At 37.6% G+C, this 131,845-nt stretch overlaps 1 protein-coding gene across 1 annotated transcript; it reads left to right on the top strand.

The window, feature by feature from the left end:
* Nucleotides 1-10,407: 10,407 nt before the first annotated feature.
* On the top strand, nt 10,408-65,235 carry LOC145994987 (uncharacterized). The gene is made up of 5 exons (XM_083131521.1): nt 10,408-10,598; nt 46,043-46,234; nt 53,126-53,703; nt 58,444-58,631; nt 62,514-65,235. The coding sequence occupies exons 2-5, from the start codon at nt 46,174-46,176 to the stop codon at nt 65,233-65,235; spliced, it is 3,549 nt and encodes a 1,182-aa protein (XP_082987647.1). The 5' UTR covers nt 10,408-10,598; nt 46,043-46,173.
* Nucleotides 65,236-131,845: the final 66,610 nt, after the last annotated feature.

The raw sequence follows: 131,845 nt of genomic DNA, 5'->3' as shown, positions 1-131,845 counted from the left end.
GAGAGAGAGAGAGAGAGAGAGAGAGAGAGAGAGAGAGAGAGAGAGAGAGAGAGAGAGAGAGAGAGAGAGAGTGTGTGTGTGTGTGTGTGAGTGAGAGAGTGTGTGTGAGTGAGAGAGTGTGAGTGAGTTCTCACCATTTACAACGTATTTATGTTTTGCTATCATTACACTTTGGCAGCTCTTTCCAGCCACAAAGTTATTTTGTGTCGGGATTTTAATCTATCTACCTAGTCTGGCCATAAATACTGTTACAAACTTTCGGCTTGGACTGTACATCCAGTAGTCAGGCTCATGAACCATGCTTGTGCTGAAGTTCACTCATGACCATTGTGTGTTCAGCTGTGAAAGAGAAAGCGTGCATCTTCTTGTGCTTAGCATGAAGTGGGGCGAATATTAAAACAGAGTAGCCGTAATTGCTCTGCATATGGTTGGGAAGTCACTCGCTGAGATTTTCCAGCACCTAAAAATCCTGAAGATCAGCAAAAGGTTTGTGTATCAGACAATCCAGAGATTGACTGATACTGGTAGCATGAAAGATTGCCCAAGAGTTGGTCGACTTCACACCGTATGTGTGGCTGGGAAAGCAGTGATGGCTCGCATGTGTCGAAATCTCATCCGGAAGCAAGTGATAATGGCACAGGAGCTGAACATTTCACAACAATCAATGTTCAGGGTACTTAATGAAGACCTGGGAATTGGAGCTTACCGGTGGAGTACTGGAAATTTCTTGACAACACAAGTGAAGAAGGAGAGGGAACTGAAATCGAGACGGCTCCTGCAGCTGTATGTTGCCAATGGGCATTGCAGGATTCTCTTCACTGATAAGAAATTATTCACTACTGAATAAAGTTTTAACCACCAAAATTAAAGGGTGTATGCTTCAAACTCTACAGAAGTTTGTGAGAGAATTCCAAAAAATCAGAGATGCCACCAGCTCTCCTCAGTCATGAGGGGTGAGCTAAGAGAGTTCTGCCAGACCTCATTTTTGAGAAAAGGGCTTAAAAGCCACGCAGATATGTACGTGGATAGTGTCCTGGACTCTCTCGTGACACTGTTGAACCAAACAATGTTTCACAATGAATCCTGGATGTTCAAGAAATATTCTGCCCCAGCTCATAAGGCAAGGATGACGCGACAATGACTGGAGACCAGTGTACTCTATTTCATCTCCACTTTTGATTGGCCATCTGATAGCCATGATCTCAGTACCTTGGACTACAAACTCTGCCCAGAGCTAGAGCGGACTACTGTCTGCAAGAAGAAGCACCATATAATTGAAAGTTAAAAGTGCTCCTTGATAACAGCAGGGGCAGACTTTCCCATAAAGACCATGATTGCTGTAATAGATGCCTGGCCAGGGAGACTTTGAGCCTGTGTGAGGGCGAAAAGTGTACATTTTGAAAACTGATTGGTGCTATTTGTGTGAAATATATGTAAGTGTAACATACTAAAGTAACATTTAAAAATCTGAAACCATATTAAATTTATTCACAAAATAGTGTGTAACAGTATTTACGGCCAGACTAGGTATATAAAAATGGATGTGTATGTGTGTATATGTTTGTTCCGGCATAACTCTCGAACGCCTGAAGCGATTTCAACCAAACTTGACACGTATCACTTGCAATATAGAAAGAAATAGTGTGGGGGTAAGACACTCCTAGCACCCCTAGGGGTGGGGGTAGGAGGGGGTGACATTAAAAATATTCGAAAACGACCGATATTAGTGTGGAATAAATAGTTTTCGGGGTCACTAAGATGAATAGTGACACTCCCAATGCCGTTCAACTTCAAGTTCATCATCTATCGGGAAGGTGGGTGAGAGGGGGTGCAAAATAAAATGTCAAAAATGACTTAGATTAGTGTCGAATCCATAGTTTTCGAAGTCTCTAAGCTAATTGTTGACATACACAATGACGAAACTTGGTACACATATGACTTACAATTTGTAAAGAAATACTGTGCGGTAAGACACCCCTGGTACCCCTATGGGTGGGGGGGGGGGGAAGGGGGTGACAAAAATAATCGAAAACGACCAATATTAGTGTGGAATCCATAGTTTTCGGGGTCGCTAAGATGAATAGTGACACTCCCAATGTCATTCAACTCCAAGACACCTCTAGGGGTGGGGGGTGGGAAGGGGGTGACATGTAAAACAAACGATATTAGTTGCGGAATCCACAGTTTTCGAGGCCGCCGAGATGAATAGTGACACTCAAAATGCCGCTCAACTCCAAGTTCATTTTACACTATAGTTAGAATTCATTATATTCCTGTCTAATAGAAGATTGGGATATATAAATACACTGGGCAATCAGCTAGTATGCATATAAAGTGGAATAATTCTGTTAATGGCATACCAACCACTGGAGATGAAGACTGGAAAAAAAATAATAAAGTAAAGTGCTCCCCTGTGATATGCACCATGCCATGAAGGCATATAGGGGTGAGGGGTTAGGACCCCACACTTTCTTGATCACGGCCAAAGGTGGGGGTGGTGTGATCAGAACCATGCCCCTGGCTGTCTTTTATCCCTAGCTTCCTCCAGGTTCCCACTTTATAGGACACTGGGTGGGCGTTGGAGCCGCTTGAACAGGTGGAAAAAATCCATCGCCGGGGATCGAACCTGGGTCTCTTGCTTGGTAGCCAGATGCCCTAACAACTGAGCTACTGTGGGTACGAAGACTGGTTCATAGACAATTTTATTCATGGACTAGGTCTTCTTCAACACAACATGTACAACACGAGAAAAGATAAAAGTAATTTGCGTATCGTCTTCGTCCAACAGTGCTTGCAATTCGCAGTCTTGGAATTTTTTTGGCTGGCCCAGGCGATCTTTGTCTTTCAAGTCAAAATCACCACTTTTGAATCATCGAAACAAATGCATCTTGTGTTAGGACATTGTCACCGTACGTTTCCACAGGGATACGGTGGCTTTCACTCGCGTTTTTCTTTTGATTGAACAAGAAAAGCAGGATGTGCCGCACATGCTCCTTATTTAGTTTGAAGGTCAACATGTTTCCCACACAAACCCAATATCACGATCACTCGCACTCGGTTGCACATCCATGGCATTTTGACAGGTACTGTCCGGGCAACACACTGACATAACAGTTAAGACTTTGCACCAACCCTTGCTTCCAGCACCATCCAGCGACGTAATTAAGAATTATTAACCAGCACACCTGGTATATATATATATGTTACATGGAGTGACATACTGAAAACAGGTACGGTTTCATGTTGGCTGTTCAAATTATTCCATGCATAATACACACCACAGTTCTTGGAGGCCAAAATTTTGCAAAAAGTTGCACATTATACATGAATAAATACAGTAGTTTGTCTTTTCCTCTGTTACTTTCATAAGAAAATAATATCTTTGCCATTCAATCACTTTTAGTTTGTAAAATCTATATTAGGGACACTTAAATTTGGAATTATTTTCCCTTAAATTTATCTGGTCATAAACGTATTTGGAAATATCCTGCTGTATATGCAATGAAGACGTACTGATTGCAAAATATACTTAGGAAAAAATGTGTTCATACCAGAGTATAATTTAATAATCTATGCCACAGACCACAATTCATAATATAGAAAAATGAATTGTCTCATAATCCATGACATTCAAAATGTACATAGTACATCCCCAAACAATTTTCAGGCACAACATTCCAGAATGTGGAAATACATTGTAAACCCCATTCCATGACATGCCTGATCATTCTACAGGGTGGCTCAATAAGTCACTTAACATCCCCAGTACAAGGCCACTGTGGCATGGAACGTGAAAATGGTGATGACCAATCGTTGCCAGGCCAAGGGGGAACCACACTGATGCCACCCGCACGGTCGGTGGCCATCTTGAATTCAACTTTAGAATTTTAAATGGGAAGGGGGTGATATGATATATCAAATCAGGCTAGAATTTCATGAGAAAAGCAATGGTGAAGGTTTTTTCGACATATCTTTAACCAGTAAAAAGTCATTACTGAAATCTTGTACCAATTTGCTCCTTTTCGAGGTGTTAGAAAAATGCCTTAAAATTTGTTTAGCACATCGGTAATGCATCGAGATCAAAGTGATGTCTAGGGAGAGAAGTTCGCATGCCATTGCACACGATTTTAATCGGATACATCCATGAAGAGCTGATCATTATGAATGGTTGTCGCGAACTATGTACAGTGTGACGGTTCCACTGAAATAAAAGTCCTTCACAGTGACAAGGCTAATGTTTATGTTCATAACGAAGTTCATAAACAGAATATTCTATGCTTTTTATCTGATAACCCATTTTCGACAGATCAAAGCTGAATGGTTAGTGCTGGTAAGTTAATGGTGTGGCGTGCTGTGTGGAACACGATTGGTTAGTCAATTTTCCATCAACGGAACCTTAAGTGCTTAGGGCTAGTTGAATTTGTTAAATAAACAGGTTTTTTCATCCTTGCTTATGGAAGAAGATACTTTTTACAGAGTTTTTTTCAATAGGGAGGAACACCAGAACACTATGGGAAAGTTGTGAAGCTGTTTCTGTCCAAAGTTAGTTATAAGATGACAAGGGTCGCATATTCTGTTTATGAACTTCGTTATGAACATTAACATTAGCCTTGTCACTGTAAAGGACTTTCAATTCAATGGAAGCGTCACACTGTAAATTGTTCGCGAGAACCATTCATAATGATCAGCTCTTCGTGGATGTATCCGATTAAAATCGTGTGCAATGGCATGCAAACTTCTCTCCCTAGACATCACTTTGATCTCGATACATTACCGATGCGCTAAACAAATTTTAAGGCATTTTTTTAACACCTCAAAAAGGAACAAATTGGTACAAGAATTCAGTCATAACTTTTTACTGGTTAAAGATACATTGAAAAAACCTTCACCATTGCATTTCTCGTGAAATTCTAGCCTGATTTGTTATATCATATCACCCCCTTCTTATTTAAAATTCTAAAGTTGAATTCAAGATGGCCTCCCACCGCGCGGTTCCCCCTTGGCCTGATAATGATTGGTCATCACCATTTCCATGTTGCGCGCTGCAGTGGCCTTGTACCAGGGGTCTTAAGTGACTTATTGAGCCACCCTGTAATTACGATAGTATAACGAATCCTCCTGAAAATAAGTAGTTTTAATGCTATTATTTCCTTCATTTATTTTGTTTTTACTAACACTTACCTCACTATTTTGATCATCATTCTCTGTGATGTCTGAAGCTGGTTGACCGACTAGAGCTTCATCTTTTGATGCACAATTTGCTTCCTCATCTACTGACTTGGTAGTTTCACCAAGAGATACTGTACTAGGGGAATCATGTTTGACTGACTCATTTGATCCTTTCTCACAGTCACCAAGAGTTAGCACTTGTATTTCACTAGCTGAACTTTCCTTGAAACTTGGATTTTTTTCACCCATAGTAGATGATTTGTAGTTTAACATATTTAGGGCAGATGAAGATGTCAGAGATCCTATAGTTATATGTGGTTGTATCACCTTTCTGGATGTAGGACTGTTTCAAAAGTGGGATTGTTTCTACTCTAGAAGTGTCATTTGTTAGATCAATAACATCAACACTGCGACCATCCGCATTGATCTTAGAAGTATGAAGTGGATCTCTATCTCAATTTTCAGATGAATTATTTCCTGGAAAACACAACAGGGAAACAATTATAACCTAATATTTCATGTAGAGCAGTATATAACTAACTATTCTACAGAGTGGACACAAAGTAGGCATACATGCCTTAATTTTTTATACTCCGACGGTTGTGGTTGAATGCGTGATATGAACACATAACTGATAGTTTAAGAACCCAGAACATCGGTATGGAGTCCTTTATTTTAGTAGCGCAGTCGAATTCTGTGCCATGTTGTACCACACTTTGCATTGCAAAGTGTGGTACAACTTAGTAAATATTATTAGATAGTATCTTCATGGGCGTAACTTTGGAACTATCTCTGGGTTGAGAGATTCACAACGTTTTCCGTCCCATAAAAATAGTGTCCAGGATTATTTGCTAAATACACTTGAAAAATCACAATTGTTACCCTTTATTTGTTTGTTCCTCAAGTGCCAGGAGGTTTATAGGTTACGCCTATGCTTACCTTCACTCACAGTGAACAGAAATTTTGAATATTATACCTTAAAACATATTGTACTTCAGGCTTTCTGCTAAATACATAAGCATTTTAATAAGATTAACTTTTAATGTCATTTGATACAAATGATGCACTTGAAAGTGCTTATAAATGCTTATTTCTGCAGGAAACTGTTATGCTTGCTTATTTTATGATTTTGGTTTAAAATAGCATATTTTACCCAAATCTGTCATATTTCAATCCTATTTCAATCACACGACGGCATTGGGATGATGAGACCAATGCTTCTAAATAGCCGCATGGGAGAAACGGCATCCAAGAAAAGATACAGTACATCCAAAATCATTTTTCCAAATTGCCTCGTATTGTAACACAGTTGAAAGCTTGAAATACTCCATTGCAACATTCGCTTTCTCTCACTGATGAAATTTCAGTAACGTTGTCTTCAGAAACTCACGGTGTTGCTAAAATTGTGTCCGACAAGCTGAGTCAGGTATTACTGAAAAATCCCGGTTACAAAACACTTGCGGCAAATGTATAAAAATATTTCTGGTGAAGAAACAGACATTGAAGAGGAATTCACCGAAGAAGAACTGTGGTGTTTTTCACATGCGCCTGTGATGTCATTCTACTGGAAAGAACATTTTTTCACTGTGCAAATCATTCTTCACTGACAGACACAGGAGCTTCACACAAGAAAATCTCAGGATGACCTTCCTTACATACTGTAACAGCTTTGAATAAGGTAAGAGATCTAATAAACAAATGTTTTTCCCAGATTTTCCTGTATTTGTTTATGTTTATTTTTTTCATTTTTTGTGCTTATTACCTTGCTTATTTTACTGTATGATTGTGCTTATAAATCTGGGCCCTAGTAATAAGGAATAACGCACTAATCAAATTCATCTTCACTCACTAACCTATCTTTTATACAGGCCACTTCTCTAAAAACACAAGAATTACAAGAAGAAGGGGAAAACAAATTCTCTGGTACTAGTTTACTATTGTTCGGACATATTTCTTCATTTTTACAGAAGGAACTACTTACCGTAATAAGTTCCTGTAGTATTGTCTAACATCGGGAAGGCGTTTTGTGTGATGTGGGAATGTATGATAGGGGAAATTCATGTTCTTGTAAATTAATTCTCCGACAGACAATAGCCTTTGGCGCGTACACCTTCATACATCATCATACGTCGTGATTGTGTTTTGTTCATGTTCATTGGGTATCCAGTGTTTCGAACTGTCTGTGTTTGCAACGAAAGTTAGAAACATGACGTGTCGTGGATGCATGGTGAAATTTGTACCGGGTGTGGAAGATCCCGTGGATTTTTTAATTTAATTGAACACGGGATCGTGAAGGAAGGAAAGGAATGTCGAATATGTGGCAGTGAATGTAAGCTACTCCTTAGAAGGAATGGCGTGTGGGTATATGCCTAATATGACGTGTCGTGGATGCGTGGTGAAATTCAGGTACGTTTTCCGTATCCTGGAAACTGATTTCTTCAAATTTAAAAGTTTGGGGCTCATTTGGTGGTAGGTGACTCCGGCCAATTTCTAACATGCCTTTAACAGAGACTCTATAGAGAAAGCCGGGTAGCCGGAGTGGAGGCAGGGCCGCGGTAGGGGGCGGTATGTCAATTACCCCAGGGGCGGAGCCCGGAATCCGTAGGAAATTTGGACTCAAAAATTTCAAACTAAAATAATTTTTTTGTTTACATTTCCCACCAATTCCGGGACGGATAGCTCAAAAAACAATTCACGGATAGCGCCATGAAACATTTCAATTTTTTTCTTAAAACAATGCGAAAAAGTTTTTTTAAAAAAATTGGTTCACGGGTATATCTTGGGTTCCGAAGGTTGAAACACTGCATAACAGATGAAAATCGACAAAACACAAGCACGACTATGTAGGAAGGTGTACGCGCCATATTATGTCTCGGTACTACTTTACTATAGGTGAGACACCTATAAATAATTTATTTCACACTTTTTTACATTGCTAACGTACTATTATGCATTGTGGAACATTTCTTTAGGTGAAATAATGAATTTCTAATGAAAATAATGTATATTTCTTACATTAACGAGTACTTACTGTTTTTCTTTATTTCCACACACAATATGGCACAATTTTTGACATAAAGAGTAATTATTAAACCATTGACGTTAGCCCCAAAAACCATCCACGGATAGCCCCACAAACCATCCACGGGTAGCCCCAAAAACCATTGACGTTAGCCCAAAAATTCACGATAGCCTCACAAACCATCACGGGGAAGAGGTATGCCTACTAGGTTAGGTTCCATTAGCACTCCTTTAGTTCAATTTAGCATATACGGGACAATATAGGGTTTTCTCGATGAAAGAAAATACACGGAATTCTTTTAATTATAACTTTCCACGTCCTGCATTCCACTTCTTTCTTCAAGATTCCGTGTTGAATTACAAATTCCACGGCATCTTCCACACCCGGCAACAACTTCATGACGCATCCTTGACACGTCATCTTATAGTGAAAACACGGCGTCGGTTGAAACACTGACTATGGGGTTTAAGTTATCTAACACACGGAACATTGTGCTCTCGTGCAGAAAGCAAATGGCGGCAGCAGCATTAGCACGTCGGAAAGAGATTTTCGTAGAAATCCACATGCATCTGCATTAAAATGGATCAAAACTACATTCCCGAACTTCAAAAATGCTACAGAAAATGATTTGCGTAAGTACTTTCTCCTGTACATTTGAAGAAATCCGTCTCACCCATAGTAAAGTGTTACCTAAACGTCAATACACCTTAAGGAATGTTCCACGAAGCAGATAGGTAAGTACGAATGTCAAAAATTGATGAAATGAAGAAGTTATAGGTGTCCGAAGGATAGTAAATTTTTACCAAAAGCATGTGTACCATTATTAGTTTAGCTTAAACTATCGAAACTTCAGCCGATATGCAGTTATAATGGTAGAAGTAACAAAACATTATTACAACCTTGGTTACAAAGGCTGCATTTAAAATAACATAAGAATACATGCCCATAACATCCACGTTGGCTCAAATTTTCAATTTTATGACTGGCCATCATTGATTGCATGCTTAAAAGGCGAAAACTGTTAGAATGTATGAAAAGAGCAAAATGTTAATATATCTCAAAAGTTTTTTAAATTATTGCAATGAGTTGTGGGGTGAACATGATATACAGTGTAATAGTCTGTGATTTATTTGCACAATTTCAACCCTTATCCACTTCACCTAACCCCCCTTTTTTTTCCAAGGTCTGATTTTGTAAATTTTGGTCCTAAATTTATAATTACAGATTCTGGTCAAATTTCTGTCTCATTTTTTACACACACCCCATATTGCATCAACATCAACCACTGTTGAAACCTTACAAGCGACGAATTCCTCTATGACCTTATGTTGCAAAAAACACAAATGACAGCACGTACGTACGACATATAGTAATGCTAAAAAACTAACTGAAATATAAAACTGACATTGTTCATATCTTTTTGCATGTCAACTGAGATAAATACGTACCTGAAATTTACAATATATGTGTGAACACACGATTATAAAACCCTCTTCGCATATATCACTGTAGAAAGACGTAGTCTTTTCCCTTTTAATTCAACTTCCCACCATTCCAAGTTGATTGTGCGAAGGCCGAAGATTTTTGGCGTTTGTGGTGCCATCTGTCGTTTTGTTTTTAAACCAACTAGATACGATGTGATATTCTAGAGTTATTTGTTTTTTCGTAATGGTGTGTCATTAATAAATTTAGACATTATAAGGCATGCTTCAATTACTAAAAGTGAAAAGCAGAGAAACGGATTATGTTGTATCACAGACAAGATAAAGATTGTTTGTGAGATTAATATTCATGAAAATCACCTGAGCAGATAGTGGAAGATACGGAATGATTTTCTCTAATTCCGTATTATTATGTTTCATATAAAAAACAGGAGGGTTCCTATTTTATTTCGAATATTAAATACTCTCCGAAAACGTTTTGTATTGGCGTTCTGGTGTTAAAAAGACATGTGGATGTAAATTGTCCATTACCATGTTTCTTAATGTTGTTTTATTCTATGTAAGTTCGCGAATAGAAACAAAAACCCAAACAGTGCAGAATATGTCTTATTTGTCAGCATCAGCATCATTTCCCTTTATATCAACCCATAATATTAAAAATAAATGTAAATGAAAACAATGATGGACAAGTTGCGTACACATCTTTGTAAACTGATTTGTTTTGCCGTCACGTCAATAGATGGCAGCACAAAAGCACTAAGTATTTCGCGTTGGTGACTTTGCATGACGGGAAGTGGACTTCCCCAAAGAGGGTGGATGAATGAATAGTAAAACGTTATATTGAACAAGTACATTGTTTTAAAAAGGAAAAATTAATATACTTGATCTACTTGTGTATTTATCTTTTAAGTCAATCGATGGTTTCTACATTGGACAGGTAGTGACATTTGGAGACTGCTGTGTAGGTAAGAAAAGATAAATTGAAATGCATCCGTAGGTTATAAGGAACATTTTATTTTGTTTAGGGGCCTAGGGGCGGAGCGAACGGTATGTATGTGTTAGTACACAGTAATCGATAATTTATTTGTGCTACTATTCGTATGACAAGAATTTAAGAAATATCTCATTTGCTTAAATGCAATTTTTTTATGTATGCCATTGACAATTTCTTGTACAAATTTATTATATAACCTCAGTATAACGCTTCATCGGTTGCACCTGCAAAAGTAACACAATCGGTCGCGCTATATCTGTTATAGTTACAAGTACATATTCATGATTACTTTTTTCACCTTATTTTATTTCAGCCCTACATATGATGGTTCTTTAGCACCATAGACATTTCTTTGGCACCTTACAAACATTTATTAATGTATGTCACTCTGCCGTTCATTGCAATGGTCTTCTTCACATTCCAGTTCAGTCTCTCAATTACCTTCTCTTATCTTTGCATCATCACAAGTGCTGATATCATATTGATTGCATTCACCATCACTGCTGCAGAGCATGGAACAAATGAGTTCAGTGTTTTTCCAAATCCTAGCAGTCCATTCTACAAGCAGACAACAAACAACCGAACAAAATCGCTCGGTTTGCATCTCTCATATACAAACAGCCTATTGAGACCAAACACGAAAGGGTACTATGTGGAGACTGTGGTAAATACTTAGATATTTAGGACCGCATACCAAATCATGTCCGAGAAAATAGCTAATTTTAGCCCCTGCCTATCTCAGATATATAGCACAAGCGATGGAGGAGCATTCCACAAAATATGGTCCTACTCTATGTAAATAAGAAAAGGAATTAGTATGGAAATTATTATTTGTTTCCAATTGCATTAAGGTTTAGATGTTTGTGAATGCATATAATTTGCACATTTCACCAATAAAAGTTACTAGCATCTGAAGCCTATATGCTTCACAGACAAATGAAGTAACATTTTAAAAGTGTCGCACATGTAATGTACTTTTGTTAATCCTTTTCATACATTCAGCCTGTACCATCATACTCAAGTTTTGATCATTTGTTTGCAAACTCCATGAAGAACTTCATAAATCTATGAAATCACATCATTATGAATTTTGTAACCCAATTTCATGTTTTGTGTGTAAAATGTCATACATATTACACTGTAATGCTCCTGAAGGGTTAAGCAAGCATTACTTTGTACATTTTTAGCAGTTTATTTTGAATGAAAAAATGCTAGGTAGTTTTATTACATCAGTTGAATTTTACACTGAAATTCAAAGAATTAACTGAATGTTGAGTTATGAAGTAATAAGTAGAATACTCCATAATTACTAGAATGCAAACACTAAGCAGCATGTCTGCCATGTCAGTGATCTGATCTAGTATGTACACTCGCACTTAGTACTCTGGCAGTTTGTTTCTTTATGCAGCATATTTTCAGAAGATATTAAACCTACAAGTGTGTCAATGTATGCTGTATAAAACACACCTTATTACTAACTTTGTTGTCCATACATCAGGTATCAGAAAGTAGATTAGTATTGGAATAAAGATCTTATAAGTTCGTATTTATTAATATACATGTATCACTCCCTGGAATTCTAATCTGCTTTCACACCATAGTTGCACACTATACATTCTCTGGTAGCTTGGAATCACTAGAGGAAAAGGTCTAAATATGGGCCACCCTTTTTATGTTGTCATTTTCCGAGGTAAAAAATTAATATATCAAGCACCTGCCTTTAAAATTCACATCTATGAAATATATACTTAAATGTAATAGCATGCTAAAGTATAGAAGGTCTCCATTTGTTTTTTAAAAAAAAAGCAATTTCCAAAAAATGGTATAATGATGTATTTCAAGATTGTGGTCTAAATATGGGCTACTAGTGGCAATATGACAAAAAGCAATTAAAATTTTAAGAAAGAGTCATTTATTGCTAAAACATTATAAACTTCATATGTATGAATAATCTGTTGTTTTGAAAATCACGCGGAATGGGAAAAATCAAAATTAAGGAAAGCATCCAAATATTTGTTGAAAATGTGATCTCAAAATTAGACCTCATGTTATAGCCCATATTTAGACCATCATGCTATTTTTCTTCAATTTATTTTTGCTCTCTGTGGTAGGCCTACATATTTCACAAACAAATCATGGCATTATAAAAACCCACATTTGTTTATGTACCGCTAATATCATAGCCTATACAAAGCAGATGAGAATTCAGAAAATGCTGAGTTAAAACATACCTGCAAAAAGTTTTGAGAGGTCGCAATTCTATAACAGCGTCCAAGGCCGAAACTAACCACCACTTTCTCTTGCGAATTGGCACGGCAACCTTTGTCCTTGACAGATAACCAGTTCCCATAGCCTCTGCCAGGCTGCAGCACCTGCCAGTGCTGCTCATTATTTTTAGGAGATTTGAGAAAATATGGCAAAATTAGTCGGCTATGTCATAACTCCAAAACCCATATTTAAACCTTCTCCCTATACATTTTAGAACTTGGAAATTTGTAGAAGTATTCACAGTGAGAAGTAAAGGCTGTGTGACTCTCGTAGCAGTATCACAGAAGAATCATATGCTTTGGGACTCTTGTGTAAACAGTTCCAATTTTTTCAAATGATTTTTAAATTGAATATGGCTTCCAAGGGTGATGTAGTGTTTGACTTTTGTGTGAAAGCTGCTCAACACCAAGGATTTCACTTTTATGTAGGAATGCCAGATATGTTTCACCTTTTATATATAATCAGGAAACAATTAAATGCACTCAATATGATATCTAGCCATGTATTATCCAACTTTGGTGTGAAATCTGCTCAATAGCAGGGTTTTGCAGTGATCTTGTTTTAACATTTCATAGTTCTTTTGTGTTTAGCACTAAGATGCCATATATGAGTACAAGATCCATGTATTTTCAACAGTATACATGAAGCTGGAAATGATCCCACTTTAGTAGCATCTTACTTCTAACACCATTTGCCAGATTATTGTCAACATGTTACTTCGGTCACACATGGAATTTTCTCTTCCTAGTAATGCTATCGGTAATTCAATGCATGAATGAAAGGCTACAGGTTCCTCTGTAGAAACACTCCTCTCCAAAGTGTGTATTTAAATACTGGCTAAAAATTCATAACTGAGAGCCACTAGTTGAAAGTGGTTTGAAAACAAAACAGACTCTTTCTCTAGTGTAAAGAGACACTTGTTTCTAACTTTAAAATTGAGGTTTAAATATGGAATTCATAGCAAGACATAAGTAGTATATGCAAGAAAGCTAACACCTTTTTTGAATGGACAGTTTTTATGAGTGTTTTCTTCATGTTTCAGTAGGCTTATCAAATATATCTACATAATATATACACATTCACATAACACAAACAAAATATACATGGAACATATTATTACAGCACATTTAACAAGTGTGCATTAAATGATACTGTTTTTTAACTATATCTAACATTGAAAATCTAGTAGTCCAGAAAAGATAATGATTTCTGGGAAACTAATTGCAACTTAAATGAAACAAACTGCCTCCGTAGTAAAAGAAATGTGAGAAATCTGATTATAAAGAGTCTACTACTGTCTGACCTGTAAGTTTGCCGCCATCTTGAAAAAAAATGGCGCCAAAAGTTCACCTTGAGAATTTAAAAATATAATATAGGGTCAGTCATTCTATGTGAAATCACCCAAATGAAAGACAAAAGTTGCATCATAGTCATGCAAAGTTCTTGCCGTTTTTGACATCCCATTAATCATGCGCTCACAGAGAGGAAACTAAATGATGCACGTGCCTGCCAAGTGTTCGGGAATTAGTCTGACCATCGACTGTCAGTAATACAGGCACGTTGCGCACACACAGCAGTCATAGCTCGTCCAGTGTCGAAGAGAAATGGAGATATCAAAGCAGCTTGTTTGCGTGTGTTTGTTGTATGACTTCAAAGTGGGCCTGTCTGCTACCGCATCAAGTCACCGCATTTGTGGGACATTTGGAGAGAATGCCATGAACGAATGCATTGCCAGGCATTGGTTCCAAATTCCGTTTGGGATATGTGAGCCTTTCGGATGAACCTCGCAGTGGACGACCAGATGTGTTGGATGATGAGGCCCTGAAAGCAGCCATCGTGGAGGACAGTGGTCTAACGTGTGATGAACTTGCAGAAAGGTTCCATGTTTCCGCTGAAACAGTCAGACTGCACCTGCATAGGATAGGGAAGTCATACAAGTTAAGCAAGTGTGTACCCCACACATTGTCGGCAGCCAACAAGGAACAACGAGTGACAGCCTGTTTGTCCTTGCTCACTTGGCACCTGAACACACCCATATTTGATTGCTTGCTCACTGGTGACTAAAAGTGGGTCCTCTATGACACTCTCAAGCGTACCAGACATTGGTTGTCGCCACATGACCCTGTTCCTCACACCTCAAGACCACGTCTGCACCCATGAAAGGTTATGCTCTCTGTATGGTGGAATTGTCGGCAAGTGGTGCATTACGAGCTCCTTCCACCTGGTCAGACCATCACTGCTGACCTCTACTCTCAGCAGTTGCAAAGGGTGTACCGTGCATTGCGACAGAAGGAGCCGGCATTGGTGAATCGCAAGGGTATGCTGTTCCTGCACGACAATGACAAGCCACATGTGTCAAAGAGGACCTGGGTTACCCTTCAGCAACTTGGCTGGGAGACACTGTGCCATCCTCCATATTCACCGGACCTTGCACCAACAGATTACCACCAGTTTCATTCCCTCGACAACCACCTCCACGGGAGATCCTTCGCAAATGAGGGAGACCTGTGGAGCACACTCACAGACTTCTTTGCATCCAAGCCCCCTGAGTTTTATCACCAGTTATTGTGCAGCTGCAGGAACATTGGCAAAAGGTGTTGGATGCTGATGGAGATTACTTCGAAACCTAAGGGTACGTACCGTCCACTGTATTGCTCTTTGTTTATCACTGCTCTAGAATGGCAAGAACTTTTTTTTGGTTACCTTGTAGATACTGGGTCCAATATGACAAATATGTTATATTAGACTTGTCCTACAAATATTTTGAAAGTTACAATTTTTTTTAAAATTTGAAGATTTTCAGAAATCAGGTGGATCAATGAACGCACCATGTGGCGCAAAACATGTCTTATCTCAGAAACTATGTGGAGTATTTTGATGATTTAGGTATTGTTGGAGTGGAGAAGAACAGTCCTAACAGAATATGACTATATTACCACACTTTCCTACTCATATAGTAGATAAAAATTTAAATAAAGTAAAATGTTGTGGTGGAAAAAACACTCCACTTCGGGTAATTGTTTGATATTGAGTCCCAGGTTTTACCACAATGGAAATTGTTACACAGCATAATCAATACATGTTAAACATAATATTAAAAAATCTGAGGGGTAATTTTTCCTATAGTAAAAATATCACAGGTTTCAGTATACAGTGTATGAACCAATTTGCCACTGGCATACAGCTATATTTTTGACAAATGGCCTTAAAACACTCACAATTTACCACTAATATGAGTACAAATAATATTGTTAGAAATGTTGAATAAGTGTGAGAAGCATTACTATGATGTTCATGCACTTTTAGTTCACACAAATTGTACTAAGACCAAAATTTTTGTCCAGAATGCATATGGGTCCGTCCATATCAAATGTTTCAGCACTGGTTGCTTGACCACTTCTAAAATTTTCAATAATTTCATTGTTCTAACACATATGCAGGGGTAGTTCAAAGCAGGCATTATTTTTCTAAAACTTGACTTTGTTTAAAAATGCTGGCCATTTTTTTTTGTTTCATGACTTTGGGTATTTTTGGCCTTTGCAGACATTTGGGATAATTATGATAGCTCAGCTAAGAAAAATGGTAGAAAGCTATGGTAAAAACATTCGTTTCAGTACATTTAAAGCATTATTTTATGTTCTGTGGCTTTTTGCACTATCTCGAATGTAAATGGCTGGAATTTAAGGCCAAAATTGGTAGCCTATTCAATTTTAGACGAAAGTCAAAGTTTAGGTTTTTTTAGTAGGAAAGTAATATAATATAAGAGCTATATGGGTCATTCCATATCAAATCATCCAGAATTTTGTGAAAATGTCACCCACCATCACCGATTTTGATGAAATTTGGTATGCTTATAGAACCTTTGATGCTGACAACTTTTTTAAAATTGGTCAAGGGGTTCAGAAGTTTCAAGCTTTTTAAGAACTCCCTGTACGCCACATGCAGCTCCACTTTGAATGACACGCATTAGGTTATAAACGATCATATCTTCCCTCGGGTTTGCCGTAGAAACTTCAAGTTTGTTTTCTTTTGTTCAGAATAGTATAAGCTTTCATTTAAATAATGTTTCAGATGAATGCATCAATAAACATCTATTTTTATATATAGTTTTATGTATTTTTTTTAGAAAAATAAATGACTAACTTCAATATCGAATTTCATGCAATGCCCCCCCTTCAATTTCCCCACAATTTTATATGTAGGTAACTCAGAGTGTGTACTAATGCCTGATGGAAAAATTGGGATGGGCGGTTCAGAGACAGGGTGATAAAAAAATCATTTGCATAAAATGACATTAGAAGTAAATCTTATTAAAAATGCTTATGTATTTAGCACAAAGCCTGAAGTACATTATGTTTCAAGCTACAATATTCAAAATTTATGTTCACTATGTGTGAATGTAAGCATAGGCGTAACCTGGAGGGGGCAAAGGGAAGCACTTGCCCTATCCCAAATTTATATATTAATTTAAAATTTGCAAGTAATAATTACAGTGGAACCCCGATTTAAGTTCCTCGATTTTACATTTTCCTTCATTTTGCATTAAATCGGAAAAAAAATTCAGCCCCTGTATCTCTGATTGGGGAACTAAAGAAATTGATATTTGCAGCGTAAAGTGTCCTGTGACAAAAGTTTAATTTAAATTAAAAAAAGAGGTACAATTTATTACATTAAATTAGAATTAGAAACAATATCACGAAAATTCCCCCCCAATAGTTATTCTCACATCCCAAGATTATATTGGGATGTATTTCTAATTATAATTTAATGTAATATATATAATTCATCTTATGTAGGCTAATAAATTGTACCTCTCTTTTTAATTTAAATTAAAGTTTTGTCCGAGGACACTTTATGCTGCAAATATCAATTTTTTTTGGTTCCCCGATCAGAGATATAGGGGGTGAAATTTTAAAAAGAATAATATTGGGATGTGAGAATAAAATTATTGGGGGGAAATTTTCGTGATATTGTTTCTAATTATAATTTCATTTAATATAATTCATCTTATGTAATAAATTGTACCTTTCTTTGTAATTTGAATTAAAGTTTTATTCTGGCTTAAATCTTTTTAATTAAATTTCACATATGTATTTATTAAAGAGAGATCAAATATTCTGCTAACTTCTGGGGACTTAGTGGTTTGAGGGTTGAATTAGGGGTTCGCAGTGTATGGATTTGTTTAGTTTAATGTAATTTAGATTACAGGATTTTAATTTTTAATATCGTTGCCTGGCCAAATTCGTGTCAGCTGTCGAGGTTAGATCAGGGGGGGGGGGGGCATAAATGGAGAGTTGGTTGGCATAATTGTAGTAATAATTAATTTTTAGTTGTTTATATTTTATATTTTAATATTTAAAAAATTTCACCTAACAAATAAAATATAAACAACTAAAAATTAATTATTACTATAATTATGCCAACCAACTCTTCCGTTCTTTTATATTTATTAATTCTATGAAGGTGGTATTAGCTATGATCTTGAAACTCAAAGAATTTGACGGTGCTTTATTCTACTTAGAGGGACCTGTCCTCAAATTTTCAAAAATTCGTAACTCTCAAAATATTTGTTGGACAAGTCTAATATTACATATTTGTCATATTGGACCAAGTATCTATCTATCAGTAAAAACAAAAAACAAATATGAAGCAAATCCATGACTATGAAGCAACCCTTTCTTACCTGAATTTTTTCTATAGTTATGGGTTACTAAAATAATTATATTTACCCCAAGAAAATGGGGGTGATGGAGGGATGAGTTCTTTGAAAGAGGAATCGTGTTATATTATCGCCCTGAGCTTAAGAATTTCCAGCTAGGGTTCTGCAATGTCTCGTGAAACAATAGTTGAATCGGTCATACGGCGGGAGCATGTTATTTGGTTTGCCAAGGTTGAATTTTCTATCTTTATCTTAAGGTGTGTAACAATTTGTGTTAAATACTCAAATTGCAAGTTTTATAAACCCACTCAGAAACACTATTTATATCACATTTACATAATTTAATTTACTACATTTAACTTATCAATGCTTCAAGGGTGTTTTTTTTTCTTTCAAAAATTGAACAATTAAAAAATTAGGACAGTTTAACATTGTATTTCATTGAAATAGACCTCAATTATTACGTATTCATCCAAACTATTTTTGGGGGATTATGATGAATGATTTTAGGGGCGGTCTTGAGTGATGTTTGGGGGGCAGATCAAGTGAAGCGTTCAGTAAAGCTAAGAAAAATGCTGCTTTCGGTAGACATGATGTCGTAATAAAGCTAAGAAAAGTGCTGCTTTTGGTAGACATGATGTCATAATTTAATACTTTGTGGGAATTACGATATGGTTTGAAGGCGTGAATGAAACACATGTAGATACGACTGGGATGTTAGAAATATGATTAATATTATTAGGAAATACATTTTGGCTACGAGAATTAAAAATCATAACTTGAGATTTATTAAGGTTGAAAGATAAACCTACTTCATAAAACCATGCTTTAAGTTTATGTATTAAACGTGTCATGTCTATTAGTCCCTGTGTTGCTTGTGAAGTAATTCTGTTAAAACAGAAATCATCTGCATACTGAATAAGTTCAAAATCCTCCAATTGTTCATAGTGTAGAGACTGTGTGTATATATATTAAATAATATAGGACAGAGTGGAGCTCCTTGTGGAATTCCTGTAGTTGTGAATCTAGGTCCCTGGATAGAATTTTGAAACCAGACAAAAAAATTTCGATCAGCATATAAATTCCAAATTAACCTAGGAATCATAGGAGATATATCTATTCTTTCTAGTAATTGACAAAGTTGCATCAGTGGTACAGCATCATAGGCTTTTTCCACATATATAAATAAACTATAACAATAGGAATTCATAACAATGTTATTTTGAATTACAGCATTGAGAATTGCAATGGCATCTTGACTACTATGTTGTAATCTGAAACCAATTTGTGTAGGGGGAAAGAATCGTTGTTTTTCTAAAGTCCACATAAGACGTTTTTGTAGCGTGCGTTCGAATAATGTTTCCAATACTGAAATTAGGACTATTGGTCTGTAGGAACGGGCATTTGATGGTGGTTTATTCGACTTTAATATAGGAATTACTACATGTGTTTTCCATTCTGAAGGTATACTACCCCTGGTATATGTTTTATTCTATAAAGTGACTAAAATATAAAATCCCCTTTTAGGTAAGCTCTGTATGGAAGTCCATCCATTCCTGGTGCTGAATTTTTAACTCTATGTAGTATATTATGTAATTCTATGACAGTCACAGCTGGAAACTCTCTTGTAAAAGTTTGTAGTGGAACCAGAGGAGGTTGATATTCTATATCTACTGTAGGAGGCGCAATCATGGAGAGAAATTCATTTTGCCAGGTTACATCAATTGTCTGTTTCCTGCTTAGTTTCGGGTGTCTTAAGGAATTAATTTTTTTCCAGACGAGTTTTATAGGTTCAGCATTACCTAGAGAGTTACAATAACTTATCGAGGCTAATTTTTTTTTGTCTTTTTTGATAGCTTTTTTGGCAAGAGCCTGACTTCTCTTCCAGGCAATTTTGTGGGTAATTGTGGGTCTGCTAGCAAATGTTTTCTCATCACATTTACGATTCTCTTTAGCAGTTTCGCATTCTGGTGTCCACCAATATAATTGTGGGAATCTATGTGTATGTTGCCCTTTTGAACGTATAGCTACGCTATTCAGAGTTTTTGTAATTAGTTGTATAAATTTAGGATACGAGATGTCATTATTAGATCGTCAATTTTCTGATAATATCAAGGAGTAAATTATTGTGGAATTCAGTGACCAGTCAATAAGGTTAGTTTTCCAGCGTTGAAGGAGAGGTGCATTTCGCGGGATCTGTACATTATACATAAATCTTCCTTTAACAAGTTTGGTTAAGTGATCACTTCCATGCATATCCTCATCCACAAACCAGGTAAGTTGGGGGAAAATTTCATCAGACACTATGGATAGATCTATCACAGAATGATTATTTCTAGATCGTGGAATATGTGTTACGGAACCATCATAAGTATAAAATTATTATGTTCTATCCAGTCCACTAAAAATTGGTCAAAATGATCTAATCGTGAACTGCGCCACATTGGATTATGCCCGTTAAAATCTCCTACACAAATACTCTGTGATCAAAAGTATCCAGACACACCGCGAAACATCCTCTCTGTGTTTATGAGTTTATCATAGAGGGCGACACAGTACTGCCATCTACCGCGTGGAACACATAGTCAGCGAACTCAGTAGTCTGCAGACAGTGTGAGCCAGAAGTAGGGGATGGTCTGAGGAATTCACAGATGTTCAGCGTAGTCAGTTGGTTGGGTGCCACTTGTGTAGGAAGTCTGTGTGTGAGATTTCCATGTTTCTCCTAAACATCCCTCTGTCCACTGTTTCCAATGTTATAGTGAAGGGATGTGTACAACCAAAAAGCATGCAGGCCAACCTCCCATGTTGACCTCCAGAGACCATCGAGTGTTGAAGAGGGTCGTACAGCATTATCGTCAATCATCCATTGCCACCATCACACAGGAATTCCGAACTGCATCAGGATCTACTCCAAGCACCATTACTGTTTGGGTCAAGGTGTGGCAACTTGGTTCCCATGGCCAAGCAGCTGCCCATAAGTCAAACATCACACAGACAATTGCCAAATCCTGCCTCGTGTGGTGCAAGGAGCGTCGAATCTGGACCATAGAACAGTGGAAAACCGTTGTGTGGAGTGATGAATCACAGTACACAATGTGGCAATCCGATGGTAGGGTGTGGGTGTGGCTAATGCCTGGTGAACGACATCTACCAGCCTGTATAGTGCCGACAGTGAAATTCGGAAGTGGCAGGGTTACAGTGTGGTCATGTTTCTCCTGGAGGGGTCTTGTCCCCCTTGTTGCTTTACATGGCAATGTCACGGCACAAGCTTACGTTGACATTGTAACAGCTTTCATGCTGGCTACCATCTAATACCAGTTCAGGGATGACCATTGTATCTTTCAACACAACCGAGCACCCGTCCGTACTGCAGGGCTTGTGGGGGAGTGGTTTGACGACAACAACATCCCACTAATGGACTGGTCTTGCCAGAGTCCTGATTTGAATCCCATAGAACATCTCTGGGATGTTATGGAATGTTGACTTCGTTCTAGACCACACCGATCCACACCAATACCTGTTCTCATTTTGGCGCTCTGCGAGGAATGGGCTACCATTCCTCAGGAAACCTTTCGGAACCTGATTGAAAGTATGCCTGTGAGAGTGAACGCTGTCATCAAGGCTAAGGGTGGGCCAACACTGTATTGACTGCCAGTGTTCCCGATGGAGGGTTGCCCAAACTTGTACTTTATTTCCAGGTGGGTGTCCGGATACTTCTGATCACATAGAATATAAGGGCCTGGAATATTGTCCAGAGTACCTTGAAAATCTTGTAGTTGTATTTTTTGAGAACGAATTCGAAGGTATGTAAAAATTAATAATACAGAAATAAACATTTTGTATTTTTATGCACACTGCTATGATTTCTACATGATATTTGTTTGCTATATTAATTTGTGGGTATAAAAAAAGAGTTTGGTGGGCCACACACTCATGAATGTGTATGCTCACACCTCTTTCATTGTGTTGAAATGGCGGACCTATAGTATTATATTTATTTTAGATTGTAATTTTCATATTGCTTTCCTTTAGTCTCTTGTAAACAGAGAATTAAAGGATGGGATTCCACAATTAGTTTATTTAATTCTATTTTACGTGCAGAAAAACTATTTATATTCCACTGAATTAAAAATTCCATTCCCTACAATATAGTATTGATTTTTTTTTTTTTTTGATACCTGGATTTATGAAATTAAGTTTTGTAAAACAGTCAAGAGATTTCCTGTTAGCTCATGAATATGTTTAAGTAGTTGTTGTTGCCTTCTAAGTTCTGATATATTTATTAGTGCCGACCACAGCTCTGGCAAAGTTTGCATTAACGATTTATACAGTGCCTGAAGATTTTCCGCCGGAGGTTTTGAAATGATCTGTCTATTTGATGATTTATGTTCGTGTAGATGTTGCTCAATATGGTTAGATCCAGACTGGAGTTGCGCATTTCGTCCGATTGGGTCTGATGGCGTATTCTCCTCGTCTTCGGATAAACTGTCAATTGATTGATTGATTTAGTTTATTTTATTTCACGTTTTGTGCCTCTTGGCTAATTTGCGAAGATGGGGATGAGTGATGAAATGATGAAATTGATGAATGGACATATTCACAAACAACCAAGCCCGACCGGGATTCGAACCCGGGACCCTTGGTGTCGCAGCGCGATGTGCTAACCACTCGGCCACAGGGTCAGGCAGGATAAACTGTCAAGTGATGAAGATTCATAAAATAGCTCTTTAGATGGTTTTGGAGTTTCTCGTGTCCATGTATTAGTTCTACGTGAGTGCAGCCCATCTTTGCTCACACTCGTGTATTTTTTCTGTTTTCGCACTGAGGGTTGCGAGGATGTAACTATTTTAGAAGTTGTTGACTCTCTAGTTGTCACAGATATTGATGGATGTGCCATTGTACTACATAGGATGACCTCAGTGTGAGAGGGGAGCGGTAGAAATTGTTTAGGTGCCAAAATGTCTCTTCTGGTCAGAGGTGGTGTATATGTCCCCAATATTTTTGCTTTAGCTTCAAAGTAAGATAAGTTTTCCTCTGCCATCCGCATCTGTATTTGCTGTTCTGTGTGTTGTTGAGGGCAATCTGGGGATGCAGCTCTATGATTACCTCAACATATGACACAAAAAGGAACTTCTGTGCAGGAATCTCCATGTTTTTCTTTTCCACAGTTGAAGCAGATTGCTTTTGAACGGCAGTTCTTACTTTGATGCGCATAACGGAAACAAGTTTGACATTGTAAGACAGACCTCGTTCTAGGCCGAACCTCGAAAATTTCACTGTTTACTAGTATTCTTTCTGGTAAGACATTACCCTGAAAGGTTATGCAGATTAATTCTGTGTGTCTCAGATCGAAATAACCTGCATTATTCCATACTTTCTTCTGCATACGCCTCACACTGATGACTGGGATCGCTGATTGCACTCCATCCATAATATCTTGGACACTAATATCTATGCCAACCCCGAAAATGAGATCGTCTCACTGTACAAGAGCTTGAGGAATTCTAGCTCGAACCTGTAAATCCTTATGATACATTTCATTTTGTGTGAAAGCATTTGCAGCTTTTACATTTGGAAAAGTCACACGGACTCTATTTTTGCCACACTGTTTGATCAATTCTATGTGTAGTCCTGCTTTTCGAAATTTATTCCCTAAACTGCCACTGGACAGTTTTCCTACATTTTTTCCTGTTCCCTCTAACAGTACTATATATGGACCTGATTGTGCATTGTCATATGTGTACTGTCGTGATAGAGAACTTTCATTCTCGTTCGATCGGATAATTTTATCTGGTTGGGCAGATGATTCTGAATCCGCCGATCTCTTTTGTGCACGATGTTCTTGTTGTTCTTCCACCCCTTTCATGATAGCATCCTCATCATGAAGGAAGACGGGAGTTTCACCACCGCTTAATGCTAATAGGGTATCAGCAGCACATAGTGTTGCTTCTTCCCCCAGTACATTGATTAATGGCGTTCAGGTGAGTCAGTATATCGTTATCACTACTATACTGTTATTTACACAAATACACACTAAGTTAATAAATCCAAATGAATTTTCACTTCGAATACCTCACAGGAGGTACTTTATAGCCAAACACGTAACACCTACGAAATAAAAACCGGATAACACAATCAAGATCCGAAAAACCTCGTGGCCGAACACAAGCTCACGTTCACCCAAACACAGATTGGATCATTTCAACAGTGCTGAAACTATGGTACAGTTCTTCACAAAAGTAAAGAAAGTGAATGTGACATCATGTCCAGAGTATGCTTTTTATGCATCACATTCCGAAAATTTGGGCATAAATTACGCACACTAGTGCAAGTTCTGCCTTCCTGGAATAAAAGAGAGTACCCTAAATACTAGGCGGGGAGATTTTTTTGGTGGCTCCAGTAAAAATAAGACTAAATTGCAGGTGAAATAAGATATTCGAGCCAATATGAGTGAAATTTATAAATATTATGTGTGAAATGTATAAATAGTATATAAAGGGGTTATCCTGACTTAGGCTAAAAAATATAGATGACTAATGCCATTTGCTCATATTTCAGTTAAACTTTTCATGTGAAATAGTGGACAAATTACTTAATCTTACTACAGTCCAGCCAGGGAAGACAAAACTAGCTGCAAAGACCTATTCCAAATGCTCGAGGGGGAGCAGTTAGAAGCACCAGCCAAACTACGTTGTGATATTTCGTTTATGTAGATTTCTTGTTTTTATTTTCATTCTGAACCCTTCCATAATTTGATACATATCTCTACTTACTTCATTGATGTTTCCACAGCAAACAGTTTTCACGGAACCCTTACTTTCCCAAAATGTATCTGATGCCACAGACCTCCAGATATCAGAACGGAAACGTGAGGCTTTTTATATGGGTAAACTTTAAGCCAAAAATTTCTAGGAGGGGGGATACTATCATGGCAGTGAGCATGCCTTCATATTTCTACTTCTAACAATTATTTCAAAGAGTGTGAGTCATTGCACCACACAAGATTGCAATTTTTAAGTTTACTAAAATATATACAAGGTAACCAAAAAAGTTCTTCCCGTTTTTGATGTCCCATTAATCATGCTCTCACAGAGAGCAAACGAAATGACGCACGTGCCTGCCAAGCGATCGGGAGTTAGTCTGACCATCGACTGTCAGTAATACAGGCAAGTTGCGCATACACAGCAGTCATAGCTCGTCCAATGTCGAAGAGAAATGGAGGTATCGAAGCAGCTTGTTCGCGTGTGTTTGTTGTATGACTTTAAAGTGGGCCTGTCAGCTGCCACATCAGGTCGCCACATTTGTGGGGCATTTGGGGAGAATGCCGTGAACGAATGTACTGCCAGGCATTGGTTCCAGAAATTCCGTTTGGGATATGTGAGCCCTTCGGATGAACCTCGCAGTGGACGACCACATGAGTTGGATGATGAGGCCCTGAAAGCAGCCATCGTGGAGGACAGTGGTCTAACGTGTGATGAACTTGCAGAAAGGATCCATGTTTCCGCTGAAACAGTCAGACTGCACCTGCATAGGATAGGGAAGTCATACAAGTTAAGCAAGTGTGTACCCCACACATTGTCGGCAGCCAACAAGGAACAACCTTGTTTGACAGCCTGTTTGTCCTTGCTCACTCGGCACCTGAACACACCCATATTTGATTGCTTGCTCACTGGTGACTAAAAGTGGGTCCTCTATGACACTTCCAAGCATACCAGACATTGGTTGTCGCCACATGACCCTGTTCCTCACACCTCAAGACCACGTCTGCACCCATGAAAGGTTATGCTCTCTGTATGGTGGAATTGTCGGCAAGTGGTGCATTACGAGCTCCTTCCACCTGGTCAGACCATCACTGCTGACCTCTACTCTCAGCAGTTGCAAAGGGTGTACCGCGCATTGCGACAGAAGGAGCCGGCATTGGTGAATCGCAAGGGTATGCTGTTCCTGCACGACAATGACAAGCCACATGTGTCAAAGAGGACCTGGGATACCCTTCAGCAACTTGGCTGGGAGACACTGTGCCATCCACCATATTCACCGGACCTTGCACCAACAGATTACCACCAGTTTCATTCCCTCGACAACCACCTCCATGGAAGATCCTTCGCAAATGATGGAGACCTGCAGAACGCACTCACAGACGACTTTGCATCCAAGCCCGCCGAGTTTTATCACCAGGGTATTGTGCAGCTGCAGGAACATTGGCAAAAGGTGTTGGATGCTGATGGAGATTACTTCGAAACCTAAAGGAACAGGGAGTTGACTCTGTATTGCTCTTTGTTTAGCACTGCTCTAGAATGGCAAGAACTTTTTTGGTTACTTTGTAATAACGACCCATCCAAGTTCGGTTCATCTCTATCGGATGAAAAAAAAAACTAGATTGTAAGATACGAGGTGCATCCAGAAAGTAAGTTTCCCTATTTTTTTCCCGTGAAAGTAAACATAATGAGCCGTGTAAATTGCGCATGCGCAGCATAGCTAAGACTTATCAATCATATGCCAGGCGGACAAATCCCGCCTGGCGCCTGTAGCTATTCAGCAGTGGTCTGAAGTGGAAGCTCGTATTCCTTCTCCCGCCGCATGCGAGGTTCGGTCGGTGATAAAGTTCCTGAATGCACAAAGCATTGCGCGAATTGACATTCATCGTCAGCTCTGTGAGGTCTATAGGCCGAACATTATGAGTAAGCAGATGGTGCGTCGCTGGTGTCGGCAGTTTTCGGAAGGTTGTCAAAGTGTCCATGATGAAGAGCGCAGTGGGCGTCCGTCCCTCATCACTGATGATCTGGTTTAGCTGGTGCGGCAGCGCATCGTAGAGAACCGTCGCTTCACGATTACGGAGTTGAGTAGTCTTTTTCCGCAGATATCGCGATCCGTGTTGCATGAGATTGTCACGCAGCGCCTGCTGTTCAAAAAATTGTGTGCCAGGTGGGTGCCGAAAAACCTGACACCCGAACACAAAATGAAACGTTCAGGAGCAGCACTGACATTCCTGCAACGGTACCATGATGACGGCGATGATTTCCTCGACAGGATCGTCACGGGCGATGAGACGTGGATTTCGCACTTCACCCCGGAAACCAAGCAGCAGTCAATGCATTGGCGGCATAGTGGATCTCCGGTCAAGAAGAAATTCAAACAGATGCTGTCGGTACAGAAAGTGATGTGCAAGGTGTTTTGAGACAGATAGGGCATTTTGCTCATTGACTTCCTCCCCAGAGGTGACTGTGAACGCTGACCATTACTGTGAAACACTAAGGAAATTGCGACGTGCCATTCAAAACAAGAGGTGTGGCATGCTTACTGCAGGTGTTGTGCTCCTCCATGACATGCTCGTCCACATACGGCTCGGCGCACAGCAGCTGTTTTGACGGAATTTGGCTGGGAGTTGTTTGATAATCCACCTTACAGTCCTGATCTGGCTCCCAGCGATTTTCATGCTTTCTTGCACCTCAAGAAATTCCTGTCCTCTGGAGAGCATTTTGGCAATGACGAAGAGCTGAATACGTCTGTCACACGCTGGTTCCATTCACAGGCGGCAGAGTTCTACGACAGTGGGATCCAAAAGTTGATACCACGATATGACAAGTGTCTCAATTCTGGTGGTTGTTATGTTGAAAAATAGCTGAACCTTTGCTGTACCTGTTGCCAATAAATGGTTTCCTGAAATTGTGTTGGTTTTTTTTTTTTTAAAAAATAGGGAAACTTACTTTCTGGATGCGCCTCGTATATACCAGGTTGTTATAATTAAAGTGACTGTGTTCAGAGTGGTACAGCATGGGCTGTAGTGAGAGTAGCAGTCTGAAACTTCGTAGATATGCTAGTAAAGCAATGTGCTCGCGAATTATGGAAAAAAAAAAGTTTCAATTCTCGCCACTAGGGTAAAAAATGGCGCTGTAAACAGTCAAAACTCGGAATTTTCCGTAACTCTGACGTGAAAGTGTAACATTGCTTAATCATTGTGTGAGCTCCCTGGTTGGTGTTGGTGACGCTTGTTGCTTTTTTTCCTTTAGTGATGTGAATGTTCGCCGAATATTAAAAGTTTGAATTTTTCCGTGTAAATATCAATGGCTATTGCGAAGAAAGACCGTGCACTGCTAGTGTAGTTGTTTTACCAGAATGGGAGCAATAACAACGCTGCACTGCAGAAATATCGCCAACAGAAAGGGCTGAGAAGAGGGCCCATGTCAATTAATAGGCTGAAGAAGATGATGAAGAAATTCGAGGAAACAGGTGAATTGGGTGTTGCACCAGGGAGAGGAAGGCGGCCCATCCCCGTGGAAGTTGTGGACAAAGTTGCTGTAGCTGTAGCTGACCGTGCACCACATGACTCAACTTCTGCAACCAGTGCTAGAGCTGTGGCAGGTGAATTGTCACTCCCCTGGTCAACAGTTCGCAAGGTTTTGTGGTGTATTATACACTGGTATCCCTACAAGATTCAAACTGTGCACCAATTGAAACCCCAAGATATTCCACAATTTTGTGAGTTGCCCATCTGTTTTTGGCACGCATGGAAGTGGATGACATGTAGCCGGGGAATATTCTGTGGACTGACGAGGTGCATTTTACTCTGGAAGGTGCAGTGAATACTCAGAACTGTCGCATATGGGGTTCCACTCGTCCACATGTTGTGCAGGAACAACCATTGCACTCTGTTTACGTGATTGCTTGGTGTGGGTACACTAGCTCCTTCATTCTTGGTCCGTTTTTCTTTGAGGCGATGACACCTCGAGGGCCTGTTAGGTGTACAGTGACATCTGCACGTTATAGGGACCTCCTTGTGCAACACGTGATTCCAGCTTTGCAAGAACGGAACTGTGAACACACCACAATTTTCATGCAAGATGGGGCAACACCACATGTCGCTCGCCACGTGAAAGATTTGCTGCGAGAAACCTTCACTAATGACCGCATCATATCTAGGCAGTTTCCAGATGCATGGCCTTCCAGATCCCCCGACTTTAATCCATGTGACATCTGGCTGTGGGGATATTTAAAAGATCGTGTCTATCAGGGACATGTCCGGTCTCTGCCTGGTGTGAAGGCTAGCATAAAACAACGACATGTCGCTCAGATTTAAACATGCTGCGAGCAACCGTCGACCATGCCGTGTTACGAGTGCAGCATGTTGTTGAATTGGAAGGCCATATTGAACAGTTCTTGTAACCATAGTTCCTAATAAACATGCCAGAACCATTGTTATGTGTTTCCTCTTTCCTGCCTTTTTTCTGTAACTATACCACGTTTTGACTGCTTACAGTGCAATTTTTTACACTGGTGGTAAGAATTGGAACTTTTTTTTTTTTTTTTTTTTTTTTTTTCATAATTCGCGATCGCATTGCTTTATTAGCATATCTACGAAGTTTCAGACTGCTACTCTCATTACAGCCCGTGCTGTACCACTCTGTGCACCGTAACTTTAATTATAACCACCTGTTACTTCATACATAATTTAGAAAAGAATTGGAAGTTTGATGCAATAATTGATTAGTATGTATACATATTGCACAAAATTTTCGTAATAATTACCTATGTTGCAAAATAATAGTAGTCTTGTGTTCATTTTCCATTACAACAAAAATAATTCTCCAAAAATGTCCATTCCATTTTCACAATATTTATTTGGTATAAAGTTAACAAAATTTGTTGATTATTACTAGCCTGAGTGGATAGTCTGAAATTCATCATTCTGGCTAACTATGTACGATAGACATGCACACTAAACTCTATTAGGCTTATCTGTGAATGCTAAAATGTTGAGTTATAGTGAGTTGCAAATCAAATATTCTTCGTTTTGATTATGTTCGAGAGGCAGGAATAAATTAAGACATTCCACGTTATGCTGATTTTCTTGCCTGAACCACAGTTTTTCACTGGCACTCAAGTCGTGATAACGATATGTATTGCCAACAAGATTTATATCTTTGGCTTGATAAATATCGTGGAGACAATATCCTTACCACACAATACTTCACAACATATGAATAAATATCGGACATATGAAAGCTTCATTACTTTTTCACAATGATCATGATCCTTTTTAACTACAGCTCATTTTACTTATATAATGAACATGGTAGCATTTTATCACATGTATATTAAGGGAAGTGATACCAAAGAGTAAATACTATTAGACTTTCTCTGTGGTGATACATGAGCTAAGGTTTTTTTTGTTTTTTTTTCAATCAAGGGTTCAAGTTTCAAAAAGGAGTGAAGAGAGATGAGTTTTTTCCTCTTACTTAAAATTGTGCGGCATTGCTGGTAAGCTTCTGTGCACCAAGTTTACTTTAAAAATACAAAGTATGTGTCTTATCACCTTTTCTTCACAAAGAAAGCAGAATTAAGTGATATTGATTATATCAAGTTGAAGTTTCTGCATTTTGATTATCTTTCCAATCTACTCATCAGGTTCGATAACCAGTGGAGGCACATAGTGGTGCATGTCCCACTTTAAACTTTAGGTCGAGTCGTGATAAGTATATTTGTGCATAAAATGGACTTAAGAAACAAAAACTCACAACTCAAATATGATAGTTGTCAACCACTTTCAGCAGAACATTTCACAGCTCAACATAGTTGATACGATGGCACTGTATCGTGTTGCAACCTCTCAGTTGAGAAACAATGCACTAGACTACTTTACCATGTTGACTGATCTATTTTGGACTAAAGTGCCTCCATATTAGGGTGGTCCTTAAAATACAACTTCTAAATATTACCGGGGCACCACGCCATTCCTTTCTCTTACTTGAAAGATGAGACCCAGTAAAATTTTATTACATTTCATTACGTTTTAGAGGTCGTTACCGCGGATCAAAGTTTAGTCATAATTAGTAATTTTCACTTGGGGCGAACACATCTAACTGCTACTCTGACAGCACAGAGCCATGTATTGCTTGGCTCTGTTACATAACACTTTGCTCATTTGCTCTTCCTGGCTCTCCTATAATAAAGCTAACGTAATGGCAGTGCACGATCACATTATTACCCCTGCCCTAAAAACTACTGTTGCGCTCTCAAAACTTGTTTCCTTTTCCTCAGTTATAATGAATTTCTAAAATCTCAAGTAAAGATGTTTCACTGGAACATCGTGATTTCCCAGCGACAGAAAGAGCACCCTGGTAAAATTGGAGGCTTAGGTAAAGCACTTGCAAAGAAAGAAGCTGAGGCTGAAAAGAAAAAGGATCGTATGAAAAAAATGCTGGAGGGAGAGGAGCAGAGTATTAAATCAATCACTAAGCAAAATCCAGTCCTACTGTCATCTTCAAGTGAAAATGAAAGCGATTTATCGGATTCATCTTCAGTTCCAGGTCCCTCAACCTCTGAAGGGTCTCTGAAGAAACGAAGTAGAAAGAAACTTCTTGACACTAATTTGGCTGTTAGTCTTGATGTTGCAAAATTAAGCGACCGAAAAGCAGCTGTCATCCTGACAACTAATCTTGAATTTGTTGGATGTAGTCCTTTGAAATACAGTGTTAACAAGTCTTCTATTCGTTGAGAAAGAATAAAGTTTCGACAGAAGATTGCTGAGTCTTTAAAAAATGTGTTCAAGCCAAACGTGCCACTTACTATTCACTAGGATGGAAAAATGATAGATATTTGTGGACATGAAACTGTAGATCGTCTTCCAATTCTAGTGTCAGGTAAGAGTATCCATCAGCTACTTGCAGTGCCAAAACTTGCTTCTGGGACAGGAAACGCAACTGCTTCAGCAGTTTGAGACATTATTAGTGTGGGGACTTTGCGATCAAATAAAATGCGTGAGCTTTGACACTACTTCAGCCAATACTGGTCCAAGGAACAGAGCGTGTATTTTGTTGGAGCAGATGATGGAAAAAGACATGTTATGGTTGGCTTGTCGCCACCACATTATGGAAATTATGCTAGAAGCAATAGTTCTTCAGGCGCTTGGCACATCCACTGGTCCAGAAATATTAATTTTCAAAAGATTTAAGAAAACTTGGAGCACAATAGTGAAAACTGACTTTAAAACTGTTTCCACTAATACTTTTGCCATAAAACAGATTAGAAATATTACCACAGATATGATCTCCTTTGCCCAGAATCAGCTTGAACAGTTCCAGCCGGGAGATGACTACAAGGAACTATTAAGCCTTATGATTATATTAATTGGAGGGATCCCTAAAGAAGGAATATCTTTTAGAGCACCTGCGAGATGGATGGCTAATGTTATCTATTCCTTGAAGAGTTATTTATATAGAGACCTGTTCAAGCTTACAAGAAAAGAAGAGCAGGGAGTTCGTGATATTTGTGTATTTACGAGGGTCACTATTTATATTTTGAGCCTTGGCAACACTGATTGAAGTTAGGTGCAATTTGACGTTTGCACGGAATCGTCTGGCATTATTGACCATAACCTACTTCAAATGTTTTGTCAATAGCTTCATTTGTGTTGTTTATGTTGCCTTGGAGATTGCACGACAACAATAAAATGGAATTAACTCGTGAACATTTTCGTGCGATGATTTTTTACGATTTTCGACGTGGATTATCAAGACAAGAGTGCATCGATCAACTTACTTCCACATTTGGCGATGAAGCCCCATCCTTTGCCACTGTGAAACGCTGGTATAACGAATTTAATCGTGGCCGCCATTCGCTCACCGACGAGATTCGCGAAGGTCGTCCAAAATCAGATGTTGTTCAAGAAAACATTGATGCTGTGCAAAACCTAGTACTGCAAGATCGTCATGTGACATACTGTGAGATTGAGGCAACCATAGGCATTAGTTCCACAAGCATATATAAAATATGACATGTTCATTTAGCTGTGAGAAAGGCATGTTCTCGTTGGATCCCACACAATTTGACAAAAACTCAAAAAGACGCTCGCGTCAATTGGTGCAAACAAATGCTCAATAAATACAATCGTGGTGCTTCAAAAGACGTATATAAGATTGTAACAGGTGACGAATCATGGATATATGCATATGAGCCGGAACGTAAACAGCAGTCGACTGTGTGGGTGTTTCAAGATGAACCCAATCCAACAAAAGTTGTTCGTGCACGAAGCACATCGAAACAAATGGTCGCCTGTTTTTTCGGGAAAACTGGTCATGTGGCAACTGTGCCTTTCGAGGAACGTAGAAGGGTCAACTCTGAATGGTACAGAACAATTTGTTTGCCAGAGGTCTTTGGTCAAATACGGAAAACAAACAAACTCCGTCGGATCATTCTTCATCAAGACAATGCCAGCTGTCACACATCTCGTCTAACAACCGACTTTATGAACAGTCAAAAAATCGAATTGATGGGTCATCCGCCATACAGTCCTGATTTTGCACCCAATGACTTCTTCTTGTTCCCGAATGTCAAGAATAAATTGCGAGGAGAACGATTTTCGTCGGCGGAAGATGCCGTTGATGTGTTCAAAAACCATATTATGGAGGTGTCTCAAGAAGATTGGAAAAACTGCTTTGACAAATGGTTTGAACGAATGCAAAAGTGTATTGACCATAAAGGAGAATACTTCTAAAAACAATAAAGCAGTTTTCAATGCCAAATTCCTGTTTTTTCATTGTTAGGCTCAAAATATAAATAGTGACCCTCATACAGTAAAAATTTACCTGAGATACTGGTTTCAAGTTGCTTCTAGTAGTTGCGCACCTAGAAATGACCTGCAGCTTAAGGACCTGCTGTAAAGAAGTTTACAGGCCATCTGTGGTACTTGTCAAAAGAGTTGGTTGAGCTTGCTTTTTTCGATGATGAAGTTACTCTCGCAACGAAAGAGAAGATGGTGGATGCCTTGCATGGCGAAGGTCTCGATCATCATCCAAAGCGTATAACTCTAGATGTCGATCTCATATATATTGTAGAGCGGGGAGTGGCTTTGATGGAAGAATACAATAAATTCCATACAACAGATGAAGAACAAAAACCATACTTGTTGTTGCTGGTGAAACAAGTCCCAAAAATACCCTGATGCACGTAAATCCACCTAGCTATTGTAATGTATGTACATCTACATATAATGATTATTATATACATATATTTTAAGTTTAGAGTTTTGTAGGTAATAGTTCCAGTAAGTTTAAGTTTAAATTCTGATGTTTTTACTAATTTAGCTTACAAATAATCTTTAATATTGTTGTTAAGTTGCTTATAATAAAGTTACGAACAGCCATATTACGTCTTTTGTAATACAAAACTTGGTAAATATGAGATATCGCCCGAACGGATTTCTTTAAATTTATTGGAGAAACTACTTACTGAAATCAGTTTTTGTAGCATTGTCGAAGTTCTTCGAGGTATTTTCTTTCGCGGAAACTGAAAACTTCACCATAGAATACTGCAGAACAAGAAATAATCACTTTTTGTATAAGGAACGTGCATTTTCTGTAAAGCGACAACATTATGCCGTTGTTTCCATTATGTACCTGCAGATGGCACGAGCATTGAAAGTCACGCGGTCTCGCCTGTGTTTCCAAACGTGCCTTTTTCTTACGAGAATTTTTCTTCCTTTTTTTTTAACTATGCTTACCTAACCTAACCTAACCTTGCTGGAAATGGTCCGTGGGGCTATTGTGGATGGTCCGTGGGGCAATCGTGAATGGTCTTTGGGGCTATCATGAATGGGTTTTTGGGCTACTCGTCAATGGTTCATGGGGCTATCGTGAATGGTTTTTGGGGACTATCGTGAATGGTTTTTGGTGGCTATTGTGAATGGTTTTTGGGGCTGTGGTGAATGGTTTTTGGGGCTATCCATCAATGGTTCGTGAGGCTATCATGAATAATTTTTGGTGCTATCCGTCAATGGTTTGTGGGGCTATCGTGAATGTTTTTTTGGGGCTATCGTGAATGGTTTTTTGGGGCTATCCGTCAATGGTTTGTGATGATATAATGAACACGAAAGTAGGTATTCTTCAGTTAAGAAGGTTGAAACACTGCATACCCACTCCAAATCGACAAAACAATCACGACGCGCGATGATCCATGACGAGTGTACGCCATATTGTCTGTTACCCAAGTGGAACAAGGAAGACAAATAATGACTCGTAATATAAAAAGTTGACACTATTTCATGGAAAAGGCATAACTTCACCTTAAAGAATCTTCCGCAATGCAGAATAGGTAAGTATCAATGCTAAAATTAACGAAATAAACGAGTGAGAGCGATCAATACCGCATAATTACCGAAAACGTCATGATGTGCTAGCGACCCCTAAAACTTTTATAAAAATTATGAAAAAAATACTGTACTACTTTCTCTTGACAAAGAACCTAACCACAGGGTGCCCCACTGAAAAACTAAAAAAAAAAAAAAAATTGGTCCCGATAAGGACCACCCTACTCCATATGCTGTTTTTTTTTTCCAAATATAAGCAGTCGCATCGTAATTAGTGAAAACACGGCCTCTTTACACGATGTTGAAGGGAAATTACAGCTGATAACTGCATCAAAAACTTGACGAAGGGAAAAGAACGTTGTGTTTAAATCTTAAAACATTGTTCATATCGATACTTTATTATATCAACAAATTTGAGCTTCAAACACATTGTAACGCCTCCGTTTGGGCTCTTGTCTAAGAGTCTAAATATTGCTCGTTGAAGTGAAGCATTCACTGTGCATACGCGAACAACAAACTGAGGCAACACGATGCACGATATTGATAAAACTGAACAGTCCAAGAGACACATAAGTGACATGCAACACGTGCATCTTGCCATGTCTCTTCAGTTCGAAAGGTTGCATTGATGACTGAGGGTTCGCTTCCAAGCGACACATGTCCTCATGTCGTGTGTTGCATGTTGCATGTCTGTCTGGTGTGAATTCTCCCTAAGTGTTGGAAAATTGATTTTGGGATGGAACTTCGTGTAATGGCAGGGTGCCCTGTAGGTATTGATATGCCAAGGTACTAGCCAGCCATTTATGAGAAAAAGAGTTTTTGCTGTTAATGAGACTATGGCAGAGTTGTATAATAAAAAAAATGTGGTTTATTGCAAAAAGGTTATTGCATTGAATGTGTTTTTTGTGAAGTTGACCTAGTTTGCATTTCCTTAAACATACCGTAAATGAAAGGATGTAGTTTCAAAAATTGGAAACAAATACACTCTTGGCATATCAACTTGCACATTACCATCATCTTATGGTGCTACTCCATGTAAATAACAAAATTAATCACTCTGGAAGTTATTATTGTTTTTAATTACATTAAGGTTTGAATGTATATGAATGCATATAATTTGCATATTTTAGCAACAAAAATGATTAGCATCTGTAGCATATACGGTGAGTCACATAATTATTCGGACGGATAAGATTTCTGAATATTTACTGACGTAGTCGTGATATAATACGATGTTAAATGTTTAATATTTATTTAACAAAGAAAACACAATATGAGCACACTGTTAATTATCTTCAATTATGTTTAATATAATATATTAGTAGAATATTTTCATTAAACAAAACAAACATTTTTTGTGGGTTAAACAAAATTATTCGGACACATGGAAGGAGAAACAGGAAAACACGCTTCAAAATCAACGAACAGAAATGTCAGTATCTGGTAGGCATCCCTTTCATTTTTAACACCTCGGATAAACGATTTGGCATACTTTCTACCAATTTTCTGGTGTACACTGGCGATATGTTGGCCCATTCATGTCGAAGTCTTTCCTTGAGGTCTGCCTTCGAGGTTATAGGTGTCTTCCTCACTTCTTTCTCCAACTCACACCAGAGGTGCTCAATGACGTTCAAGTCTGGAGACTGCGGTGGAGGATGGAGCACTTTTGGGCAGTTGTACAATAACCATTCTTGTACTACGCGGGAAGTGTGCTTCGGGTCATTATCTTGATAAAACATAAAGTTACAAAGAATGCCCATCATTTCAGCACTAGTCTTTAGATTTGACTTCAGAATGTCAAGGTAACGGTACCTGTCCATTGTCTGTTCGATGAAAGCCAATTTACCAACGCCTTGGGCCGACATGCAGCTCCAAACCATTACGTGACCACCCTCATGCTTCACATTTTTGTGAAAGCTTTGCATGCATTCAGGCGATGCCACCATACTCCACAAAGTAATTACATAATTCTATGAAATCAGTTAATTATGAATATTTTAATCCAATCACATGTCTAGAACCATACAGTTTATTTGTGAATCTTACACATGTAATGCTGGAATGCCCCTGGTGTCAGTTCCCTTGTCACATGCTACTGCTTTTAAAAATACAAGGGAGAGTCAAATAAAAACCTCAAAAGTCCGACAAAAATTACATAACAGACTGTAAACAGCTGAAATTTACATGAAGTATTGACTGTTATTTACAAAACCACATGAAGGTTGGAACACTGATCAAGTGAGCTTCACAACACCATTTCTGTCATTTTAAAGATGACACGTCCTGCAACAGCTTTTGTGTTAATCTTTGTAAAGTATTTAGGTAAAAATACTATTGTAATAAATATTAATGGAAGTTGACCATTGATGCATTTTTTATGCTTATCTACTTGTATAATTGATGAAAATTTCAAAATTTGGTAGTAAAAACCTTCATATTGGCAGTGCAAACATTGAACTTTGATTATAGGCTCTTATCCAAAAGTTCCTTGAGGCAGTGCTGTAAGTGAGATGAATTTTATTTAGTAGTGTAGCCAGTGTGGCATGTGAAATTACCATTGTGAAGATATTTCAACATCTTCTGATTGATTGGAATAATATATACATATAAATTACAAATATATAGCACCTCTCCAATGGCCAAAAATTAAAATAGTTTTCCATCACATGTTCATATTTTGATATGGTTGAAACTTTCTATTTTTTATTAATTAACTTCCTTACCTGCTTACATTATACCCTGAGCATGCAATCAATAATGTAAACATAGTAAGGGTTCCTTAAGAGGGGGAAGAGGGAACAGTTTCTCACGAGAATACTTAGCAATACTTAATGTTGGTATAGATTTAAAGGATTTTGAAAAAAGCTCCAAAGGATTATCTATATATGTATATTTGGGTAACAGTTCATTATATCGGTGACACATTTCTTCATTTTTACAGAAGAAACTACTTACGGAAATGAGTTTCTCCAAGTTTTCCAATGTTCGTTCAGGTATTTTCTTTCATCGTGGAATCTATTTGATCAGCAAATCATATATTTTTCAAGAGAAATATCCGACCGACGCACAATTGCCATGCTTCCCGTACGTGAACTGCATGCTCCGCACGTTCGATGACGTAACCCACCGTCCGTCTTTCAAACTCCTTTTTTTTTTTTTACTATGCTTGCCTAACCCAAACCAAACCTAACCTAACCTTATGGAAATGGTTCGTACAGCTATCCGTGAATGTTCCGTGGGGCTATCCGTGAATCGTTCGTGGGACTATCCGTCAGCTACCGTGCATAATGGTCGTGGAGCTATCCGTGAATGATTCGTGGGGTTATCTGTGAATGGTTCGTGGGGCTATCCGTCAATGGTGCGTGGGGCTATCCATCAGCTACCCGTGCATAATGTATAATTTCCACCGGTTATGAACATGATAGTAGGTATTTTTCGGTGAAGGTGCATACCCATAATGTGAGTCAAGATGTGCCCGCCATATTGTGTGTTCCGGAAGCGAAGAGAGGAATAAAAAAAAAATCACTCTGTGAAAAATTGTGTTTGTTTTCGTGTAAACAAACACAATGCACCTTGAACTATGTTCCGCAATACACAATTGGTAAGTATGAACCATGCGAAACACAAAATATCCGATTTAAATGTGTCTCCGATATAACGAACTGTTACAATATATTTGTAAATTACTGCTATTATTATTTATTATAGTATTATTCCACTTTTACAACATATTTTACCATATTTTTGATTTTTCATATATAAACAGTATTTCATCTAAGGGAATTGTTTAATGAAGGCCAAATTTGTACTAAAGTTCTTTTAGTTCAAGTAGTTGTTTTGTTTCAACACGGCGGCCAAAGGAAATGTTCAGAGAAAGGTGCTGTGTTATATTACTAGTGAAACTGTTTGAATTCATGTTATAATTGTTTGTATGTGTGCTTAAGTGCATCATTTATAAATAATGTATTTATAGTATATAAAGTCAAAATGCATCATCTTGTGCAAGATGATGTTCTGTGTGATACACATATAGGTAAGTAAGATTAGCAATTTTATTAATTTTATTAGCTTCATTCATATTCTTTTGAACTAAAAATCACCATAACAATGAAGAGAAACTAATAAAAAAATATCATATAATTGATTTTATTAGTATATGTGATGTTATATATTATATTATGTTAGACAGCATTTTGTGTTTTATGGATGCTACAAATCTCAGTGTGAAATAATTGTTTACTTAACTTGCTTGGTGTAATTTTGACTTGCATTCAATGTAAACATATTTACCCCTCCCCCCACCCTACATTCATAATGAACATTGATTGCTAAATTTGCAAGGGTGTAATAGCATTGTCATTATTAATGCTATGCTAAACTTTGTATTAAGTAGTTCTTTGAGTTTCTTGACCCAGTCTCAGATTGTTGGATTCTTCCATAGTAGGTTAGGCAAGTTTGTTTGATGTTCATAGCATTTCTAGGCTAGAGTAGTTAGGTAGCATTGCCTTAGTTTTTCCGCATTTATTTCCTTTCCTGTAAATGTAGACATTTTTTTTTTTTTACTAAAAGTGCAAAAACGTCTGGAAGGTACTTCCCAGTACCAAATTTCTCCAATAATAATAGTTTACATCTCAACAGAATTTTGCAAAGTTCCAAGTGTAATTCAGCATTCCGTTTCTATCTATCAACATTTTCTTCCAAATCTGTACAACCAGTAAAAATTGTCCACTGGAAAAAAGTCAGACCAGTTGCTTCACCAAACTTTGGAGATTCATGGTGCATAACTAATGCCATGGAAAGTTCAGTTACCTGAGATGCAATAATTATACATAATTTATAATTTATGCAGTCATTGAATATTCACATAAATTATTTATATACAACATGGATATTACATTCACAACATGCAAGTACCAAGTTTTTTTCTTCTTTTCCGTGAAATTTGTAATGTGAAATAATTTTGTGTAGGAACGTTCTTCCTAAGTTATTCAGTGTTACACAAGCTAAAGTATATGTTAACGAGAAATACTAGGCTATCATAATATGCTAAACAAAGCTAGAAAACATACATTTGAAATAGGTGCAAGGCATAATATTCTCTGCATATGAATCCAATGTAAGCACTGCTCGATTAGTTTTAAATACTTTATATTAAGTACAAGGTTGAAAATTTATACACACAATTTGCATAAATGCATGTTTGATTTTCACTCTGCCCTCTCAATGTCTTTCAGCATAAATATGGTATGAACATGTGTAATCGTAACTTCAAATAAAAGCATGCAATGTAAATAAATGCATGTAGGTTCCATATGTTAAAGCTATGCATGACTTTATTGTATGCAGTATATGTGTGTTTAGTACTTCTCATTCCCACTTAACACATTGATGAAGCCAAAAAAATCTAAGTGCAAGATATCTGTGAAACCTTATTAATGTATATGCATTGATATTCACATTTGACTATTTCACTCGTGTACAGTTATCAGATTCATGACTTCCTCTTTGGCATCAATGTAATGTGATGCATTGCATGCTATTTTTAAACCATTGGATACATGTGAAAGTATTCACACTACAGGTGAAAAATGTTATGCAACTCTAGTGTGAATATCTCCATTTGGTTATGTAAGATTGAAAGTAAGTACCATGCAACATATTACCACCTAGCACATTAAAAGTTCTGGTATGTATTTATGTAAAAGTGCTAAAGGGAAAGTAATATAATGTTTTTTTCTTCGTGTGCTGTTTACTGTTCTTGTGTACAAAAGTGATTCAGTTGAGATGATTTCTTTGAAGTCGTAAGTTTGCTTGGAAAGTTTATATTCCTGCTGTTGAACTGTCGAATGTCTGATTTTTTTCTTGTTTATTTTAGAGATATAAAAAAAGGTAAAGAAGGTAAAGTGCTCCCCTGTGCTTAGCACCATGCCATGAAGGTGTATAGGGGGTGTGGGGGTAACGCCCCACACTTTCATGATCCGGTCGTGAGTGGGGGTGATCTGATCAGCATCACGCCCCTGACCACCTTTACCCCCCAGGGTTTTCCCCAGGTACCCATGTTATTCGATGCTGGGTGGGCGCCGGGGCCGCTTCCAACGTTAGAAAAGTTCCCGGATTTGAACCGGCCGGGGATCGAACCCGGGATCTTGAGCATGTTAGTCAGATGCGTTACTGACTGAGCCACCGCGGCCACTGTTTTTTAGAGATGTATATAACGGCTTGTAACCACACGTTCACACACATTATTAGCATTTTACCAACTAGGACGACGTTTACAAACAAGGAAGTCAGTGGTGGCTTGTAATCACACATGTGTTTTTTAGAGATGTATATAACGTACATTTATAAAAAAAATGTTAATAGCATGTTTTGAAAACCAAATCAGAATGTGCAGTTCATTTTGCTCTTTCTTCTACAATGCTGTGAATACAATACAATACTGTGAACTGTTTATACATGGCCTTTAGACTGTGGTATGTTTTTTCACATGCTGTGTTTGAATTCCATTATAGGCTTTAAAAGTTTTTAAATGTGTGTGAATTTATGTTTGAATTTGTGTAATGTGATTACTTTGTTGTTAAGCCGCGAGCAGCGTTAGTTGTCTTGATATTTTGTTCTCAAAAATCGGTTGTTCATATATCTTGGCTGACAGAAATTTGATTTTTTTTTGTGTGTTTTTATGTCCACCTTATGCACAGGAGGCTAATTTGGATGAGACCTACAGTTCAAACTCTGTACCAAACCAATATGTGCCTTCACCAGGTATCGGAGGCACATAATGGTTGGAACCTCTTGATTACAAGGCAACAATGTACCACTACGAGGTGATGAAAATGCATTTTCAGGTTGAAAAATGTTATGTACATGTAAAAAAGAAGTAAGTGTTGAAACAGCAAAACAATCAAATTGAAGATATTTCTTCAGATTAAGAAAAATCATAGAGGTTAAGGAGAAATTGGCGAAATACTAGGGCGACATAATCAAATCTCCCTAACCTAGTTGTGCAAGTGTTTTGGTGGGGATGGATAGATCACATCAAAAACATAATTGGGCAAAATACAGGGTGTCTCAAAAGTAATAGCGCAAACTGACACAGGTGAAAGTACACGATAATAGAAGCAAAAAGGTCTCAGTAAACATGGGTCTGCAAACGAGCCATTTTCGAGATAATCGCGAATGTGTGATTACAAGCCACCATTGACTTCATTGTTTGTAAACATCATCCTAGTTGGTAAAATTCTAATAATGTGTGCGAATGTGTGGGTACGAACCATACCACCTCGGAAATGTTATGTTTGATTACAACGCCACCTGTCGGAAATGTTCTGTTTTGTAAGCAAAGATCAAACCTCGGACCGTGCAAGGAGTAAAGCACTCGGTGTTTACAAAATGTAATCAATGATGGCTTGTAACCATACGTTCACACACTTTATTAGCATTTTACCAACTAGGACGACGTTTACAAACAATGAAGTCAGTGGTGGCTTGTAATCACACATACTCAATTATCTCGAAAATGGCTCGTATGCAGACCCATGTTTACTGGGACTTTTTTGCTTCTATTATTGTGTACTTTCACCTGTGTCAGTTTGCGCTATTACTTATGAGACACCCTGTATATAAATAAAGCAATCAGATTTTAATTTTACATGCCTGTAAATATAAACTACTTCGATAGACGGAACTGTGCAGAATTACACCTACTGCTAAATGTTTCAAGGATGCCAGCACTAATGTGTTTTGTAGGCAATAGCTATGAATGAGCCCTCTATGTAAAACTCTCCATGCAGGATAGAAAAATTGTGCTGCAAGAATGCTGCAGATAATGTTCATTATTTGTCTGTATTATGTGCATATATATATGTGTGTGTATGGAAGTGCATATTACACTAACATGCAAGGAAATAGACCCACCTCACACTTTTTACATAAAATGTTTACTTGTTCTTACTTTTTCTTCCAACTGATTGGAGGCACATAAAATGTGTAGCCAAATGGAAGCGTCTAATCCTACTTACACGTAGATAAAGTTCAGCAATAAATACGTATGATGTTAATAAATTAATAACATTTTATGTCAAAAGTGTGAGGTGGGACTATTTCTTTGCACGCAAGAAATATGTATGTCAGCAATCGGAAGTTTAACCTAAATGCTATTTTGTAGTGGTTAGACACAGAGAGAGAGAGCAGATACAATTTTTTGGCAAGTTCGTGCATATGAGTTTTCCATTAGTACAGTCAAAGGCAAAGATAATGGTAGGCAAATTGTCCACCGCTATTTTCATTAGCCTTTTATTCTGCATCCTGTGTTGTTTTAAGGAATGATATTATGTTGGTTCGAAGCAGGCATTGTTCTCTGCTTCTTATTTCAATTCATTGTCTTCACATTGTGTAATTCAGACCAAATGAAAATGGTGGTGGACAATTCGTCTACTGTTTCTTTCGCCGTTGGGTGTACAAATATGCATATTGAGGGTATAAAAGTGTGACATGAGAACTTTTCATGTTAATACTACTTTTTCCTCGTGCTACAGTGCATTATATATCCATATTATTGTCAAAGTTTAAGTCCACTTTATGCTCAGATAAACTAATGGGAAATGAAGCGTAAAGTGTGATCCAAATCAATGTGCCGTGTACCTCCACTGGGATTCAAACCTTGGACCCTTTGATCACAAGGTGATGTTACCACGACACCACTGGTGAGGTCCTTATGCGGGCACATCCACATTGTTCTTGTGAGTTCCAGAGATAGTTTTTCAGTAATATAATAAAATTTACTACGTACTTTGGTAGTATAGAACTTGAATAAATCACATGTTTTCATTGGAATATTGATTTTTTTTTCAAAGTTTTGTAACATTCAAGTAGAAATTTTATGATTGAAAAACATTCTCTGATGATAATAAGACCAACATGGACTTGTTAATAACAGACTTCTAGATTTATGACAGTGCCAGAAAAAAAAATGACTGGGGAGGCAGACTGGAAAGGTGATTTTCCTCATATTTAATATACCACTAAATACCTTACAAAAATGTATACATGAGTAAAAAATAATTTATTTGCATAGTTTTACTTCTATGCCTTTGGGGATGGTGGAGGACCCCCTCCCCCCGACCTTCTTTTGGCACCATGACTGCTGAGGTAGTCTTAAAATTTACTACGTGTAATTATAAAAATTGTGCCAAAGTGTCCATCGTATGTACCAAAAGAAATCGAGACTGACCATATGTTTTAAGTGAACATGTGCCCCCAATTGAATCAAACCTGTAGCCCTCTTCATTCCAAACAGTTACCAGAAATTAGTAAAATTTAAATATTTTCAATTTATATTGTTATTACCTTACATTTTCTTTTTGTGAAATGTATATTTGGACTTTCTGAGTGCAGCATGTATTGAATGTGTGTGTGTGACAGTTTTTAGCAATCAGATGTAATCTTTAAGAAAAATATAATGGTAAATTTCTGTGTTCCAAATTTTTTTGTATTTTTTTGCAGAATATCTGCATAACCACAGATATTTTATATTATACCCTAATGTGAAAAATGTACCATATTTATGCATGTATAATGTGTGTGTGTGTGTTTCATGTGCACCCTGTTTTTTGATTGGAAAAAGAGACAAACAATTATATCTTGTATTTAATGCACAGTACAATTCAGGTTCAAGAAATGGCTTTCTTAGTTGAAGGTCGTAAAGCTGTTGCTATGGCGATCAAGAGTGAATGACATCATACTTATTCAGTGTTGCTATGTAGACCAAGAGGAGAATATCATCTTGTGTACACAATGTGTCACCAACTCATGCCACCTGCCCTTTCTCTCCACTGTGTTTAGCATCCCTAGCTTTCACTTCTGTAACCACCTTGTTTATTCTGTAGTAGAAGAAAGCGAGAAGAAAATTATGTTATGGCTTTGCAGCACTCAGGAAGTTATTTTCTAGTATTTCTCTCTCGACAAATACCACTGACACGGGAGGTGCATGCCCAAATTCTGACAGAACGGCGGCCCCTTTCTTGGTGTCTCAAAAGTTTCCTTTACTAAGTGAAAAATCATGGGAAATGCCATGTCACTTTTATGGATTTTTAAAAATTATTATTACTAAAGAAATCCAACCTTGTAATTTGTATTTGTGCCTGATGATATATATGTGTCATACACAGTAACATAGTTAAAATATGCATGGTTTCATATTGGCTGTCCAAATAATTCTGTGCATAATACGTACCACAGTTTTTGAGGGTTAACATTTTGGAAAATTGTGCACATTATACATGAGTAAACATGATACTTTATTATGGTATTTTATGCCCTGAAGTTCATTGAGTTCAGTACATTTAATATTGTTTACACTGTATTTTTTTTATGTATATATTTTTAATATAAAGCATTTTTGTTTCAGGTTAACATCACAACAACTACAAAATGAGATATATCAGTGCATGTGCAATTAAACTCAAAAAAGGGTACAAGGACAAGGTGCCCAAGTGAAAGAGTCTTTGAGCAATTCAAAATAAGATCATACAAAGAAGAATGACTGGTGGAGGTGTGGGAGAGATGCAGAGTCCAACTGCCAGGGATTCAACAGTGATAGGTATAGTAATTAGAACATAGCATTAGAACAATTTGTAGAAATATGTAACTTAAATGCTGATGGAAATACAATATATAATCAATCTCTAGTTCAAAAAATAAATTGTGGAGTTCCCCAAGGCAGCATACTTGGACCTTTTCTATTCCTGCTCTACGTAAACGAAATGCCAAAACTTTTGAATGAGGCACAGACTATACTGTATGCAGATGACACAAACCTTATATTAACAGATCACTGTGAGTATGCCTTAAAAAATAAAGTAAACAACACATTGCTAACATCCAACAAAAATTAAGTAAAATGTCTGGTATACATCAAACAAAATATTAGTACTTTTGAAACCAATGAAGATATCCATAGCCTGAACACGAGAAATAAAGATAAAATTCGAATGAAGACATGCCATGCAGTCTTACTCTCTACAAGAAGGGACCTAAAACCTCAGCAGTTGACCTGTATAACAAGTTGCCCAGAGAGTTAAGACACGAACCAAAAGTGGAATTTTTTAAAAATAAAATCTAAACCATGATAATTAAACATTCATTTGACAGCATACAAGAATATACAGAGGCAACACTCATCTTTTGAATGCATACAGACATATCTAATGGTCAGAGTGTGAAAGACTCAAGGTCTTGTGTATGTGTAATCAGAATACAGAGGTTGATCCATTTATATTGAGCAGAATTCGAATGTGCCACGTACCTAGGAAATGCTGTGTTTCCACCGCTGGTTGTGTTTGATCTGCAGGCTACCACTACTGACTATTGCCCGGCATCGGAGTTTCCATTGCAGGAGACTGCGTTGCAGCTGGACCATGGGTATTGCATCCCACTCCTCGTTACAGGCTTTCCACAGGCAGGAGACGGTGTGGACTCGTCGATGGGACAGGCACCGCTTGAGGAGCCCAAAAGCACAATAGTCCATTGGGCTGGCATCTGGACTCTTGACAGGGATGTCAGAGAAGGGAATTGCCATACTGCGATATAATTCCAGCGATGTTTTCGCCGTATGGCTGGATGCCTTGTCTTGGTGGAGTTCAACCTGGTTCACATCTTGTCTGTACAATGCTGGGATTTCATGCTGGTACATTTCAGTCATGACATGAGTCTGGTAGTACGCAGCATTGATTTCGACGTTTCGCTCCAGCTTTCAGAGACTCAGTTTGCTCCTATATGAGAAACCCTGCCACAATCATTAACCCTTTTGGGAAGCTCTCTGTGCACTGGCAGAAGAACGTGCTTCGGCCCTTGGCGTCAACAGGTCTGTATGTAAGGGCACGAACTTTACCACAGTTTGTGAGGTAAATCCACGCCTCATCAAGGGTCACAACAATCTTCCACCGATCACCCGCTAGATGACGTTCATACAGCCTCATACAGCCTCCTGCAGTTAGAGATCGTCCGTCAACTAGTATGGATAATACTGGTGCTTCATGAATGGTAGGAAAGAGAAAAAGAGTTTCTGGTCCAAAACATCCAGGTGCCATCCCTTGCATCATCAGTCTACATGCCATAGCTCCCAACTTCAACATGAGGGCTAAGCAAAATTTCTGTTTCTAAACCTGCAAATATGAACCTGTAATGAAAACGAGCACATCAAAATGGCCATCACTTTTACCCAATACGAGGGTTTCTGGAAAAGTTTCTGCAAACTACTTCCTACAGTGGCGTTATACTGAACGCAACTCCAACTGGCGGCTGACCTTGACTGATATTTCTGTCCCTTTCTGTCCGCCAATCATCTTCGGGGGTGTGTGACTCAATGGGTGTCAACAAACTCAGTTGCAAAGTAAACGCTGACGATATCACATCGCTCTCCCGAAGCATCGTTTCCAAGCGTACTTCTGTTTTTACCAGTTGTCTATTTGCGTGTGAAACTCCCTCATGTAGGACCGTGTGTGGAGTTGTACCATTAACCCCCGCTGATTTCTGGTGCTGACAATTCTGTTGCCCGAGAAGACTCTCTCACACTTTGCAGTACATTTGGCAACATGTGGAGACCCAACGCTCATTTGTTTCATTGCACGAAGCACCTTTGGTACCTTGTGATTCGAAAATGTTCTATTTCAGTAGAAGAAAATTCAACTGATCGCTGATTCGCTGTAACCCAGCTGCAAGTTGGAGTTGCATTCAGTATAGTGTTCCACTATTATAAAAATGGGAAGAATAGACCTTTTTTATGTTTAAATTATCTTTGATTGTTTGTTGAAGCCTATTCTTTTGTATTTTACAGCAGTTTGAAGAGGTAGTTTCATGTGAGAAATGGAAATTTCTCGTGAACACTTTCGGGCAATAATTTTTTGTGATTTCAAATGTACTTTAACACCGAAACAATGCATCGAGCGACTTCATTTGGCTTTTGGAGGTGAAGAACGATCCAGTAGGACTGTGTACAATTAGTTTTCCGAATTCCAGTATGGTCACACATTTCTCAGTGATGAATTTCGTGAAGGTCGTCCATCCACATCTGTTGTTGCCAGTAATGTTGATGCTGTGTATGAAATGATTGAGAGAGATCGGCATGTGACATACCGTGAGATTCAGGCATCCTTGAACATTGACATGAAAGCAATACATACGATTTTTCATGGTCATCTGAACGTACAGAAACTTTCAAGCCGTTGAATCCCACACAACTTGACCCAAGCTCAAAAACAGGCTCATGTAAATTGGTGTAAAGAAATGCTCAAAAAATTCAACCGAGGCAAGTCAAATTTGTTGTACTACATCGTTACAGGGGACGAAACTTGGATCTATTCATACGAACCCGAAACTAAACAGCAATCCTTTGTTTGGGTGTTTCAAAGTGAGCTGAAACCAACAAAAGTTGTTTGTTCGAGGAGTGCTGCCAAGCAAATGATTGCTTGTTTCTTTGGTTTTACTAGTCATGTGGCAACAATAGCTTTAGAAGATTGAAGGACTGTAAATGCTGATTTATATATAACAATTTGTTTGCAAGAGGTCATCAATGAATTACGTAAAACAACACCAAATCATCGCATTTCTTCACCACGACAATGCCAGTTCCCACTCAGCACACCAAACTGTTGATTTTTGTCCAGTAAAAATGTCGAATTAATGACTCATTGTCCGTATTCACCTGATTTATCACCTAATGACTTCTTTTTGTTCCCACACATGAAAAATAAAATGCGTTGTGAGCAATTTGTGTTGCCTGAAGCAGCTGTTGACGCATTCCGAACAGCGGTTTCTGAGGTATCAGCTTCAGAATGGAAAATATGCATTCAAAATTGGTTTGAGCATATGCAAAAGTGTATCAATCTTAAGGGTGAATACTTTGAAAAACAGTAAATCCATTCCCAGAATTTCACATGTCTTTTTTCATATTGATTGCAGAATCTTTTCCAGCAGTCCTCGTATTACACTTTTATTTTATCTTGTACAGGGTGCATCATGGGAAATGGACCATTTTCAAAGCGAGAGTTTGAAACAGGGAGAGGGGGGTGGAGATGGAAGTAGGGTGGCATTGAACTCTCTCGGCCATGCCATTGTCGGATCTGCTCGGCATAATAGCAGTACATGCAATGTCAGTTACAGTCATGGCACCATAGACATTAGAGCATCGTGTGTTTGCATGTGACAGTTTAGTGAAAAGTGGCAAGTCACTTATTGAAGCACAGTGGCTCTTTTGATGCCAGGCATCATAGGTCCATTCGCCAGTTCATGAAACTGTCGTATCCAAGCACACAATGCTCTGTCTACAGTGCCATGTCTGCAACTGACATTGCATGTACTGCTGTTATGCCCAGCCAAGCCAAGCCGATCCGAACAGAGCCGAAAATGGCATGGCCAATAGAGTTCAATGCCACCCTACTTCCATCTCTACCTCCTCTTCCTGCTTTGAATTCTCCATTTGAAAATCGTCTGTTTCCCATGATACACCCTGTATATTTTAATTTATACTAAATTAATTCGAAAAATAATCTACCAATGTTTTAGTAACTGTTAATTTGATGAAAATCCAAATTCCATTGTGTTCTACTTTGCTATGCTATGGAAGTTGCCAGGGGGTCACGAAGGGATACTTGCGCACCCCTTAATTTTCTTCCGTGCCCCCTACAGCACCCCCTGTTCAAAACATATTCACAACCTAATAAAATGTTATATTACTTTATTCTATTAAGACAATGTCGTTACTTTGAGCGTAGAATGTTAGATATATTGAATTGATACCGCTATTATTGTATTCAACAGGCAACCCATTGGTCCTGAAAGAGAAATCACATTTACTTTCCTGTAGTGGCGGCGATCTATACAAATATCAGCCACTGTTGTCTTTCTTTCATCACCATTGTTGTAAATAATTGTACTTTCGTTTATTCCGGTGGCATTTTCCATAATTGCCTACAGCTCACTATATACTTCTTTCATGTTTTTAAATAATTTAGCATTGTTAATGAAAAGCAGTTTTATTTTCAACCCACTTGTTTGTTCATCCTCTATTCTCAAAATCGCACTACAACAAAAATTTTAGTTGCCTTCAGTAGATCATCGGGTTGTGTCCGGGAATTTAAGGCGAGTTGTATAGAGCCAGATGTTTTTTTTTTGTGTGTGTCTGGTGTTGTTGTTCATGCACACTTCTATCATGTAAGGGAAGCAGTATGATAATGACAAGAAACTGACTACATGATTTTTTTTGTGTATGTTGTCTTATTTGCAAATACCGTATTTACACGTGTATAATGCACATGCATGTATAATGCTCACCCTGGTTTTTGATGGAGAAAAGTTACTAAAATTTTATCTCTTGTATAATGTGCAGTATAATCCAGGTTCAAGAAATGGCTTTCTTAGTTGTAGGTGGTAAAGCTGTTGCTATGCCAATCAAGAGCTAGTGACATCATACCTATTCAGTGAGTCACCTGTTGTTGCTATGTGGACCAAGAGGAGAATATCCTCTTCTGTAAACAGTAAGTCACCAACCCAAGCCACCTTCTCCCTCTCCCTCCACTGTGTTTAGCATCCCAAAGCTTTCACTCTTTAACCATTATATTTATTCTGTAATAGTAGAAAGGGAGATCAAAATTACATTTTGGATTTACAGTGCTCAGGAAGTTATTTTCTGTTATTTCTCACCCAGCAAATACCGCTGGTACACATCCCATGTGATGGGAGGTGCATGCTCGAATTCTGACAGAACAGCACTGCTTTTCTTGTGTTGCAGAACATTACATTACAAAGTGAAAAATCGTGGAAAATGGCCTCTAAACTTTTATGCATGGTTTTGCTCATTTTCTCTTTAATTTTTCTAAAAGAAAAAGAACACTTCAAAATATATACTTTTTCCATGACTAATGTAACATAAGAGGCCCATTCAGGACCCTCAAACTAGCAGTTAGCAGAACAAGATTTCTTTCATAAAGGCATTTACACACTCCATATAAGTTATATTATTTGGCCAGTAATACATTTTAATTATTATTTTCTTTCTCCTTATCTTTTCTTTCATCCAAAGGACCACGAAAATCATAACGTTCCTTCATTTTGTGATGAGCTTATTTCAACTGCATTGCACATTAGTGTCACAATCTTGAATGGAATACTGTTCCATATTCAGAAACTATAGAATTTAAAGTTTACAACGATATGTAACATGATAAGCTACCTTAAACATAAAAAAATATTCCGTGCATAATACACACTATAGTTTTTGAGTGCAAAAATTTTGGAAAAATGTGCACATTGTACATGAGTAAATACGGTAGTAGAACTTCAGGTTGCATGGCAATTTTCTATTACCCAACGCACACAAATTCAATACTCATCAGTGGTCTCTGATATCTGTGCATCGTGAAAAGAGTATAAAAACACAAAGAACTGTTTAAGAACAAAATATTATATGTTTATGGAAAGAATATAAGGTGAATCCAGTTTCTGTTCAAATAGTGGAGTCAAGCCTGAACTTAACACCAACGCCAAAGTACTTTCAATTCAATTTGAATTTTATAATTTGTATAACAGCAACAATAATAATGGTAAAATAGGAGTTCCTAGAAAGATATGAAATATTACTCTGCCCCTCCCTCGAGAAAAATCGTTTTGGTGCCTTTACATGCATGTTTGATACTTTCTATACTTTCAACATCGCGCCCCCTAATTCATTCCGCACCCCCTCAGCACCCCTAGATGATTAATCCTGGCACCGCCGTTGGCATGTACTTTTTAGTATTAGAGAAAAAAATGGACTGAATAATACACCTGTGTATCATGGTGCAAATCTAGTTCGCTGCACTTTTTGACTCGATTTGACTCTCTTTGCACCGAAGCATCTAGTTGGTTACACAGTGTAACACTGAGTCATCTAGTTCATTGATTTGGAGTCAAGTAGTGTATTTGGTGTCTGCACTGTCTTGCAGACCGGTGTATGTATGGTGTATGGTCACGTGGTGCATGCTAACTAATCAAATGACCATTTAAAGCAGCAGACAGGCATTTGTTGAATCTTCTGAACTTGAACACCACTTTCCGTCTAGTTGGTTGAACGTAATTTCCTTGCACCACTCTGACACTGGATACACCTGTACTGCACAGAGTGTCAAAAAGTGCAGCCAACTAGACGGGGCTAATATGTAAATAGAATGTAATAAAATATATTTTAGTCTTAATCTTCCCCTAATAATGCACTTGTATTAACAACTCATTGCAAATTAAGTGTCATAAAGTAACTGTGAAAGGAACTGTTTATAAAGTTACTTACACTGCAATATTACAGTTAGAGCTACTTACTTTTAAAATAGTTAGTTACAGTTAAGAGTTCATAAAATAGTATCTCTTACCTCTAACTGCAGAACAATTAACTAGTTACTTCCAAACATGAATCATAATTTATTTCATCATGTAATATGCCTGTATTCCTTACTTTTTTCAGATACTTTTCAGGTAGTGATGAACAGGTCTCTGCAAAGTGGTATTGTTCAAGAGTTGAAACACCGAGGAGCTTTATCTCATCCCAGTAATAACCTTGTAAGTGAGAAGGTATATGTCTCACATAAATCTACAAGTGATGCCACTAGTTCCAATATAGATTTTGTAGACTTAACGGAAGATGACAATGCTAGTCCTAGAAGAAATGTTAATTCACATTCAGAAGCTTCTGATGTTGAAGTGATTAAAACAGTTATTAGAACTGCCGATCATGTGTCACCTTCATCTGATATCATACAGGAGCTGAAGGAAGCCATTTATAATATGAATGATGTGGAACAGTGCAAAAGAGTGAATGAATCCAGGAAGGTGACTGAATACATTATACAAAAGGATTCCAATGCTTTACAGAAGACCCAAGCAGTGAGTTCCAATGAGCAGCAGGTTATTGCAAGTGAACAGGAATGTCCCATTCTCAATGTTGTTACACCAGATGGAGAAGATAATTCTGTAGTTCAAGGTGAAAATTCATCTGATGATCACGTTGTAAACACCACAAGTAGTAAGGACCAGGATACTACAGTAAGTAATTAAAAATCATAATTAGCAAAATGAGGAACATAGTTAATTTTAGTATGATCTTTGTTTATGAAGACATGCCCACAAAAGTGAGGCTCCGTGGTCACATTCTACAACCTCGATTTCGCGCACATTTCTAATATTTTCGTCAAAAGAAAGGGTGTTTCAAAATAGCATGGAAGGTAATTTTTTAGATCTATGTGCTACGAAAATTACATTTTTTTAATATTGAAATTCCTTACGTATGTAACGTCAATACGGTTTTTGAGGGCGTCCATCATTGATTCAGGTCACAGGCGCACATCTGCACATTTTTTTTCTTCTTCTTATGATTGACTTGTGCAATGGGATAATTTGTGATTGTGATATGTTAATTGTGTGATGTATTGGCAGGGTGTGTAAATATGTTATCTTGTTGAACATAGTGCACATTTCTTTTTGGCAACTGCAGGCCGTAAAGGGGAGGGTTGTATTTTCTGAATGACTTGTGGGATGGGATAATTTGCAACTTCTTATTTTTATGATCGAACGCAAGGAGAGGGTAGTATTCTGTGGCAAAGGACAAAAGACTTTTGACATACGACTTACTTCTCTTTTGGACTTCCAAATTCAACTTCGACCTGCAATTCAGTGCCTGGCCTTGGAAAAGAAAGGTAAGTTACCTTCTGAGGTTAAATTTTAGCCTTAATTTTTTGGAACCTTCATGTGTCAGTGCAGAAAATAGTGTTAGGGCCAGGTGGCTCGGCCAGTTTCTAACATGCCTTCCAAAGGGACTATATAGAGAAAGTCGGTAGGTTAATTACCCCAGGGGCAGAGTCCGGAATCTGTGGGAAATTTAGACAGCAATTTTCATGACATTTCTTGGGGTATAGCCCCGAAAAACCGACATTTACATACATCCATCGGTATGTGCGCAACGAAACTAACATGGCCGCAAGTAGAGTACAGGTGCTAGAAACTAACATGGCCACAAGGAGACTTCCACCTCACAACTTCAAATGGCTAGATCTCAACTTTAAACGGCTGTACAGTCGTAAATACTTGTTTCTGCGCTCCAGAATTTTGTTCTTCACAATTGTAAACACACAATCTTCATACAAAAAAAAAAATCCTTGTGAACTCGAGGGTGTAGAATGCGACCAAGGAACCCCAAAAGTATTTTGCGTTGTTGTTGTTGTTATATGTTATTTTTAATATTGGAATTTTATCAGTTATTTGCTATTTGAAACCTTGATATTATGTGTATTCACAGGGCCAAGGTGAAAAAAACATTAAGATGCAGTAAAATGTAAAATCCCTTAAAAATAGATGTGTTATGAAGGGAGCATATGTACTCCCAAACTATTAGAACAGAAATTGTGTTTATATGCTTGTAACAACCATAAAATACAAGAGAAATAAATAACACTATACTGTATTTCATCCATTACAATTGAATGTATAGTGTGCACATTTTTTAATTCCGGGAATGTAAAATCAGGTTTCCACCATATTGAAGTCTGTGTAGATATTTATGTGACACTGTTGATGTCACTAGTAATTCAGAGAAGGGATATAATATTACAGTATCACTGATAAGACAGATTCCACATGTGCAAGACAGCTAAGTAAAAAGTCAAGTGAACCCAGATATTGGCGAATTTATTGCAAAGGGTGCAGGTAGAGATAATGGCGATAATATCATTATATCCCATTGTACAAAAGAAAAGCATAAAATAGAATGCTGCAATAATATCCTTCTCCACACTGCCATAAAATACAAAAAAAATATTAATTCAGCACAAATATGATTGAATCAGGTTGTCTACCAGTCATGAAAGTTGAGAAAAAGTAAAATCAACAAGTAGGTCAAGAAGTCGAGAAATCATACGTATGGTCAAGAATTTTTGCTGTCATGATGATTAATTTACATTATTTTACTTCGCTTTTCTGCCCTATTTGGCTAATCATGAAGATGAGATGAATAAAGAGGCAATCACAAACATATAGGAACGACAATACAAACCCCACATAAGATTATACTGGCCATGAGTCCAGATATCCAAGCCAAATACAGTCCAGGGTATACTACATGTAAGGGAACATTAATTCATTCATGCATTAAAGTACAGCTTCAATTTCCATCTTAATTGCTCTTTTGGTAGTGGTTTTTCATTACATAAAAAAAATATGAATTTTCTTAATTGCTAATTTACAACTTTACCTAAGTAGGGGCCGAATAAATAAAGGTTAAGAAAAAGTCGTGAAAAAGTGAAGAATTTTGGATTTGTCATTTTGGTAGAGAGCCTGTTGATTGATTTTAAAATTATAGGCACATCAGCACATAGCCTCTGTGTGCCTGTCATAATATGGGAATATGGATCTTAACTAAAAAATTAAGACTATACCCTAACGAAAAATGTGTGTGTTAAAAACTTCAACCAATTTCTAAAACTAATACTAAGATAGACAAAACTTAAGCCATACTGTCTGTGAGGAAAAAACCTCCATTCCCTAGTTAAAAACTGAGGCTGTAAATGACACTCAGCACACAGGACTCCACCTTCCCAGAAAGTATTATAGTAGCCATAAGTCCAGGTGACAGAGCCTGATTAGCCTACAAGAAGCCGTTACCGAGTTGTATTACGGGGAAATGAGGTGACTTTTGGTGCTTTCTCAGAAAGTCACCCCCCTTCAGCACAAATTGTTTAATTGATACTGGATCTATTTGTCATTGAAATGTGACGCCAATGTAAATGAAATCTGGGATATCCTAGTTACACAGTTCAGTTACACAGCTCAGCAAAATTCATGATTTCATTCACACACAAGGCTCTTCTGAGGTCCTGACATTCCTTATAACATCCACACTCATTCCACAAAACCACCGCGTCCCTTCTTTTTACCTACTCTCAAAATTCACAAACCTGGCAACCTTGGCAGACCCACCGTGTCCAGCTACAAATCCCACACAGAAAGAATTTCTGCCTTAATAGACTTCCACCTCAAGCCTCTGAAAACTGTGCCCTACTTAATACCTTTGTGACACCAACCACTTAACTTCAGAAAATTAGTGCCCGTCCATCATTGATTCCAGACACCATCCTTGATACCACTGATGTCACTTCCTTCTACACCTACATTACTCACTCCTAGTTTGCTCAATTAAATTCTATCGTAACAGCAGACCTAAACCCCACTCCATTCTCACATGTGAGGATAAACAGTGCCTCCAGATCCTGTGCAAACCTCTTCATGGGCAAACTCGAACAAGAGTACCTGGATAGGCAACCCTGGAAAGCACTCCACTAACTTCATTTTATCAACATTTTCATGCTGTGAACACATGGAGAATCATGCTGTGGACACATGGAGAATCATGCTGTGGACACACGGAGAATCATCCCTATTCATTTCCCTCAACCAACTTTAAAGGTAAAAAAAAAGTAAAGTGTTCCCCTGTGCATATCACCACACCATGAAGGCGTATAGGGGGTGTGGGGGTAACGCCCCACACTTTCTTGATCCGGTCGTGAGTGGGGGTGATGTGATCAGCATCACGCCCCTGACCGCCTTTACCCCCCAGGGTTTCCCCCAGGTACCCATGTTATTCGACGCTGGGTGGGAGCCGGGGCCGCTTCCACCGTTAGAAAAGTTCCCGGATTTGAACCGGCCGGGGATCGAACCCGGGATCTTTAGCATGGTAGTCAGACGCGTTACCGACTGAGCCACCGCGGCCACCTCAACCAACTTTACCACTTCAATTCCATCAAATTCACCTGGACCCAGTCTGCCAATCCAATAATTTTCGTAGATGTGGACATGCACATCAAGGAAGATCATTTGACAGCATCCATCCACATCAAACCCACCAAAAACATGCAGTACTTGCTATTCTCTAGTTCTCATGCATTCCACACCAAGAAAGCAGTTCCATTCTCCCTGGCCCTCAGAGGACAGTGCCTCAACATCTGATCCACCTCCCAACAGAAATACAATTTCCTCCTACACCAAGGCTTGGTCAAACATTGTTATCCTTCCAAAAGAATATTGTAAGTGCTTTCAGCATAAAAATTGGGTAACTGTAATTCCACTTACATCCAGGTATATACCATATTTACTCGTGTATAATGTGAACTTTTTTCCAAAATTTTTGCCCCCAAGAAACTGTGGTGTGTATTATGCACGGAATAATTTGGACAGCCAACATGAAACCATACAGTGTCATTCCTAAATATAACCAAGAAATGACCTTATAAACTATATTTGGAAATATTGCTCCAAAGTGCCAATAAAAGCTGTGACTAATGTAAACACATCAATGGTGTAGCTAACATATAGACCCTACAACATGGTTATGTTAAGACACATTTGCTGGCCTTTTGATCGGCATAGCAGCATCTTTAAGGCCTACAACTAAGAAAGCCATTTCTTGAAATTTAATTGTACTATGTATTATATATGAGATAATTGTTAGTCCCCATCAAGAAACAGGGTGCACATTGTACACAGATGTGCATTATACATGCGTGGACATTCAGTCAGTTTTATGTTTTTGCATGGACTGTGGAAAATTTACAGTGAGAGAATATGTATAATCAGGGGAAGATAAAATGTACAGAAAGTCAGCAGACTTAATATTATTTTGCAATCTTTCACTTTGTGTAATTTAAAATGTGTAGTAATGTATTTCCAATTTTCACAAGTTTCATCTCTTTATTTTCAATGTTGTTCTAATTTTACTAATTTATTATTATTATTTAGAATGGAACACAAGAAGAGAAACAACCAGATATTCCAGCACAAGATCCAACAGAAGACTCTGAACAGAATTCAGTGAATGAGTATACTGAGGAATCTGAACATGCTCAGGTGTTTATGGGTCAGTTGCCACCATATGAACCAATATTACAAGCTCCAGAATACTATACTTGTGAGGAATGTGGAGACAAGTAAGAGACAATTTATTATTATTATTATTTTTACATTGTTAGTTTTTGCCATCCTTATAGTTATCATGTTGTCAATGTCATCACCCCCTCCCCCAGTGACAAACCAGCTCTTCTGGCCATCTTGTACACCACACCCATCTTGGAGGGATAAGCCACAAAGAACAATTGTCAACAAATGAACTTATGCACAAACAACTAGTATCTGGCACACATGACTGCACACTTTGCAAGGCAAATCTTGAATGACTGCCACCCCCTTCCTTTCCTGTGCAGAAAACATGCTGCTTTGGTTACTGGGTTTGTTGTCCATAACAGTCCTTGTTGGCTCACTGTGAAGTCGTATCAAGTTTGGATCCAGTTTCCTTAAATGTGGCTATCAACTTGCCAACGCATCTGTGCATGTGATTTATGAATGATCTGGATGCAGTTTGTTGATTCTTCTGCCACTTTCCGGTGACAGCAAGTCCCTTCGAGTTTCCCTTCCCTTTTAATTCATTCCTCCATAGTAAGTGACATGGTTTACATGTAATTTGGGATCTCGATTTTAAGTTGGTGTTATTTTTCCAAATTATTATTATTATTTTAACTTTTTCGTGTTATTTTCCCAAAAATTCACATTTTTATTTTAGCACACTATTCTGCCAAATATACCTAAAGCTATACATCCATTCTGCTCTTCAAGTAGTACTTTAATTTGTGTCACATGGTCTACTGTCTGTTCATGGCAGTGTCATATATTGTAAACAATTTTTGAGCAAGTTATTTTTCCACTTATTTTGCACACAACAAATACCAATGTTACAGCTCCTGTGCGATGGTAGGTGACCACTCGACCTCCATCAAAACCATGCTGCTTAAATCTGTAATGCAAAATGGTTCCTGCATGACAAATACCAATGTTATGGCTCCAGTGTAACGGTAGGTGTGCACTCGATCACAGCTAGAACCCCGTCATTTTGTTCGGTGATGTGAAATGTTTCTTTAGAAGGTGAAAAACCTTGGGAGACACGTGATTTCATGTACAAGGGTCGTTCAAGGTTGACCGGGACTTTTATTTCTGCAGAGGAAATAGGTAGCAGAAGAAACACCAAACTATGTCAGTTTTTCAAAGTATTCTCCGTGCACGCCGTGGCACCGTTGCCATCGTTCTGGCAGCTCCCGAATTCCTTGGGCGTAGAAAGAACTTGGTTGTTGTCGTAGCCACTGGAGGACATCGCTCCGCAGTGCTTCGTCTGTCGTGAATTTCTTCCCTCCCAGATGGTCTTTAAGGGGTGCAAACAAATGATAATCACTGGGGGCTAAATCCGGCCTGTAGGGGGGATGGGGCAGAATTTCCCAGCGCATGTCGGCCAGAGTTGTTGTTGTCACATTGGCCGTGTGAGGGCGGGCATTGTCATGGAGAAGAATGACATTTGCAGACAACATCCCAGGTCTTTTCTTGCGAATGGACTTTCGTACAGCACCACTCAACAATGTGGAGTAATACTGGGCATTAATCGTGCTCCCTTTGTCCAGAAAATCCACATGGATAACGCCCTTCATGTCCCAGAAGACACTTGCCATGATCTTTCCAGCGGACGGCTGCGTTTTGCTTTTCTTGGGGGGCGGGGAACCTTTATGCTGCCACTCCATGCTGCGTCTTTTGGTCTCTGGGGTTGAATTGTGCAACCATGTTTCATCACGCGTGATGATGGATTGCAACAATTCATCACCTTCTGCTCGAAACCGATTCAGAAGCTGTTCACAGACCGTCCTGCGTGTCCACTTCTGATCGAATGTCAGCTGGCGGGGAACCCACCTTGCACAGTTTTTGCGGAAGCGTAAGTGGTCGTGAATGATTGTCTCAACACTCCCGACACTGATATTCACCTCGGCAGCAATATCCCGCACTGTTACTCGCCGGTTCTCAAGAATCATTTGCTCAACACGTGCGATATTCACTGGTGTGACTGCAGTCGGGCGAATGTGTCCATGCGCTTCATTTGTCACCAGTTCCCGTCCTTCGCAAAACTGCTCACACCATTCGTACACTCTTGTCCGCGACATCGTTTGTTCACCATACTGTGCTTGCAATCGTCTGAAAATCTCGGCTGGTTTCACTTTCTCCTTCACGAGAAATTTGATTACACACCGCTGCTCCACAGCCACAGACACACTGCTTGCTGCCATGTTCGCTGCAACTGCTGCGCATGCACGAAATACGTCATGCCGGGCGCTAGTTACTCGTGAAGGAATACATTACGTCACCCGCATGTTTCATCATGATCCGGCTATTCATCGATTTTTTACGTACGAAAATCCCGGTCAACCTTGAACGACCCTTGTAGCTGTCATCCATGTTTAACATGCACCATAGTTTCTGTTTGGGATAAAATTTTGGAAAATATGCATGTTATACATGGGTAAATAACTAACTAACTCTTTATCCTTTTTAGATCTGAAAGTTTATGACTGCAACAACACAAGTCTTCCATCTCTCCCTCTCCTTTACTTTACTACATCTTTACTGCTTTTCCATCTTTACCAATTTTTGTTAGGTCCATCTTCATCTTGGCCTTTCTACATGCGTAAATGGGTCCAGTTTTATTTTTTAAGCTTAAAACACAAGAATGTTGGATTTTTCGTGTCTTGTTAATTTTCAAGTGTTGAAATTTGTGAAAAATTACAATTTGCATTATTTTGTGACTTCGAATGCATAAAAGATCTGTTCAGAATATGTCACTGCAAAAACATACATATTTTTGAAACAATTACATTTTTCGGTGTTATTGAGTTTTCGATATACCAAGATCCCTACCGACAGTGTGTCCGAAAAGTCATGCAACCGAGATTTTGAACGTATTTAAATTTTGTTCCAAAAGCAATAGAGACATGACACTTACACTGGGTATTAACATTTTATATGTGGATGCTTTTGAAACATTAAGCAAGAAAATCATGTTTTACATGAATATGTAAGAAGTTCCTTAGGTGGAAGAAAGTTTTTGTACAAAGTAAACACAAATGTCTATACAACACAGCTGTAAAGTCGCTTGCAAAATTTTTCGAAGTGTATTGATTTTCTCTGTGGGTATTTATCGAATTGATAAAAAGAACGATAAATTGTTATGCATTTTGTGCATTACAGATTATTATTGTGTTTATTATTAAAAAGAACAATGCATTACATTCAATAAACTAACCTAACTATCTTTTTGTTTGATAAATTTCAAATCTTTTCATTCATGTGCTCATTAATTAAATAACATATCCAGTTATCAGGCACACCTGGTACTGACATCTGACATGACCAATGTTGCCAGTACACCTTGTAATTTTGAAAAAGCAAACTTTTTTTATGAACATGCCACAATTAACCCTATGAAATCATGTAATGCTTAAAAAATTATCGTTGTTTTATCAATCATATATAAATTATCAATACATTATTGGTCAACTTTTCCTAGATTTTAGTGCCACACACACAGCGTATTTTCATTAATGGTTTTCATGCATTCAGGCTATACCATCAGATTAAAGTTTTTTTTAAAAAATATTTATTTATTTATTAGGAGATTCCACAAAGTACTTCATGTGAAATCAGTTCATTTGAATATTTTAATCCGTCTAGGCCCTTAATGTCACACACTTAATGCACCCTTTATATATTTGATCTTCATCCCAATAAAGAAAACTCTCATTAAAAGGTCCCCAGATTATAAATAATAATATATTTTCTATTTATAATTTCTGTAACCATGCTTCCTTGAAAATACATATAATCATGGTTCCATTGTTTGTGTGTGTGTGTGTGTGTGTGTGTGTGTGTATTAATTACAATAGATATAATGGCACAAGGCACTAGTTTTGCACTATTTACATAATAGTGAATTTACTTTTCAGGTTTGCTCTGTCATGCAGCTTATCAAGGCATACAGATAGACGCAGTGTGCTTATCACCTACTCCTGCGAGGACTGTTCTAATATAATTGTATTCTACAACCGATGTAACTTCCTTGCACACCTTCGCCAGCATCCAATAACTGAAGGAGCCAAGCTATCTGTGAGACCCCTTCCTGTAGAATATTTGGATCTCAACCCTCCTGAAATTGTTTCGGTCACTGGTTCTAGTCTCTTTCAAGCTATTGTAGCTAGTTATCCACCTGTAGACACTGGGGAGAAAACAAGATGTTACGAGTGTAAAGAGCTTTTTCCCACTTTAGAATCTTACAAGTCTCACTTTATTGGAGACAAAAATATTGATGATAATTGTTCAAAATGTGATTCCTGCCAACTAATCCTTCCAAATAATTGCAATCTGTTGGCGCATAAAAGATATCATGAACATAAGAAGCCATACATTTGTCCAGACTGCAGTGAAAAATTTATAGTGTGGACTTCATTTTCTTTACATTTGACTAATAAGTGTTTTCACACCCAGAAGCAAATGAGATACAAGTGTGTATGCTGCAAACTTGTGTTTCAAGCAAGTGTTAATTTAAATGTTCATATACTGAACACACATATAAGGCATGTGTATAAGTGTGGTCTTTGCCCTATAGCATGTTACAATCTTCGATTTTTACAATATCATAATATGAAAGTGCATAAAAACCAAAATGTAGAAGAAATACCTTATAATCAGTGTCAGCTTTGTCCTGATAGGCTGATCGCAAAGAATAGAGTTATGGAACATGTCAGCATTCATTCTCGCTCAAACAAATACCAAGCCCATGTGTACGTGTGTGATTATTGTAAGTGTGTGTTATATGATAAAGAAAATTTCTGTGCGCACAGGGCAAACTGTATAAGGAATGATAATAAGGATATTTCAGCAAATGTACAATTTGCATTTAAAGCACTCAAGCTTACGTATGAAGGGCTAGAACATTTGCAAAGTACCACATTGAAGAAAAGTAGTGGTGCATTAAAGAAAGATCTTATTCTGCTTCAACAAGTTCCTCTGGCAGTGTCGCCAGTGGTACCTTTGCAGAAGACAACCTCCAAAAGCAACGGAGTTTTGACTCCAACCAGCTCTCTCCAGTCATTGCCATTAATATTTTGTATGAATGGCTCCCCTGATGTGCCTGTACCTTCTTCAAGGAAATCGACTGGAAGTAAAAACAAGAAGCCAGTTTCAAAACCCAATGAATCTAGTAAGAATAATTCAGTTGAAAATGGCACGATACATAATACTAAAACATCTGTTAAAAGGAAACTTGAAGATGAACCACTTTGTAATGATAAACGAATGAAAATGAATGATGAAAATCAAAATACAATTGAATCTAAAACTGCTGAACCCGAGAATCCTGTTGAGAAAAATAATATCTCTTGTGAAGCCGAAAGCTCAAATGTGTGTGTAATTTCTGGAAAGAAATGTGCAGATGAAAATGAAGCAACAAAAGATTTGGCAAATGATAAACAAAGTGAAGTAGCAAATGAGAAGGAAATACAAGAACAACAAACAAATAACTTGTTAAATAACAAGGCCAAAGAAGTAGAAGGCTGTGCACCCATGAAGAGTGATGACAGAACCAAAGTAGCAGAAGCATCGATGTCTTCAGGAAGTGATACAGAAAAAAATGTTGGAAATAATTCAGCCTTGGCTCACAACAAGAAAAATGCAACAATAGAAGATAATTTGGCATCAACATTCATAGATATAAAAACAGAGGTAGTTGATTTATGTTATAGTTGTGGAGAGCCGATAACTGATAATGATTCCCTTCAGAATCATGGATGTTTTTCATCAACGTCAGCTGATGGTTCAAATGAATATGAAGCATTTACGACTTCAGTACATTTTGATGACCCTTCAAATATAAAAAATAAAAAACTGCCTTCAGACAAAGAAAATGTTCATGGCACCCTTAACAACGATAGTGGCTACATTAGAATGACCCTGGATTTGCCAAGTAAAAAGTACAGCTCAGAAACTGAAGATATTAAGTTAACATGGTACAGATGTCACCTCTGTAACGACAGATTATTATTGGAAAGGAGCATTATTCAGAAACATTTTGCGGAGGAACATATAAGACTTAGGTTTCTGGGTCTCTCGCCTAGGGTAGAAAAACTGAAATTACCAACAGTACCTTCTTCACCCAAAAAGATTGCCAGTGTGCCATCACAGAAAGACATTGAAGCACGCCAGTTGTCTTTGAAGGGGAAACGTGCTCCCAGAAAGCAGAGAAAAAAACACATTTCTCCTTTCAAAAGTGGTATGTCTGTCACCAGCTCATCTTCTGCAAGCAATTTTGAATGCAGCAAGTGTAACTTCACGTCAAACAACAAAACAAAGTTTCAAGCACACATTAAGGTGCATTGTGCAGACAAGAGTTCATTTCAGTGTAGCGAGTGTGGCCACTGTTTTGTTGTGGAGCCATCATTAGTAAAGCATTTGTTTGTCAGTCACAGGATTAAAGATCCTACCCCCTATTTAGAAAAAACAAGCACCAGTGGTGATGCTAAAGCACACAGCAATAGTGCACATAGTGAACAGAAGAAACTTCGCTGCAAAGTTTGCTATGAAACATTTGAAGATCAATTACAGCTGGATAAGCATTTCCGTGTTCACGGAATGGCGTTTCTTCTTATGAAACGCCATGAAAGGAAAACTTAGGTTGTTAGCCAATGATTATCAGAAGGCTAACATGTCTAACACTAAATAATGAGGCAAATTATATTTCATCTTAAGAAGTGAGCAGTTGTCAAAAAGTAATGTTTAAATCCTGAAATGATTGTCAATACATTTACATTGTATTATGTAATTGTTGTGTTCAAAAGGTCAGAAAATTGTGTAGAGTATGTTGCCTTAGAACTTTTTTTTTTCGTTTGTTTTGTTTTTGTACATTAGTAGTGATCATCTGCTGATGATGTAGATCAATGAAATTAAGGAGACTGAACATTTGTAAATGCATATGCAGAAAAATGTAAGTAAAATAGAATTTTTTAAGATAGAAAATGTATGTAATATAAATGTATTGTTACAAAGAGAAAGCACAAAATATTTTCTTCATGACATTTTGAAGGTTTTGATGCAAAGTTTTATTTGTCTCTCCTATATAATGAATGAATGTTTTGATTGGATATCAAGTTTCAAGTCAATCTGATAAAGAGCTTTTTCACTCTTTTGTAACTGACTGAAAATTCTCTGAAGCAGCTTCAAATGTTTGATTTCAGTTTCTAGCATTGAGGTCAATCTATCCTCATGGGCTTTGTGCAATCTGTCCATTTCATCCACATACTTCTTCTCAAGTTGCACAGCATCCTTATAACTCTGTGCCAACAGAACTTGCAGGGCTTCGACAATATCACCAACACATCTTTGCTGGAAATCTCTCCTTATCTCTTGTTCAACAGCTTGTATTTCATCAACACATTTCTCATAAAATTCTTGTCGCTCTTTTACAGAAACATCCAAATGTGCATATTTGTTTTCAAAAGCTTCGTGTTCTTTGTGACAGAATGAATCACACAGTTCTGCACATGCTTCTTCTGCAGGCAACATTTGCAATTCATCCAGATGCTTATGGAGAGCTGCCATTTCTTTGGTGAGGGAATGAACCCACTTCTGTCCTCATCAATAGCAGAATCTAAGTGTTGCTTTAAATATGCATGTGATGTGCATCAAGGAGTGCAATTGTGTGTGTGTTGGGGGGGGGGGGCAATTGTGTACATAACTAAGGCCAGTAAGCACCTAATGGTTTGTGTACCTGATAATTTTGTATTGTGTACTATGTAAAGAAATAGATGTTCGAAATAAAGTAGCATCAATTTTCAAAGTAAATGATGGAAGTTTTTTAAGTATTTTTTTCTGGCAATGACAGTGGATATGTCTAGTATTGTAGCATATATTATGAATTGTACATTGTATGCTGCATTTTTGCTTTTTGTTTACTATAAGATGGATTTAAATGAAAACATGTACTCAGTCTACCTTTAAAAGTGATATAATTACAAATGTTATAAAGTAGTTATGTTTGTCCTGCACTGTGTTTAGTCTTAAGCATGTTATAATTGAAATATATGAAGGAAAGTTAAGCATAACATGCCCACAAAACTTTGTTCTTGTAACTCTTTATGTAACATTTATGTTGTACTGTCACAGTTAACTTATGTGACTGAAGTGTTCTGTATTGCAGAACTGCAGTCATTAAACATTAATTACTTACAGTTAATAATAATGGATTGTAGAATTTTTGTATGTGATACTGAAAACTTCCACACATCAATATATAAATTCATTTCCATAAGATTTGTCTAGCTTTGAATGAAAATGCATTTTCAGAACTCAAATACAAAAATTTGTAATGCACATCTTTTTTGAGGTGCAAAATATATTTATATAAATATGAAAATTAGCTTCAATTTGAACAATTTTTATTTTATTTTTGTTCATTATTTCTGCATGCAATATTTTTCATTAAAAAAATGATGGTTATATTGCATGAGATAGTATCAGTCAAAGACTTTTGTTATTTATAATATGCATTTGATGTGTACTTATTTATTTTTTTGTTTCATGTTTTGAGGATTTGATTGTATTACATTCCTAAATTAACTGCATTGATGAGTTACTGAATTATGTATTATGTAAGAGTTCAATATCTTTCAAATGCTGATTACAAATGCAATGTGAAGAAAAAGGCAGCATTAAAGTTATTGTTTCATAGAATCTGTTGAAAGTAGAAAGACATACTAAACTAATGTATTACTAAATGTCAGTTCTGTTTGTAAACTGTTTAACCTCTTGGGCAGGGGTTCTCAAGCATATGCTTTATTTTGGGTTTGCACAGAAAGCTACATTTTGACTACTCACCTCACAAATAGCATAGCTCGAAGAGAATTTTTTTTTCATGGAATTTAATTTTATGCAAAAGAAATATTCTCTTCCATGTGGTCCTGTGATCCCCACAATAAGCCAATGTGAATGGAAAAAGTCTAAAATGCAGTACTGTTATGAACCTTCATTATACAGCTGTGTTGAACATTGTTTGGTAAATCACACAAAGTAGTAATTGTATTATGCAATTCTAAAAGAAATCAGGCTTTCCTACAGACCGAAACCATTTTCATTGATATGTTGCAGGTAGGATGAGAATAAGGGCAGGCCAAAGTTTAATTTCTTTGCAACATTTTAGATATTTTTTTAAATTTCAACAAAAATATTTTCTTATTGTTGTCTGTTGTGGTCCTTATGTTTAAGGAATTGATTGCAGTACTGCTTTTTTGGTATTGCTCAATAAAATTTAATTATTTTTTCTATTGTGGTAAACTATCAAAAAAAAGTTTCACCTAGACTTGTCTTGTTCATTTCACAAGAAAAGGATTGTACACAGTAATGCTACACTTTATAATTATTCTGTTCACTTGAGTTTATTGTGAAGAAAGGAGGGGACACAGAGCATGTTGGAGAGGAATTTTTGTATGAAATTCCTGTTTTTCTTCTATCTGAAGATGTTAGGATGTCAAAGTTTTACTTCCTGTGATAGCCCAGGACATCCAAAACTTAAACAACTTTCAACTGTACAAGAAACAGTTCTCATTCTACAATTTTTGTTGTGCATATCTCCATATATGAAGAGTCTGCACTTTACAATTCCAATAGAATTTTAAGAAAATGCTTTTTGAGGAATCTATTGCTTGTAGTTCAATATATTATACCTTCCTATGTGTGTATATGTAAGCGAAATAAGAAGACAGGTAAAAATATCAGTTATGTTGGATAAATGTTGTGAATATGCAGATATGTGGCACCAGGACAACACCTGTCTTGGCTGTTCACAAGAGCTTTATAACCACTGAGACACCAGCTGTCCAGCCTGTCTGCTAAAGGTGGTCAAATAACACATTTGTTTTTTCAAACCAGAAGTTGTATTGCTAAGATACTAGATTATTCTTACTGTCATATGTCCCATTCCTTATTGATTGCAGAGGATGATGTTTTATAAATATGTTAATATAAGTGGATATTGAATATCTCAAAACTTCATGATCTCCAAAAGGCATGAAAGAGTTTCCAGCCTGAGTTTTGTCACTTAATTTACCTTCTATCTTTACGAATAAATTGAAATTTAAAATATATAGAATGTTTTTCTTTCACATACCTAGGTACATAGTATTATTATGGTATATCCAGTTACAGTTGTCTGGACCAAATATATATTATTATAAAAAGTTATTTTTTATGTGTGTGTTCTACGTCAATGCTCGTCACACTCCAGAAAAATGAAATTTTAATTGTAAAACATGACTTAACATGTAAATGAAAACATGAAAAATTCATATGCTTTGATGAACGGAAGTGTCAGTGTTTGAAACAAAAGAAAGCATGTTGTAAAGTGTAAGCATGTAAATAAAAAGGTGTAAATTACATAGGCTTTCATGAATGGAGTGTCAAATGTTTAAAACAAAAGAAAGTTTGTTGTAAAGTGTAAGCATGTAAATGAGTGCAAAAGTGCAAAAAACATATCTTTTGATGAATGGAAGTATGGAAATGTTTGAAACAAAGAAAGCATGTTGTAAAGTCTGCATCCACATGGCAGGAAATGGCCTCTACTTTGCTTACTATAGAAAATTTACTTACCTGTTTTTTTCCCCCTCACGCTTCAATTGTCAAAGATGATACAAAGAATCAATAAAATCAAAATAACCGCTTAAATGGATAATTTGCAAATGCCAAATGTCTTCCGTAGTAGGTAATTTTAAAAGATGTTGAGTATAGAAGTGCTTAATCATGGGGGGGGGGGGAGCAAGACTTCTAAAAGCATGAGTAAGGGATCCTGGGTTTGAATTTCGACTTAGACATGGGTGTTCCTTGTGAGTGTTGATTCATCAGTTTCCTTATATTTTCACTCATCCTCATTGTGATTAGCCAAAAGTGGCATAATAACTCATTTCATGTCGATGCGAAAATGCAAACTAACACAAGATCCATTGCTCGTCTTACACAGGAGATGTGAACCAGGGAATGTCGAGGATGGATATATCCATTGAACCCACTGTATGTAACCATCCGTCATACCCACATAGTGGTTTAATCACAGCTGCTGAAGTTCTGGCCTGCTATGAACTTTATAAAACTCCAAAATGGTGTATATCTGTGTGTAAAAAAGGAGAGAGAGAGAGAGAGATAGATTTAGGATCTGTGATGTGGAAGAGAAAGGTAATGGGGTGAAACAGCAAAAAAAATGATTAAATTAGACCATTTTTTTTCGGCAGTGTTACATACATTTTTCAGAATTTGGTAGTAGCATATAGAAATTGGCATGGGTAATGTCATGTTTGCTCCATGTATCACAACAATTTATCTTACTCATTCTTTTGTTGTTGTCACTTCTCAATATCCTCTCTTACTTAAACTTTCCTGTTTGCTGGAAAATGAAATGTACTAGTTAATCCAAGTGACTAATATGTCATACTTCACAAAAAAATATTTTATGCCATGTGCAGGGTTGCTGTTAAGAGTGTGATGCATGCCACTGCATAGAACTTTGAACCTTCAAAATATGTATATTGTATACAGCGTGCTTCAAAATGGTTTGAACGATAAGAAATCGTTAAAGGAATGATAAAACTTGATCAACAATTAAAGTTCTATGTACATACTTTCAACCATATCCTCGAGTTTTGTTTGCAACGGTCTTAGTAGTTCCAAACTTCTCCACTAGGTGGCAGGGTGATAAGTTCCAAAATTGCAGAGAAAGCTTTTTGCGTCCTACAGTTTCACGTTTGTCGGTATGTTGTTAGTGTTCAGCGTGAGTTACGTACGAAATTTCGTAAAGAACCGCCATCCAAGAACTCCATACGTAAGTGGTATGATAAATTCAAGACAACGGATGCATTTGCAAAGGAAAATCGTCCGGTAGACTGTTCACGTCTGAGGCAGATGTGAACGATTCAATTCCTTATTTTTTTTTTATTTTTCGTCCAAATTGCTTTAAATTTTACATGTAATTCTTGAAACAAATTACTGCTGCAGTGCAAACTGTTGATGCAGACATGTTGAAATGGGTCTGGACGGAATTGGATTATCGAATTGATGTATGCAGGATAACAAAAGGGCTCACATAGAACATTTGTGAGATACCTTAATAACAGACTGCCAGACCGCTGGATTGGGTGATCTACTCAACTGATCCTACAATAAGTTCACGAGCTGTTTGATTACAAATGTAACTGTATCGCTAATGTGGTTTCTTTTCTATCTTATATTCTAACATCCAGTTGATAGACGAAGTTTGCACTGTCACGTTCAAGCTGCGGCATAAGCCATGTAGATGACACTAACATAATATGTAGGGCAAAAACTAAGGAATAATTAGAAATCCAAATTCACTTCACAATTAATTAAATAACCCAGTACTTAAACACTGATAGCCTAAATGTAAATGCTATGTTTTACAGTATATTGAATTTATATTGTTATATACCTGTACTGGGATTTGATAAAATCGAATGTTTGGAAATCTAAAATTGTATTGAGTTGTGGTTAAGATTTGTTCACTTTGTTTCTTAAGAATTACATTCTTGTATGCGCGAAGTTTTGTAAATATATTAAATAAAGTAATGTGACCATTCCCGATCCAGGATAAAGTCTGAGGCATTAATGTTTACATGCATTAATAATTAAGACAAATCTAAATCTCTTGTTAAAATACAGTCCTTCCCACACAGTACAAATCTCCAAGAGACGTCCATAGGATATCCAGAGAATCTCCCATTTTGGATGTCCAGGGGATCTCCAGTCATGGATATTTATGGGATATGTGGTATTATGTCCACATGTTATTAAAAATTTTACAAAAAAGGTTTTGATATTCATGTACAGATTCATTCATAGTATCTAGTCTCGAGTTAATTATGTTAGGACTGAAATTCTGTGATGCAGTACTAAATCGTAACCTAAAAATATCTTCCAATTGAAGCGCATCGTCCTTACGCCCACTGTCATTTCAATGAGTCATGCATGCACGCCAGGCCAGGCAAAACTTTCTTTGCCATGAGGCATTCTTTGTGCCTCGATCGCAATGTCAGTTTGCATTGAGAAAGTTTACTCGCTTAGCCGTGGCAATAAGGAAAAAACTGCATACTCTCCTTATCATTGATACGCATGTGAATACAAAGCATTTTTCAGATGTGTACATGTGTGCGAGTGAATTTGTGTGTGTGAGTTAGAGAGAGGAGTACTTGTTATATGTATGTGTTTACCTGAGGTCTTCGATATGTGTAAATCTAGTCCAGGAATGTTCTTTTTGTATCCAAAGTATGTGCCAAAAATATCAGCATGATGTACAGATTAGGTACAAATTTTTCGTCCAGAATATATCCTTACCCACAATTAAATAAAAGCATCCAGATAATGTTCCATTCACATGAACCTATGTCTGAAACATGTCCAAAGATCATCGATATAATGTCCAAATTGATCCATTAGGGGGCTATTCACCGGATGTTTACATTTCTGTGCTTCCTTGGGGCGTGCGGGAACTTTACTTCCGGTTTTCAATAGAATAGCATGGAGTTCAATGGTGTGGTTACAACACAAGGTTGGGAACAAATATTTTTTTCTCTGGTATCTATACATATAGCATTTTGTAGGTTTGGTGTGTATTACTCACCAAAAAGTCCCCAAAACAGGTCTCTCAGAACACATTTTGGAAAGTGGACATACCTAGTCTTACCATAAATACTGTCCCAACGTTTGAGGGTGGCTGTACTTGCACCCGTACAAGCGAGAGACTGCGGTAGCGTGAAGCGTGAGTCATTGCTTGTTGAGCTGGTCAAGTGGAAAGGTGTCTGTTGTAAGTGTTGAAGATGGAATGGGGCGAGTACGAAAATCGTGTGGCCGTGGTAGCATTGCACAAGGTAGGCAAATCACCAGGGGAGATTTTCAAAATCCTCCAGAAGCTGAAAATCTCGAAGAAATTTGTGTACCGCACTATCCAGCACTTTGTTGAGACTGGTACTGTTAAAGATCGCCCACGGCAAGGAAGACCATGCACAGTACGAACACCAGAACTTGTGAAAGCAGTGGCGGCATGAGTGCGACGAAATCCTGGACGAAAACAGTAAGTGATGGCTCGTGAGCTAAAGATTTAAAAAATGTCGATGTCTCGTATGTTACGCAGTGACCTGGGACTCCATGCCTACAAACGACGCAAAGGACATCTCTTGACAAGTGAACTGAACCTCCAGAGGCTCCGGAAATCAAAGCGGTTACTTCAGCGTTACGTGGCAAATGGGCACCGTCGAATCCTTTTCACTGATGAAAAAATGTTCAGTGTTGAGGAGACTTTCAATGCCCAAAATGACAGGGTGTATGCCACATCCTCTCGGGAAGCTGCTGACAAGGCCCCCAGGATCCAGAGTGGTCACCATCTTGCATCAGTCATGGTGTGGTGGGGTGTGAGCTACGAGGGCACCACGGATCTCCATTTTTGTGAAAAGGGGGTCAAAACTTCAGCCAAAGTGTACCAGCAGACAGTGCTTGAGAAACTATGCAAGAATCTTACCGACACCATCTTCCATGGAGAGAACTGGAGCTTCCAGCAGGACTCAGCCCCAGCACACAAAGCACGCACCACCCAGCAGTGGTTGGAGGCAAATGTTCCTGACTTAATTTCCACGTCAGTCCAGACTTAAACCCTTTGGACTATAATAATAATAATAATAATTCCCTTTATTACATTATTACATTACATACTGAATTTGCATTATCATATAATTTAGACAATTATCAACTATAAGCAACAATCATACACAAATATACAGCTATTCAATACATGTAATAAGGGGGGAACCCCCGAAGTAAGCCCGCCTCCTCCCGCCTACATTCGAGGGTATGGTCTTATTGTCCTGGTTCCTAAAAATATACACCAGGACGTCAGTTGCTCCGAATTTGACGGTTCCTCCGACTTTATTTCCTCTATTTATTACTATTTGCATTTTAAAATAGATATAATAATAATAAATTGTAATGCTATACAAGGAATATATACATGATATAATTGATGTATACAATACTTTATGTGATATTATTTTTGTTCTGGAATCCAGAACAGATGACATGACATTACATTACATAACAATATTAATAATATTATTTTAACAACATCATGAAGAACATCTTCAATAACATTCTCGATAACGTTTCCCTGGCAGTGAGACAAGCATGCATAATCTTGGAGTCGCAGCGGATTCCGTTCCGGCATTCCAGAGCGGTTTGATATACAAGATTATTTTCCTCATCAAACTCACAGAACCCAACTCACAAGTCCAGAACCCCCGTCTGGCATACCAGAGCAGGGAGCCCAAAGAAAGGCTGCATCCTGCGCCCACACTGATTGCTATTCATTAATTAGAAAGAAGAGATAAAATTAAAATTTTGGAGTGTGATATTTGTATTTGTATTTGAATTCTTTAGGGTCGTTACCGCCGCGTGCACAACTGCTGATCTGGCACACGTCCATGCAAGAGTGCAACATCTGCATTCCAGGGAGGGGACAAGGGATCACAACGGACAAGGAGCAATGTCCGTGTGAAGAACGATGCTTTATTGTCGTTGCTTCTCTACATTATTTTAAGGGCCGTGCATTATGTTTCCTACATCGAGTTCGTTGGAAATGCCAAAAATAGGATAACGTTTCGCCTAATTAAAATAAAATGGCATCCTATCACGCCCGGCTCACTACCAGGGGTCATAACTTTTTGTTTTATTACATTATTATTTAATTATTTAATCAATGTAACGGGAGTGATTAATGTTTATGAAACTAAAAATATCCCTTTATTACCTTCACCTGTTAAAATTATATATGTTTAAAGTACAAGAAATATAAACATATTAATATTACATAAGAAAAATAGAATATGTTTAATCATGCTAAGCGTACAACTTGTGTAAGTTAATTGAACGCAATGAACATACATATATTAGATGTTGTTAAATTATAATCTTAAATTGTAATTCTAATCTCAGTCCCGAGCTCAACTCCCAGGGAGTCCACTGGCTTCCAGCGGTGATTCATTTATTTGATCTAATTTGATCAGATAAGCTTTCTTAAGTAAATTAAAAATCTCCAGAAGGGAAGCTCGTGGGATGTCAGTTTCTTGTTTTGGGATTTTTTTTTTTTTTTAATTTGTTTCTTTAGAATTTTTTGGTCCTCCCTGGGGATCGAGCTGAGATCGTTTACTCAATACTGCTTGTTCCTCCTAACGCCGTTCCATCCGTCTCATGTACTTCCTGTGTCGCTCCCCAGGCATGCGGGATGGGTGGATTCTTCTTCTCTCGGCCGCCTCCTTCGTCCAGCGGCGACATCGCAGCAGCGATGCCCCGACGCACCCTCCGGCGACTCCTCTTCGGGAGGGGCTCGGGAGGGGGCGCAGGGATTCCTCTCCTCGGATTCCTTCTTGGTGTTTCGGCGGGGGCTGGGTGGGGCAGGGGGGCATAATGTTGCCGGCGATTGTCTCGCATGAATATCTTCAGCTCCGCATCGGACACCGCGTCTGCCAGAGCATTTAGTTTATCAAAATGTGGACTCCTTAGCAGATTGTAGACGTCCGTGTGGGGAAGTTCCCGCCTCGCTGCGATGATAATTTCGTCCGAAGCTTGGCAGAAAAATACCTTGTGCTCTGGGGTGTCGATTTCCGTCGTGCAGGACCTGCAGAGATCGTTGTCTCATCTCTCCGTTTTTAAAAGATGGGTGCTGTATGGGCCATGGCCAGTGAGAAAATGGATCAAGCCCTTTGAGAACCCCTTGTTTTTATGCACCAAAGGCTCGTTCGTGTTCGGCATGAACTGGTAGAGTCTCCTACCCTTCTCGGAAGAGCTCCATTCCCTCTGCCAATCCTCTCTTACTCTTTGCTTTATGTCACGGAATGTTGGGTAGAAGTTTCCTAGCATCTCAGTTATCTTTCTTTCGTTGCCCTTCCTGAAAAAGTAGGAAAGGGCCCGGAGCTTTATAATGTAATCCAACGGCAAGGTGCCCGTTACTGTGAGCAAGGCTTTGGTAGATGCTATTCTGAATGCCCCGGTTAGCCTGAGCAGAACCTTTCTCTGCGCCAATCTGAGTCTATGCACGTATGTCAATTTCCCCAGGGATGTCGATGCCCACGCAGATGCACCATACGATACTATCGAGTCATAAATGGAGACCAAGTACGTTTTCCAGGTTGAGGGTGGCAGATGGAATTTGTTGGAGGTTATCGTGGCCACCTTGTTCATTATTAGTTCTGCTTTAGAGGTAATGGTTTCGATGTGCCTCTTGAAAAGCAGCCCCTCGTAAAGAGTGACTCCGAGATATTTTACTTCCTTCACTCTTTTGATGGAATTATTATTTATTTTAATTGTAGGGTTTCTGTTAAAACTTAATTTTCCTTTTAGTAAAACATAGTTGGTTTTATTCGCAGAGAGATCCAATTTGGCTTTGTTACACCATTGCGTCAATCTATTAAGAGCAGTAGAAGTGCGTGATTCAATCTCCCGTCTGGAATTTCCAGTTATCACCAGCAATAAGTCATCTGCATACGCAATACACTTGTGTACTACCTGTAGGCCCTTCATGAGTTGGAGACATGGTTCGAAATTAGAATTCCACAAGTGTGGACCGAGGACCGATCCCTGTGGGCACCCTTTAGATATAAGTTTGTTGATTTTTCCTTCTGGAAGAGATAAAAGCACTCTCCTGTCGGTGAGGTAGTCAAGTAAGATAGTGTACAGTGTCCCAGGATAGTCCAAGTTCCGCAAAGTTTGGAAGAGGTGGGGCTACCAGAGGTTGTCGAAGGCCCCTGATATATCTGCCAGCACCGCCACTGCATATTTCTCATCAACCAAGCCAATCGTGTTTAATAGATTGTTTATAGCATCTTCGGTAGATCTGCCTTTCGTAAAGCCGAATTGAATGTCTGAGCTGTTTGTTAAAGGTGTGAATTCCAGAAGTCTTTTAGTCAGTAATTTTTCGAATATTTTTCCCAATATGTTGATAAGACAGATCGGTCTGTACGACTTGGGGTGCGTTTCCTCTTTTTTCCCGTCTTTTTTAATAATAATAAGTTCAGATTCCTTCCAAATTTTCGGAAATTCCTTAACAATGAGACATTGATTGTACAGAGACGTTAGGAAAGGAGTGATTGCAGGGGTTGCCATTTTAATGATTTCGGCAGGAATTTTGTCTGGACCAGGCGATTTTTTGCTTCTTGTGGCCGTGATTACAGTTATGACCTCCTCCACGCTGAAGGGAAGGAGGGGTCTGTTGTTGTTTTTTTCTTTATAATTACTTCTGATGTATTTATGGGTGTCGTTATCTTCATTTACGTTATCATCGGAAAGTAGAGTGTTAAGTAGCAATTCCGCTGTGTCTTGCAGGTCCTTGGTGTAGGTGCCCTCCTCTTTCTGCAGAGTTGTAAAACCAGTTCCAATCTTTATCTTGTCCATTGCAACCCTATAGGGGAGTCCCCATTTGTCATTTTTTAATTTTGATTCGACAAAGCGTTTCCAGCTATTGGTTTTAAAGTTCTTCAGCTCGGCTTCGTATCTGCTCTTGGCCCTCCTGTAGAGATCTGAGTTTATTACCCTCAGAGCGTGTATTCGCGTCCTCTGGTACAGCTTACGCGCTTTCTTCATGACTTGCTTTAGGTTTTTAAGTTTTTTGAGCCAGAGCTTACCAGATTGTCTCCCGCTGGACGATATTTTCGGGGTTGATTGATCTATTGCATTTTTTAGTTCTTCTGTCACGTATTTTGCCCATTCATGCACGGTCTTTGTAAAGTCCACCTGCGGTGGGAGATTTATTGCTTGCATAAGAAGCCTATGATTAGTTTTTCTCCAGTCGTACGTATTTTCGGCATTGCTTGTGGGTTCGTTGATGTCGGTTAATAAACGGAAGGTGATTATGTTATGGTCACTCGTGGTTTCCATGTCGAAGACCTTCCACTCTCGCACTTTTCCTGAGAGTTTGTTGTTTGATAAAGTGATGTCTATGTTGCTGGACGCCCCCGCTCTTCCCCTGTACGTTGGCGGATTTCCAGGAGCATTTTTGACAAAAAGGTTGTGGCTCGCAATAAAATCTTCCATCAACTCTCCGTTAGGATCCGTTGTGTCGCCGTGCCACCAAGGGGAGGAAGAGTTCGCATCCGCAGTTATCAGTAATTTGTGGATGTTGTAGGCATCGCATGCTTCCCCAATCTTGTCAAGAAAAATTTCGAGGTTAGTGCTGAATTGACAATAACTATTTATAAGGATGAACGTAAAGTTTTCTAGGGAGAGTTGTACACAATTAATGTGCGAGTTCGAAAATTGAGCGATTTTGGTTGGAATGATGTTCTTGTTCATTAAAATTATAGCAGCTTGTGGTTTCTCGCTGTCATGTAATACTTTTATTCCTGACGGTACGTATGGTATTTTACTATTAATAGTATACAGTTCTTGTATGGACAGAATATCAATTTTATTTATATTTGCGAATTCAAATATTTCCTGGGTAGCTAGTTTTGCACCATTGAGGTTGGCCTGTAAGACTCTTATTTGGCCGTTCATGGATGCCTGATGATCTGGTAACATTGCTGCCATTCTTTATGGTAGATAAACGCGACTCTTCCGTACGCCCTTGCGAAGTCAGCATAAATGTCTTCCAGCTCGAAGGGCACTTCCCTTCATGAGAAAACCTTGTCAAGGAGAGTTCATTTTCCGTAATTGGTATGTTATTCGATGCTAGAGTTATTTGTCTATAGCCTCCGGATATAGAAAAGTAATGTTTCTGCCGTTGTTATGTTTATATCTGATTATTAGTCTCAGTGCGGTTGCCAGGTTATCTTTCTGTTCCAGCCGACTGAGGCGTAAAGACGTTTCGAAATCTTTATATATTGTATCTGGGTTTATGTTATTGAAAGTGACTTCCGGTTTAGGTGGGTTTAGGAGTGTCGGTTTGCAAAACTTAGGGTATTTACTGGAAGGTTGGAACTCAGGAGCGTTGGGGTTGAGGTTCTTTTCTGCAGCAGAGGTTGTGTTTACAAGGTTTGTTCGCGGAAGTTCTGAGGGGGTGGGCTCCAGGTGCAGTTGCGCAAGGATGTTTGTTGGCGAGGGAGGGGAGGGAGTAGTCCTTTTGAGTTTAGGAGAATAGTAGATAGTGTGAGGTCTCTCGGGTGATTCCGATGTCGAATCGGGTGGGGTCATAGGCAGAGTTAAAAGATTGTTTGTATTAGGTTCATGGACTGGTGAGGCACAAACTGGTGATGGCAGGGTGGATGAGGAAAGTGTGGCATTTCCGAGTAGGATGACTCCAGGGAGCCATATGGGGGGTTAAGTGTGGGGAAAATGCAAGGCAATGTGGTGAAAATGCTCATGGGTAGTCCGGGAATGTTTCGACTAATTATTTGGTAAGGTAGTCTCGCTGGAGGGGTGGATTGATTGTTGGTTAGGTAAAAATTTGATAATGGATTGTTATTGCAGTGAGTATTGCAATGCTCTGAGTTAAGTATTGTCGATTTTAGCAGATTAATAATTAGATCGTCAATCGGTTTCTCTTCTTTAGTAGCTAAGATTAGTTTCCATTCTCTTATCTTTCTTTCTCTGTATGCTGCTGCCCTTGCTGCATCGCGGCGAACGTGACAGGGTGTTTTCCTGTTCTTGGCCCTGGATGACTGTTTGGAGTTTGTCTTATAGTCCATAATCGGTTCTTTCAATTAGTCTTTGTAAATGAATGTTATATGTGGGGCAGTCTTTGCCGTCACATTCTTTTTTCCTTCTGAGGCAGGGTATACACTTCTTTGGTTCTTCGATCCTGGGGCACTTATTTCTGGTATGCCTCTCGCAAGCACAGTGAGTGCAGATTTCGTTGTCCTTGCAGTTTTTGCTTACGTGTCCTAAATTTCCACATTTATGGCAGTTTGACACGGCAATGTAGTCTTTTATAGACAATGACTGGAAGGATATGAAAACCTGGCTTGTTTTTAGTAGGATCTTTCTTACGTCAGGGGTAGCTTTGAATATGCAATGACAATTTGCCCTGTTGCGTGGTCCTGTTTTAAATCTGAGATTAAACTTTTTGATGTAGTCCTCCCATGATATATGATTCTCTAAATTCAACAAGAAAATCTCCTCATAAAGCTCCGTTTCGGATTTATTTGAAGGGACATCGTAGACAATGAGAAGCAGATTTCTCTTTTTAGGAAATTCGGCCCTGATTTTGAATTTGGCAAGTTCGCGATGATTTATTATCTTCTCTGCCTCTTCTCTGGTCTCCGTTTCCACTATAAGCATTTTGTTAGTCGTCCGCATTTGCTTTATTTTAATACCATCCCTGGGGGGGGGGGGGGTTAATTGCCTTTGTAAATACCTCCTGCACCTTTTTTGAATCTTTTGTTCGATTCTCATCTGATATGAAGACAGTGTGCTTGGGTTTCTGCACTGTCTTCTGTATTTGTGCAGTTTTCCCTGATTGTGTTACCGCCGGTTGGGCCAGCGTTTGAGCGTAGGAGGGTTTGGAGTCTGCTTTGGCAGTGCTTTGCAGAATGTTGCATGCTGTTTTTAGAGACTTGTTCTCCGCCACTGTGTCTTGGTGTACCTGAGCCATTTTAGCAACTATTTCCAGAATAGACGTCTGATAGACCCTTTGGACTACAAATTGTGGTTCAAGCTTCAGGAGATGGCTTGCAAGAAGAGACATCCAATATTGACAGTTTAAAGCGGTCTCTTCAGAAGGCAGCTGCGGAGTTTCCACTTGATGTGTTGCGTAATTCCATTGATGAGTGGCCACGAAGACTTCAGAAGTGTGTCAGTGCTAAAAGTGGCTATTTCGAATAATTATTTGTGATTTTGGTTCATAATGCATCCATGCACCTCATGTTATTCTGATATTTAAATATCTCTCACCATTTTGTGTCTATTTACTTACAACTTTGGGACAGTATTTATGGTAAGACTAGGTAGAATCGCAAAAAAGGAGATAATTAGAAAAGAAAAGAGGAAGTTAGGAAGAAATATGTATGAAACAGCGAATATTTGTAGAGGGGGAAGAATAATCTTAATAGGGATGAAGGAAATTAGAAGAAGGGTGGATCAATTTCCTCAAAAAATGGGACAAAGTCTGGAAGATTGCACCCAATATCGGTTTCCACGTCACTCCGGAAGTTATCCACGCCACTCGGGAAGAACGAGATTTTATGTTGGATTTGTGGCGTGATATGGGGAAATGAGAAAATAAAGGGGAGAGGAAAACATTCCTGGAGGAGTGACCTTCATGTAGATTAGGAAGCACAGTTGAGCAGGAATGGCCGAACCTGCAAGTTGTATAAAGTGATACACACAGTTTTTTTTAGTTATTTAACATTTTTAACATGATAATAGGTTTATTGTGCAAGTTTTTAGTGAACGATGAACTTTTTATATACCTCTAGGGCGAGGATATAATATTTTAAATGTATCCACACCAACCCTTGTCCACAATCCTTATATTACTTTTCAACGTGGTACTATGCTAAGTACCTAGTTTTTTCATATGAACCTGAAGAAGGAGATAGTTAATCTCCGAAACGTAGTTCTACAGAAAAATAGGAACAACATACTTGCATACATAAGTACAGTTTTTAATGTTAAAATTTTTTTAACGTCTTTTTATATTATCTATACATAGTTTTCAGACTGATCCGATACGGAAAAATCAGTTAATTCAGGCAGTAAAGTGAAAAGATTTGACAAAAACATGAGGGAATAGGCTCTATAGTCGAAACTACATCACCAGAGTAATTGAAATTAAAATGTTTTACGTGTTTCGAAAATCACAATTGTCTAACGCACATGTGTTGAATATATTTAAAAATTGAAACTGTTTATAATCATTCAGAATTCCAAAAATTATAATTTTGTAATTTAATGTAATCAATGTAAACTTTATAAGTAAAATAAAGTCTTTTCTTGAATGACACTTACAAAAGTTAAAAATAAAATACAATAACTGTGCATTTAGGTATTGTAACTGTTGTGCTGGATATGCACTCGGATAGCATTAATAAATAAATAATAATAATATATTTTGAATATAATTTGTTTATTTCATTAGTTTAGTAATTATTTATTGCATAACATTTATAACAGTTGTAATTATCATTATTATTTCTACTATTCTACTTTTATTACTGGTCTTTACCCCCTACAAAAATTTCTGATGACTCTCTCTCTAAGCCATATGATAAAATTAATCTAAAATTAAAGGGGCTGTGTTTGATTACACAATGTCGAAAATTATACATGTTAGTGTTGTAAAATTGAAGTATTTCAATGTTTATAATATATATAAGCTTTATTTCAACCTGCAGAAGTCTTAACACGAAACTGTTGGTAGAAGAGCAACACTGTCTTGGAAAATACTACTATTTTTCCGTAAATCTTCATCCAAAGGATCAGGGAAATTGCCAATCTTTTCTAGGTACCCTTGTTTCTCTATATCACCCAAAAATTTCAAGTGGTCAGGGTTCGCAAAATTTGTGTTTTTTTTAAAAATGAAACAAAACAAACAGTTTTTTTTGTTTTGAACATGTTTCAAATGTTTTAAACAGTGTTTTAAACAATAACTGAAAAAACATGTTTTAAACGAGTAAATTGTTTAAAACATAATGCGAAAAAGACTTATTTTGTAAGAATAATGATTAAGATGGAATCTGTTAATTATTCAAGGATGGACTGTGTTCCTGTTATAAAGTAAACGCTTGACTAACTTCTTAAAATACATATTTATATTATTAGTCTTAAATATCACATGTTGGCTGTTCGAGAAGCTTCAACTAATCCACAGTTGCCAGGTCCAACTAAGTCCACGTGGTATCTACTGTTTTTATTTTTTTATTTTAAAAATGACATTTTAAGATTTTATCGTGAATGCAACTTAATATTGACATGAACAACAATGTGCAGATTTTGCTGTATGTTAAGTGAGGAACAAAACGGCTTCATCCATTCAGTATTAAACATTAAAAATATTTTGAACACCTGTAAAAAAAACAACCACGTGAGTAGTGGGATTGGTGGTACTACCAGTGCGAGAAAGGAAGAGCTCCCCTAAAGCAGGTTTGGCTATACTTAAAACTAGCTCAACATGCCCATATGAGCTTTTTGCTCTAGTGTGGAACCCTGCCTAATCCAAGATTTTTGTAAAAATGCCCTCGGGAATTTTCCGTGAAAGGAAGAGCCCCCTCAGATTGATTTCCCCACACTTACAAAAGTTGCATCAGCCAGATTTTTGTCCATGGGCTTGTTAATTTTTATATTGTTTTGGACATACTTAAAATTAAGCCAAAAACCCATACCTACCAACACATATTTACTTCTGGTTTAAGTTTAATTGGAAACCAGGTTCAATTGTTTATCTAATATTAAAACAATGCAATATGCAGAGCCCCTCTAGAATTGCTCCGTGACACTCTCATTTCAATGTGGCAATGTGTGCAATTCCCGAGACGGTAGTATTGATTTTTGGTTTGCTTGTTTCTCCTCAGCGCCAGTACTTACAGAAATTCCCGAGTATTGCATCAGCCAGTATTGTGAGAGTGGGTGAGGAGAACAGATGTGTTGATACAGTGCTTCTCATACTTACAGGCCTGTTTGGTTTAATTAAATATATATTGAACAATATTTTGCCTGACATCTAGCTTGTTTGTTGTAATCCACTCATATTTAGAGTCAGGCCTTTATCTGTCCCAGCTTGTTATACAAAAATCAATACATAACACTCAGTGCTGGGTCATTGCCATTTTAGACATGCATGTTCGTGCAGGTATTTGAGCTAGGTCAGTGTGAATGAATATTTATTCTCTTTTTCCACTTGTGGGCTATTGGCTTTACAACCTGTCATAAGATAAGCATAGAGATTAGATTTAAAACCCAGGAAATTTTATATAAATACCAATGCCAAAAATATTAACACACATACACACACACAAATACACACACACACACAGTACAGTGCTGAACCCAACTGATATTTTTTATTCAGTATAAAGTTTTGAATTGAAACCCAGGAAATTGTATATAATAAACAACAACAAAAATGCCAAATCAAAAATATTGCAATCAGTGCAATAAAAATATATTTAGCTCTAATTGGGCCAGACACCAAAAGATTTGTAACCCAGACAAATACAGAACCCCCACAAAAATATGCCCCAAATGCAATAGAAAATATAGCATGGAATATTTCACATATAAACATAGAGATACTTGCTCTGCACAGTCATCAATATTGCCCCCACAACCATCCACATCTGGTCTGAAAAGAAAGCATGAAGCACCTCTTAATGCCAGAGCAGCAAAGCAGCCACGCTATGAACCTATCCATAGCAGTTTTAATGCCCAACTTAGGGATTATCGGTTTGTATCAGACCCAAGATGTGGTATTCAGAATTTTTTGAACAGTATAAATTCTGATCTGCAGGCAATTCTTAATGCACAAAATGGCTCTTATAAGCTATCCCTCAAATTGTTTGCACAATATAAGAAGCCAAATGGCACAAAATTTACACAGCCCCACATAACAGAAACTGTACCGGTATATTCAAATGCAAATTCAGACACAATAATAAGCAGTTTGATAGATCAATTGAATATTAAACACTCTGAATTTGCAGCAAAAGAGTCGGGATGGAGCCTATGCGGATCTCCACACAAGTTATATGTTAATATTTCTGAATTCAGCCCATTACAAGGTTCTACATATCTGCCATTACCTGCCAATATTAAAAACAAACAAGCCGTGGTTAATATAAAAAATAATGATGAGAAATGCTTTTTGTGGTGTATATTAGCTGCTTTGTATCCAGTTTCAAGGAATCCTGAGAGAATAACTTATTACAAACAACATGAACATGATTTTGATGAAGCAATGGAGGGTTTAGAATATCCAATATCTGTTCAGAATATTGATAAATTTGAGAAAAAGGCCAGGAATATCAATGGCAAACAATTATCTATTAATGTATTTATTTGTTCCACTGGTCGTGGCAATTGCTCGATAGAACCTCTCAGAATCAGTACATTTGATGATGATTCTGCTGTTCCGATTGATCTGCTCTTAATTGAAGGGGATGGCACATATCATTACACTCTGATACATAATCTTGAAGCTTTAGTCAGAAAACAACTAGACAAATCTAAGACAATATTCAAGTTGTGTAGAAGATGTTTAACTGTATTTGATGGCAGAAAAATGGTAAATGGTGTTCGTGAAGAGAGTGCAGAAATTGCAAAAAACAAGTTAATTGAGCATCTGAAATACTGTGGGAACCATAAACCTGTTCATATGGTGATGCCAATGCCAAGTGAAAATGCAAGATTCAATAAGTTTGAAGCCTTGTTGGAACACCCAGCATATATTGTCTGTGATTTTGAATCGAACCTCAAACCTCTTGCATTCTGCAATCCAGATCCTGAAGAATCTTCAATTACACCATACCAGCTACATGAACCTTCCAGCTTTTGTTATATAGTTATACGGGATGGTGTAGCTAGTGAACCACACTTATACATGGGACCAGATGCCATCAAAATATTTGCACATAGAATAGAAAATGAGTGCCGTGACATAGCATCTAATGTCTTATTAAAATCAAAGCCCATGTTGCCTTTAACAGAGGATCAGATTGAAGATTTCAACAATGCAGAAAAATGCCCGGTATGTGATTCTGAATTTTCAGATACAAATATCAAGGTACATCACCATTCTCATACAGATGGTAAATTCTTAAAGGCCCTGTGTAATAGCTGTAATATTAAGATCAAGAGACCAAAATTTGTCCCCATATTTTGCCATGGAGCATCCAATTATGATTTCCATCATCTGATCAGGTACGAGGGGTTTGACAAGCAGAATTTAAATATTTTAGCTGAAAATGATGAGAAATATATATCTATTAGCAAAATAATTTAAGTTAATGGTGTTCCTATTCACTTAAGATTTCTTGATTATTACAGAATTTTATCGGCTAGCCTGGCTACACTGGCCACTCAATTATCTGATGATCAATTCAAAATCACATGTGCATTGTTTCCAAATCAGGACCTGAAATTAATTAGGCGGAAGGGTGTATATCCATATGACTATGTTACAGATTTTTCTAAATTTGATGAGTGTTCTCTGCCACCACAAGAAGAGTTTTACAGCAAAATCAGAGGATCTGGAATCACTGATGATGATTATCACCATGCCCAGTTGATGTGGAACAATTTAAAATGCCAGACATTTGGTGATTATCACATGGCTTATTTGAAACTTGATGTGACCCTCTTAGCTGATATAATGCAGGCATTCAGAAAATCTTCCATGCAAAATTATGGACTGGACCCTGTGTATTTTTTCAGTGCCCCGGGCCTAGCATGGTCTGCAATGTTTTTCAACACTAAAAAGCAATTGGATCTGATCCAAGATCAAGATATGTATCTGTTTATGGAGCAAGATATAAGAGGAGGGACGGTGCAATGTTCTCAGAGATATGCCAGAGCAAATAACAAGTATATGCCTGATTATAATCCAGCACGGCCATCAAATTATATACTGTATGTGGATGCAAACAGCCTCTATGGTTCTGCCATGATGCAAAAACTGCCATATTCAGGGCTTGAATGGGTTGAAGATTTTAATATTGAAGATCTTCAGGACTTTGATGACAGTGACTATGGCCTCTTCTTAGAGGTTGATCTGACAATTCCTGATGATATGCACAACAAATTTTCTGATCTGCCCCCAATTCCTGAGGTTCAGTGCTCACCTGGCTCTAAGCAGAAGAAGCTCATGATGACACTGGAGCCAAAACAAGGCTATGTCATATATTACAAAAACCTCCAGTTCCTGATGAAACATGGTGTTCAAGTAACCAAACTTGGCAAAGTCTTAAGGTTCAGGCACTCAAGATGGTTGAAACCATATATTGATACAAACACGGATCTTCGAACATCTGCAAAGAGCCAATTTGATAAGGCCTTGTTTAAATTGATGGTCAATTCTGTATATGGCAAAACAATTGAAAATGTCAGAAAACATACCGATGTTAAAATAATTACTGACCCCAGCCTGAGCAAAAAATTGGTTGCAAAGCCTAATTTCAATTACAGAAGGATTTATGATGAGCACATGGCACTTTTCAACATGAAAAAAACAAAGATTAAGTTTGATAAACCTATTTATGTAGGGGCTGCAATATTGGAATTGGCGAAATCACATATGTTAAAATTGTATTATGATGTGTTGAAACCTTTTTATAAGGATCGTGTAAAATTGATGTACATGGACACGGATAGTTTTGTTCTTGATATTAAAACAGAAGATGTTTATCAAGATATTTCCCAGCCTGAATTGTTTAAATATTTTGACACCAGTGAACATACAAAAATTCAACCCCACAACAAAAAGGTGCCTGGCAAGTTAAAAGATGAGACACTTGGTGATGTTATTGTGACATTTGCTGGGTTAAGGGCCAAGATGTACAGTTTTGAGACATGTAGCGGTGTTGTTGCCAAAAAGGCCAAGGGCATTGGCAGAGTAATTGTAGACCAAGAGCTTGAATTTGAAGATTATAAAAATTGCCTCAAATCATGTAGCACAACCAAAACATCAGAATCCAGAATTCAGAGTGTGGATCACTTTCTGACTAGCAATATTGTAAGAAAAGTGGCTCTGGACCCACATGATGATAAGAGATGCATTTTATCATGTGGCATACATACTTTACCATGGGGTCATTGTGATTTGAAAAATGGGAATCAATGCCCAATTACAGAGCATGATTTGAAATAAATAAACATGCCTATGAACTTATTTGGGTTCAAAAAACAGGCTATTATGGAGCTGCCAACACCACAAGCCTCTCCTGATATGCTGTCTAAACTGAGTGGCTTGTTAATTATTCATCTGAACAGCATATTTACAGATATTGATGATGAAACAGGCAAAACATTGTACATATTTAACAATAATTTAAATCATTACCAATTACCTGTAGGTGGGCAATTGCAATTTATTACAACTCCTGAGGGTGATGTTAAAATTTCAGTAGGGAGAAATATTTATAGAATTAAGCACTCAAACATGGTTTCTGGCACTGTTTATACTGTTTCTGCTGGTGACTGCTTATATATTGAGGTCTCTGGATCATATGACAAGCTTATACCTTTTTTTATAGAATTAAGAATCAGATACTCTATAATAAATAACCAATAAATCAAAATGCCTAATGATATTTTTGGCCATACAAGACATGAAGATCACAGTGATGAGATTCTGATGCTTGATGTCAGAGTCAAGAAATTAAGAAGTGATTTACAAGCTTTACAAACTACACTCAATGCCAGTCTTCAATTAGAAATTACAAATTTGCAATCACAATGCATGGACCCTCTTCTTAAAATTGATTCTGAACTCAAATTGCTGCTTCAGAAATATACTGACCTTGCCACATTGGATAATTTTCAAAGTTTAGAAGAGGCTGTAGCAGCTCTTCAAGCCAAATTTAAGACCCAGGCTAACAACTCTGAGCAATTGAAACAACAATTGGAAGAGCAGATAAATAATGTCCAGACACAACTCCAAACAATTGTCAAAAGCATAAAATCACAAGAAGATTTTGATCTAGTGATTTCCACTCTAAAAGAACAGATTCAGTCACTCCAAATACCTAATCTGGACCCTCTGAACAATGCCATAGCCGAGGTTAAAGAAAAAATTGAGACACTTGAAAATTTTATGAACAATTTGCCATCTTCTGATGCTTTGAATGCAATAACTCGGAGTGTTGCAAATATTAAGCTGCAACTTGAAACATATGAAGATTTTGGAAAAATTCAAAGTTCCATAACCCATCTTGAAGGTACAATAGCAGCAGTGCAAAATGATTTGGCAAATGTACTAGAATCCCGCCTCCCCGGTATTGTAGATACCCTTGTTAGTGTCCAGCAACAAATCACAAAGCTTGAAAACCTCAACACTGAATCTGAACTATCTCATTTTCATCACTTGATAGATGATATCCAAACAAAGCTTGAAATTTTACAACAATCAACACCCTCTCAGGCAGATATAGCCCTGCTCCAAAATGCTATGCAAAATGTGGCTGATGCTTCTGAATTAAACAATGTGAAATTGGCACTTGAATTTTTGCAAAATACTGTGTCAAATCTGCCTACATCACAGGAACTTAAAAATATAAAGAGGGCAGTGAATCGCATATTGAAATCAGAAGATATCAAGAATATCCAGACAGAGATCAAACAACTCACTCAGACAGTGGCCACTCTACCAACCAATCAACATATTAATGAATTGCATGCCCTGTTTGAGGATATCACAAGACAGGTCCATGATCTTACTGCTCAAAATTCAAAATTGGCAATTGTTGAAAATTTGCAACAAATTGTAGCTAATATCAAGCAACAGATAGGGACCATGGAATCTAATCAAACAAATGCACTGTCTGTTTTTGCAACCCAGCTACAAGAAATTGTGCAACAATACAAGAGACTTGTTGTGGACATAAAGATTAAGCCAAGCCATGATGATGTTGTTAGGACCATCAATGAGCACCTTGAATCTGTAACAAGCAGATTGCTCACAGCAGAAAAGGAAATAACAGGCATAATCGAGAATCCAAAACATACAGTAATTCTTGAATTGTACAACATCCCCAACAGAGAATATGATTCTCCATTTACACCAGGTGGCAAAATATATATGCTGTCCCCTGCACAATTTTATTACCAGTTTTTTGTTGGGGGCACATTGAGACCAATCAAGATCAAATATTGGCATCAGCCACAGGCACACTACTACCCTACATTATCAATAACAAATGCTGAGAACAAAGTGAAAATCACCAGTGTAGAATTGGAGGATTTTACAGACCCCAATACATTAGAAACAGCCTATACTGAAGATGATGGCTCTCTGGAATTTAAAATACATATTGGAGACAAATTATATTTAGAAAATCCTGCAGTCTCAGCTGCTGAACACCCCATAGTTGCAATATTCTTGTTTACATATTATGTCTAGACAAATTATTGTTGATGAATTACACAGACAGGCCAGACATAATTTTAAGAGGCTCCCAGTAGTCACAAAGGGCATAGATGATTTATGGCAGAGCGACTTGATTGAAATGGCAAGTGGACAGTTGAAAAACTTAGACAAAATCAACAAGGGCTACAAGTATCTTCTCACTGTTGTAGACACATTTTCAAAATTTGCCTGGGCTGTGCCACTCAAATCCAAAACTGGAAAATGTGTTACAGAAGCCCTCAGGACAATCATCAATCAGAGTGGAAGATCACCGCGCTATTTGCAAACAGATAATGGCAAAGAATTTTATAATTCAGTGTTTCAACAATTTATTAAAAGCCAGTCAATACAACATTATTCGAGTTACAGTGATCTCAAAGCCTCTATTGTAGAGAGATTCAACAGAACCTTAAAAAATCTTATGTATAAACAATTTACCCTCCAAGGTAATTATAAATGGATTAATATTCTTCCAGAACTTCTACATAAATATAACAACTCGGTCCATTCCACAATCAACATGAAACCCTCTGAAGTAACTTCATCTGATGAGCAAAAATTGATCAGCACTGTTTATTATCCTAAATACCAGCCAACAACAAGAAAAGCCAAATACAAGGTGGGTGATCAAGTAAGAATCAGCAAATATAAGCACTTATTCAAGAGAGGCTTTACAAGAAACTGGAGCACTGAATTATTTACAGTGGTTCAGGTTAAACCCGGGACCCTTAACACATATATAATAAAAGACCACCGAGGAGAAATTCTCAAAGGCAGGTTCTATGAACAAGAGCTCAGCAAAACTAAACAGCCTGACACATATCTCATAGAAAAAATTATCCGCAGAAAAGGCAACAAGTTACTTGTCAAGTGGCTGGGTCATCCGGAAAACAGCTGGATCGATGCAAACAAAATAATAATATGAGCACCTGGGATGTTATAAAAAGGCTGCCAGAACCTGAACAACAGAATAAGAGAAATGGGAACTTGCTGCCTGATAATATTAGGTGTCTTATTGTTGGGCCATCTGCTTGTGGTAAAACTACACTAATGGTTGATAATTTTTTATTGGCACCCAACTGGTTAGACTGGAAAAACAGGCACTTGTATGTCTTCTCTAAGAGCTTGGAACAATTAAAATATCAGCAGTTAATGAAGCTATATGATGGATTGGATATAGCCACTTTTGAAACAGATGTTAAGCCACTTCATGACTGTCTCGATAATTCTGTTGTTGTGTTTGATGATATTATACTGGATAATCAAAACAAGGTTAGAAATTTCTTTACACAGGGCCGGCACAAAAACATTGACTGCTTCTACCTGGCACAGACTTTTTCAAAAATACCGAAGCAGCTGATCCGAGACAACAGCAATTTTATATGTGTGTTTCATCAAGACCATACCAACCTCAAACACATACATGATGAATATGTAGGTGGGGACCTGAGCTACAATGATTTTTCTAAGTTTTGCAGTAGGTGCTGGAACCAGGACAGTTATGGGTTTGTCACAATTGATATGACAAGAACACCCAATAGTGGCAAATACAGAAATAAAATTAACAATTTTCTAGACATTGAAACATAAATAAATAACCATGAAAAGGCCAATTATTGATGATCTTAAATTAAGAGATTATCTTGTAAAAAGATTTAAGGGATGGAAATCAGAGAACCGTGGAATTTATGAAAAACACAAACAAACAGAACAGCCTGTAATTGATGCTATTAATAATTTAGGTAAAAATATCAAAACTGTTACAGAGCAAAATCAAAACTTGATCACAGAGCTTGTACCTGTAGCTGCTAGGAACATATTAGATTATCCATTCACCCCACTTTCCAGTATTCATACACCTAGTCCTGTTGCTCCTCGAAGAATTGAAGCTACTCAGGATCCTATTGAATTGGGTCTTCTTGCTCAAAAATATTTAACCACACCTAAAGACAATAAAGATGAGGTCTTTGGCTTATATGCTGACACAGAGCTTGATGGGAGCATCATACATAGAATTGGCAATTTCAAAGTAACATTTATGGGAGATGATCTGATTGTTTATTCAGAATCTCGTCTCGGAGAAAAAGGTGCTTTTGTTAAGTACCCCGGCACACCTGGATTGTGGGAACTGATGACTCGGAAAAGGCCTGGCAGCTATACAGATCAAGATTATGAATATTACAAAGAAATATTAATAAAATCAGATGCTCTATACCAGAACAATGATCCCACACAAAAAAGAGTCAAGTCGAGCAGTGGAGCAAAATACAACAATTTAATCAAGCCCATATGGTCACAAATTAAGACTGGCAGTGGAATCAAACAATACAACACCCTGCCCAAAGAATTTGTGTGGGTTGATGATGTCAGGAAACTTGTAGATAGGCTATTGGTGATAGCTGGGGAGGAAAATGCTGGCAACCACAATTTTTACAATGAAAAAGTTGGAATTATGGACATGATAAGCACAAAATTGTCTAATTTTATAGTAAATGACACTAAGGGGATTGGATATCTCATAAAAATTATTAATACTCTACCACCTAAATTTTGGAATATTTCTGAGGGTCGGGGCCTTGTTAATGACATCATAAACAAGCTGCCATTTGAACTACATATTCCGGGCTATCAGTATTGTGGTCCAGGCACAAAATTGGATCATAGATTAAACAGAGGTGATCCTGGTGTTAATCCTTTAGATGCTGCTTGTAGAGACCATGACATAGCATACAACACACATTCTGATCTTGACAAGAGACATGTTGCAGACAAGAAATTAGAAGAGGCTGCATTTGGTAGATTTGTAAGCAAAGATGCATCTTTGAGTGAAAAAATAGCAGCATTGGGAACCACCATAGCTATGAGCACCAAACAAAAACTGGGGTGGGGGTTGTGAATATGTATATAATAAACCTACAATGAAGGCCAAGGGTGTTATGTATCAAATACCTTATGCAGGTCTCAAATCTCTTAAAACTATTGACAGTCTTTTGACCAAAAAGCAGCGCAAGAAAAAAAATTCTTGTATTGCAAAGGGGCATGGTATGAAATTGTTGCTTAGTACCCCCCAATTAAAAAAATTACAGCAATCAAGAAAAAAATCACACGTGGGGGGATTCATATTTACCATCCCTGCCATCTTAGCTGCTCTCGGGGCTGTTGGGAGCTTGGCTGGGGGTTCAGCTGTCATAGCAAAAACAGTAATAGATGCCAAGAAAAATAGGGCAGAATTAGATGAATTGAAGCGCCATAACCTGGCTATTGAGAAACAAGGCAAAGGTATTAAGAGAGCCATGAATAAGTTTAAAAAAAACAAGAGCCGCTTACAAACCAAGATATTGAAGCTTTAATCAAGCCACTGGGCATCAAACATTTTAGAGGTGTGTACATGTCTGATTCTTTACCGAAACAACCACTCAACAAAGAGTGTGGCATTGTTAATTTGGATAAGTACAAAAATCAGGGCACTCACTGGATCTGTTATCTTAAATATTTAAAAAATGAGGCATTTGTGTTTGATTCATTTGGAGGTGTTCCGCCTGAAAATTTAATAAAATATCTAAATTCAGCTAATCTTTATTACAATAATGCCCGTGTTCAAAACTTCAAAGATGTTAATTGCGGACATTTGTGTTTATCTGTTCTTAGATATATGTCTCAAATAAATAAACCATCAATTGAAGATTTTCAAAAAGCCTTGTGGTATCTGAAGCATCATGGGGGTATTCCATCTCACCAGCCAAAATTCAATATTGAAACTCAAATTGCATGATGACATAGTATATCCCAAAACAATAGCTCTCAGAGCATTTTACGGCATGTACCTGATCCCCAATATTACACACCACAACAACACAATTGCAGTTGGGGATGAAAAAATTGTCATCACTCCAGGGCAGTATAATCTGTCCACTCTAAATGCTCAATTACCCAGAGGTGTAGTGTTAAGTCAAAATTCTGTCACTCACAGAGTAGAGATTGTATCTGCCACAGAGACAGTAAATCTGGGTACTATAGGAGAGCTGTTAGGCTTTGAGAACAACACAAAACTTGAAGCAGGCATCAAACACACTGCTATGAATATACCTAAATTCTTGGCCATAGAGACTCTAAATATTCACTGTAATGTGGCTGAGGGTATGATCACCAAATCAAATGGCATAGGCACTCACAAACAAACCGGCATCATTGCAACATTCAAACCTAATTCAGAATTTATGGAGCCAATCATCTTCAATCCAGCCCCAACATTATATTTTCCTGTGTGTCATAACAGAATAGATTACATCGAATTGATGGTCACTAATGAAAAAGAAGAATTAGTTGATTTTGCTGGAGCCACAACAACTGCTATCTTAGAGATTAATATTTAAATAAAAATACATACAAGAAGAAAATGGAAAATATTGAGAGTTATGAGCTACAATCATTCCCCCCAAACAGGAGGACATTTGCAAATTTAAATCAACCCAACACAGAGATTGAGGTTGATCTTGATGTAGGGGATGGATTTATACACCCCCACAGAGCAGATTTATACATCAAATTTGATGTTGTAAAGCTCGATGGTACAGATTATCCGGCAAATTCAAATATAAGACTTGTAGACAATTTTGTGCCGCATCTATTCTCTGAAATTGAGATCAGAAAGCATGGTGTTGTTATAAACAGAGTGGATTATCCCGGCATTACCTCCACAGCTTTGGCCACATTAAAATTATCCAAAACCGAGGCTTCTTACTACAAAATAGGTGGATTTGAGGCTGGTGATAAGATATTATCTAAGAACCACACAGTGCTGTTCCCGATGCGCCTGTTGCCAGGATTCTTCTCAGATTACAAAGAAATTATGTGGAAGGGTGGGTTAAGAATCACATTTAGAAGAGCTGCAAATGATAACAATGCTTTGATGAGGTACAGTGCATTAAACCCTACAGGGGAAGCTCTGCCTAATACCCTACCAGATGCAGGCAAATGCATTATTCAGACTATGGAGCTAAGAATCCCTGTTGTTGAGTATGAAGCCAGTTATGCTCTTAAATACAAAGCTGATATAATAAAAAATCCACAGGTTCCTCTGCAATTTTATACGTATCAATGTGTACAGAAGCCCGCATCTGGTACATATTATGAGTTTGATGCTACAAATTCATTCTCCAGTATTCAATATGACATGCCTGATTTTGTGGTGGTACTGTTTCAGACTGGAAGACACAACAATCAGGAAAAAAATTCAAGCAAATTTGATAACTGCAACATCAAGAACATATATCTTAAAAATGGCAGAAATGAGGTATTTCCTAGAGAAAATTACAATTTAGACATGTCCAAGGATGATTTTCTCAAATTATATGAGGCATTTTCTTCCTTCAAACGTGTCACTACAGGCAATACTGATATGTATTACACTCCAGATGAATTCAAAGCACAGAGACCCATGTTTGTAATTAACACTTCAAAAAGAAAACAGGTTGTGGTGAATGACAGAACAAATATTAAAATTATCTGTGAATTCCATGAGGCATTACCTGATGACACCATATGTAGTGTTATTCTCATAGGAGAAAAATCATATGTTTATGATGTAAGGAATGAGAGGGTCACGGAGCAATTCTAGAGGGTCTCTGCGACAAACCGGAAGTAAACCGGAAGTAAACCGGAAGTGGACCGGAAGTGGACCGGAAGTGGACCGGAAGTAAATATGTGTGGGTGTGGGTGGGTGTGGGTGGGTGTAGGTGTGTGTGGGTGTAGGTGTATCATGGCCTAGTTTTAAGTGTGGCCAAAAAAATATCAATTTTTAACAAGTTTATGGACAACAATCTCACAGAAGTGCCTTTTATAAGTGTGGGCAAATCAATCTGAGGAGGCTCTTCCTTTCACAAAAAATTCCCGAGGGCATTTTTACAAAAATCTTGGTTTAGGCAGGGTTCCACACTAGAGCAAAAAACTCATATGGGCATGTTGAGCTAGTTTTAAGTATAGCCAAACCTGCTTTAGGGGAGCTCTTCCTTTCTCGCACTGGTAGTACCACCAATCCCACTACTCACGTGTCTTAAACGTGACCCACGGCATGGGTAATCATCATGATATGTTCCTTTGTTAATTCAATATACATTTTCAGCCACTGAACAGATTTTTATGCACAATAAACAGAATGACATGCATTGTGGCCACGGTGGCTCAGTCGGTAACGCGTCTGACTACCATGCTAAAGGTCCCGGGTTCGATCCCCGGCCGGTTCAAATCCGGGAACTTTTCTAACGGTGGAAGCATCCCCGGCGCCCACCCAGCGTCGAATAACATGGGTACCTGGGGGAAACCCTGGGGGGTAAAGGCGGTCAGGGGCATGATGCTGATCACATCACCCCCACTCACGACCGGATCAAGAAAGTGTGGGGCGTTACCCCCACACCCCCTAAACGCCTTCATGGCGTGGTGCTATGCACAGGGGGGACACTTTACCTTTATATGCATTGAATGAAAAGGCATAGTAACAAAACATGGAAATAACCACAAACTTAAACAAGTCTGAAGAAAACGTGTTTAAAACACTTTGTTTTTAACGTTTTAATCATTTGTAAAAAAAACAAGGCCATATGTTTTAAACGTTTAAAACAAGTTGTTTAAAACACTTTTGTTTTAAACATGCCAACCCTGCAAGTGGTCCATTTTGTATCCAATCTTTTATAAGAAAATAAGCTTGGTGACGATCTGTGTTCCACTTGTTTACATTGGAAAATTGCCCAAACTGGATGTTCTTTCCCCGCCATCTATAATCGAATTGCCTGATTGATTATGTTTTGTTTACTCAGGAATACCCCCATAATGTCCAAAACATGCCCAAAAGTAATCCACAGAATGTCCAAAACATAACCCAAACACTAGATTACAAGCAAAATACAGTGAAAATTTGGGCTGACATACCAATGCCATTCAAAACTCTATGATACTAAAAGAACTAAGTATAAATGACCTTGAGAAAACTATTAATTCCCTAAATAACAATTGATCATGTGATATTGATGGTTGGTCTAACCACCTATTAAAAAAATGTACATACTGTCTACTCCTACCTCTTCAATTTGATATAAATTCATCATTAAGAAATGGTATATTCCCAAAGATCTTAAGAAAGTGTGTCATAAAACTGATATACAAAAAGGGGTTTAAAATAGACTCCTTAAATTACAGACCAATAGCAATTACTTCACCCTTCTCCAAAATTCTCGAAAAAATAATATCCAATAAAATTCATGTTTTTTGCTCCAAATTTAATATTTCAAATTAATATCAGCACGGTTTTCAAAAAGACGACAAACTAACGAACTCTGCAAGTGTACAATTTATAATAATAATTACTAAAGCCTTGGAGGACAATGAAATTCCAAGCACAGTATTTCTAGATTTGACTCTCTCAACCACAACACACTTATGCATATTTAACCTAATTAAGTCATTTCTTTCTGATTGTTTACAATGCACTCAAATTGAGCATATAGATAATTCATGTATCAAAACCTTTTATTCCAGCTTTAAATCGTCAAAAATAGGTGTTTCTCAAAGATCTATACTTCGTCCATTATTATTCATACTTTACATCAATGACATACCGAAGAACAACATGACTCAAACTATCACCTGTGCAGATGACACTAACATAATATGTAGGGCAAAAAACTAAGTAACAATTAGAAATCCAAATTCACATCTCAATTAATCAAATAACCCAATACTTAAACACTAATATCCTAAATGTAAACCATCAAAAAACAAATTGCATGATTTTTTAACCCTGGCAACAAGAAGAACTTGATAACTTGATGGTTTACTTATGAAATAAAAATGAAATAGAGTATGCTAACAATGTAAAATTTCTAGGATTGATCATCGATGACAAATTGGCCATGTCATACTGACTATATCTGTGACAAACTCACCAAAAACTTTATCTATTGAATTCCTTTCATAATATAATATCAAGGAAATCAATATGAATCTTTTATATGGTCTTATTTATCCTCACTTAGAATACTGTATTACAGCTTGGGGAGGAGCAGATCACGTACATACAAAAAGAGTGTTCACACTACATAAAAGGTTTAAAATGCTGACCAAGGCAACATTTATTGAAATATAAATAATCACTAAAAACGTTAACGTTTTCACCCTCTATTTATTGTCATCTGAAGAAGACCCTGTTAGAGAGTGGAGACATTACGTTCTTAGTGATTACCTTTTTTACAATAAATTTTGCCTTGGACAGCTTTTTAATGTTTTATTAACATGTAAACAAGGCTCGACAGTATTACATAAAAAGGTTGTTAGACTTATATGCAAAATACCATCCAGATCTAAATACAGAATTGCCTTTCGTGAAAATAAAATTGACTTTATACTCACTGTATATTTATAAATCTATTATCTATGTACTTAATGACAAGACACAATTTAGAAACGAAGAAATGTATGTACATAATACAAGACAAAGATAAAACTTCCATATCCAGACTAACAGATTAAGTCTCACAGACAGATCATCACATTCTGCAGGTATGAAATGCCACAACAACCTTCCCTCTTGGCTAATAAATATAGTAGTAGGGAGGAGAGAGTTCTGGCACACCCTAGTACGTGGGTCGATTGATACTATGGCCTATTTTGAACACAATTAAAGCTATATTTTTATATTTTTTGGTGGATTTAGCTAATTCCTAAGTGTAGCAAATTGTCTAATCATGCTACGAATTCTAAGTCCTCGTACTAGGATCATTAATAGGACCTAGTACTAGCATGATTAATATTAGTAGACTATTTTAGTCAAAATTAAGCTGTATTTTCATATCTTCTGGTGGATTTAGCTAATTTGTAGGTGTAGCAAATTTCCTAACCATGCTACAAATTCTAAACCCTTGTACTAGGGTGATTAACAAGAGCTCAAATTTTTGAATACCTATCTTGGGAATATTCTACTCTCAGGGTCAAGTGACACTCTGTTCATTGGTTGAGAGTGTACTTATGTTCCAAACAACTCTACTGCAAGGTGGTAAGTCTTATTTGAGAATGGTGTCAAGGTAGTTTTTTTAGATATGAAAACTACTGACTACTTGATTACTAGTTATACCTAAGGTAGTTCCTTAAATATTATTTTGGTTACTAATATTAAGAAAAAACTTTTGAGGCATCCTATTAGTCTTCCAAATGCTGCTTGCTCCAATTTTTGATCTCCCTCATAATGAGCACTAAGATCGTTGTAAGTATTTTAGGCAATGTCATGATCTTTACAAGCTGTATCAAAAGGATTAATTCCTCTGTCTCCTTTCTCCAGTCTCTGTTTTAGTTTAGTCCCTGGACCACAGTATTGGTAACCAGGTAAGTGCATTTCGAAAGGAAGTTTCTTAATAATATCATTAACTAAATCTTGACCCTTCCAGAATTTGGGAGGTAGAGTATTAATAATTTTAATTAAGTATCCTATGCCTTTACTGTCATTTACAATAAAATTGACTAGTTTAGCCCTAATCATATCTACAATACCTATTTTTTCATGATGGAAATTATTGTTGCCAGCATTTTCTTCTGCTATGACCAACAATCTATCTATGAGTTTTCTTACATCATCCACCCACACAAACTCTTTGGGTAGAGTATTGTAGTGTTTAATGCCACTACCAGTTTTGAGTTGGTTGCATATAGGTTTGATCAGATTATTGTATTTATCCCCACTGCTAGATTTAACTCTATTCTGACTAGCATCATTGTTTTGGTATAGAGCATCAGACAGTATCAACATTTCTGAGTAACTCTGGTAATCATCTGTATAGTCTTTGGGGTGTTTCTTAGTGATGAGTTCCCACAGTCCCACAGTGCCAGCATATCTAGACCAGCTATTTGCCCCACCCAAATTGACTTTCACATCATCCCCTTGAAATGTAACTCTAGATTTTCCAATTTTCCAGACTACTCCCTCCTTAGTCTCCATGGTTGGATATAATCCAAACACTTCATCTTTGTCAAATTTCCCAGTACTCAGGTAATCTCTTGCCAAGGGACCTAACTCAATATTTTCTGATTCTCCTATGGCCTTAGTAGGTGGTTGTAGTAGTACTAGAAAAGCATGAATACTGGATAGTGGCGTGGGAGGAAAATCTGCATAATTTCTAGCAGCATGAGGCACTAGCTCATTCATGAGATTTTTATTTTGTTCTGTAACACCCTTAATTTCTCTACCAAGACCACTGATAGCATCAATGATTGGTTGATCCTGACGCTTGTGTTGTTCATGGTATCCTCTATTTTCAGGTCTTCAGCCTTTAAATCTTTTGGCCAGATAGTCATGTAAATTTACATTGTCTTCAATTTTATGTTTTGTCATTTTTGTTTAGGGGTTATTTATAACGTTGCAACGTATCTTATAATAACTCAACATTTATAAAATTGTTAATTTTGTTTCTATATTTTCCGTTGTTTGGTTTTTGAGTCATATCAATTGTAGCACATCCAAAATCATCTTTGTTCCAACAGGAAGAGCAGAATTTTGAAAATTGACTGTAGTTTAAATCTCCTCCTCCGTAGTCATTATATACATGTTTAAGATTTGTGTGGTCCTGACGAAACAGACAAACTAGATTTGTATTATCATGAAGTAGCTGTTTGGGAATCTTAGAATAAGTCTGAGCCAGATAAAAACAGTCTATTCCCCTGTGATGACCCTGAGTAAAATAAATTACGAATTTAATTATGATTTTCTAAAATTACATCATCAAAGACTACAACTGAGTTTTCATAACAATTGTCAAGTGGTTTCATTTCTGATTTAAAAGTAGCTATGCCCAGTCCCTCATACGGTTTCATCAGCTGCTGGTATTTGGGTTGCTCCAAACTTTTTGAAAATATATACAAGTGTCTGTTTTTCCAGTCTAACCAATTGGGAGCAAGCAGAAAATTATCTACAAGTAGTGTAGTTTTTCCACAACTAGATGGGCCTACAATGAGGCATCTGAGATTATCAGGGAGCAGCTCACCATTTTTCTTTCTAGTTTCTAGTAAATCAGGCAAACGTCTTACCACATTCCATGTTGTTGTCATATAATTACTTGGTCTGTGGCAATCCAACTATACGACGCACGGTTTTAGAAGCGATATCGGGCGGAGCCCCGCAGAGGGTGTGCGTGGCGACGAGCCAACGGCAGGAGTGCAACGTTGTCCAGTTAGGAAACTGCGGCGCGCGAGTTAAACGCCGTGTTCTGTATTTTTCTTGCGCGCAAAACGTTTTCATAAAACTCGCCACTTTAAGGTTCATCATAAGATGGGACACGACATTTTGAACCTGACTGTCCAAGTCCCATGAATTTCCGTCGCCTACAGCCGGAGTTATCGTTTCTCGAAGAAACATGGGAAATAACACGTCTCTACACACACACAATGACCCTTTCCTTTTCCTTCCGATTGTTGTTTTTTTCGTTGCCACCGTGTGGACCCCGCTGAGTTGTTGTGTCTTGGTAAAACTATTCGGCTGAATATGCACAATGATCCTTCATTCACGAACATTGCGAGTCAGTTAAGCCAGTTTGAGTTCAGCTCTTTCGTAACATGGGCGGTGTAAGATAATTGTATTCGTACGCCACGAAGAACAGTTCTGAGAGGATTCAATACAGCCCTTATTGATTGATTTATTTTACTTCCGTTTTTCTGCCACTTTTGGATAAACGCAAATATGAGGATGGGTGATGATATGATGAAATTGATGAAGGGACACTTACAAACACCTATGCCCGGGCGGGGGTTCGAACCCGAAACTCCTGGCGTTGTAGCGCGTTGTGAAATACAGCCCTTATGTTCGATAATTGTGCAATAGTGTGTGTGTGCGCATGGACGTCCGCAGGATTTTTTCCAGGGAAGGGCAAGGAAGGTATTTTTTTCCAGGGGGGGGGCAACTTGGCATATTTTCCCCAATACTAGTGTTCATCCCTCAAAAAATATTGCTTAAATTTGAATGTTCGTGCAATAATTAAAACACATTATTGTGGCTGAAATTAAATTATATGTGTGAAATATGTAATTTTTGGTTGACTTTCGTTTTCCAGGGGGGGGGGCACAGCCCCCCTTGCCCCCTTCCCATGTGTGTGCGTGAGTGTTATTTAATAATGTCGCGCTGGCGTCATTGTAGAGTGGTTAGCATATCGCGCTACGACGCCAGGAGTCCCGGGTTCGAATCCTGGCCTGGACATGGATGTTTATGAATGTCCCTTCATTAATTTCATTATATAATCACTCATTCCCATCTTCGCAATTAGCCAAAAGTGACAGAAAAGCGAAGTAAAATAAAGCAAATCAAATCAAATTAATAATGTCGTTCTCGAAACCTAGTACGTACCAGTAGTACAGGCACCAAGGGTAAAATACTCGTATTACGTTCACAAGACAGAAATCTTAGTTTTAAAGCTTATTCTTACTTCAAGGAATTAGCGTTCGCAAGGAGTGCGTGCTGAAACAGTGTTTTCTCAGAGTCGAGAACTTACGGCTAAAGCGTTTGGTGTATATGTGCACGCCGTGTTGCGAATTATAAAACAGGGTAAAATATCTACCACAGAAATCGGTGATCCCCTATTCAAATCTCCTGGCAAACATACCAGAAAACAGAAACGAGCGATGATGATGATGGCCTTGCAGTTCCTCTACGATAAATACCTTCAAACTTCTTTCAGGTACGAGTTTCTCTTATATGCTGCAGTGATATGATATAATCTTGTGTAGAATTATTCACTATATATTTAATTGTAATCAAATACCACGTGCATGCATTAATATATATAAAAAGTTGAACATTGGACGCAACAAATTCTCTGTGTTTCCCTTCCGCTAGCAGTTGGTTTGGCAACAGCGCGAGAACACTGGCTGCGTATTGGCTAAACTCATGTTCCTTCTAAAAGCGTACGTCGTATAGTTTTCTGGAAGTCCCAGTCATTTCACTAATAACTTCTTGTTTTTTCTACGTAATTCTTTCTCAATAAAATATGTATCTGGGTATTTAGTTTTCCTAAGTTCCTCTTCATAAAATATTCCTTTCAATATTTCATTGCAATTGTCTTTTATTATATATGTATACCTGTTCCCTGGTAAGACTTCAACCACAGTGAACAACTCTGTGCTCTAATTTTTAGTAAAACCCTTTTCAAAATGGTGTTTAAATTTGCTAACCCTTACTTGATCTCCTATTTTGTACTTGGTGTTCTTGGTTGTATGTTGATATTTGGGACAGTAAACAGTGGAAATCAAGTGTGCCTCATTAGATTTGGTTACCTCAGCAGGCTTCATACATATGGTTCTAAGTATAGAATTATTGTAATTATGAACAAGATCAGATAAAATTGTTACCCACCTATAGTTAACCTGCAAACTGAACTGTTTCCACATATGATTTTTTAGTGTCCTGTTGAATCTCTCAATTATGCTAGCGTTCAAATCACTGTATGTAGAATAATGTCTAATATCATGCTGGACCATTAATTTGGTGAATGTGGAATTATAAAATTCTTTTCCTCTGTCTGTATGTGATGAGGTATTGTGCCTTGCTCAAAAATAGATTTAAAGGCCTCAGTGACACAAGCTCCTGTTTTAGATTTCAAAGGAACAGCCCAAGCATATTTACTAAAAGTGTCTATTACAGTAAGCAAATACTTAAAACCATGATTTGTCTTATTCAGATTTTTCAAATTTCCTGTGTTCATTTCAATCAAATCTGCCTGCCATAGATCATCAATTCCTTTTGTTACCACAGATAGTTGTTTGTAGTTACGACGAGCTGGTCTGTGTAGTTCATTAACTATATCTTGTATAGACACTGTGTCTGGTAAGAGAAGATTACATAAATGGGATTATCCTCAGGATACAATTGTTTGACTTCAAATAATAATTAATCACCAGTTTCAACATCAAAAACAGAATTTGAAGTGCTCTGAACACACCATCTTTTCTTTGTATGGTGAAGAGTGGCACCTCAAATTGTTTTCCCTTTTTCAAATATCCAAATTTTAAAAATTGAATAGTACCATTAAAAAAAATTAATGAGTATATGAGTAAGGATACAATTTGTAAATATTACCAGCCTTAACATATGGACGGGTTAAAGTTACAGTGGTGTAAGTCACTTTTAAAAAAAATATACTTAGACACAGAAAACAGATCGAGATAAGTCAATCTGTTAACAGAAAACGTGAAGTAAGTCAGAGATTCATTCAATGGTCAATAGATGACAGTTTAAGGTCTAGTGATAAAGGAAACAGCTGTTGTGTTGATCAGCAAAGTGCTGTGAGTCAGACTCTTTTTTTTAAAACAAGAAGTGACTTACACCACTGTAACTTTAACCCGTCCATATGTCAAGTGCCCTTGTGTATTAGGAATACTGTGAAGTCTGACAACCTCAACAGAGAATAACTGACTAGATACTACTTCATCCAATCTGCTCAACAGTGGTTCGAAGTGTTCCCCTATAGTACGAACAACCTCATCATAGCCAGGTTTGATTGTTATATCCACATAGAGTTGTTTAAATTGTTCCTTCAAATCATGAAGCTGTGAGGTTAAACTTGATAAGGCTGATTTTTTATTTGTTTCTATGGTCCCAATTTGAAGCTTAATATTTGAAATAATCAGCTGTAAGCTCTCCACAAGCCGTAATTTGGAGCTTTGGCTAGAAAGATCATGTACTTGGCTTCTGATTTCCATATATAATGAGTGAAGTTCACTGACTATTTGGTTGGTGGGCAAACTGGCAATAGTTTCTTGAATTTGTGCAATTTCTACCGGAATATTTTTGATATCTTCAGATTTGAGTATTTTATCTGCTGCTCTCTTCACAGCTCTTAGTTCCTGAGAAGTATATAAGCTAGCTACAGTATTCTTGAGTGTTGTCAGAGTTTCTTTTACAGCATCTAATTCAGTAGCATCTCCTACAGTACTTAAGGCATTTTGGAGCTGTATTATGTGATTTTGTGTAGGTGTTGATTGTTGAAATGTTTCCAATTTGTATTGTATGTCATCTATCAATTGATGAAAATGAGATAATTCAGATTCAGAGTTCAAATCTTCCAGCTTAGTAATTTATTTTTGGACTATACTCAGAGTTTCAATGATGCCAGGTAATTTTGATTCCAGGAATAGTTCATTTTTCAGTTGTCAAAGTATCCTCAATATGGGCTATGGTACTTTGAATTTTCCCAAAATACTCGTAAGTCTCAAGCTGGAGTTTGATGTTAGTAACATTACGAGCAATGACATTAAGTTCACTGTAGGAGGGTAGATTATTTATAAAATCTTCCAATATTTTAAGTTTGGCTTGGACTTTAGTTATAGCAGTGTGCAGCTCATCTGTTTGTAGTTGAATTTTTATTTTTTCTAATGTAGGAATCGCAAAGGATTGAAACTGCTCACGCAAATCAGCAGTTATACTATCATAATCTTCTTGAGTTTTAATACTTTGGATGAATTGCTTGTAGTTCTGTACGAATACAGTTTGTTTGATTATTTAATTGTTGTTTTAGTTGTTCTACGTTAGTAGTCTGAGTTTATCTGAATCTCTCAAACTAATTTTTTAATTTGCCTACACTTTCTTCTAAGTTTTGAGGATTGTCCATTGAGGCCAAATTAGTGTATTTTTGCAGTAAGGATTTGAGTTCAGCATAAATTTTGAGAATAGGATCCAGACACTGAGACTGGAGGCTAGCTATCTCAGATTGGACACTAGAGTTGTGAGTTTCCTATAATGTTCGTAGATCAGTATGTAATTTTTTTACTCTAATATCAAGTACAAGAATTTCATCACTGTGATCATTGTGTTTTGTATGACCAAAAATATCATTAGACATTTTGGTAATGGTTATTTATTATAAAATATATAATTTTAAACTCTAAAATCAGAAGTATGAGTTTGTTGAAATCTTAGATACAAAATTAATTTCTGAAAAATTAAAAATTGAAAATTTTGAAGACAAAAAATTATAATTAAAAAATTTATTTGAAAAAATTGAAAAATTTGAAAATTCTGAAAAAATTGAAAAATTTGAAAATTTTGAAAAAATTGAAAAATTAGAAAATTTTGAAAAAATTGAGAAATTAGAAAATTTTGAAAAAATTGAAAAAATTAGAAAATTTTGAAAATTTTGTAAAATTTGAAAATTTTGAAAAAATAAAAATTTGAAAAATTTGAAAAAAATTGAAAAATATTTTTTTCAATTTTAACTTTAAAGTTATACTACCATATTACTCTAAAGATCATATACAATTTAAAATGGACTATGTTCATTTAATATGAAATATGTGAAAACATAGGTATTCATAAACATAGTTTCTACTTATGTAGTTCCTTGAATATTGTTAATGTGTTTTAAAATCTCTTATTTTCTAGTTCATCAAATACTATTATATGTAAAAATAATTTCTACTTAACATAGTCCCTTGCTTATACAGTAATACATAGACTATAGCTGCTTTATTGAGAAAGTGTATTTTACTTTAACACACCCTGTATTCTCATCCTGCTTTTAAGGTATAGCATATCCTAAATAGTTCATCCAAGATATATAGGAATAGTTTCTACTTAACACAACCATTGCTTATGGGAATACATAGACTATAGCTGCCTTATGAAGAAAGTACATATTACTTTTAACACACCCTGTTGTGCCATCCTATGTTGAAGGTACTCCTTTTCCCGGCAGGTAGAGAAACTAGGGGAATGTGGGGATATTGATTTTTCCACGGGCAGACCAAGTAATGACGTAAGGAAACAACAAGCTTTCAGTTATACGTATAGTGCGAAGGAACATGTATCTTGTTTTCTCATATTGCTTATTCAAGCATAGTAGTTTTGCTATAGAACATTTAATCTGGTACGTAAAACTTTCTAGCAAGGTTCTATGAATATTTTTTTCTTGTTTTCTTGTTGTCTTCAATAATATATAGTCTTTATATAGTGACCAAAAATATCATTAGGCATTTTGGTAATTATTATTTATTATAGGATAGTTGATTTTCATCTCTAGAAACAGAGGTATAAGTTTATCATACTCTCCCAGCAACTCTATATATAAACAATCATTTGCAGATATATCATATGTGGTGATAGTATTCATCTTATCATATTTAATACGATAGATATTACTCCCAGTAAATATTTTTATCTCGCCCTTGTTCTCAGGATTTATGGTGAATTGAAGTTTCCCACCAATGGGGAATTAGTAATAATTTAGTTTGTTATTAAAAATATAAAATATTTTACCAGTATCATCATTATATTCTGTTAGGATACTGTTCAAGTGGATAATTCGTAGTCCATTTAGTTTAGACAAGAGATTAGTGAGATTTGGTGAGGCTATCTGAACAGGCACTTCCATAGCTTGTTTTCTAAACCCAAACAGATGCATGGTTATTTTATTGACAAATATCACATTGCTTGTCATTTCCCAGGCAATAGTGACCCCGTAGTAATGTGTGTATCTCACATGAGAGAATCTGTATCTTGTCATCCTCTGAATCCAGGGCAATTTTTCTTATTTTGTTTGTAGTTAATATATGATCAACACTTTGGATTCTTTCCCCCCCTCAATTTGGGAGAGTAAGTTTTGAGACAGTTGTAATACTCATCAAAGGAGAGTTTATTCTCTACTGTAGTTCTACCTACTCCCTTGGCCTTTTTAATAGTATCTTTTTCTTATCAAATTACATACATTTTTGCTCGTAATCAAATAAATTCTTTAATAATATCATTACTTCTCTCATCTTTTAGTTTGCCAGGCACCTTTTCATTGTTCGAAGGAATATCAAAACTAGTATATGAATATGTGTCAAAATAATTAAACAACTTAGGGAGTTTTATGTCTTCATAGAGATTAGGTGTTTTGATATGACATATAAAACTATCTGTGTCCATATACAGAAGAGAAAGGTCATTTTTACAAAAAGGTTTCATTTATCATAGTAAAGTTGTAGCATGTATAGCTTAGACATATCCAGAACTGTAACTCCCACATAGATAGGTTTGTTAAATTTAATCCATGCCTTTCCATTTGGAAAAGTGACAAATCTTCATGATATATTGTTCTTAATTTAAATTTTGGATCTGGCACTAATTTATTACACTTTTTTGGATCAGAGACTAGTCTTACATCTACATGCTTCCTAATATTCTCCATGATCTTACCATAGACAGCATTATTCAATAATTTACAGAAATACTTATCTAAATTTGAAGTAGCAAGTGTTCTGTGTCTTGTGTTAGTTTCAATATAAGGCCTCAACCACTCTGAATGCTTGAATCTAAGAACTCTTCGAATATGCACTATATGAACCATTTTCTCCATTAAAAATTTGAGATTCTTATATCTCTCTTTAGGGTCAAGAGTCATCAGAAGCTTCTTCTGTTTTGATTTAGGTGGATACTTGAACTCAGGAGCTGGTGACAAATCAGAAAACAGATTATGCAACTCATGAGGAATAACAAGATCCACCTCAGCAAAGAAACCATACTTAGTATCATCAAAATTTTGTATATCTATTGATGTCGGTTCTATCCACTCAAAACCACCATAGGGGAGTTTCTGCATCGTGGAATAACCATATAAATTATTTACATCACCATAGAATATATAGCAAGAAGGTTAATTTGTGTTATATTATGTCATATGTATGTTGTTGGCCCTTGCATATCTTTGTGTGCATTGTACCATGCCCCCACGTATATCTCTTTCTATGAAGAGAGGCATGTCTACTTCTGTAATCAGCTCCAATTGAATTTTTATTTTCAACAACATAGCTGCCCAAGCCAACCATGGGAGGCTATAAAAGTGTGCTGGGTCCAATTTATAGATATTCATAGACAACTTTCTAAAGGCCTGAAATACGTGAGCAAGAACTGTCACATCCAATTTTAGATAGGCATCATGGTAATCTCCCAATGTCCTACACCCTAATTTCTTCCACATTAGTTGTGTATGATGGTAATCTTTATCTGTAATATTATTTTCTCTGAGTTGGCTGTAGAACTTCTTTTGTGGAGGAAGAGATTCATCATTAAGCGTAGTATGGTCAGTCACATATTGATATGGATAGGCCAACATTTGTCTAATATGTTCTATGCTCAAGCTAGGAAAACTATTAGTTGTAATTTCGAACTGGTCATCAGATAGTTTCCTTCCAAGAGCATCCAATCCAGCAGAGAGAAATCTCATGGAGTCTAGGAATCTCATCTTAATAATGCCACCACCAGGAATTTTTACTGTTTTGCTGAGACTAATATATCTATCTTGATTCTCTGCTAGGATTTCTATGTTCTCTGTATCATAACTAAGATGCTTAACAAAATGGTGGAAATCATAGCCACTGCCATTATGAAAGAATATGGGGACAAATTTGTCTCTGTATTTTGAGATTACAGCTATTACACAAAGCTCCAAGATTCTTTCCTGTGAAATGACAATATACTTTTTTATTTTCATTTGTAAAATATAAATTGTACTGTGGGCAAATCTCAGTATCATCATGTAATTGCTCTTCAGCAGCAGATAATGGTACTCTTGGTTTTGATACAGATAATACCATACCAATTATCCTCACTCCTTCTTTTATTTGTTGGAAAAAAGTGTTTGACAGCATTAGGTCCTCTGTATATATAAGGTTCATTAGGTTTTAATAAGTTGCACCTCACAACTACATAACCATAACTAGAAACCTCATGGAGTTGATAAGGTGTAGTGGAAGAAATTTCAGGATGAGGATCTGAATAGTTGAATGGTTTGAGAAATGCTTCAAAATCTGCTATTATTATAGCTGGATGATCCAACAGAGCCTTGTGTTGTTTGAATTTCTCAATCTCTTTTGGTTTGGGCATAATCATACGTACAGGCTTGTTCTCACCACAGTATAGTTTGTGTTCTTCAAGTTTCTGGTTAGCAATTTATGGATTATTAAATTTGACATAGTTCTGTTGAACTTGATTATCAAATATGGTCAAACACCTATGACAAATCTTAATTTCCCCCATATGTTTGGTTATTTGACTTCTAACCAGACGAAAGAGATTACGAATAAGACAGTAATGGAAATTCTTGTCATTTGAAATAAGTAACAAATCAATCTCAGTAGCATTATTATTATTGTTGGTGCATATTCTAAGAGGATATACAAAATTATTCTCTGTATAAGCATACACATTGATTGCGAAGAAAAATTCTTTTGCCAGTTTTTCAAATTTTGTTATATCAGATATAGCAACAGGATATTGGATACCTGACATAGCATGCTTAAACTTTATCTCATACTGTATATAATGATGAACTAGCTGTGGATTCCTGTGAAGTGGGTAAAGTTTTGCCAAGATACACCACAGAAAACACTTATCTTTATTTTTTATATTGACCACTACTTTCTTATTTTGAATATTTACTGGAAGAGGGACATAGGTAGAAGCAGAAAGAGGTGAGAATTTACTTATTTTCGGTTTCAGTTTGTGTGGACTCCCGCATAATTTCCATCCAGATCCTTTAGCCTCAAATTCCTCATGTTTTCTAAGTAATGTGTCCATAATTGATTGATTAATTGATTTTGTGTTTTAAGTCCACTTTATGCACAGGAAGGCTAATCGAGACTAGACCTACAATTTAAAGTGGGATCCGAACCACTATAAGCCTCCACCGGTATCGAACCCGGGACCCCTTGATTACAAAGCGGCGACGCTATCACTGCGCCATCGGGGGGGCCCTAATGTGTCCATAAGCTGGGCATAGATTTGTTCCAAATTATCTATATCACTCAAATATAGAGTTTGGGTCTTGGAACAATGGCAAATTGTATGACGTGTTTCATCAGATTTCTCATATTCAGAGGATAGAGTAGTATTAAACTTGATAGATTTATTTTTAAGCTTATTTTTCAGAAGTTCTATTATTTATTTTCTTCAAGAAATTGTTGATGTCTCAATGTGGCTCTGATTCAAAGGGTAATCATTAAGACGACCACCAAAAGCTATAACACTAGGTGTGGTTGAAGATTTAATTTGTTTTGGTTCAGGACGATCTAGGATTGGTCTGGCTAGTTGATGGTTGAGATTCACAACTCTTGTTATGTCTGCTCATATTATGTATGCTAATAAGTTTTTCACAATAGGGACAGGGTTGGTTTGGTAATGTAGGACTTTTGGGTTGGCCAGTGCATATTGCCAAGTATTTTGACAAATTTGTTTTAGATATAAATTTACCACAAATATGGCATTTAGTTTTACGAGTAGGATTTACCATTGTTTATATTTGGTATTTATATATAAATTTTTCTGGGTAGACTACAACTCTAGAGGGTGTTAATATTTCAATCTTATTTAGAAATAATATATTTAGCCCAAGCACTTCTAAAAATTGAATAGAAACTAATTGATGCTTAAGTGTATCAAGAATAGTAAATTATTTTGGGTATTAGTTAGCAAAATACTTTTGGATACTAGTATTTATATATAGAGGGAGACCATACAAACCAATCTTGGCAATATTGAGTTTTAGAGCTTCTACAGTGACAGAGACTCTATACACCAGCTCTTCAAGTAATTTAAACACATTATATTTAATCAAAATAGTATGTAATAGATTTCCAGACCAACTAAAATAGTAGGGTGTTGCAAATAAATCAAATTAGGAACTTCTCTAATTTACGGCACCAACCCAAACCTCAGACACCATTCGCAAACAAGACTAGTCACCTGTTTGGAGCATAAGTTAAGTACACTCTCAACCAATCAACAGAGTGTCACTTGACTCTGAGAGTAAAATATTCCCAAGCTAGACATTTCCAGAATGTTAATCACCCTAGTACGAGGGTTTAGAATTCGTAGCATGGTTAGGCAATTTGCTACACCTAGAAATTAGGTAAATCCACCAGCAGATATGAAAATATAGCTTAATTTTGACTAAAATAGTCTACTAATATTAATCATGCTAGTACTAAGTCGTATTAATCATCCTAGTACGAGGATTTAGAATTCGTAGCATGATTAGACAATTTGCTACACTTAGAAATTAGCTAAATTCACCAAAAATATAAAAATATATATCTTTAATTATGGTCAAAATCGGCCATAGTATCAATCGACCGTCGTACTAGGGCGTGCCAGAACTCTCTCGTCGCTACTACTAAATATCACTCTCTTGAAGAAAAAAATCAACTAATCAACCAATACCTCACAGGCTCTGTATGACATTATTGAACTATAAATTACACTGGGTACAAGTATCAAGTATACAAAGAAATTAAAAAATGTCATAGAAGGAATAATGTATCTCTACTTTTAAAGAAATCGTGCGTATACTATACAAATGCTCACCATTGTTTTTAATATTGTGAATATAATGTACAATTTATGTATGTGCAGTATGTAAAAATGTTTTCTTAGATTCGATCTCCACCTGAAGACGAGAGAAGAGGTGCTCTCTTAAAATGTAGTGTTAGAATAAGCATAGTTTAAGGCACTAAAGCTGTGACTAAAGTTCAAATCACAAACCCTGAGACCTTCTGTAAACAAAACTACCTGGATGGAGAAAGCATTGCAAACTCATAGAAGTAAAATAATCCACACGAAAATCCAGCGTTGTTACAGGATTCATTACGTAAGGTAGAACAATGGCCAATTTGTAGTATGGGATACGCTGCCGCAAATGACGTCTCACTTTAAACCCAATGCTCTTTCTTTTTTTACTTATTGCTTCACTTTTATGGTTAACTCTTTGCACCAGTAATCATTCCCCATAAATTTGGCTTCTTTCTTGCATGAGAATTGAATATATTTTACTTGCATTCTTTTAGACAAAATGATATAACATGGTAATGTATATTTCTAAGGATGATATAGATAGGAGTATATTTGAAATTTGTTTGTACATTTTATGTAAAATGTATCTTATGTAAATAAAATATATAATGGGCATAAACAGCCATATGCATTGCTGTAAGTCCAAGAAATATATTGATGATGATGATCAAAACAAGACAAAGAAAGTTGGTAAATTTATTGCTGTTGGAAACTTTGACAAGCATCCTTATAACGATTTTTGTTCCGCCAAATATAGTGCACTTCGTAAAATAACTTGGTGACATGTCAAGGCAAGACAAGTGTGAACATTTTGTAGTAATATGCATTGTAACTTTCAATGAGCTTAGAGATTTGTGTACATAATGATATTTTATAACATTGGTTATTTTCTAAAAATAATCATGTGAACAGCAAGGAAGTAGTGCAACTTAGTAATATTGTCTGACTTATCCTTAGAAGAATAACATGCCGAGTTCTATGCGTGCGGGAAAGTATCTGTGTTCTCCGAGCTTGTTTTCAAAACACCAGCAAGGACAGTCTTTGAAAAGGGGTGAGAAACAGATTCTACTTAATATTTATGTAACGTTCTGTCAGTGGTATCCTGAGAAACCAGTAAATGAAGTGGTTAAGTTCGTATCCCAGTGCAGTGGTGTGTCAGTGTCTGCAGTTTTAAGGGTTATGAAATAGAGAATGACCGGAAGAGTAATAATGTATGCGTCTGCATATTCGTCTGACGTTTTGAGAGCGGGTTCTCACATTCAGAGGCGCTTATATAAAATGAATAGGTGCGGCGAACTATGAGTGTATAACAGCAGATGATTGCAGTCATGAATCAGCTGATGCGGAGAGAAACATCGAATCGGTGAGACCGTTTGTTTACAGAAGATCTCAGGGTTGGTGATTTACACTTTAGACAGTTCATAATGTCCAATTAACATTGCATTCTTGTAGAACTATTTCCACCGAATATAATTACCCCCCATAAAGATTGATGTATTTTTCTCAAAGTATGCCTTTTTGTCTCATATCAAAAAATGCTAGGAAATAATATCAAATAGCACCATCTTAGAATTATTATTATTAATCTTTTTGTGTTGTGTTATTTTTATTTTTGTTTTCATTGTTGGCGATTTCAGTGTAAAATTGCCATTTGTGCAGTATCTGAAATTTTCTCAATAAATAAATAAAATAAACTTCAGAAACCAATGAACCAACAGTATGAATTGGATGAAACTTGCTGCTTTTAGAAGATAAAAAATGTCCTATCTGTTGACGAACTCAGTAACAACGGCAAATAAATAAAACATAATAACCAGAAATAAAAGAAGGCATAGCATGTTATGGTTCTCTTTGGACCATGCCACTCAATCTTCTGCACATTTTAAAAGTGCATGTCTGATGATGGGTACCTCATTTGCTATTCCCCTTCCAGAAGGAACAAGGAGCAGTGCGTGCAAGCAAATATCCAATAGTAGTAGGCTTTTTTTTAAAAATAGTAACTGCGCATGTGTTGGGCCTATCACTATGATTCTGAGGCTACAACCATGAGCAAAATGTGACAACACCTGACCCACTGACTCAGTGTGACTAAGGAGTGTTACATAATTAGTGCTGCAACAACGAGGATACTTGAACTTGCTAAGTGCCTAGGTTCCTCCATCCTGCTCTTTCATATGCCATATTCGATCTTGAGGTTTAATCATTTTCAGAACATGCATCTATTTGTAAACGCCAATGCTTTACCTTGTGTAAGCAGACGTTGTAAAACCTAAAGTGTTACCTCAAAGAAATCAAGGTATCAAATTTAAAGCGCACAGTAGCGTCCTCCAGAGTAATTGTATTCAGTGTTCGCTTCCTCACAACGTGACTATGTTATGGTATAGATCTTCAAGCACCGCTTTCACTTTAAAAAAATACTGTGTTTTCTTCTTCACTACATTATAGTTCTGCTATCAGTATACTGACATGGACGTCCTCAAGGGGGGCCATTGCTCCCTTCCCCTGGAAAATGTAAGTGAAACGAAAATTATATATTTCGCACATATAATTTCATTTCAGACACAGTTGTATGTGTTAATTATTGAAAGGGAATTGCAGGAACATGATAACTTCAAACTGAAGCAATGATTTTTCGAAGGGATAATACTATTGGGGGAATATGTACCTTGTTGGTCCCCCTGGAAAAAAATACATTGCTTGTCCCTCCCTGGAAAAAAATCCTGCAGACGTCCATGTACTGTACACTGAAGTTTAAATGTACAGGCTAATAAATGTAACTTCATATTATGACCCTATCATAATAAGAATCTTTTTTCCATAGTCATCCTTTTCAAGTACAGTCAACGGCAAAGATAATGGTGGGCAAATTGTCCACCGCTATTTTCACTACATCCTGTGTTGTTTTAAGAAATTAAAGCAGGCATTGTTCTCTGCTTATTGACGTCTTTATTTCAATTCATTGTTATCAAATTGTGTAATTAAGACCGAATGAAAATGGTGATGGACAATTCGCCTACTGTTTATTTCAACGTTGGGTGTACCTCAATCACTCTATTGTGGAATGAAACAAGGGAGCCATCATAAAAATCTCAATTTTCTAAACCATTCACCGACACTCGGTCAGGAAGTGAGCTGTCACATTTCATCATCGCTGCATAAGCAATGACGTCAGGGTAAACAACATTCTTCGAGCGCTGCCGGGTTTTGTGGTGCAACAGATTCATCAAAACACACAGAACCCGGAACGATTCATCAGCAAAACCGAAGCAGAGCAACGACGCTAAGAAGCCCAGTAAATTTGGGAAAGGGATCAGTTGACCGCAAGAGCTATCTGCAAGAAGAAGAGTTCCAGGAGAAGTCTGGTCAGTTGAGAACGCTGCGACGAGCGTCGAAGCCTCGAACGAGACCCGAGGGCAACCACTACTCCACAATTCTTGCTCCGCACTACGAGGTCGACTCTCGTCATCTTCGTCTCCGCGAGTCCCGGATGGAACCCAGTCCCAGCACCCGCGTAACTAAAGTCAGCATGGCCATCCGTCGACGCGAACAACTCTTTTGTCGCCTGCGGATCCAAACGTGCCACAGTTCCAGGCACGGAGCGAGAGGCCGATACGCCGCGAGGAGCCCAGTCGCCGGCACCCAGGCAGCCTACAACGCCACAGCAAACGGAAGAGCTGTGGGCTTCAGGACGACACAGTAAAACGGAAGAACTGCGGGCTTGACTGACAACCGAGTGCAGCACAAATCCAAACCCTGACGTCTAAGAGGTGAGTTGGTCAACGCATAATATCCCTTGGTTCCTTCCACGTCACGACCTAGGGGGTTGAAAAGGGAGATTGTAGGGGGACCGTAAACCTAATCCTCAAGCTCTATCATCTGAGACCAACAGCGTTCACTCTATGATCCCGCGTACCCACTGAAGAATCAGTGAGCGCATCGCTATATACAATACTTGTCTTCAATGACCAAGTCATTTCACTCCATTGACAGTCACTTTGTGGTTTACACTAATTCACCAGTTCCTACCTTTCAAAGAAGCGAAAGCAAGGAAGCCATTGTTTGTTTAGCTTCTTCAAGTTCAGCAATAACTTGAAATATGTCATAATTCAAGATGGTGGTTAATAGGATGAAAAATAATATAGAAGTGAATGAAAATAAAACATTTTCGTCCACTTATTTTTTAACTTGACTTGACAGCATGTCAAAATGAGAAACAGAGGGAAAGGAAGGAATTTTATGCTGTAGCTAATTAAGCGTAGATAAGCTTAGATGGTGCAGTGGTTGCGTCAGTGCCTTGTAATCAAGGGGTCACGGATTCGATATCCGGTGGAAGCACATAGTGGTTCGGATCCCACTTTAAACTGTAAGTCGACTCTCAGGATCCAGTCCCGATTAGCCTTAATGTGCATGAAGTGGACTTAAAACACCAAATCAAATCAATAAATAAATCATTGTAGGAAATACATATCAGTAAGACAAAAGCTTGATACAAGAATAAGTCATGGGAATGTAATTTTCTTGGATGCAGAGCAAACTACTTTCAAGCACCAAAGCCTATGTCTTATTGTTAAGAAAAATATTTGACATGTTGATTTAAATATGTAATACATGTCAAGTTTGTAATTATTAAAAGCATCGCAATGAACTCACTGCTTCGTAGATCACCCTCAAAACTGAATTAATAAATATCTAATGAGACCTAAGGTGACGGGAGTCACAAATATAAATGTTTCTTCATTACAGTTATCATTAATAACAACAATAAAATGTATTAGTTATTTACGATGGGATGCATCCAATTAAAATATCTTTAAAATTGCAAACTTAGGCACATATTAATTGCAATAATTGCAGCGTATAAAGTGGTGTGCTTGAGTTTTGTTTAAGCACATTTTTATTCACAGACAGGCTAATTGGGACTGCACCTACAGTTAAAAGTAGGAACCGAACCACGATGAACCTCCACCGTGTATCAAACCCGGGGCTCCTTGATTACAAGGCGAATACGTTATGGAGCGATCACAGACAAAAGAAACTTCTGCCAGAAGCCTTCGCACATCTTCCCCTCCATCCAGTCAGCGTGGCCCACTGTGAAGCCTGCTCCACTCTGCACCTCCACTAACCGCGCGAGTACGATGCACAGGATACGATTTTATGCGCAGCTCCTTTTGCTTGTCATTCCACTATACCACTACACCATCGGTGACGCCCGTATATGATGATATATGTACTTTCACAAATTTTATTGATGAAACGCACGTGATCGGAATGTAATTCGTGGTCTTTTTCTATGTTTTTAGCAGGGTTGTTAAAGGTTCAGGAATTTTAAATAAATTCAATTCCGGTCCAGGAGAGAAAAACAGCAAGCGTAAATGGGTTCTGGACCATAAAGAACCTTATTATGCTTAAAGTGTTTAAATTCGGCCCAGGAACCTTTTTTCCGGATTAATTTAATTACGGTCCAGGAACCTTCTTTCCGAATGAATTTAAATACAGTCCAAGAACCTTTTCTCCGGATCAATTTAAATCCGGTCCAAGTTCCGTATTGAAATGAAACAATACGCAACTTGAGCCGAATTTAAATTGTGCGAGGAAAAGGTTCCGGTCTTGTAGAATAATTGGTTCCTGGATCTTTAACCCAGTTTTAGATAATACCAGCGGCCAGTGCAAGACCTGAGTTACGTTTAAGAAGGGAGGCTCATGTCGAAACTTTATTCATTTGCTAGCTACCTTAATTATGAAAAGAGAAAGGATGGATGGCAGTAGCGTAGCCAGAAATTTAAAATGGGAGGGGGCGCAGTGTTTGTTGGGAAAATACTTAACAAACTTGCGCCTGAAATTAAGAAACACAGTGCCATGGCCAGAAATTTGAAAAGGCGGAAAAGTGGCGGGGGGATTTTGGAACATAATTAAATAATTTTCCCCTAAACCTATATGAAACAAACAGGGTGGACCAAAAGTCAGGTTATATAAAGAAAAAAACATACAGTTACAGTATGTGTTCAATATGATCACCGGCTGCTTGATAGCATGCTTCAATTCGATTCTCCCAGTTCCGTAAGACGTCTGTTAGTATGGTGGGAGTGATTTGTGAAATGGTTTCTGTGATCCTATCTTTCAGGTGGACCATGTTGTTAATCTTCTCGGCTTTCACCATGGCCTTTAGGTGGCCCCACAGATAATAATCCAGGGGTGCTAGGTCTGGTGACTGTGCTGGCCATTGAACAGGGCCTCGATGACCATCCACCTTCCTGGGAACTGTTCGTTCAACCACGTACGAGCAACGATACCGTAATGCGATGGGGCACCGTCATGTTGGAACATGTTGGGAAAGCTCCCTTGTTCATTGAGGATTCTCGGGAAACACTCTCTTGAAGCATTTCCTTGTACCCTTCAGCATTGAGATTACCTTCGATGAAAAAAGGCCGGACGACTGTTGTTCCCCATATGCCACACCAAACCATCAACTTTCCTGCCCCATGCACGGATCAATCCAATTTTGCTTATTGACTTCGCCATTAATAAAAAAATTAGCTACATCATTGAACATAATGGAAGACGAAAACAGTGGATCCTGCCTTGTGTGTGCACGTGCCCACGTGACCCGCCCAAAATTCTAGTCGGCGGTCCGGGTCATCTTCAGTAAGGTGTTGCAGCATCTGCAGCTTGTACGGATGCCAACGATGTGTGTGCAGAATTCGAAGCACACTGCTTTTGCTGATATTGTGCTCCATTGAGAAACGTCGAGAGCTTGTATGAGGGCTCTTGCTGACAGAGGCTAGAATCACGATTGTTGCCCTTCATCTGTGGCTGTTCGTGGTCTTCCAGAACGCTTTCTGCCGTGCACAGAACCAGTCTCCTTGAATCGTGCCAACAACTTGGCGACGGCATTATGGGTGATTGGCTGTGTGTCTGGATGTCGCTGGTTGAATTCCGCAGCCGTATCTCGGTAGCTACGCTCGTTTGCCGTAAAATCACTTCCACTCTTTCGTCTTTCGTTAACATGTCACAAACCTGAAAAAAAAAGAAAGAAATAACTGCATTTTACCTATGTAACCTGACTTTTGGTCCACCCTGTATTTTAAAATACAATACACATAATGCAATGAAATTTAAAATGAATTTAGACTCACCAAAGGTTATAAAACAAAATCCAGTCTCCGTCTTTGCAAAGTGCATCTGTTGAGAATCTCCACGGGTGTAATTTTATAATGTGTCGCACTCGTACTCGATCGTCTCTCTCTAATTTAAAATCGAAAATTTTATTGAAAATGGGGGGGCTTGAGACGGGTGAGTCCCCCCTGCCTAGGCCACTGATCGATGGGGATCACAAGGTTGACATGCATGTTTTGCACTTCGGATGAACAACACGTGCGTCCCCTCCACCGTTCCTCAGATGCATACGCACCAGTCACGCAGCTAGATATTTTGGCGCCCTATAAGCAGGTTTGTGGTTTGGTGCCTCCTGCACTATTAAACACCTACATTTTATGTGCGTTCTTCTTGTGCCATAGCTTGTGATATTTACATGCTACAAATTTTGAAATGAGGAAGAAAAAAAGAAGAAAAAGAAAAAACCTCATTAAAAATAACGCAGTTTATATCCAGTGGCGTCGAGTACGGTTCGCATACGAGTGTTCACAATAATGTTTTTGTACTGAATGCAGATTTACTCCTCTCCCTTGTAACTTCATATTCAATTGAAAAAGTGAGAATAACAGTTCAATTTATTTTCAACAATTTCCCCCCAAAATCACGCCATATTTGAAGTAATACAAGAAGGACCTAGGGGGAATTGTCCCTCTCCCCCTTAAAATCCGCCAGGTTTAGCAAATTATCGCTAAAGTTTGCAACTATGTAGCACAGACCTTTTCGAATTCCCCTAGACATGCCTTGTACCTATATGCTGCACTCTGGTGCCGAATGTAAGAAGTATTGCCGCTTGCATCAGTGCTCGCACAGGGAAGTGAACATCTTCGGGGTATAGTGGCCAACAGCCCCTTAGCTGTCAGCTCTATGCAACACGCACAACAATTGTGTTCAACGCCCTCCGTGGAACACCGTGAGAGTCAATGTTACCAACTATCTAGAAAGGTTATCACACGTGAGAGAAGTCGTGTCAGATTAAATTTTGTGTATATACTCGTACAGACTTGGACACAGCTGGGTTGTAACGACCCTATTGAAGAAGCACTGAAGCAAGCCCTCTATGTCTGACCACCAAGCGCCTTGTGACTAGACAACCCAACCAACATTGCAATTCTGCGGCTTGTATACCAATCGCGGGTATACATCTCTGTAAATTGAGCAGTGATGCCAAAGACAAATACGAGATGAAGATTGTCGGAAGTAATGCCTCGTGTTCTTGACATGGAATAATACTCGGTCCACTGTGCGTTCCTTTATATAATGTTGTTTGGGAAAGAACCTGACGGACTGGGTTTATATTTTCACTCCTGGCATTACACTAAGTTCTATATTTTACAAGTATATTAATGCTTTGAACGAAACTAATACCTAGAACAACATCCAACACACGTTCACGCCACTCTTGTCACACACATGCACGTGAAAACACACACAAAGCTAAGTTTTAACTTCCAAGTGAATGTCCAAATAACAGTAAACGGAGAAGCATGGGATATTTCACATAAAGAATGCGTCTATTTTTGACATACGTGGTTTCTATCAATAGACAATGAAACAATTATCAGTGAAATTAAGATGGATTTGCTTTTTCAGGTGTTGAGGAAGAAACAGACTGACTGGAGAAAATAAAATGTAGTGTTATTGATAGTTTGTTGGTTAGCGTGCAGAGTTTTCATCAGCGAGGCCTGCGTTCCATCACCACCATGGGCAACTTTTTTATTTTTTCTAGCAGTGAACAAGTATATTATATTGTTTTCTAGGAATTTTGACGAAAGGATAAACATCAAATTTAATATTTTAATCTGTCCTTTCATTCTTCTAATAGGTTCTCTATCACACGGGATATAGAGATTCTCTATCTTGGCGAAGGATATCTTCTCAATGGTTCCGTAGCTACGATTCTTCATATCTACTCACGAAATACCATGAATCTAACGAAAACACACAGATATAGTTAGAACAAGATACACACTTCTCATCGAAGGTTTCAGGCTTGAGTTCTGGATTTTTTGCAAGGGTGATTATTTCTGGGTGTCCATTTATCATCCTCGTCTAAAAAACATTCCTCACTATTCCCTTGATTAACTTAGGGAGAGACCAAAGATACTCAAATAACAAAAGTACAGAAAATGCAAGACACACCTGCCAGGATATGTTATACTTTGGGAATTAGCAATCTGAAAATAAACTTTCGGTTTAGTCCACTACTTGCAAAAACCTTTCGTGTTGTCTCGTTTGGAGTGTTAGCTATCGTGTCGGACTAGCATGCGGCCAACCTGAGTTCGAGCCCACCGGAAGGTAACATTTTTTGTCTAATTTCATCCAACATTATTTATAAAACTGAGGTTTCTTCAAAACCTTTTGAATTACATGCCACTTCGTATGTCGGTAATCTGAAAGCAGCAAGGGTGAAAATGTATTGTTCCGAAGCGACGATGTATTTGTGTATAAATTGAAAAATTGCAAAGGCGTTGCAGGAACATGATAACTTGAAACTGAAGAGGTTTTTTAAAGGGAGTGATACTATTTTGTGGAAATTCTGCCTCATTATCATCGTCCCTCCTCCCTTGGAAAAATACTTTGCTTGTCCCTTCCTGGAAAAAATCCTGAAGACGTCCATGTATCAGCGGCGTTAAAAATTTCATTAAATGTCCATATATCACAGTTGACAAGCACACATAATATGCATGTAATGATACAGGAGAACACAGCTTTTAAAGGCTTATTTTCATGACAGTGAAGAGAAGAACAACACGCGCAAGTAATACTTTTAAAAGAGAACAATCTAGCCAGAATTGGTGTAGCATAATTCTAATACATCTGGCAACACTGGATCTGTCTGGCAAAGGCGATGTCTCTACCATGTACGGATAAGTCGAACTCAACGTACAGCGCAGGGAACGAAGTTCTCAACCCCGAAAGCACACACAAACAAGCTATGTACCAGTTTCACCCTCCTCTCCTCTTGAAACGGGCACAAGACCAATGCGCTAGCCGATTGTACTGAGTCCCCTGCAAGGAACACGGAATACGGCACAAAACGAAACTGTCTGTTGTATGGGGGAGGTGGGTCGGACAAATCCACAAAGCAGAAAAACTGATTGCTTGAAATGATTTGTAACCCATTCAACACATAACATTCAAACTCTTATATCAAAGAGTCACAATACAAAATAGTACATCTCAATATAGAAATACTATTTACGTAATTCATATTTCAACTTACATCAAATGAACAATTTACGTACTATAGCTCTCTTTCTCTCTCTCTCTCTCTCTCTCTATTGAGTCAAAACAACATTCTTGTATTGTTTTACCAATGTTTAATGTGCATGATTGATTGATTGATTTAGTTCATTTTATTTCTCTTCTTCGTCGCTTTTGGCTAATCGCGAAGATGGGGATGATCTACGTTATGATTAAATTGATGAAAGATACACACAAAGATTGTACACTCGCCTCACTTAGTACTCTGGCAGTTTGTTTCTTTATACAGCATATTTGCAGAAGATACAATTCAACATACAAGTGTATAAAACAAACTTATTACTAACTTCGTTGACCCTGTACAAGCCCATGCCGGGTTTTGAACCACCGCACGGATCCCTGACGTCATAGGGGGCTGTGCTGTAGAACGACCACAAACAAAAAAGCTTCCGCCAAAAGTCCCCGCGCACCTCCCCCTTCACCCGTTCGACTAGGGCCATAAGGAAGCATGATCCACTCTGTCAATCCCCTCCAAGAGGGGGCGATCATACAGACCAACAACTAGAGTTCGTGGAAACAGGACTGCAGGCTCTTTTCCATGTGGTTCCACTATAACCACTCCGTCACGGAAGTCGGCTTTAATGCGCACATTCCATTATTCATAGTTGCATTACAGCATTCGTGTAAAAAAAAAACTCCTAACCGGATCGGAGCATGCTGTCAAAAGCACCACGCTCCGGAGCCACCAGGATATACGTACTAATATTATTATTATTATTATTAGTAGTAGTAGTAGTAGCAGTAGTAGTAGTTTCAAAGACGTTATTATTCCCGTAAATTACGCAGAAAGGGGGTAGAATTCTGTGCTAAAGCATTTGCTTTGGAACAAACTATTTGAATATTTTTTTTCAAAACGTTCAATTTCACATTTAGTGCGGTTGGAAAGCAAGAAAAAAATGGAAGAATATTTCACTTCCGGCGGAGAACGTGCCCTTTTGGGTCTGATACTACATTAATTCCCAAACCTAAAACGCCCCGGACCCCAAGTTTTTAAGTCCTCGTTTGCCTGTAATGGCGTCTTCAAAATGGCGGCCATGACCAAGATTCTTAACCTGAAACCTGTTAGTTTATTGCAGTGTTTTATCATTCGTGACATCTAATTTTCTCCTAACTTGCAGTTTATAACTGTATTATGATAATAAGAAATTAAAGAAGACCCACTTTATCAAATAATATTAGATATGGTGGCCAATATGTCCGCGAAAAGTCTAAAAATAACCCTTTCAGCTATTTGGTTATGCTTTGGACCAAACCTTATGTTTTGGATGTGCCAGAACTCAACTATAGCATCCAAAATAGTGTCAGACTAAGCCCATGAAATAATAATAGTTCAATTTTTGACAATCTGTATATGTACAGTGTGTTTCAAAAGTCTTGACACCATAGACAACTGCTTAATAAGTGCAGATGGCGAAAAATGGAAAGAGGGGAAAGTTGTTGGAAATATGAGGTTTTCAATATAATGTGCTTGAATTTTCAACGTAGCATGCACCGTTGAGGCTGTTCGCTGGTACGAGCCTCAATGAGAACTGTCATTGCATTGTCCTTTAGGGGACATTTACGTTATCGCAACACTGTACTGTACTCGGTAAATTGAGAATGATGTCGCAAAATTAGAGACATAGTAAGAAGTGTGTGTGTGTGTGTGTGTGTGTGTGTAGAGAAACACACACGTACGCACAACTACAAAACCTGTAATTGTGGCTAACGTTATCTGAAATAGAGGTTGTTCATTGGGGCATAGTGATATGAACAAAGGATAAAATTTCGAAACGAAGGGGGTCTTAATTTTCGCCCTTCTAATCAGGGTAGATCACAACTAAAATATATTTGCGCTCCCTATACTTAAGGCTCTGAACTTGATGAGACTAAGAAAAGGAGGCATTGCGAGCGAAGCGAGCAAGAAAATTTTACGAAATGCATTTATATTTGCATAAAGTTTGAAATCGAGGAGGACAATTCTCCCTCTGTGCCCCCTAGAATTGATTTCAGTCCAACGTTGCCCCCTCCCCTGTAGTTGCGCCACGAGTCTTGGGTTCGAATATTTTCCTGGGCATGGGTGTTCTTTGTGAGTGTCAGTTGATTAATTTCTTCATCTTCATCGTCGCGATTAATGTAAATGGCAGAAAAGCGACGCTAAAAAACAAAAAAAGAAACAAAATCGAACGCACGCACTCATACACCTGATACATGCATATCACAGCATGAGCGTCGGTATTGCTCTTAAGTAAAGCAGCATATTTACTTGCTCCTTGTTACAGGTCATCGAATGAAAAAAAAAACTTCCCTTTTTATTTGGTTTCGATACCCAGGAATGTTCGCGCACCCTTTAAGCTTTAGTAGTGCGATAAACAAGTGTAACTGTTTCTCCAATCGGGATTGGCTCAGTTCATACCTTAACCTTGGTTTTTCTTTCAGCCACGACCTGTTCGGTACGGTGAGGCGCCGCAATACTTCTGTGTACTGCGTGGTATATGGTCGCATACGTACGTGTTAGCCAGACGGACATTTCTTGGATCTTCTCAACTCGAACACAGCTTGTTCTTGTGAGTGCAGCGTCGCGTTTACTTGGTATATAATATAATTTTCTTACACCAGCTCCCACTCCACCTGGTGTCAAAAAGTGCTGCTGACTTGACTGGGCTTCTGACACTCGCTGCAACTCGTGCTGTAATCTTCCTTGCTGTCCGCTGTCGAAAGGTGCTTCAAGTGTATTGCTCAAGTTCCTTCCCCCCTGCTCCCTTCATCCTCTCGCTAGTGTCGTGTTTCACAAGTAGTGTGTGTGCTGATGCGAGGTGTTACTTGGATATGAAAGTAATTATTGTTTTCTACATTTAATTCTCGCCATGTCAAACAGAGAGGTAAGTTCAACCTCATCTCTGACTCAGTATTCTTGACAGTTCTTTTTTCTCCTGCTTATTTCTTCATTGTTCTATTTTCCAGTGGCGTAGCATGGACATTTCGGGTGGGAACGCCAAGTCCGAAGGAAGGGTCGGCCCTTTCTTGCTTAATAATTTACTTATGGCATTAGTCGCCACAGGTATTGTTTATTTGCCTGAAGTCGGCTGGGTTTTCAATAAAACATCATCCATGCATGTTTTAGCTAGAAAATTAGATGCCTCACTATGCCACAAATGTTTTGAACTCTGGTGTTTTATACCTTTTTTATACCTTTCTGCATGACGTAAGTCATTAAAAACCTACCTGAATCACAAGCGCCTCTGCACAACAGTAGACGTCATTGTTGTGGATGATCCAACTATTGATTGATTTGGTTTATTTTACTTCGCTTTTCTACCACTTTTGGTTAATTGCGAATATGAATATGAGTGATGATATTGATGAAGGGACTTTGACAAAGAACACCCGTGCTGACGCCGGGATTCGAACCAGGGACCTCTGTCGTCTTGGCGCACTGTGCAAAGCACTCTGACACGGAGGTGGGTGGATGATCCAAATATCGTACACTCTACTGACGTAACAGTGCCGATTAGTAATTCAGACCACTGTTTATTACATCTTGAGAATGCTGATAAACATTTTAAAATAATTTTGTCCAGAGACCATTCGATGTTAAGAGTTTTCAAATGAATGCTAAACATTTCCATTCACACAAAATTAAGCAGTTAGATAATAACGAAAAAATAATAACAATAAAAAAAATAATAGTTTTGCGGGTTAAGTGGTAGAGCAGCCACAGGCTGAATTTCTACCACGAGGACTTCACCAACTTTTTTGACAAAAACTGTGTTGATCTTTTAGTTTCTAATGCACATCGCTGTTCGTGCGATAAATTATACAATGCAGTGGTCAATAAGAAGCGGTATATTTGAGTTTGGTAAAGTTACGTCAGTCAATATTGCGTATTGTAGCATCACATAGCACGAGCGCGAAGAACCAGGAAGGAATTCTACCACTGTCGTCTGCTTCAGAAGGCAGGAAGGGTCACATGAACCAATCACGGTAGACCTCTGCTGCTCCGTACGCTGGCGTATGAGAGAGCATTTACGCGCGTGCTGTAGACATCGAAGCTTTCCCTCCAAAAAGACAGCAAGGAATATAGAGTCTTTTACGCCGAACCTGCTCGGCGTCCGGCCAGGAAAGGCATTGAAAAAAGATGCTAAAACGAGTGTTGAGAGTGGAGCGTTGCAAGCGGATTCCGAAAAATAGCTATTATAATGCCATGAAGGTCAAACATATATGGAATTAATCAAGTTTTACTTTATATTCACAGCATTTACGCATTTTTGAAATTTTAAATCTGGGAACGCCGGGCGTACGGGCGTACTATAACGCTACGCCATTGCTATTTTTACATCCCATATTTCTACCGCTTGGTTAACTGCGACGATGGTTCATGGCTATTTAAAGTTGATGAAAGAAGAAACAAGCATCGCATACTTCTTTTTTTGATAATTCTGTTTTGGTCACTTGTACGTCCCTCTTCTGCCTCTTGAATTACGACGAGGATGAATGATGAATATGAAAGGATGATGGGACAAACACTTGTCCAGGGTTCGAGACTTCACAGTGTGTGACTATTCAATCACGGAGACTTCGCACCCTTGATATATCTTATTCAAATTATGACATGATATAATAATATCATATTCGTAATATCATATATCCAGTGGATCACATTTGCTTAACATACGTACTGTAGACACCATATACAGTCATGGGTGCCTGCAGAGAAAGGTCTAGGGGATCACTTGCCCCCTTTGGAACAAGTTAGAAATGTATATTTATTATTACCTTCTCTCTTTGATTGATTTTTTGTACTTGGCTTTTCCCGGGAGGGAGAGGTGCAAATGATTTTTTTGACAAATAACATTTTTCACAGGGAAGGAGCAAGCAACTCTTCATGCTTCATTTTGAATTATTTTAAAAAGGGAATACAATTTATTGCACTTTCCACACAAAAAAGCACATTGAACAGACTGAAATTTTCACCAATCTTTTTCAAGGCTCCTCTCCCCCTCTGGGTACGTCCACGCCACAAGCACGTATGGAAGGCACACAACACAAGTAATACAGAGGCTCTGAGTTCAGACACCATTGCCTCATTAGTCTCAATGAACTCAATGTGTTGGAAAGCAAGTTACATGTATTATACAAATTGCATTATTACGGGTATCTGATGCTGACATGTAGTTCTAATCTGGCGTCAGTGACCTTGTAGTGCGATTGTGTTGTGTAAGGGTGGGTGCTTCTCTTAACATTCGTGCAGGTGCATTTCGTACTTGTATTGTGAACGAGATTGCAGTGTTGATAGTTATTTTACGTGTGTAGGAATGTTAAGTTCATTCCTGTCAGAATACCCACGTGCTTTCTTTGTCTTTGTGTATACAGTGATATTTCGGTTAAAAGAACTGTGGAAGGAAAGTGCTTTGGGATATGACTTGTGGCTGTCTGTCTTTGTGGCATGTCATTCGTGTGCCACTTGAGACATTTTACTCTGCAACAACATAACGGAAAATGCATATTTTCAAGGTGTGTATGTACGAGTATATTTCTTGGCTATGGTTTTCTTTTGGATATGATCGTCTTTATTTGGTTAGGAGTGTTATATTTTATGGCTGTGTTGGGTTAAGAGTGCAGGTTCATTTTCGCATTTTGAGTGTGCATACTTGTTTTTCAAATAAAAATGGTAAATGTAGTCAGTGCTAGATTTTTTAATTACTTGGGTCATTTTTGGGATCAAATATCTCGTTTCTTTGTCTTTCGCACACCATGAAACAAAGTTTATGTTAAATGAAAATATACCGAAACCGATTCAAAGATATTCGATTTTAAAGGGTAAGGTTGGTCAAGGTCACACCCAATTTGATGTACGTCTGTAAATTACATGCCACACTCTGGAGGTGGGTCTTCACGATTAGTCAAAAGTTGCACAAAAGTTAAGTGAAATAGTTCAATCAATCGATAGAATAATTGTTAATGATATCCTGGGGTATTTAAGGTGTCCTTGGTTTGATTTTCAGTGTAGTAATTTTTTAGTGGTGCTGGTGACCATCCTCACACCCGCGAGAAAATAAAGAAAAATTACATTGTTTACTTTGTTCTTTTTAGCTCGTGTAAATCAGTTACAGCAAACTTTGACGTTCCTGTTAAGGCAAAATGTTAGTGTGCTCTTTAGATTTGTGTATTTGCATACGTCTACATTCCGTTAAATTAAAAAAAAGGCGAAACAGCTCCGGTATACATGGAATTGGACAACCGGTCACATTTTGAGGCTAAATATCTCAGTTATTTGTGGTTTCCGCACCTAGAAATAACATTCACGTAATATTGAAACCTGTCGATGAGTTTGTGTGTTTGAAGTCCACTTTTATGCACATTAAGGCTAATCGGGACTGGACCTACAGTTTAAGGTGGGATCCGAACCACTATGTACTTCCACCGGGTATCGAACCCGGGACCCTTGATTACAATGCGATGAAATTTACCACTACGCCATCAGGGAGGCCTGAAAATTGTTGGTCAAAAAAGGACATTTTTGAGGGTGCACGTTCGGTCACCGACTATTCATATGCTCGTATCCAAATTTAAATGATTTGCAATTCCTGTGAACTTATCTGCGTATAATTCAACTTGACACCGGCATATGTTTTGTATATCAAATTAGAATAATACGCAGTAAGTCTATGTTATTGATTTCAAATCCTGGATTAGAATGGCTCTCTTTGGGTTTGCTTTCAAATCTGTTTGTATTTTACACTGCTTTTCAACACTTTCGGGGGAGGAGGGGGGTGTTAATCCATAAGTGTTCCCATGCGCGTTGTCAGAATTTTTTAGAAGGGGTCAGGCCGAAGAAAATTTTAAATAATAGAAATAATAATAGTAATAAAGATCATTACTACACAATAATCTCATAAATAAACCATTTTTCCCAAAGTTATTATTATTATTATTGCTGTTATTGTATCATTGAGGAGGATTTTCTACTCAATACATCATATTGATTGATTGATTTGGTATTTTAAGTCCACCTTATGCACAGTAAGGCTAATTGGGACTGGACCTACAGTTTAAAGTGGGATCCGAGCCACTATGTGCCTCCACCGTCAATCCACCATATGAGTGAATATGCAGCACAATTGTTTTTCATTCTCTTTTTACATTTCATACATAGGGCTGAGCCGATGCCGATGTATCAGCAGTGGTATCGACAAGTATCGGTTCAATTTTTTTTGCCGATACCGGTCGATACTATTCTGGCATATTGATCGTTCGCTGGGTCTGCAAAAATGCCGCGCAACAATTTCGCGGAGTCTAACTTTCCTGGAAATTATGCAAAATTTTTATTTTGTACCAATATTATGTATAAAAATTGTATTTTGTAATCACATAACATGTATTTTTCGATATTCTGATATAATTTTTTAATGTCTTAAGGCAAAACTCTGGTAAATGATGCTTATATAATTAGACGAAAATTTTCTCACCCACTGACATTAATCAATAATTTGAACAACTTTAAATGGTAAGAATTTTCAATACCAGAAGGATCTCCAATTTCTTTCCAACTTCTTATACTCACTAAATATCGAGTCCTGATGACGTATCTGCAGTTAAGATTTGGGGTGACGTGTAGAAATTGTACATTCACGTGTACAAGTTGTAAAATAACGTTCTTAATTACCGCGATCATTCTCCATACAAAAACATGGGAACCATGTTTGATGATATGAACAAGTGACGTTCTCGAGCGTTCATTTGAGGAAAATTGCGTGTTGCGTGAGGGAGAAAACATTGCTTGCCGCTCTAGTGCTACAAAACTAACATTTCGTTGATGTATGTGCTCGCAATTGGCCCGCAAACCATTCTCTGATATCCACAGGAACCATTTTCGGTAAGGTTAGGTTAGGTTAGGCAAGCATAGTTATAATTTAGTTCGTAAAACAATGCACATATAGCTCCAAGGAAAAACCGAAAACCACTTAATTCGGCTTATTTTCCAATTTCCAGACGTCACCCCACAATTTAACTTCAGATTCGTGATTACGAGGCCAATATTACTTAGTTTAACGAATATGAAAAAATTTGGAGATCCTTCGGGTATTGTAAATTCGCTCCCTTTTAATTGTTATTTACAAATGTTTTCGGTATCAGTATTGTTGGGAATCTGTAAGGACATCGATGTCGGCTCATCCCTATTCTTAGTTTAGTGTACTGAAATGCACAGTTATTAAATTTTGTTATTAAATTTTAGTTACCCCTCTTCTAGAAAGAGCTTTACAAATTAGAACGAAATTTTAGTCGTAAAGTTTAGCTATATTTGACCTCTCACATAAAACTTAATTTTTGGAATTTTGAAAACTGTGGTACCATTTATTCTTTGGATTAACTGGTAGAATATGAAAAATTCCTGTATTGTACTCGTACACTGAATTTTTCGATCTAATGTAGTTTTCTTTGGTTATTCTGTTCCAATACTAACTAACTGAACTTTATTTATCTTATTAACATAAAAAATAAACTTCCCGCACTTTTGCAACTTTCAATAAACGATGCCAATTCAAGGGGTTCTATTGACCGGTTCAACACTCATGATTGTTCATATACTTATCAAATAGTATTATACATATACAGTCAGTATGCACTATACAAAGATATGTGTATAGGTTAAATTTATAAGCGTGAGCTGGGTGGAGGGTGGTAGTGAACGTAACGCGCTACGAAGCTGGAGATTGTAGGTTTGAAAACCTTTCAAGTGGTTTAAAACCTTATCGAACAGGGAATTTAAAGATCGGAAAGGGAATTTTGTGAGTATCATAAGGGAATTTTCAATCTCAACCAGAAACAACTCTGGAAACAAGATGGCAGAAGTGGAGGGGTCGCGGGTGGGCTGCGATTCCGAGAATTAAACCTGTCTCGCACAAGTCTCAGGAGTTCCAAATGTTCGAAAACACTTGCTCGAATATCTCAGCATTGTCTCCCTGTTGTATTTATGTGAATCTTCGAATCAATTTTTGAACATGAGATACTGATTTTGCTTTTTGAACTTCCATTAATCCAAGATGCCAGAAGTTTCGGGCCCTTTAAATACGGCCATGCCGCTTTTTTTTCATTTTTGGATAACCGCGACGATTATGGATGAGTGATTAATAGTTTAAATTGATGAAGGGACACTCACAAAGAAGACTATAATCAAATGGAATCGTTGGTGATTTTATTTAGTGTAATAAATAGCAACATATATGTTTCAATTCCAAATTTACTTCCTTACGCTATTTTAAAGTTACTTTAAAAATATTTATGCATATTTTATTTTTTGATATTGCATATTCCAATGCATATTTTTGTATTTTTTAGTGTGCTCGCTACTAACTTTCCCGAGTGAGCAAGTAGTTCCTGAACCTCTCGAAGATGGCAGCAGCTGCGTGAATTCCCAGCACCCAGTTAAGCAGGGTAGGTAGTTCATTGTTCTCCTG

This window comes from Lepisma saccharinum, chromosome 11 (assembly GCF_977018435.1).
Source record: "Lepisma saccharinum chromosome 11, izLepSacc3.1, whole genome shotgun sequence".
NCBI lineage: Eukaryota > Metazoa > Arthropoda > Insecta > Zygentoma > Lepismatidae > Lepisma > Lepisma saccharinum.
Note: the sequence above shows the minus strand (reverse complement) of the source record. Positions and strands in the feature narration are given on the sequence as shown.

Coding starts and splice junctions, on each gene's coding strand:
- LOC145994987 (XM_083131521.1), top strand. CDS start 46,174: ATGACTGGTGGAGGTGTGGGAGAGATGCAGAGTCCAACTGCCAGGGAT. Junction 53,704..58,443: donor GTAAGGACCAGGATACTACA/GTAAGTAATTAA, acceptor ATTATTATTTAG/AATGGAACACAAGAAGAGAA. Junction 58,632..62,513: donor TGTGAGGAATGTGGAGACAA/GTAAGAGACAAT, acceptor TTTACTTTTCAG/GTTTGCTCTGTCATGCAGCT.